The following is a 143,499-nucleotide window of genomic DNA, read 5'->3' as shown; positions in this document are numbered from 1 at the left end:
ATTTCTAGTTCAATCCATTTGTCCACAAATTTCGGGAATTCCTTCTTTTTAATAGCTGAGTAGTATTCCATAGTGTAAATGTACCAAAGTTTCTTTATCCATTCTTCTACTGAGGGACATTTAGGCTGTTTCCATGTTCTGGCTATTATGAATAAGGCTGCTATGAACATGGTTGAGCAAATCTTCTTGTGTGCTGGAGCATCTTCTGCACCAGCCAAGGACAATACATGCAGTAAACTTCGAACCCCTACCCAGATCTACCCAATGGACAGGACATTCTTCACAGTTGAGTGGAGAGTGGGGTCTGACTTTCACACGAACTCTGGTGCCCCATATTTGACCATGTCCCCTGGAGGGGGAGACCTGGTGGCACTCAGAAGAAGGATAGCAGGCTACCAAGAAGAGACTTGATACCCTATGAGCATATACAGGGGGAGGAAGTCCCCCTCAGTCACAGTCATAGGGGAGGGGAGTAAGGGGAAAATGGGAGGGAGGGAGGGAGGAGTAGGAGGATACAAGGGATAGGATAACAATTAATATGTAATATGAATAAATTAATAAAATATATTTTTTAAAAGTTATGGCAAAGTCACCCAATATATTCTCTTGAAGTAACAGCCAATAATTCAAGATTTATTGAGCATTTACTACTTTCTAAGCACTGTTCTGCTCTGGGGAATGGATCAGTGAAAAACAGAAAAAGATTCTTCCTGAGCAGGGACACTCTGGGGGTTATGGGTGGGCAAAGGCCAGAGAAGAGAGAGCAAATAATTCTTAATATGGCAATTCACTGTTTTTGTTTGCTTGCTTGTTTGTTTTTTGAGACAGGGTTTCTCTATGCTATCTTAGCTGTCCTTGACTCCCTTTGTAGACCAGGCTGGCTTTGAACTCACATCGATCCACTTGCCTCTGCCTCCCGAGTGCTGGGATTAAAGGCATGCACCACCACGCCCGGCTTCACTGATTATTTTTAATGTAGTTTTTAAGTACTGAGTTTTTACTAAGTAATGAGGGCTATTTTCTTACTTAGCTAATGCTCACTCATCTAATGGTATATCAAGTCTCAATTAAGGATAAAACAATGGGCATAAAACGATTCATTAACTGTATTGAGATCTCTTGCTCAGTCACAGGCACACTTCAGGTTGAGCCCATGAATTCGAGCTGTTGACAGCTAGCTGTGTCATGCCTTCCCCTCTTAGAAGTCAGTTCCCTTAAAAGCAAATTACATGGAAGAGACAGACATACTGACTCTCCTCCCTCCTCAGGTCCCCAACCTCTGCTATCTCCGGTACCCCTACATCTTGCCCACCTCTTTCCTTTTTCATGGTCTATGTGTCTTTCTGTCTTCACCTCCATCCTTGCCACCTATTTTTATCCCCTCTTGGTCTCCTATTTTTCAAGCTTTATCCATACTTTAACTGCCCTGCCTTACAGGTTAGTATCCACATATGAGAGAGCATATGAGGTTTTGTCTTTCTGAGTTTGGGACACTTCACTTAATATTATACTTTTCACATCTCAAGAGGTTGATTTTAAAAATCCGTATCTTCTCCTTTCCCAAAGTTAGACAACAAAAAAGTAAAACTGAATCCTCAGCCTCTCAGCAAACTGGTACATTGCTCCCCATTCTTATCATTGGTTTTCTCACCCTCCCCCATGCCTTTGCTAATCACTGTTTTTTGTCTACGTTGAGTGGGGGTAGTCAAAAGGATGGTAGCTCATATGGAACAGGACTTCACAGCTTGGGAGCTAAACCAACCACTTGATTTGTGTGACCTCGGTTTTCATCTGTGACATGGGCCCCTGACCCCTGGACTTCCCAATAATATAGTCTTACAGATAAGTTTTTCCTCAGGATCAATTACTTAACCTCATTGAACATTCTTAAAGCCCAGACTTGGTGAAAAACTAGCTGTAATGCTTAAACCATAGCTTGGAAGACAGGTACTGATGGGTTGAATGCCACACGCAGAAAACGGAGCAATAGCTCCAAAGAGGCCACACAGCAGAAACAACAGAATTGAGTAATTGTCCAGATGTAAAGAGTTAAAAGGGGGAGGAGGGACGGTCCCCAGTGAAGTTTTCAGCCTGAGCGGCTCAGTGTGGGGCTGTTCATGTCCCTTACTGACCCTATAAGATTTAAGAGCTATTTTTCTAAACAGGAACAGATTGTTGAAGCAACTGCAAACTCACTGCCTAAGCTGTTGTTTTCTCTTCATTACACAGAATTCCAGCGTCTTTCCATCCTCTCCTCCCTCTGGACTCTCTGATGAGCCGGAGCCTCAGTCTGCCTCTCCTTCACCCAGCTACATGTGGTCCTCCAGCGCACCGCCCCGTTATTCTCCACCCTACTACCCGCCTTTTGAAAAGCCACCACCTTACAGTCCTTAAAGAGGAGTGCCTGTCGGCTATTCAGATTATTGTGGCTTTTGTATTTCTGCTTTAGTGGAAGTGTGTAGGGTACAACATCTAAAGTGTGACTCTTATGCATCAAGTTTTTCAACAGCTTGGCAGGCTAGGGAAAGATAGGGATGAAGCTTATTCATTATCAGCAAAGGGCAGGATTGGCTGGGCCAGACCCACTACTTCCAAGACAGGAAGTTCACTCTCTAAGCAGGGCTGGGGAGCCAGTCCTGCAAGATACGTGTCATGTTCAGATCTGCATTTCCTGATGCTCCACCTTTCTACAGTACAAGTGGCGCCATCGGTTTCACTTTATGTGAAGGACTGTTGTCCTCAGGCCCTTGGCAGATGGCTACGATAGCACCTTGGTTGGATCACCTGGTCTATAGGCTCTATCTTCTCTATCATTAATGTCACCATTAGGATAATTTCCTAGCTGACTGGGCTACACAGTAGTCCCAATACAGAAAGTTCTGGCTAAGATTTTTGCTTGCATCTGTCTGGATATTGAAAAAAGCTGCCCATATCTTTACTCTGGTCTTCTGAGTCTTGTAAAAATGGCTGTTGTGATCATTCAGCTTAGCTTTTGTTACTGGTACCTCCTAAGGGGAAAAGTGCAATAGTCCCTCATCTTGCGTGGTGGGAGAACGGGACTGGCTGATCCAAAGGCACTGAAATACAGAGCAACATGTGTGCTGTTTTCAGTAGCTCTCAGTATACATCTGACAACTTAGGAGACAGTGTTCCTACTATATGTTGCATTACTACAAAACACATTTGCTACTGGAGATTTAAATCTCACAGTTGAAATTCAGAGTTTAAAACTGCTAGATTAGATTGGGTCATGGTATGAATTGTTACTTATCTTTGTGACTATTTAATCTTCAGATATTATTGTGCTTTAACCCAGCAAACCGCACGATCCTGCACCTTATCCCCTGAAAACTCATCTGTACTTTAACGTCACTGCTCTTATTGGTCCCTCTTTTTTGTTGAGATCAATTGTGACAACATTCAATTCAGGATTATGAAAGTGTTACAATGCCATTTCAAGTCTCCAAGACCTAAAATATAGCCAACTAGACAAATTCTGCAGTGTTACACATTTAAAATCCATCTGGCACATTGCGGTAGTTACATGGTTGTTTTTTATTATAAAGAGCTTTAAACTATCAAGCTGTTGAGTTAAAAACACTTTGGCACCCATGCCTTCACTCCAGCATGAACACCTTCACTGGAATTTTATTTTATCCTGAGGACTGGTTTAAAAGATTGATAGTCCTACACTTGTATTTTGTAAAAGTACAGGAGCTACAGAGGACGCCTAATTAGACAGTTCTGCAAATACAGAACACACACTGGAAACATTTCCAGCCCATTTCGCTGCCTCCCATCTTTGATGGTGAGAGGTAGCAGACAAATGCTGGTGCTCCCATTTACCTTGTAGACACCTGGTCATCTAGAACCATCAAGGCACACCAAGTGCACTCACTAGTCACAGGAAAGGTTTGCAAAGTATTCACTTTAACCTTCAGCATCATTTTGTCTTATTCAGATTTCAAATCCAAAAGAATACAATACTTTTATGTTGTATACAATTATGGTTATTTTTACAGTTCCGAATATATGAAAATTCTATTGGATTTCAAAAAGGACTACTAATCAATTGACTTATTATAAAATACCAACTTGTAATATCAAACACGTTTTTTTTTTGTCATTTACACTTTACCTTGCTTTAGTGAACGTGTATATTTTTAAAGGCACCATTACAACGTATATCTTCAATGATCACATTTCTTAAAGTGTTAAGATTCTATGACTCATTTCTATGTATTTTTCTTACTTTACAAAATAACTTGAAACAGTATAGATTTTGTAACACTTAATTTCAGCAGCTTTTTAAAATTACATTAAATTATAAAAATGCACGCTACCTTAGGAAAAATTAATATTTGCTGCTTCACTCTTCTGTAAGACATTTGCTGTAATGAAGGAATTTGTATTTCCGATGTATCTTGACTGCATTTTATAACATTTATGCTTTCTTCCTAATTCTGCTTTAAAGTATTGAACTGGGCATGAAATATTAAAATACTAATTCAGAACCTGTATTAACTAGAGGTTGCTTAAAATCTGTATCACTGCCATGTTGGAAACCCAGACAGCTTTTGTGATGTTTCAAATTAATAAAATTATCCTCCTCCATCTTCACTTAGAGGCATTCTCATGGTATGTACAAAAGTACACCAGGTACTCTAAAACAGGCAATGTCAACTTACTTTTAATTACAATGGTTCAAGAAACAATGGTACATGCTTAGCTAATACACAAACTCTAATGACAATTTCTGCTATGCTGCCATCTGAAATACAGCTTCTCTCCTGCTGTGGAAAAAACCCCAGAAAAACAATACAACAATCTTGTAAGAAGTCACTCAAAAATTAGAATGAATACGTTTTATTTTGCCATATGAAACTCTATGAACTAATATCAGGTAATGGTTAATGGAAAGCAGAACTTATGTCATGATTGTACAAATATGAAAATTACAGTATTTGGGGAAATGAACAAGGTCTCAGATGACTAACAGAGGTAAGGGAGCCAGTGCTGTGGAATTTACATGTAATTCCTCAAAGTACATGTACTATAACACTTTTAAATGCCTAGATCAGGGTTCATTTGTTTTTATCTTTTTAGACCAATGGAACAAATTCTTCAGTGACTATGTATGGAAGGTAGAGACCACCAAAATACCTTAATCTTGCAAGAGTGTTATATCCTTTAAAACATGTTGGCCTGTTCTTTAAACTAATTTACTATTAAATTAACTTTAAACTATTTAGAACCAAACAGGTTCTACCCAAAATAGCTACAAGTAATTTAGCATTTGAGCAAGATTGAAGCCAACTTGAAAGAAAAATAAAAAAACTCAGTAGTCAGAAAGCTAAGTAAAAAGTAAAAAAAATCTTCAAGTAGGTTTTATATTGCATCTTGCTACAAACCTCCAATGTAATAATGGCCAGGAGGAAAGAGTATTTGTCCAAAGGAGTATTTCACAAAAACTCTGAACTTGGGATGTGAAAACTTATCTTTTTTTAAGACCCCCAAAATATGTTTAAGTCAGCGTCTTCCTGGCAAAATTACAATGTAACTTTCTAGTTCGCCTCTTCCCTGCAAACTCCAGAAGCTACTTTCAGTAGGCACAAAGTTTATAAGTTCTTAATGGAAACTTACAGAGCACAACAGCAATGGTGGGTACTCTCACCACTGCCATTCAGAACGGATACTCTTTCATTATACAACTCCCAGTTTGTCATAACTGGCTTATAGGAACTGCCAAGCTTTACTGTAACAAACTAATTTATGTAGCAGTCAAGACAGAAACATTACTACTGCTCACACTTGTAGAAGTAATTATGTCTAACTGCTGAGACTGCATTCAAGAAAACTCAAATTTCAACTGAGAACATTTTAAAACATACTTTATACTCAAAAAGCAGTGTCATCAATATCTACAGAGAAAAGGAATGGATATTGTGATCAGAGATCAGAGTCTGGAGTCAAAGGGGGATTTTAAGTTTTCTAAGCATTAGTCTGTGAGGGTTTGAAGGCCTAAGCTGACCAGAAAGAAACATCCATGTACAGCAATCTACTTCTCGGGAAACGGGAGCTATCCTTTTTCTTTGTATTATTGCAATTACTGATTCATGTTACCCTCAGCTACCAACTTAAGAAACACTTAAACATTTATCTTCACACTTAGTTTACCACCAGAAGAATGACCTATCCATGAGGAAGTATGATTAAAGCTTTAAATTCAAAGTCAAGAAATAGACAATTAAAAAATACACGGTAGGGAGGATGAAAATACCTATGCTGAACTAGGAAATATATAAGCAAGGTCACAAATGACTAATAACTATCCAACAAGAACCATTTTCAGTATCTATTATTTTTTCATTGCAAAAAATTATGTTCAGTTTTTACAGAACTGTGTTAAATTTGTTATATATGCTAAGCTATACATCTGTTCCAACCTGCTTCCTTTTATTACTAGCTCTTGGGCAAATTTTAAATTCTTCTAAGTGTTTAAATATGTGCCACCTTAAAAAGAAGAAAGCTGGTATTATTGTCAAAATAAACAGGAACCAACATACCTGCAGTATTCCATATGCAGTTTCTGCTATAATGTAGCAGCAGTTTGTGCATGGATTGGAATTACTTTAAGGGGTTAAAAAGCCTAAAAGACGTGTTGAAAGGACAATGATATTAGATTGCCACTGAAACTACTTAAAATCAAAACTTCTTAGTCGAGATTCTAACATGAGCATTTAAAAATGTGTGCCAGCAGCTTCCCACCCAAAATACACGTGCCCCACCTATGGAGCCTCGACAGTTACTAGCATTATATATGAAGATGCAGTTGGTGGCTTTTGGATATTAAATTCACAGTGTTTTGTGGGACCATTTTGAAACCATGATTTACAAAAAGTAAATCTCCATTCAACTGCCTGCTGCTATCAATTAACAACTGAAAAGTAAAGCACAAAAGTACTTCCTGTCTGTATTATATGCACGGCTGCCAGCTCTTTTTTCCTTTTTGCTGAGGGATCACATTTTAAAGGTATACAGTGGCCTTGCCATCAAAAATCTTTTACAGACTATGGCAATAAAAGCAATGGTCAATCCCAGTTAGCTAAAACTAACTCATTCTTCATAGAAGAGACTTGTTTGCATGGTGTTCAATGGTAAGAGGGAGGCAGGAGGCTGATCTCCCATTTGGACTGACAGAATAAACTACCAAATGAGGCCTTATTCTGAAATTTACTATAACAATTTTTGGAAACTTGTTACCTTTTATGTCATATACAAGACATAACACACTTAGTCTTAACATTAAGAAAATTGAAAAAATCAGCAGTAAAGTGCTAACATGGAAGAGGACCGTTATAAGCTGTACTAATGTATATTAGTCACTCCAGTAATTCTCAAAGACCATGGAGACTGCTTCAAATTCTATTCAGAAAACTATCTCCCTGTACCTTTAAAGATGCATCTCTTTTAAATGTGCTGAAAGCTAAACTATACAGATACTTCAGGGGGTGTTCAATCTCTACTCAAACTTTTAGGGAAAAATTGTTTCTAAAAATTAACAATGCAACTAGACTACTTTCAGATGAAGTGGCAGTTCAAATTGACGTCTTCACCTTGAATTGTTTTTATCGGTCTTCTGAAATCCCTGCCCCTTAATTCAACCCAAACTTCCTGCTGTTTCAAGAGTTCAATAAGACTCTGGTATTATAAATTCAAACTCAGTACTGCCATCAGTTACATTCTGCTTAAACATGGAATCATTTTCTTGCTGAATAAAAATATCTTCCCAGCTCATTGACTTGTTTTGAGGAGTAGATGTGGTCCCTACTGGAGGCTCTTTTCCAGTGTCAGCCTTATACCCAATAGCATCATCCTTTGTGACAGGCTTTGACCTATTGGAAAGGTACGCATACTGTCTGATCTGTAAAGACTTGCATGGATGTAAGCGATACAGCTTTGAGTCCCCAGAAGGATCTTGACTATGAACCGACTTGATGTGTGAAGACATAAACTGATAGTTGATGAAAGATTTGCCACATGCTAAACACTGATACCTTCGCTCCCCTGTGTGATGGATTTCATGCTTTGTGCGATACTCTGCAAGTGGAAATACCTTCTCGCAGTAACGACATGGGTACTTCTTCTCCCAAGAGTGGATGTTAAAATGTCTTCGCAAGCTTGTAAGACAGACATATGACCTTTTGCACACAATGCAGATGTAATAGACTTTTCCATCTACCATCAACTCATAGTGATCGTCATGTTTTACCTTCATGCGCTTGTTTGCTGGCTCACTGCCAGATGTCTTCGGCGGCTCAGTCTCAAGTTTGGCTTCCCCTTTGTCAGGGTCATCTTTGACAGGGATCACTATATCATAAGTATCTTCGCCAATATTTGCATAGACCTTGCAACCAGTTGACAAGCCTTCAATCTCAGTAGCTGTATCTAATGTAATGATCTTCTGACCTTCCATTACGTGTTTTGATCCTAAACCTGGATCACTTGTGTTTGTAGTAATTACATCTGAAATTTTTAAAGAATTGGAAGGTGGCTCTTGAAGAAGTATAGGAATCTGCATCTTCTGTGTCAATGATCCATCAAAAGTGGTATTTTTGGAGGGATCAGTCTGTGGGACCAAAGACGTATTACTGACTGCTGAGTCTGGACTGGAGCTAATGGTGACATCGTCATCATCTATAATTTCTTCCTCTTCTTTGTTTCCTGTTAAAACAGCACTGTTGGGTGTCTGCTGATTCTGTACAAGTAAACTGATTGAAGAGGACATATGATTTGGAAGCGAAGAACTGACACTCGGTGGTGCAGGAAGTGGAGCCTGATTTAACAAAATAATGTTAGGAGTCAGATGGGTTGAGGCTGAAGACACCAGCAGTTCTTCACTTCCTTGTGTTTGGCTAAGAGTTGCCTGATTCACAGGAGCGAGAAGCTTCTGAGTAGGTGTGATGCTTGTTAAAGGGGGCGAGTTGTTGCTAGGACAAGGTGTCACTTCCGAAATAGCAACAGGGGCTGGGTTTGGCTGGACCTGTGTCACTGTGTTGTTGCTTGGCAAATCCTCCTTTGCAGGCAGAATCTCGGAGCAGAAGATAACATCATCATCGTCATCAGAATCAGTAACGATGATCTTTTTCATTTCATAATCTTCAGCAGATAGTGAAAAAGATTCTGTTATAATGGGCATCACCGTTGATCCGTTATCTTGGGCTTCATCCTTTGATTTTTCAATGTCAAGGTTTTTGTCACTAGAATCAGGAGGTAAGGTCTCAGCAGTACCATCCTGTGATATGTTTTTAACCTGTGACAGAGGGACACCAAGCTCTGCTATAAATTTCACTCCTAGCAACTGCCCCGATTTAATTAACTCGTCAAGCAAATCTGCTCTAACACGGACAACTTTAGAGCTGTACATATAATTCAGAATTTCGGCAAAAATCTCAGCTCTTATAAAGCTCAGTTCAACAACTTGCCCAGCAACTGAGAAGAGTTGATGGAAGTATGTACTCGAGGCTGAAAGGATGTTCTTATGGGCCCGGAATTTTCGGTCTTCCACAATAACAGTGACATCACAGAAGAGTCCATGGCCTCGCTGTTCATTCAAGGAGTTCAGCAGACTCCCAGAGTATTGAATGTCTGTAGCAGAAATCAGTTTTCTACTCTCCATGCCTATAAAGGGAAAGAGAGGAGGGGAATGAGGGACAGGGAGGAAAAAAAAAAAAAACCAAAAGTACTTGACTATTTCAGAATGTAAGGCACAGAAGTATCAAACAGTTTACTTAAATTTTAATCAAAGTCTGGCCCAGTATCTTGACTTTTAAATATGCTGCTTATGTACACTACTAGTTTTGGACCAGAGGTCAAATTTTATGACTTTGAGAAAGACAAGAAAGTTTCAAGTTGCTGTACAGATCTGAATAATAATCTCCTTGGTCATCTTCCTTTGAAATTCAGGAAAATGCAGTCCCACCAATCACCACTTTCTTAGTCCCAACTTTATTTTATTTTTCCTCAAGAGGTAAGAATTAATTTGTAATTTTAAGAAAAACCTTCATCATAAAGTACACAAATTACTCCTGCAAACAAATGACTTAAATGCCACAACAGTTTTAGTGTGTTTAATATTAAGTCTGAAATGCAGACTCTTCAATCTCAGCTAATCTTATTAGTAAGATCATATTCAAAAGGTAAGTCTCACAGCCAAGGACAATTACAAACACTAACAATTATAACCTCATAACTTCCCATGTTTTCTTGACCTCCTCCTTGCCCTTTATGCTCCCCTTACACTTTCCAGAGGCGCAGCATTAAACAGGGCACCAAGTGAAGTCAGCACATACTCTGGTGAAGAAACAGGAAAATGGAAAAGGAAAGGCATTCCGTTTTAGTGCTTATTTACATAAAAACTGCAAACATATTGTCTTGGGAAAATTATGAGCATTAGGGTAAGAATTTCTTTCTTTCAGTTAGTGAAAATGAGAACAGCAACTTATTGGGGCAAAATGGCCTTACTACACAGGTGGTAGAAAGTGTCTCTGTTGTGTGACAAAACACTTTCTTTTTGCCTTTCACAGAAGATATCTAGGTAACAGTGCAGAGTGTAAAAAAGCCCATATGTATATATCAAAACATTTATAAGCACAAAACATGTTATATACAAATATTATACATTAACCATTACTTGCTAAGTATACTTGATAAAGAATTATTTTTACCAGTAATATGCTTTCCTTCTTTAAAAGTTACTGAGGAATGTTACTGTCACAGAACTTACAATATACACACAAACACACACACGTGGGAGGCAGAGAATCTCTGTATTTAAAAAAAAATTCAACATCATAACTTAAGAACATACTATGGACAAATGCCTAAAAGGATTAAAAAAACAGGTTAGCTGTTCCATTTCAACAGCACCAAGGAATTGCAGGGAACCATAAAGACACTCATCACACGTGTGACCTTTGGACATTTTGCCAACAATCCAAAATACGAAGATTTCAACAGAAACCACTTTTAGGTGGAGAGTTTTCAGTATATGGTCACATGATTTTTATCATTTGCAAATATTTTTTTCCAATGTGGGGATGTTTCAAAGGTAGGTGTTCAGGTGACATGGAGACTTGGTTTCTTTTCTTTTCTTTCTTTTTTCTTTTCTATTTAAAAAGGTATCCTGCTAGTCACTGTTGGCCCATGATCAACCCAAGTGGGTCTCAAACCTTTCCTCCCCAGAGACCTGCGACCTAACTATGGAAAAGCCATCCCACACTCCATTGTGTGACAATCTTCGGCTGTGGGCAGATGAAAGTAGGGAAGAGAAAAAAGCCACAGGCCAGAGAGTGAAACAAACCAACAATGTTCACAGCAGCTGCCGAACACTATCTCTCTCTTACCACCTCCCTATCTCCCTCTTTTTGCTTTGAACTTAGATGTAATGGAGTTTGTAATTCAATTCACGTGAAAAGCTAACCTCTTGCAAATAGAGATGGAGGTGCAAACAGTACAACGACGGCGGGAGGATTGAGGGGTACTGGAGAAAGTACAAGGCCTCGATCTGCAGGGTACAGTGTAGGAGGGCAGGCGAAACGGTACGTATTATTGTGTCGGAAGCTGGGGACTAAAGAGAAAGATGGGCCCCTTAGTAAAGCTTAGTCTAATCTAGCTAGGAGGTAGATGGAGAAAGGACCCCCTCCCGCCCCCACAAGCCGGCAGAATGGAAAAGGGGCAAACCAAGCGGCTAGCTTGGTGTGGTCCCCCACGCCCGGAGGCCTATCCAAGGGTACCGGCGGCTCCGGGTCGGGCAAGCGACGGGAACCACGCCTAGCCCTCCCGGTTCTTCCCCTAGCGCTCCCGGGCCCACACAAAGAAAGAGCCTGGGAGCTGAGCCCCGGATTCGGCCGCTTCCTGGTTCAAGCGAGGCGAATGCAAACGTAGGCGCGGCCAGGGCACGGAAGGGGCAGGCTGGCTCCTTCTGCCCGGACCCCAGCCCGCTGCTCACCTGCTCCGCGGCGCGGCCGTCTACTCTTCCTAGGGCGAGGAAGGGTCAGAGTCCTCCCACAAGAAGAAGCTGGACTCCGGGCACCTCTGCTGCCTCTTTAAATGTCGCTCCAGTCTCCGTCGACGTCGAAGCGCCTTCCTTCGCCGCCGCTTGGCAGCCAGAGGGCGCAGCGTGGGGGTGAAGCACCCTCCTCTTCCGAGAGCAATTCGGGGTTGTCCGGAAGAGCCCGAGAGCCCCACGGGCAGCCAGGCGTCAGAGGCGCGCTCTGACTTCGGCTCTTTCCGTGACTGTGAAGCGCTGCTAGGCGCTCGGCTTTTATAGAGCGCAGTGTGGGGTGGAAAAGGGAAAGATTTGGTAATACCGGAGCGGCAGGGGAGGGAAGCTGGTCTTGTTTGTTCAAACTCTGTGCACGGCCTCGGGGCTTAAAAACTTTCAGAGATTGTATAAGTCTCATTTCTTTTCCAAATTTGGAATCTGCTGTGTTAGCCTGTTGCTTGGATGATAAACCACCTTGAATTATAAGCTGCACATTAAAATTAACCCATAAGAGTTCAAATTGCAGGACAATGCAGGCGGTAAACTTTAAACCCCTACCCAGATCTAGCCAATGGTCAGAATATTCTCCACAGTTGAGTGGAGAGTGTGATATGACTTTCTCACGTACTCTGGTGCCTCACATTTGACCATGTCCCCTGGAGGGGGAGACCTGGTGGCACTCAGAGGAAGGACAGCAGGTTGCCAAGAAGAGACTTGATACCCTATGAGAATATACAGGGGGAGGTAATCCCCCTCAGGAACAGTCATAGGGGAGGGGAATAATGGGAAAATGGGAGGGAGGGAGGGAGGAATGGGAGGATACAAGGGATGGGATAAACATTGAGATGTAACAAGAATAAATTAATAAAAAAAAAAAGAGAAAAAAAAAGAGTTCAAATTGCAGGATAACTCTTGTTAACCGAATACTAAACGGTGCAGTACCTTGTTAGTCTAACAACATGTTTTTATTAACACAGTGATCACATTTGGTCTGCAGCAAATATACACCAGGCCCCGTGGGAGAGAAAAGCAGATAAGCCAAGTCTCTCCCTTTTTAGAGTACTCAGTAGGTACATAAGCACGAATGAAAAGTATTCTACAGAGGGGGTCCAAGACAGTGACACAGATTGCACACTGTGTCTCATTAGCAGAAAAACTAGGATGGCACAGGACCTAAAGACCAAACTGAGAGCTACAAAACACCAGTACTGCTGATTATCAGGTGAAAGGGATCCATATTACGTGGGGCACAGCTGGGTCTGACCCCTGACCACCCAGATAACCCACAGAAAAATCCTGGGGGGACAGTCCACATTAGTAGCCATTTGGGGACGGATGGTGGGATATCTATACCCTAATCGCCTTTCTACTGCTTGCCAGATCCTGGACGGGGAGCAGACAGGCAGAACTGAGTCCTGGCACTGGACACAGTCCACATTAGCTGCCTCTTTACAAAGAATGCAGGGCACCCAAGCACCTTTGAGCTCTGATCTCTCTCTCTCTCAGCCCTAAAGCTGCTTGCAGGCCTAGCCCAGCTGGGCCACAGAGCAAACAAGCAGACCCCTGCCATCTCAAGAGGGTCTGTGGAGCTTCTGAGCAGCTTGAGTTCTGATTTCTCACAACCCTCCTCGCTGCTTACCGGCCGGGCCCATCTGTAACAAGGAACATACCAGCAGAGCTGAATCCAGGCACTGGCCACAATCTGCATTAGCTGCCATCCTACAGCAACTTTGGGGCCTTGGTCTGTCTCTGCCCACCCACCTGAAGCATACTGCTCTAACCCAGCTAAGACACAAAACAAAGAGGCTGAGGAGAGACCTGTTGGGACCACAGTCCTCATTAGCTGCAATCCTGTGAGCAACTTCTGGCTCTGATCTGACCCTGCCCACCTACAGCCTATTGGCCTGATCCACCTAGGTCACAGAGCCGACACAGAGCAGAGACCTGTGCAGGCCACAGCCCACGTTAGCTGCAGTTTCATGAGCAGCTTTGAGCTATAAACTCTCTCCGCAGGCCACCGGCTTACCAGCCTAGCCCAACCAGGTCACAGAGAAGATAAGCATATCATATCAAGAAGGCCTATAGAATGGAAAAAAACATAGCATGTTCAACAAATGGTGCTGGATGGTCTAATTGGATGGCCACATGTAGAAAAGTAAAAATAATCCATATCTATCACCCTGCACAAAACTGAAGTCCAAAACTATTAAAGATCTCAACATAAAACCAGACACACTAAATCTGTTAGAAGAAAAAGTGGGGGAAAGCCTTGAGCTCACTGGCACAGGGGACAACTTCCTGAACAGAACACCGACAGAACCCAGACTCTAAGATCAACCATTAATAAATGGGACCTGAAAAACTTCTATAAGTCAAAGGACACTGTCAACAGAACAAAGTGACAGCCCACAGACTAGGAAAAGATCTTCATCAACCCTACATGTGACAAAGGGCTAATATCCAAAATTTATAAAGAACTCAAGAAATCAAACACCACCAAGCCAAATAATCCAATTAAAACCCGGGGTACAGAACTAAGTAGAGAATTCTCAACAGAGGAATATCCTTGTGGATCCCAAAATATGGAGAGCAGGGACTATTTCGGACGTGCACTCTGGCCACTGAACTTAGATCACTTGCCCTTGGCAGGGCGGCCTTGACAGGCTACAGAGGAAGAGGTTACAGGTAGTACAGATGAGAGTTGATAGGCTGAGGTCAGATGTTAGGGGAGGAGGGCTCCTCTTTCTGAGGACTAGGGGAGGGAGGGAGGAAGGGAGAGAGGATGAGGGAGGAGGATACAATTGGGATGTGAAGAATTTAAACTGCAGAACAAGCAGATAACTTATATTGCTAATCCCACTATATGGGACTAGCTCTGAGACTGGCTGAGGCATGAATGTCTAGGCATAGACAATGCTTCTTGTTGGCTACAGAACCCCTAGGGATTATTATTAGATGCCATTCTTCATATGACATAAATGAAGATTTACAGATGTCTTTTCTTTTTGCTCATACAAAGAGCAGAGAACCAGCTTTAATTGTTCTGTGCATCACGCGCACCTTATACACTTATAATTTTAAGACTGTATAATGCTTGTGCAAAACTATATGCTTTCAGAACAAAAGAACTGTACACCGACTTTGGATCAAACGTCACAGGATGCAATCCTCTCAGCATTGCTGGACACTGACATCCTGCATCCTTCATGTTCCAGCTTCAAGTTCTTCAATTGCTGTTCCTCATCAGAACAAGACAGCTCCCAGGACACTTTCAAAGAAAGCTTCCAGTCCCAATTGGTCCAGCATTTCAGACTGTCCCACACAGGACTCTAATTAGGCCTGGAATTTCTCAACATTTAGAAACTAGACCACAAATGCTATTCCTAGCTTATTTAACCATTCTCCCCAATTTTATTTGGGACACTACAATGGTATTATTCATCCCAAATCAGCCTGAAGAAACCTTAAGAGAATGATGCCTCATTTTCTTTAAGGGTGACTGGGTGGGTTTTTGGTTGCTTTCTTGGGCTATAGAGGATTATTGTCAATGGGAGTTGGTTACAAGCTATTATTGGTCTTATTTAGAGAGAAAACAAGATTGGATTCAGCGACATCTCTCCTTTCCTTATCTTTCATTCTTATGTTTGGAGATAGGGGTTGAAAAGAAAGAAGGGGGAATATAGAAATATATAGGGATGATAGAACAAAAAGTAGATTAGTGAATCTACTCCACAACTTATTGCCTCAATTGTCACTCACAAGATTATTTTTAATTTATTGGTATAGAAAATAAGTTTAATTCTAGATACAGTGGTGTAGAATTCAAATGTAAGATTATTTTTCACACACACAGAAGAAATATATATATTTCTACTCTGATATGAGGCATTGTACCCATGTAACTCAATTATAATACAAGGTTTACTTCCAATACTTTAAAAGTGTTATTGCAGGCTGTTTAGGAAAAGTAAGTTATAATTGTTAGTTGATCAAATCATGGTCATATCAACTGCTAGTCTATTTTTATCACAAGAACATATATCTTAGGTATAACAGAGAGATATGATTCTGTAGAAAGATAAGGTAATATAAATAAGGTCTTCAATAAACCTCAGAGACATACAGAATATAGCATTTAAAGCTGGTTTTTAAAAAATTTAACTAAAAAGTTCAGTAGCCCTTCTTTATACAAATGATAAGATAGCTGAAAAAGAAATTAATGAAACAACACTCTTCACAATAGCCACAAAAATATAAATATCTTGGTGAAGCTCTAACCAAGAAAGTGAAAACCTTTTATGACAAAAACTTCAAGTCTTCTTGAAGAAAGAAGTTGGAGAAGATATAAGGAAAAGGAAAGATTTCCCATGTTTATGGGTTGGTAGGATTAACATAGTAAAAATGGGCATCTTACCAAAAACAATCTACAGATTCAATGCAATTCTTATCAAAATTCCTACACAATTCTTTACAGACCTTGAAAGATCAATCCTCAACTTCATATGGAAAAATTAAAAAACCAGGATAGCTAAAACAATCCTGTACAATAAAACATCTTCCAGAAGTATCACCATCCCTGATTTCAAGCTATATACAGAGCAACAGCAATAAAAACTGCATGGCATTGGATAAAAACAGGTTGATCAATGGAATCAAATCAAAGATTCAGAAATTAACCCACACATCTGTGAACACTTGATTTTTGACAAAGAAGCCAAATCCATACAATGGAAAAAATAAAGCATCTTCAAAACTTGATGTTGGTCTAACTGGATGTCTGCATGTAGAAAATGCAAATAAGTCCATATTTATCACCCTGAACAAAATTAACAGCCAAGTGAATTAAAGACCTCAGCATAACACCAGACACACTAAATCTGTTAGAAGATAAAGTGGGCAAGAACCTTGAACGCATTGGCACAGGAGACAACTCCCTGAACAGAACACCAACAGCTCAGGCTCTAAGATCAACAATTAATAAATGTGAACCTCATGAAACTGAAAAGTTTCTGCAAGGCAAAGGGTACCGTGAATAGGACAAAACAACAGCCTACAGACTGGGAGAAAAACTTCACCAACCCTGCAATTGACAGAGGACTAATATTCAAAATATATAGAGAACTCAAGAAATTATTTTTATTAATTTATTTATTCACTTTACATGCCGGTCATGGGCCCCTCCATCCTCACCTCCTAGTCCCACCCTCCCTCCATCTTCCCATATCCCCCCGCCCCTACTCCTCAGAAAAGGAAGGCCCCTCTACCCACCCACCCCAACTCATGGAGTCATATCAGGACTCAGTGGCTCCTCTTCCCCTGTGGCCTGGCAAGACAGTCCTGCCAGTGGGAAATGATCAAAAAGCAGGCAACAGAGTGCAGGTCAGAGACAGGCCCTGCTCACCTTACTAGAGGACCCACATGAAGCCTGAGCTGCCCATCTGCTACATCTATATAGAAAACCTAGGTCCATTCAATGCCTGGTCCTTGGTTGATGCTTCAGTCTCCACAAGCCCCTCTGCGCCATGGTTGGTTGGTTCTGTTGGTCTCCTTGTGACACTCCTGAAACTTCCATGTCCTTTTGTTCTCCCCACTTTTCCACAAGACTCCCTATGCTTCACCTAATGCTTGGCTGTGAGTCTCAGTATCTGTTTCGAGCCAATGCTGGGTGGAGCCTCTCAGAGGATAACTGTTCTAGGCTTCTGTCTGAAAGCATAGCCGAATATCCTTAATAGTGTCAGGGGTTGGCTCTCTTCCATGGAGTGGGTCTCGGGTTGGGCCAGGCATTGGTTGGACATTCTCTCAGTTTCTGCTCTATTTTTATCCCTACACATCTTGTAAGCAGGGTAAATTTTGGGTTGAAGTGTTTGTGGGTGGCTTGGTGTTGTCTTTCCTCTTCTAGGAGTCTTGTATAGTTAGAGGGTGTCCTCTTTGGTCCCCATGACCCCTGCGACTAGGAGTCTTAGCTAGAGTCTCCCTCATCTCCTTCCAGAGGCTGATCTGGGCTTAGGTCTGCACCTTGTTACAGACATGCACCCTCCACCCACACAATTTGTCTGTTCTCTGTAGGTCTTCTATCTTCCAGTCCCACCTCTCCTCGGGTCTGATCTCCATCCTCATTTCTTTCTGTACCCCCTCTCCTACCTTGTTCTCTCTGTTCAACCACTACCTCTGTCTATTCTATTACCCCTTCTGAGTGAGATTTTAACTTCCTCCCTTGGATCCTCCTTGTTACTTATTTTCTTTGGTACTGTATATTGTAGCATGGTTTTCCTGTACTTTATGGCTAATGGCTGCTTAAAAATAAGTACATACCATGTGTGTATTTCTGGGTCTGGGTTACCTCACTTCAGATGATCCATCCTTTTGCCTGAAAATTACATGGTGTCTTTTGTTTTGATAGATGAATAGCATTCCATTGTGTAAATGTACCACAGTTTCTTTATCCATTCTTCAGTTGAGGGACATCTAGGTTGTGTGCAGATTTTGTCTATTATGAGTAAAGCTGCTATGAAAATAGTTGAGAAAATGTCCTTGTATGGTGGAACATCTTTTGAGTATATGACCAGGAATGGTATAGCTGGGTCTTGAAGTAAAGCTATTCCCAGTTCTCTGAAAAATTGCCAGATAGATTTCCAAAGTGGTTGTAGAAGTTTGCACACCCACCAGCAATGGAGGAGGTTTCCCCTTTCTTCATATCCTCATCAGCATGTGCTATCGCTTGTGTTTTTGATCTTAGCCATTCTGACGGGTGTAAGATGGAATCTCAGCGTTGTTTTGATTTGTAGTTCCCTGATAATGAAGGACGCTGAACATTTCTTTAACTGCTTCTCAGCCACTCGAGATTTCTCTGTTGAGAATTCTCTGTTTACTTCCGTGCCCAACTTTTTAATTGGATATTTTGTTCATTGATGTTTAATTTTTTGAGTTATTTATGTATTTTGGATATTAGTCCTTTATTGGATATAGGGTTGGTGAAGATCTTTTCCCAATCTGCAGACTGCTGTTTCCTTCTATTGACAGTGTCCTTTGTCTTAAGAAGCTTTTCAGTTTTAAGCAGTCCTTTGTATTAATTGTTGTTATTAGAGCCTGAGCTGCTGATATTCTAGAGCTCATAAAATAAATATAAACAAAGCAAATAACCCAATTTAAAAAATAAGGTACAAAGCTAAACAGAATTCTCAACAGAGGAATATCGAATGGCCAAGAAGCACTTAAAGAAATGCTCAGCATCCTTAGTCATCAGGGAAATGCAAATCAAAACAACTCTGAGATTCCATCTTAGACCTGTCAGAATGGCTAAGATAAAAAACTCAAGTGACAGCACATGCTGGCAAGGATGTGGAGAAAGGGGAACACTTCTCCATTGCTGCTGGGAGTACAAACTTGTACAACCACTTTGGAAATCCATCTGGTGCTTTCTCAGAAAATTAGGAATAGTTCTACCTCAAGTCCCAGCTGTACCACTCCTGGGAATATACCCAAAAGATGTACCACTATACCACAAGGACACTTACTCAACTATGATCATAGCAGCCTTATTCATAATAGCCAGAATATGAAAATAACCCAGATGTCCCTCAACCAAAGAATGGATAAAGAAACTGTGGTACGTTTACACAATGGAATACTATTCGACTATCAAAACCAAAGACACCATGCAATTTTCAGACAAATGGATGGATGTAGAAAAGGTCATCCTGAGTGAGGTAACCCAGACCCAGAAAGACACACATGGTATGTACTCATTTATAAGTGGGCATTAGCCATAAAATATGGGTTAAACATACTACAGTTCACAGATCCAAAGAAGCCAAGGAGGGCCCAAGGGAGGACGCTTGAATCTTATTCAGAAGTAGAAATCTGAAGTAGACTGAGGGAGTGAACTGGGTGGGAGAGGGGATTGGAAGAGCAACAGGTGTGAGTATCAGGTGTGGGGAGGTGGGGGAGGAAGGTAGGGCCTGGACCGGTAGAGAGAACAGAAATTGATGGGGGGCCTTTCTGGGACAGGGGAGGCTCCTGAGAGTCTATGATGGTGAACTTAGCTGAGACTCCTAGCAGCTAGGGATATGGAACCTGAAGTTGACACCTGCTATAGCCAGGTGGGACTACCAGTACAGCACCAGCTCACTCATAAAACCTGTGACCCAAGATTTGTCTTGCCTACAAGAAGTGTAAGGATAGAGATGGAGGAGAGATTGAGGGAATGGCAAGACAATGACTAGCCCAACTTGAGACCCACCCCATGGTAGAGCACCAACCTGACACTATTAATGATACTTTGCTATGATTGCAGACAGGAGCCTAGCATAACTGTTTTGTGAGAGGCTTCATCCAGCAGGTGATGGAAACAGGTGCAGAGACCAATAGACAAACAACAGGCCGAGCTTAGGGAGTCCTGTGGAAGAATGGGAAAAAGGATTGAAGGAGCAGGAGGGATCAAGGACACCACAAGAAGACCTACAGAGTAAACTAACCTGGGTCCATGGAGGCTCACAGAGACTGAACCAGCAACAAAAGAGCTTGCATAGGCTGGACTTAGACCCCCTACACATAGGTAGCACATGTGCAGGTTGTTCATCCTGTGGGTCCCCTAATAATTGTAGTAGAGGCTGTCTCTGACTTTGTTACCTATCTTTAGATCCCTTTCTCCTAGCTAGGCTGCCTTGTCTGCCTCAGTGGGAGAAGATGTGCTTAGTCCTGCTTATACTTGATGCATCAGGGTGGGTTGGTACTCATGGAGGCCTCCCCTTCTATGAGAAGAAGGAGAGGGGAGAGTAGGGGGAGGAGCTGTGAGGGTGGGGCTGGGAAGAAAGGAGGGAGGGGGCTTCAATTAGGTTGTAAAGTGATTAAATAAATAAATTAACAGAGAGAAAATTTTAGAACACACAGGTGGAAGGAGAAATCTGATTCTCAAGTTGGTCTCTGACATCCACGCATGCTGTGCCATGAATGTGCCCCTCCCACTACCATATGAGCAAACAAATACATATATATATTAAAAACATCTTTATTAAATTACCACTTGTTTTGAGACTAGCCTAGAACTACTCATTTATTCCTGTATCTCATTATGGCCTGTATCTCATAATTCTCCTCACTCAACCTCCCAAGTGTTGGGATTGCAGGCATGCACTACCATGGTTGTCAGATTGGAGATATTCATGAAATGTGTACGTTTGGTGTGTGTGTGTGTGTGTGTGTGTGTGTGTGTGTGTGTTCATGAACACATGTATGTGTCTTCTTTTTGTTTTGTTGTTGTGGAATTATTTATTTCCTGTGTTTTCTTGGGTGTAGCTAACCCCGTTGGCTTGGAGTTTTCCTTCTAGTATCTTCTGTAGGGCTGTATTTGTGCATAGATACTATTTAAATTTGGATTTGTCACAAATATCTTGTTTTCTCCATCTACAATGATTAGTTTTTCTGGGCATAGCAGTCTGGGCTGACATCTGTGGTCTCTTAGGGTTTTCCCAAGCCCTCCTGGCTTTTACAGTGTCTGTTGAGAAGTTGGGTGTAATTTCAATAGATCTGCCTTTATATATTACATGGCCTTTTTCTCTTGCCGGTTTTAGTATTCTTTCTTGCTTTGTACATTAAGTGTTTTGATTATTATGTGGCAGAAGAATTTTCTTTTCTGATCCAGTCTATTTGGAGTTCTGTAGGCTTCTTGTATGTTTATAGGCATCCCTTCTTTAGTTTTCTTCTATGATTTTGTTGAAACTATTTTCTGGGCCTTGGAGCTGAGGTTCTTCTCATTCTTTTATTCTTATTATTCTTAGATCCCACCTTTTCATACTGTCCCTGATTTCTGAGGTGTTTTATATCAGGAACTTTTTAGTTTAACAATTTTGTTGACCGATTTACCTATTTCTTCAATTGTCTTCTAAGCCTGAGATTCTCTCATCCATCTTTTGTAGGTTTTTCCATTTCCAGAATTCCCTGTTTCTGTTTTCTTTATCACTTCTAGTTTCATTTTCAGGTCTTGAACCATTTTATTCATTTCCTTCACTTGCTTGATTGTATTTTCCTGTATATCTCTAAGGGATTTATTCATTTCCCCTATAAAGGCCTCTATCATCTTTATAAGGTTGGATTTAAGGTCATCTTCTTGTGCTTTGGCTGTGTTAGGGTATCCAGGGCTGGTTGTAGTAGGCTGTGGTGGTGCCATGTTGCCGTGGCCCTTGCTGATTGTGTTTTTGCTCTGGCCTTTAGCTCTCTGGCTGTCTCTGGTGTTGGTTAGGGGTTCCTGATGATGGCAGAACTCCTCAAGAGACCTTTGGAGCCTTGGGTCTAATAATGGGGCTCAGGGAATAGCCTGCTGCTCACCTCTGCTAGCCCTAGGTGAACCCTGAAGATAAGGGATTGGCGTGGCAGACTGGGGGTGTCTAACCTGGAAATTCCTCGGGCCAGGCAGGCATGGCTGTTCCTGGGGTCCTGCGGGTCTCCTCAGTAATCTTCGTAATGGGGCTTGGAGGACAGTATATAGCTCACCTCTGCTGCCTGTGCCTGAGGGGAACCTAGCAGGAAGGAGTCTGCTGGGGCAGGGCAGGGTGAGGGTGTTTAGCCTGGAAGTTCCTAGGGGCCTACAGATCTCCTCAGGGATGTGGGTAATAAGGCTTAGGAGAACAAAATGTGCAGTCTACCTCCGCTGCCTGTGCCTCAAGGGAACTTGGCAGGAAGGGGACTGGTGGGGCGTGGTGGGGTTTTCTAGCCTGGATGTTCCTGAGGCCTTGCAGGCCTCCTTGGGAATGCGGATGTTGGGGCTCAGAGGACAGAGTGCAGCTCACCTCTACTGGCTGTGCCCCAGGGGAACCTGGGGTTCTAAATTTTGAACTAAGGTTGTGAGGCTTTTCAACCAGTACCTTTACCCATTGAGCTATCTTGCCATACTCAAGATTTATTAGAGACATATTTATATTAAAAGAATATTTTCTCTTTATTTAAAATTCAAATATAAGTAGGCCTACTGTATATGTTTTTCTTTCACTAAATCCAACAGAACAAAAATAAACACACTGTGAGTTAATAGGCTCCTCTGAGTCTGTGTAGAAAATACTTTGACTATTTTCTCCCTTTTTAAAAATACACCTTAAATATCTATTGCTGAATGTGGTGGTGCACGCCTTTAATCCCAGCACTTGGGAGGCAGAGGCAGGCAGATCAACCTGGTCTACATATTGAGCACTATGCCAGCCAGAGCTATATAGTGAGACTCTGTCTTTAAAAGCAATAAAAATTACATTAATTTCAACCTGTCACTCATTGCTATGATGTTTTGTTTTAATTTTAAAGTAAATAGTACATGTAACATACTTAGTATAGTACCTGACACACAAATATTCTATATAATTACTTAGAAATACATTGAGATTGGATTTCCTTATGTAGCCATGGCTGTTATTTCACACAGAGTTACTATCCTTTAGGACATATTTATACTAAAATTGTTTGTTCTTTATTTGAAATACTCTACTTTCATTTGCTTGATTTTGTGAATTTGAACTACTATATTTTCTTTTGATGAATCCTGTAACACCAAAATAGACACTCTGTTGTTTCATAGGGTCTTCTGAATTTGTGTGGGAAATATTTTAAATGCTTTGTCCTGTTTTGTTAATCTTATTAAAAATTTCCTCTTCATTCGGATAGATACAGGAAAGTATGTAATTTTATGTGTGCCATTGCCATATAGTACATATATGTACACAACTGTGCACATTATGTGAATATTCATGTGACACAGTGTGATTGCAGTAAGTGTCCACAGTATGCATCCACACAGTATGAAAGACAGCAAGTGCCCAATATTATAAAATAAATAATACACACTCACAGAAAGTGTCTGCAACATAAGTAGAGCTGATACAGCCATTCTGAAGTGTTCATTTCATATATGGTCCAGCCTCTTGTCCTTCAGGTATTATAAGCTTTGGAGGCTGAGGAAAGGATGCTCTCTGGTCCAGTTTAGACCTAGTAAGCTAAATGAAGAACCAAAAGATGGGTGGGGTTGGTTGCAGTGGAAGCTGATGTACACATATGCATGTACACCTTCTCCCTGGCTAGAGGGTTCAGGAACCTGGGTAAGACTTACCAAAGTACTTGCAATGGTTTCCTTAACTTCGTGTGATTCTGCTAGGTGCTTGAGCCACCACAGTAGTCATGGTGAGTGTGTGCCCTGTTTTGGTGACCTCTATATCTGCAATGTTCTGTTCCGAAGTTCCCAGTTGGGAGTACTCCAGAAAATTCTGCTAATATGCATGTTTCCAGGCAGAGGGTGGTGGCACTGTTCTGGCTTGTGATCTTGTTTGGGTTTCAGAGTGTTAATGGCCTCAACCGTCAGCGAACACTCTGAAAACTAGTGTGCTGCTTCTGCCTATGGTCCCCTTAGCAGGTTCTTTGTGCCTCCATCCTTTCAGCTTCTTCTGCTTATCTTCTGCTACAAGCCCAGACAAAACCACTCAGACAAAGAGATCGAGTCCAATATGCCAAGTTCAATGAGGTATCTGCACTTCTGAGAACTCTTTGGTCTCTTCACATTTCTGTTTCACATCCTTTCCTTCCTGTTTTCAATCTATCCACAAAAGCCCCTTCCTTTCCTTAGTAACCTCTTTTCTCCCTTAGATTCACACTCATTCTTGGGTTCCTTTCCTAGGTGTAAAGGTAGCCCCACCTCCTCCTGCCTCAGATATTAAATAGGACTCAGGAGAGAAGATATAAATATAGCATTATTTGTTTCACATTGCCACTATATCCTTTTAAAATTGAGAGTTTTGGTTTTTTGTTGTTGCTGTTGTATTTGAAATAGAGCCCCTCCATGTAGGTCAGGCTCATTGGCTATGTTGTCCAGGGTGGCCTCCAAGTCTTTTTTTTTTCCCTTTTCTCTTTTTAAAATTTTTTTAAAAATTAATTCTTTTTACATATAAATTTATATTATTACACACATTTGTAATAAACTACATGCAGCAAAAAGAATGATGAAACAATGAGGAATTATATAAATATTACATTCATAAGGTTTTGGCTATTTGTATTTGGCAACCTTGAAGAAAACATCTTTCCTATCTTGGTGAGTCTAAAATTCTGAATGTAAGTCAATATCTATCATATCTCATCTCTATCAACTTAAAATATCTATCTAGACCTAAAAATATCTTCACTCCTAAACAACTAAGCTTAATTGTAAAACTAAACTATCTGGTCTTCAACCCCATCAGAGACATGAGAAGGAATAACCTTCATTACCTGAAGCCTGGTGGTGGTGACGCACGCCTTTAATCCCAGCACTTAGGAGGCAGAGGCAGGTGGATCACTGTGTGTTCGAGGCCAGCCTGGTCTAGAAAGCAAGACCAGGACAGCCAAGGCTACACAGAGAAACCCTGTCTTGAAAAAAAAAATAATTACCTGAGTATGATGGGAGTGCAGATTAGTAGCTTTCCAAATGAAAAGATGACAGAGACAGTTTGCTACCTGAGCAGTCACTCAAAACTCTATAATGTTGGCGCATCTTCTTCAGCCTTCTGGCACAGAATACCTGACAGACATATTTATGAGGCAGAACTTTTGAGGACTTGCTTACCCTGTCTTGGCAGAGTTTTGGCAGTTGACTCTTGATCATTCTGCCTTTGCCTCTAGTGCTGGTATTACAGGCATGTGCCCATCATGCTTAGCAGTAAGCATACTTTTATTTTTCACTAGACAAAGCTCCTGAAAGCAGACTTTTCAGTAACAGTAGATTTTCCAGTCATCGTGTGCCACACCTGGCCTGTTTGAGATGGTACCAAGTTGTACAAATGAACACTCTGTAATTTGAGACCAAGAGCTTAAGTTGGAAAGGAAAAGAAAAAAAAAAAAAAACCATTGCTCTTAGACAAGATAATTGTGGTGTGCTAAATTGCAGATAAGACTACCTTGAGATATAGTGTGTTTATAGTCTCAATCTTGACCTTGAAGAATAGGATGATGAAAGTTTCCCTGTGGTGAGTGATTCCTGTAGTAGAAAAAATAGATGGTGGAGGAGAAGGAATATAGTTGTAATTATTGTTATATAAGTAATTATTCATAAGTTCTTATGCCTAATCAGATAAAATCTTAAGTGCATTATGTGATAAAATATTAAAAACAAAGCAGGCATTGAGTGACAGGTTGATATTCACATGCATCTGGTCTTATTTCTAGGCTCCATACAGTTGCTATAATCTCCCATCTAGTTTTTGGTTTTGTTATTTCTTGTTGTTGTTTTTTTTAAAGCTCCTATGAAGGTGAGTGGATAGTTGTTCAAGCAGGCTTCTTCAAGTTTATGAACAATAAAACTCTGTTTTGTCATCTTGCTGACATAACTTCTGTTTTTCCAGACTGCCATTCTCACCTGACTAATCACTTTCTTTGGTCTATTCTGTTCTTCAAACTATCACTAGAACATTAATGTTGAAGTTTGCATTTCTACTAAATTTTTTGTTAAAAATTTTTAAATGTGGGACCTGGAGAAATGGCTCAGAGGTTGACAGTGTTTGCTGTTCTTCCAGAGGACCTGAGTTCCCTTCACAGCACCCACTTCAGGTGGATCAACAACCATCCATAACTCCAAGCCAAAGGAATCTTGCCCCCTCTTCAAGTCCCCCAGGGTACCCTAACAATCCTGGCATTCACTCACACAGGCATACACATACTTATAAATAAAATTAAATATTTTAAAAAGTTATTATGTGGACCGGTTGAAAATTATTTTATATAAATTTTATTTTATATGAGTTATGATTATAAAATTATATGTAGCAAAGAATGCTATAAAATTTTATACAATTTTTAAGCTTATATATGCTTAAATATATATATATATATGTTTTTATATATAAATAAACAGAACTCTGACATTGAGTTATGTTACTTGCTTATATCCTTGAGGAGATTAAGCATGAAAAAGAGATTTAGAGAATTTGGAGTTCTTAAAGTATTGGGGATTTCATCAAAGAATCTTAGTTATTGATTAAATTATATCCCACCCTATCAAATCTGTATGTTGAGTATCTAATTCAGCATGACTATGTAGGAATAAGACCTCAGAAAAAAAAAAAAAAAAAAAAAAAAGGAAATCAAGGCTAAATGAAGTTATGAAGGTAGTCTTACTAGGTCTATTGTCTTCATAAAAAGAGGAAGCCACAGTAGAGATGTCTTTCTTTCTGTGCACAGAATAAAGACTATGTGCAGACACAGGGCGAAGGCAGCTGCCTACAAGCCAAGAAAAGAACACATATTGAGAACTAGTCCACAACCATATCTTCATGTTGTACTTACACTCTCCCAAATGGTGAAAAAAAAATTTCCGATGCTTAAGCCATCCTACGTGTAGTATTTTGTTACAGCAGCCCTGCTTTACTAATACATACCGAGATGAGAGCAAGTTGTTTAAAAGTGTATTTCTAAAGTATCTCGCAACATTTGTTAATATGGCATGTATTGCCCAAAATTTATTTAAAACAGTAAAACAAATTTTTGCACAGGTGCTGGTGAGATGGGTCAGCAGTTAAAGGTGAGTTTGGCCTCTAGAATCACATAGTGGAAGGAGAGAACTTAATTCTGCAGATTTTCCTTTGGTGTACATATGTAAGACCATGTACATGTCTCATACCCCCCACAAAAATTCTCATGCAAATATAAAGTATATTTTTAAGTCAAATATACTTCCTACCACTGCTCTTTGCCCTCCCTCTCCCCCCAATTTGGACCCCTGGTTGGCATAGAGAATTTCACTTCTGCTTTCATTTTATACATACATACACACACACATACATACAATGTGATTGCGTAACATTTACGAAGCACAAATGACAGAAAACACATATTTGTCTTTCTAAAACTGACCTCATTTACTTAATACAATTTTCTTTAACTGAATGCATTTTTTAAAATGATATGAGTTTGTGTCTGGAATATATACCATATTTTTCTTATCTATTTTTCTGTTATTGGACACCTAGGTCGATTTCATAATTTAGCTGTTATGCATAGAGTTGCAATAAACATTAATATGCAAGGGTCTCTGTGGTCTGTCGACCTGGAGTCCTTTGGGCAAATAGTTAGGAGAGGTGCTGCTGAGTCATATGGTAGATGTACTTGTTTTGAAGCTCATACTAATAGATCCTTAGAGGGCAGACTAGTTTGCATTCCCACTATCGGTGTATGAGGGTTCTCTTTCATGTACATCAGAGCTAACATGTGTTGCTTGTTACTCACTAAGTGACATTTCAGCTGAAGTCAGATGGAATTGCAAATGTAGTATTGATTTGCATTACTCTGATAGCTAGTGAGATTAAACATTTTTCATGTTTATTATTATTCATCTTTTGTGAACTGTCCTTATCAATGGGCTGTCCCTATTCTTGATTACATATATATATATGTATATATATCGATACCTCCAGCATTGTTCTATTTGTTCACACTTGCTTTGGCTATCAAAAGACGTAGCCTTTTCACATATATATAATCTCCCCTGCCAACTGTGTAACTGGCAAAGATCTTCTCCATCCTATAGGTTATTTATTCACTGGACTGTTCCCTTGGCTGCACAGAAGCTTTTTAATATTTTGAGGTCCCATTGATCAATTACATTGTTTCCTGAGTGTCCTTTTGAGAAAGTCCTTGCCTATGCCTCTATCTTGAAGTCTTTTCCTTACTTTTTCCTCTGACAATTTTAGCGTTTCCACTCTCGTATTAAGGTCTTTGATCCATTTGGGGTTGATTTTTCTGCAGAGTGATAAAAGAATTCAGTTTCATTCTTCTACACATGGATGCTTGATTTTTTCTATCACTAGTTGTTAAAGAAACTGCCTTTACCCCACTGTGGTGTTTCAACATCTTTGTCAGCAATCATTTGGTTGCTGTTGTGTGGGTTGATATCTGGATCTCCTATTCCACTGTTCCACTGATTTGCAGGTCTGTTTTTGTGCCAGCACTACACTGTTTTATTATTATAGCTCTGTTTGAAATCAGGTATAGGGATACCTCCAGTATTGTTCTATTTGTTCACACTTGCTTTGACTATCCAAAGGCACAGGTTTTTTTTTTATTGCTTTTAATTCTGTTAGTAGTAGTGGTATTGTGATTTTGATTAAGATTTCATTGAATCCATATATTGCTTTTGGATGGTTTTGTGTGTCAACTTGACACAAGTTCGAGGCATCAGAGAAGCAGGAGCCTCGGTTGAGAAAATGCCTCCATGAGATCCAGCTGTAAGGCAATTTCTCAATTAGTGATCCAAGGGGGAGGGTCCAGGCCATGGTGGGTGATGCCATCCCTGGATTTGTGGTCCTGGGTTCTATGAGAAAGCAAGCTAAACACGGCACGGGAAGCAATCCAGTAAGCAGCATCCCCTGCCATGACCTCTGCATCAGCTCCTGCCTGTAGTGTATGTAAATATGTTTTTATTTTGATCCCCAAGTGTGGTATGTGAAACAGACTTGTTTAAGGGTGTCCAGTGTTTTTCCACTGGAAACAGACTTGTGAGAGAGCAGGTGATGTTTGTCCACTAGAAGAGGAACTGCCTCTTGTTGGGGCATGGTCTTGGCCAACTGATAAACATCCTAGTATGGACTCTGAGAGGAGATATATATGTGAGTCCAAAACAAGAGGCTGGGATTTTGGTCTTGGCATTGTTTCCTATTGTTGGCTGTTCATCACTCCCCTTTCAGATGCTCCTAGAGAGAACTGTTCCAGAGAACACTTTGAGATTCTGGCTACTATACTGGATTCTGGCTACTGCTCTGGGTTCCAGTGGCTGCCGTTGCAGTCACCTTTGCTGAATTGCTGGTTTGCTGTTTAACGGGTCTGCAAGAATCCTGCAGACTATGCCAGTGGAATTGTTCCAAGGAACTGCGTGTAAAAGGGTCTACTTCTCCTGTCCCCATTAACCTCTTTTCTCTCCTATCTAGGGTAGGTGGGTTGGAAGGGAGGTATAAGCATTAAAGAATCCCAAATAGAGCTGGTTTGAAAAAGGTAAAAACCTAATCCTGCCCCGAGGTTTCTGCCCTGCTTGAATTCCTGTCCTGACTTCCTCCAGATTATGATCTGGAAGTATAAGCCAAATAAACCCTTTCCTCCCCAACTTGCTTTTTGGTGGTTTTGGTACAGCAATAGAAACCCTAAGACAGGTAGCCATTTTCTCAATGTTAATTCTTCCAATCTACGGGCATGGGAGTGCTTTCTATTTATCTTGAGTGCTTTAAAGTTTTCATGGTAGAGGTATTTAGTTTCCTTGGTTATTCCATGGTATTTTATAAGGCAATAGTGAAAGGAATTACTTCCCTGCTTTCTTCCTCAGCATGTTTGATAATGCCATATAAGACTTTTGTATGTTTTACATGCATTTTGTATGTTAATTTTATATTTTAAAACGTTGGTGCTCTTCTATGAGTTTTCTGGTAGAGCCTCCAGAACTCTTATATAAGGAATCATGTTCATCTGCAAACAAGGATGCTTTGACTTCTTCCAAACCTTTTGGTAAGTATCCTTTAAGTACATCTTTCACTTTTCTTTTTATGTGTGGTTTTCTAATATTTTTTTCCTTTTTTGTGTACCTCTGTGTATGTGTGCTTGTGTGTCTGCTCTTTGGTGTGTGAGTGTGTGTCTGCTCTTTTGTGTGTGTGTGTGTGTGTGTGTGTGTGTGTGAGAGAGAGAGAGAGAGAGAGAGAGAGAGAGAGAGAGAGAGAGAGAGAGAGAGAGAGAGAGAGAGAGAGAGAGCTTTTGTATGTGGAGGCCTGAAGATGATGCTGGGAATTTTCATGGAAGCAGAGTCTCTCAATCAAACCTAGAGCTTCCAATAAGACTAGGCTCCTCAAGACAGCTAGTAGAGTGGTGAGCAGTAGGCTGGATCTGCATGCCTCTGGTAGGAGAGGGAGCACACAGAGAAATGAGGATGGCAATGGGAGGAGAGAAAGGCCTGCAGAGGAAAAAGAAACTGAGGGTGGAGGCATTTCTGTGACATGCTGGAGACTAAGTTAAGGTAGGCCTCTGAGAGGATATGAGGGGGAATCTACCTGAGACTCATAGTAGCAGAGACCATGGATACTGAAGAGGACACCCTCTAACTAAACAAGTCTCCTGGTAAAGGGAGGGGAACACCAACCCACTCACAAAAACTTTGACCCAAAACTTATCCTGCTTAGCCGGGTGTGGTGGCACACACCTTTAATCCCAGCACTTGAGAGGCAGAGGCAGGTAGATCACTGTGAGTTGGAGGCCAGCCTGGTCTACAAAAGGAGTCTAGGACAGCCAAGGCTACACTGAGAGACCCTGTCTCAGAAAAAAAAATGAAAAAAAAAAAAACCCAAGCAAACAAAAACAAAACAAAACAACTTACCCTGCTTACAAGACATGCAGGGATAAAGATAGAACAAATAGAGCAGAGATTGATGGGTTGTCCATCCAATGCCTGGCTTAACCCAAGTCCCACCTCATGGAAGAAAGCCCACTCCTGACACTATTAATGATACTCTGCTATACTTGCAGAAAGGATCCTGGCAGAGCTGTCCTCTGAGATGTTCCAACCTGCAGCTGATGGAAACAGATGCTGAGACTCATAGCCAAACACTGAGGGATATGACAGGCTTGTGTTATCAGGCCTGAATAGAAAGAAAAAAAATATAATTTATAAATAATATGTAAATATTATAAATATAAAAATAAATAATATGAAAATATATAAATATAAAAACATATATTAAAGATCAGTGTAACAGCATGTTTTTGTTTAGTCTCCTATAGCTATACTACCAAAAGATTGGTGTATTTTCTTTTGTTTATTTTCAGTGCTATTCATGACCTTCCTTCTCTATTTCTGTTTATATTAGGTCGAATTGAGACAATGTGCTCATTAGGTAAATTTGTAATTTGTGACAGGGTAATGAAATCTTAAAATCTAAAATTTGGAAAACCTAGATCATATCTGAGCCACCTTTTTTAAAGTTTCATTTTTTTCTCCCAAATTCTAATTTTAATTTAAAATGTGTGAGTTCTTCCCTAGGGCCTTGTGTACTTTAAGTGGATGTTCTAACACTGAGGTACTTCCCTACCCCCTTGAATTTTATTTATCCCACTTATCTTTAGAGGTGTTGAAATATAACAAGTATGGAATTGTCTTTTAAAACTAAGTTTATGTACTTCCTAATTTTATATTGCTACGTGCAAAAAAGTGACCTTTCTGGGCCCTGTCCTGGCTGATAATTTTGCCTCTTCCTCTGATTTCATGCAGGATTTTTGGCTCCTGTTGCTACTTCCGCATCGCTGGAGGGCTGACCTCAATCTTAGTGTAGGATGTGAGCATGTCAGTGTCCGGCTGAAAACCATTCCTGTGCTCCCTTACCTTCTGGACAAACGTCAAACCCAGCCTGATCAGTCTCTAGTCACGTATCCCATTCTCTCTCTTGCAACATCATTTGTAATCTCAGTGTGTCAAGGGTGAGGGAACACAGACAGGATGCACACAGCCTAACATTGCTGCCCTCAGCATCTCAAGGCATTCGCCTTAGCTTTTAGGAGCCCGACTCAGGCCAAATGGGGGCTTTCCTACTGAGAAGAATTCCAGGACTAGCCTGTACAACAAAACAGAGTTGGTGATTTTATTAAAAATATTGTAATATAGGCTTGAGCATGCAGGTTAAAAAGAAGGACACTTGGAGGAAAGTGAGACCAAGTGGAGATGTGTGCTTGCCAAGAGAGGGGAAGGGAAATAAGATGCACAGGAGTGTGTCTACGAGCTTCTCCAAGAAAGAGTGAGCAATTAGTTGTCTCAGCATTAGTCGCATACATCCTCAAGTTATGTCTCAGGATGTTGCTAAGAAACCTTTCATATTGACAACAGAGATACAGGAGATGGCTCCAGAGATATACGGGATGGAATTAAAGTCCGATAAGGTCAACTCGGAAGCTGATAGGGTTCCACAAGGAGCTTAGCACATGTCCTTCCTCTTTAAATGGAATTTCTCCTGAGATAACTAGAGAATCCCAAGTCTATGGCTGGGAAGGGAGAAGGTGCTAAGTTGTGAATTGTGCTGGGATTCTTGCTGGTGAGAGGCTTCGCTCAGATGCCTGGGTGAAGGGCTGTTCTCTTTCTCTCCCCATGTTCCTCAGTTTTATGGGCTTTTCTATTCTGCCTTCAGTGTTTCACATTCTTTCTCTTGACTCTCATTTGGTATATCAGGGACCTCTGCCTTTAGAGCCAGTCTCTCCCTACATCCATCTTGGCTTACCATGTGCAGAAATGGACATGTGGTACTTTTGTAATAAACTGATTTCAAAAACTACTAGCTTAAGAGTCACCTTTTATGGCTCAGAGGTTAAGAGCACTGCCTCCTCTTCCAAAGGTCCTGAGTTCAATTCCCAGAAACCACATGATGGCTCACAACTATCTATAATGTGATCTGGTGCCCTCTTCTGGTCGGCAGGTGTACATGCAGGCAGAACACTGTATATTAAATAAATCTTTAAAGAAAATGGAAAAAAAAAAGAGTCACCTCTTCTCTGTCAACCATTCCTCACTTTCTTCAAGTCACTTTGGTTTTGAGGCTCCTCTGTATGCTCTAAGCACCCACGTTTCTCTCTGTTGTTTCAGGTTGTGTTCATTTCATTATTCATCTCTTACTTGCACTACACTGACCTCTTGCATATATATGAACATACATGCATATGTATTTCCTTCTTCCTCTTCCTTTCCATTCCCTTCCTAGGACCTTTCCCTTCTTTCATCTTCCTCCTCCTCTTCCTTCCTTCTCCATCTTTCTTTCCATCTCTTTTCTTCCCTTCCTCCCCACTCTCTCATTTTTTAGAATACTGGGTCTCACCATGTTACCAGGCTGGTCTTGAACTGCTTGGCTAAAATGATCCTCCTTCTCAACTTCCTAAGATGTTGGAGTTACAGGCGTTTGTGAAGCACTGTCCTCAGCAGCTGGTTTTTTGTGATGTAATCTTCCATTTTTCAGAAAAGCAAAAGGAATAATATATTTAATTGATTGGGTTCAATGTCTGTTAGTATTATGATATATTTCAAATGTGGAGTTTTTGTTGAGATATTCAAAGTAAGTTCTAAATGTATTTATGCATCCATACTAAATATTTCTTTTTTTAACATTTTAATTTTATTAATTTATTCATATTACATCTAAATTGTTAGCCCATCCCTTGTATCCTCCTATTCCTCCCTCCCTCCTGCTTCCCCCCTACTCTCCTCCCCTATGACTGTGACTGAGGGGGACCTTCTCCCCCTGTATATGCTCTTAGGGTATTGAGTCTCTTCTTGGTAACCTGCTATCCTTCCTCTGAGTGCCACCAGGCCTCCCCATCCAGGGGATGTGGTCAGAAATGGGGCACCAGAGTTCATGTGAAAGTCCTATGCTAAATATTTCTATGTGTATTTCTTTAAAAAGAAATGTGACTACTTAACTGAAATATCATTAACTCACTAAATAGGTTTTGTTTTCCTTTTTTTGTTTGTTTTTTGTTTTTGTTTTCAAGACAGGATTTCTCTATGCAGCATTGACTGTCATGGATTCGCTTTGTAGACCAGGCTGACCTCAAACTTATAGTGATCTGCTTGCCTTGGCCTCCCGAGTGCTGGGATTCACTAACTAGGTTAGTAACAATTCCCTATACCTTCTAATACTTACTATGACTTCAATGTCTAGGTTTCTCCTCCCTAGGACAGATCCTGACAAGTAGCAACAGATGTTTGAATGAATGAACAAAGTTCTAACAACAAATGAGACAGGGCACGCATATTCAAAATACTAAAAGTATAGAGGTTTCAGAAGTAATAATTTTCCATTATAATACGTTTCAATTTGCAGATGAAGATGCAAAAAGGGAGATAATAGAAGCCAAGGAAAATACATGTGGCTACTTTTTCATTTAATTTTTTTCTTTTAAAAAGTCTTCTCATATATTCATATTGCAGTTTTCCCTCCTCCCCGCCCAGTCTTCCCTTCCCCACTTCTCCTCTCCCCCAGATCCACTCCTGCCTCTGCCTCCCCTCAGAAAACAGCAGGTCCCTTAGGGACATCAACCAAACATGGCATAACAAACAACTATAAGACCAAGCACATTACCATCATATCAAGGCTGGTATGAGGCAACCCAGTAGGAGGAAAAGGGTCCCACAAGGAGAAAGATGCTAAGTAACTAGGAGGGCATAAGGGGAGATGCAAGGATCTTCCTGGGAAGGGGAAGTAAATTTCAGGGTGGACTAGGGATGGGTGGGATTGGAAACAGGAGGGATCAGGTTGTGGGGAGGGAGAAATGACTGGAATTGGGGCATTTTGGGAGCGAGGTAGCTAGTGCAATGGAAATTTTATGGAAACTATGAGAGTAACCCTAACAAAGACTCTTAGTAATGAGGGACATCTTCTGTAACCAGGCAAGGCCTCAAGTGTAGGGACCACAATACCAACCCAGCCACAAGTCCTTTGACCTACAGAGTGCTCTGGGACTGGAGCTTAGCAGAATCTCCATCAGAGCGACAAGAGAGACTTCATCCAGCAACTGATGGAAGCAGATGCAGAGTCTCACAGCCAAACATTAGGTGGAGCTCAGGGAGCCCTGTGGAGGAGGGGGAGGAAGGATCAGAGGAACCAGCGGGGTCAGGACAGCATGAGAACACAGCTCCACAGAATCAATTAACAGGGACTCATGGGAGCTGCAGAGCTCAGGGAGCCTGTAGGGGTCTGATGTAGGTCCTCTGCATATATGTTATGGCCGAGTATTTGGTATTCTTGTAGGAAGCCTGACAGAGGGGCGGGGGCTAGCCCTGACTAATTTCATTTTTATTATGGAAAAAAGTGAAATTATATGTAAAAGTAGAGAGACTATATAATCATTTCCCAGGAACACAGTGATGATACTGAGCCATTTTCAACCTGTGGCAGGTTGTCACCATCCCCCAGATTGAAACCAATACTAGTGTCTTCACAGTTTCTCACATTCCTATACAGGATGGACACAATTTGAGAATTACAGGTGTCATGCCATTATTGTGCCTTACAGTATTTCCTCAAAGTTATTACATCCCATTTCATGTTTTAAAAGTTTGTTTTGTAGTTTGAAAGTTCCGTGTGAGGAGGGCAGCATGAAGAAAGCCAAAGCATGCCCCCTTTTCACCATCAGTTAATCACTGGGATATTGATTATATTTGTGGTGTTAGAAATGGAGCCCAAGACCACAGGCACATTGGGTAGATGCTCTACCACTGAACTATACCTTCAGCTCAGTAACTGGAATGTTAACATGTGAGGGGGGCAGGCAGGGAGAATTATGTCCTTCTCATTGTCAGAATCAAAGGGTTCCCTTTTAGTGTTTAATGACAAGAAGTAGGGTCCTAATGCATGGTTTTCAACTTCTGAGCTGGAGAATGTGCCTGCTGGTATGTGGATGAGGGGGAAAAACAAGAAAAGCTTCATTCTGGCTTGGCTGTAGTCTCCTCTTGTGTTTTTGCTAAAGCAACAAGACCTCTGGGTCCAAATGGCTCCCATTTTTCAATATCTTTGGCAGAAATGGGAAGACTATGACCAACAGTTGGAATCTACCAGATGACAGTTTGGCTGTCATCTTCCTATAAAATCAAATGAGGAGCATTTTAGGAAAATTTCTTTAGCATTTAAGCTGTGTTCGAGATGCCCACATTTATGGCTCTCTCCTCACCTCCACCCCCAACCTTGCCCTACTTCTAGGTCTTGGATGCAAGTGCAGCTAAGGAATTGCACTGTGTGTGTGTTTCCTTCTTAATGCTGTCTATACCTGGTAAGAAGGTTAAAAAAAGTTAGTGTCCTGACAACCAGGCATCATCTGTCCAGCTGTTTCTCTCCCATCCTTCCCAGAAACAGTGCCACCTGATCCCTGGTCAAGTTTAATTTCATTTAAACTGGATCCTGGGCACGGCTAGACAGTTCAGTGGTTATGAGGAAGCACCACTCTTGCAGAGGACCTGAATTCACTTCTCAGCACACACATCAGCAGCTCATAGTCACCTGTAACTCTACCCAAGGGATCTAAGGAGTCATCTGGCCGCTGTGGGTACCAACACTCATATGCATGTCTCCTCTCTCACATACACAATTAAAATAAAATAAATGTTAAAAAAAATAAACTGGGTCCCTAGTTTATGGCTACACTTTTTGTCACAGCTTCTTGCACCCTTAGTTTCCTTAGTGGTAGTGTGTCTTTTTCAAATTAAAAAAAAAGTTTTGATCGCACCTGAACTTATGCTAATGAAATGATACAGGATGAGATGTCTAGATAGCCAAAGATGGGGTTGGTAAGCTGAAAGACTAAATAATTAGGATTGAAAAGGTCAGAACTTTTAAAAGAATATTTATTATTATGCATACAGTGCTGAAAAGGGCATCAGATCACATTATAGATGGTTGTGAGCCACCATGTGGTTGCTGGGAATTGAACTCATGACCTCTGGAAGAGCAATCAGTGCCGGTGAGCCATCTCTCCAGCCGAAAAGGTCAGAACTTTAAGGCTCACCCACCAGCTTGCAGGAGTAAGGGTGCTGAGCAAGCAAAGAAGCTAGAGTTTTGGCTATCCTTGAAGAACTTCTAGACTGCTAAAGATGTGGAGGTACCTGGAGAGTGGTGTTCCTGGAGAAGGCATGACTGCTCCATGCTGCCCTTGCCCCATCTTGCCTTACTTTCCTCTTCTATTTTCTGTTCCTTTGCATCTCTGAGACACACTCAGAGTAGACAGGCGCCTTTAAGTCCCATGAATCACTTTAGCGGAACCTGAGGAGGAAAGTTGTGGGAACTTCCAAGTTACAGCCAGTCAAGCAGAAATATAGGTGATGGACTAGGACTGTTGACTGGTGTCTGAGGTGGGCAGCAGTCTTGTGGAACTGGCCCTTTAACCCATTGGCTCTGATGCTAGCTCTCCACAGATATAGTGTCAGGGTTGAATTAAATTACAGGGGCCTCAGTTGGTGAGCACTGGAGAACCTTGTGTCAGAAGAGTTCTATGTTCTAATAACTATGCCAGGATAGAGGAAAACACTGCACTTTTTCTCCCTATTTGGGGCGTGGGGATTTCACTCACCTTAGCTCTTGTGAGGTGGGGGTGGGGCTCTTATTTGAAATGCTACCCTTTGTGTAAATTAACTGATAGGATCACATTGGATTTTGTGACAGAATGATTCCTTAAAACATGATTAAGGAATAATTTATTTCCCAAGATTTCTTAAGAGTTAATATTACATGGCAGGGCTTAACTAATTATGGCACCAAGAAAGGGAAATTTTTTTTTTTTTGCCTGGGACACAAGGCTTGTTGAAGCTATGGAAACTGCCTTGATATTTCAATCCTTTAATACTATGGAATGTTTAGCCTGACTGGGCTTAAATTCACAGAATCTCAAAACAACAGCCTACTCAGGTATTAGTAGAAGATGCAGGTCATTGTCAATCCCATAGCCTCTAAGCTGTCTGTGCTCTTGAAATATTTCTGTCAGCTAAGCTTGTTCCATCTACCTACAGATGCAGGGTTCCGATGGAAGGTGATGCTGCCCAAGGTCATTGTAGGATGACATTGCCAGTCCCATTGTTCAGCTAGGAGACTCCATTTTCATCACCAGTTCCTGCAAGATGAAAGTAGGGCTAGGTATAACAGTGTGAAGATGAGATCACTGAAGTCTTTTCCCTAAATCTTGGCAGAACCCTTTAATAAGCCTTGCTGTCCACCTAGCATCCTAGTTCTGTCATTCACATCATATGTAATCCTTTTCAAAGTTTTCCATCTGGATATTATGATACTACAATTGGTCTCTCTCTGCTTGATTCTTCACTTTCACTCTCCGATTTTAGGGTTTGTGATCCCTTTGCATAAATATATGAGCTAAAGAAAGCATAATAAAGCCCATTTTGGATAGTGAGATTCAAAATGTGCCAGTGGTCAGACTCACACAGGTTGAGGCTCTGGTTCTTAAAAAGAGTTGTACAGGTGTGCTTTATATATAGGGATCCAGTTTGATATAACAGTAGCCACACTGACCATAACTGCCCTTTAATCTGACTTAGCATGCATTCCAAACCACATAGCAAGTGAAACATTTGTGCTGGCCATTGACCCCAGGCTGTTCCTTAACTGATATTTGTATCATTAATAGTTAAAAAAAGTTTTGGACAGGATCGCTCTACATATATGTGCTACTACACACGGCTAATAGTTGGCTTATCTATCTATCTATCTCTATCTATCTGTCTATCTGTCTGTCTGTCTGTCTGTCTGTCTGTCTGTCTATCTACTTATTTTTGAGATGGCCATATACATCCTGGCCATGTATATTTGATTGAGTTTATAAACCCACTCCCTCTGCACCGAGGCATGAGAAACATCCTGTCTTGGCTACTTCCCAACATTGATTTCTGTCTGTAAGTTCCCAGTTAATCGCATTCTATACCATCCCTGGTTTTACTATGTCTTTATTCAATCTTTCTGGCACATTCCATCTTAGTTAGCCAGTTGTCATACATCAGATTTTCTTAAAACTCCATGGGTAGTGTCTGAATGGTGATAGCCATTTTTTCCTGTTGTTAATATAATTTAGCAGAAAGGGTTTTTTTTTTCCTTGTTTTGAAATTAGTACACAAAATAGGGAGGAGTCACTTCTGGGTGTTTTCTATGGACTGTAACCTTAATGCTACTTGTCATCTGAGCTTCCAGTTGCACAAACATAATCATGAGAATGTAGTTTAATTTTGAAGCATCTTTCCAGCCATAATATTCTTTGGCTTAATGAATCTAATTTGTGGTACAGTCCTTTTCAAAAAATGCTGCGTGAAGATTTGAATGTGATAAATGGTCTCTTCATACCTCATCTGTTTTCTTTCATATATGAAATTACTATTCCCTCTATTTCCTTCCCATTCATCTTTTTGAGAAAGAAAAGCTAATGAATTTCAGCTGAAAAGTGTCTGATCACTCTAAACAAAAAGGGTCATTTCTCTGAAGGAGATGTTTTAATCTGTACATCAAACAGATAAAATGTGTTGAAAGATCACATGCTACAATGTAAGCAAAACTAGAAACAGAATACAACTCTTCAGCCCCCACTCATACCTTCCTTCTTGATAGGCAGAGGTTAGATGTTAGGGGAGGAGGGCTCCCCTTTCTGCGGACTAGGGGAGGGACGGAGAGGGGATACGGAAGTGATGAGGGAGGGGGCTACAATCGGGATGTAAAGAATTCAAACTGCAGAACAAACAGGTAACTTATATTGCTAATCCCACTACATGGAAATAGCTCTGAGACCGGCTGAGACATGAATATCTATGTATAGACTAGCTTCTTGTTGGTCACAGAATCCCTGTGACTTACTATTAGATGTGATTCTTCATATGAAGGAATTTATAGATGTACTTTTTCTGCTCGTACAAAGAGCAGAGAACCAGTCTTAATTGTTCTGTGCACCCCACACACTTTATACAATTATAATTTTAGAACTGTATAATGCTTGTGAGAAGTTATGTTTTCAGAAAATATGTTTTCAGAACAAAATATGTTTTCAGAACAAAAGAACTGACACTGATGTTGGATCAGACCTGACAGGATTCATTCCTCTCAGCATGCTGGACATTGACATCCTGTATCCTTCCTGTTCCAGCCCCAAGTGCTTCAGTTGCTGTTCCTCATCAGAACAAGACATTTCTTAGGACACTTTCGAAGAAAGCTTCCAATCCCAATTGGTCCATCATTTCAGACTGTCCCACAGAGGACTCTAATTAAGCCTGGAATTTCTCAACATTTAGAAACTGGACCACAATTGCTATTCCTAGCTTGTTTAACCATTTCCCCAAGTTTATTTGGGCCCCTACAAGGGTATTATTCATCCCAAATCAGCTTGAAGAAACCTTAAGAGAATGATGCCCCTTTTCCTTTAAGGAGTACTGGGTAGGTTTTTGGTTGCTTTCTTGGGCTATAGAGGGCTATTGTCAATGGGAGTTGGCTACAATTTATTATTGGTCTTATTTAGAGAGAAAACAAGGTTAGACTCAGCAATGTCTCTCTTTTCCCTTATCTTACATTCTTATGTTTGGAGATAGGGGTTGAAATGAAAGAAGGGAGAATATACAAATATATAGGGAAGATAGAACAAAAAGTAAATTAGTGAATCTACTCCTCAACTTAAGGCCTTGTTACTCGCAAATAAGGTTATTTTTAATTCATTGGTATAGAATTTTGTATATATGTGTTTCTACTGTAATATGAGGTATTGTACCCATACAACTCATTTACAGTAAAAGGCTTACTTCCAAAACCTTGAAAGTGCTATTGCAGGTTGTTTAGGATAATTAAGTAATACAAGCTAATTGTTAGTTGATCAAATCATGGTCATGTCAATTACTAATCTACTTTTATCACAAGAATATATATCTTAGGTGCGGCAAATAGATATGATTCTATGGAAAGATAAGGTAGGATAGTTAGATAAAGTCTTCAAATCCCTCAAGACAGGGTCAGCAAGTCCTCAATAGTTTCTGCCTCACAAATATGTTTGTCACATATATTGGGCCAGAAGGCTGAAGATGATGCTACAACATTATAGAGAGTTTTGGGTGACTGTTCAGGTAGCAAACTGTCTCTGTCATCTTCTCATTTGGAATGCTGCCAACCTGCACCCCCTGTATACTCAGGTAATTACTTTTATTTCTTCTTAAGTCTCTGATTAGTTTCACAATTAATCTTAGTTGTTTAAGGGTTAAGACGTTTTTAGGTCTAGATAGATGTTTTAAGTTGATAATGACTAGATATGAGAAATATAAGTTTACATTCAGAATTTTAGATCCACCAAGATAGGAAAGAGGTTTTCTTCGAGGCTGCCAAATACAGATAGCCAAAACACTACGAATGTAACATTTATATAATTCCTGATTGTTTCATGGTTCTTCTTGCTGTAGGTAGTTTATTGTATACATGTGTAATAATATAAATGTATCTGCCCCCAAAAGAACTATGATGGAATCATTTTTAACATGGCTTTGAAAATTGATTGCTGATGTTTTGATAAATGGATGTATAAATAAACTGCTTCCAAAATAGAAAAAAAGATGTTGGCATCAATTTTTAAAGTTACCTACATGGCTGATTAATGAAAATAGTGATGGCAACTAGCTTTTGTTTTACAGTATCTACAGAATCACTTAAAAATATTCTCATTGGAATGTATTGTGAACTAAGAAAAGGGGAAGAAGAAAGAGTAGTTTATTCTTTGGCAAGTAGTGACTGTTTTCAGTGGCCTACTATCTGTCAAGAAATTAGGGCAGCAGGGTGTGGTAGCGCAGGCCTTTAATCCCAGCACTTGGGAGGCCAAGGCAGGCGGATCACTGAGTTCGAGGCCAGCCTGGTCTACAAAGCGAGTCCAAGACAGCCAGGGCTACACAGAGAAACCTTGTCTCAAAAAAAAAAAAAAATTAAAAACTAAATAAAAAAATCAAACCAAAACAAAAATAGGGCTGCTCCTCCTGACTAGTGTCCCCACATGGAGCTCTCTGGCTCCCTCTGCTGCAGAGTTTACGCTATGCTGCTTCTCCAGAGGCTGTCGTCAGAGGCTCTCTACTCAGTCTCTTCTGTACTTGCTTTTCACAAATGGCTACTTCTTACCGTTTGTTGGTGGGGTTATGTGGATCTGTAAAGTGATTTGAAGTCTGTTGGCTAACATGCAGTTTGGGAAGTTATATTTCTGTGTGAGCATGGGCCTGGCAAAAACCCAGGCTACCTGCACTGAGTGAGTGAGTGTGTGTGTGTGTGTGTGTGTGTGTGTGTGTGTGTGTGTGTGTGTGTGTGTGTGTTTATGCTATGACCATGTTTGTGTGGATGTGTATTATAGTGTGCATGTGCATGTGGAGGACAAAGGTTGTAATGTTTTTCATTTTAACAAAAGCATGAAAAAAGATAACTTTCCCATTAGAGAGGTTGTAATAGTGGAAACTTGCGGTGTGAGGGGCAGGAGGGATCTTAGCTCTGCCACACCCTGACAGCTATATGGCTGTAAGCACAGTGTTCCAGCACCCACCTCAGTGCTGAAAGACGGATAGCAGGAGGATCACTTTGTTTTTGATCCGCAGTAATGATTCATCCTGGAGAAGTTAACGTAAAAAATGGAGAGATAAATCTGTACCGTTGAGTTTTAGTTTATGTATTGCCTTTTGTTGTTTCTTAAATATTTGTTGCCTTTTATAACACAAACGAGCATAAATAAGAAACTAGGTGATATACAAAGAACGATTAACGAAGCATAAAGTGTTTTCTGCCCAAGAGTGTACACTAGCGATGCACAGCCCTCAGTGGAAACATGAAGTGGTTCATATGTGACAAATACAGCACACACTAGAGAAATCCCTTTCAGTAAGTTGGCCATCCCAGTTTGATATGCCACAGTTAACAACAACAATAACAACGGTTTTTTTCCAGTTTGATTTAAAAAAAGTACATATGAAGATGAGTGTATATGCACTCTTAGCATGCCCAAGGCTCTGAAGTGCCTCTCCAGCACAATATAGAAATAAAGTTTGACGTATAGATACACTAGGAGATAATAGTCAAAGTGGCTTGAACAAGTAAATGTCTCTGACTTCTAAAACCAAACTACCAGAGTCTGTGATGGTGAAAACCAGTCTTGGTTTCCAGTGCTTATATTTGAACTCTGGTTCCCTAAGTCTATCTTACATACCTGACGACATATTTTTTTTTCTCAGAGTAAGGCACTAAATAAGAATCGGTGGTCTAAACAGTGACCATCACCTACAAAGAGAATGTTCTGTTACCAACTTTAGTGTGCTCATATCTACATGAATGGGCCAACAGACATTTTGATTTTTTGTAATATATTGAGTGTACAATCAAAAGTTCATGCTGGCGAACCCTGTAGTCTTCCTGCTTTGTCTGGCTCTGATTCCTTTGTGTGGCTTCTACAGTTCTGAGGGGTAGACCCTGGCCTGATTTGCAGAATTAAACGTGCCTAATCAAAGCAAGGAAGAGATGGATAAAGAAGAATGGCTTGAGATTCTATTGACTGTATTTTCTCTGAACACAGTTAATGGTTCTCCAAACTTTTATATTTGGTAGAGCACCTAGCCCCTGGATGTTTCCAGCTGTTTGTGTCCCTCTGGCCAGCCTATCCCAGCCCCCAGGGTAGTTTTCTAGACCCTGACCACCCTGGCCAAGTGATCCAGGGGGAAGGCACGTAAGCCTTCCCCCTCACTCTGCATCAGTAGGTACCACTAGGGATTTTCACTAAGAGGACTGTCTAGAGCACTGGGGGATGAATGGTGCCTTTTGCTTTGGAGTGTGTCTCCATTTGGGTCTGAGCAACAATCCCTGACTCACACTACAATGGGGCACAGAGGCGGGGGAATTTTGTCCCTGGGAAACTCAGTGGTCATGTAGTAAACTGAAAGGTAAAATGAAAGTCTTGACAGTGGCCTACAAAACCCAAAGTAAATCTGAGCCCCCTTCTCCCTACCATTAATAATTTTGATACTGTTATCAACTCCATTTTCCTTTTCTTTCACCACTCTTACTTCAGCCACATGTGCTTGCTTGTTGTTTCTTAGCTGCAGATATACTCCCACCTTGACCTTGGGGGCTTTGAACTTGTTCCCTTTGCTGGGAATGCTCTCACCTGAGTGTTCTCGCAAGTCATCTTTTTGAATCTCCCTCCTCTCTGCTAATTGAGGTTGCTTCTGATCCTCTTATGAAGGCACCACTCTCCCTTCCCTATTTTATTCATTCCTTCTGTGCTTATCGCTTAGTAGCTTTCTCCTAACGGCTTGCAAAGCTTGCTTTAATCTACACTCCAGGATGACCTGACTAGGGTGGCACCACCCACAGTGGCCTGGGCACTTTCACGTCAATCACAAATTAAGAAAATGCTCCACACACTTGCCTATAAGGCAATCTTATGAAGGCACTTTCTCAATTGTGGTTTCTTTTTCCAAAATGACTCTACCTTCTGTTAAGATGACATAAAACTAGCCAGCAAGACTCCCTTCAGCATTTTTTCCTCTGTTTTTGTTTGTACAAGTCCTTATCTCTCCTTCATATCAGAAAGACAACTTTGTTGAGTATGGTCTCTTGGGTAGTCAGGTAATTTAAACAAAGACACTAAGACACTAAAGGTATATATCTCTCTCTCAGTTATTCCCATCGCCAATTTAAAAGACCACAACAAAAGCAAATTATAAAAGAGTTAATTTGTGCTTAGAGTTGGAGAGGGATAAGAGTCTTTCATGGTAAGAGGCATTGCAGTAAGTGATGGGCATAGCAGGAGGAACAGGATGCTGAGGGTGTACATTTTGAACCATAAACAGGCAACAGAGAGTACATACCAGGAATGGCATGATGCTATGCCACCTCAAAGCCTGTCCACAGTGACATAGTTCTGTCGACAAGACCACACCCCCTAGGGCTCCTCAAAAACTCCAATATTTGGAAAGTCTGAGACCACCACACCATTTAATAAATTGAGTTTTGTTTTGTTTTGCTTTGGTTTGCTTTTTGATACAGGGTTTCTCTGTGTAGCCTTGGCTGTCCTGGACTCTTTTTGTAGACTAGGCTGGGCTCACAGAAATCTGCCTGCCTCTGCCTCCTGAGTACTGGGATTACAGGTGTGTGCCACCACGCCTGTATTTTTATTTTATGTGTATGGGTGTTTTTCATGCATGTTCGTGCAGGGCCCACAAGAACAGAAGAGGGAGCTGGATACTCTAGAACCGAACTTGTAGACAGCTGTCAGTTACCATATAGGTGCTGAGGATTGAACCCAGGTCCTCTGGAAGGGCAGCAAGTGCAGTGAACACATGTCATTTTATAATCCACAACATATAATTCAAGCTGGCCATCATCTGGGCAAAGAGGTATGCATTTGTGACATCCGTTGCTACATACTAAATTTCCTTACCTTGAGCAATGGCCTCTGTGATGGACCAAATACCCTGTACTGTTGGTGCCAAAGGTGATGCTAAGCACTAAGCTAATTATAGTCAACAGAAAGCCTGCGAATTCCCGTGCTCTTGTTGCACAGACAAGATAGCCATGGTATGAAAATAATTTCATTGAACACTTTAATATCTCTTTTTTGTTTGTTTGCTTGTTTGAGACAGGTATTCTCTGCGTAGCCTTGGCTGTCCTGGAACTCACTCTGTAGACCAGGCTGGCCTCGAACTCACAGAGATCCACCTACTTTTACGTCTTGAGTGCTGGGGTTATAGGCATGAGCCACCAGTGCCCAGCACACATTATCTTCCTTAACTACATCCATAATGGTGATTTTGTTATACCCCAGGAAGCTAATATGAAACGGCTCTATGTGTTGATCATCAGACGAATTCATGGCAATCTCTGCAATGTGCTAGAGACACAAGCAAGTAAGGGTACACACAATAGCACAGCAATACCAGGGTTTCATTCAACACTGAAAACCATAACAAGGAAGTTTAATGAGGTTCCTCAATCAGAGAAAACGATATATTTTCCAGATGTCTTGATGACAAAGGGCTGTGGGGATTGTAGTCACCGGTGTAGCAGTATATAAAAGCCACAAGTAATGCAAATCCCTTTCTACTATCAATGAACACTTATATCTGAGCATCCTGGATGCAGAGATGTGGGTTTTGTTTGTTTGTTTTCTACCTTGTTTCTTTCTGCAATTCAAATGATCTGGGTAAAAGCCCAATTAATCTCCAAATCACCCGGAGATACGGGGCAGCATTACTATGTAGATCTTCACTGGGCCACTTATTAAAATGCCATCCACCTGTAGGAGTTCATCACTCTTCTCTGAGGTACTTTTTCAAAGTTATCAGAGCCGTAGACCTCTTTGAAAGGGTTCCCTAGGAGGATCAATCCAGAAGAGGGCGCTCCACGATCATGTTACAATAATTTGAAGGTCAGTTTTTGTTGTTTCTATTTTTTCATTAACCTCTTTTTCTCTCCTAGGATTTTTTTTAAAGATCCAGATTGTATCAGGGACTTGGAGACACGATCTTAAGTTGTTTGATGAGGTTCAATCAACAGCAGAAGCAGCATGAAAAAAAAAAAAGACCCTACAAATCTGACTCTTCACAATTTCAGCAAGACTGTTCTTACTCCCCCACAGTAGAGCCAAAAAGCTACTGGTAGGCTTTAGGAACTCAGTAGCCTCTTTCAGGGTGGCCCAGACATGTCTTCCAGGGACATCTTTATGGAACCAACTAGGTGCCCATCAACAGAGGAAGGAACAACAACAACAAAAAAATGTGGTTTACGTATACGAAGAACTTTTTTTTTCCAGCCATAAAAAAGAATGAAGTCCCTTGGCATGGTGGCACATACCTATAATCCCAGCACTCAGGGAGGCAGAGGCAGGTAAATCTCTGAGTTCGAGGCCAGCTTGGTCTACAGAGTGACTCCAGGACAGCCAGGGCTACACAGAGAAGCCCCGTCTCAAAAAACAAAAACAAAAACCAAACAAAAAAACCAAACAAACAAACAAACAAACAAAAAAAAAAAACCAAGAACAAAACCAAACCAAAACAAAAAATTGCACATCAGCCTGTTCCTCAGAGTGACAGTAACCTGCGTGCATGATACCCTGTATTCCTGATGTGGCTGTCTTGGGACAGGGGTCTTGTATAAACTTTTAAAAATATTTGTTTAATATATGAATGCATATACACACATTCATAACTCAAGAAAGTAAAATACGTGTGTAAGTTATAATCTAGTTTCCACAACATTACCATAGCCATAGCACTGGTGGTTCTCATGGCCCCTTTGGAAGTCACACGTCAACCTGCATTTCAGACATTTACACTATGACTCATAGCAGCACCTTACAGTTATGGAATAGCAAGGGAAATAATTTTATGATGGGGGGGTCACCATAATATGAGGAATGGCATTTAAAGGGTCACAAAATTAGGACTATTTCCCTGAAATTCTACTACTTCACTATATACCTCAAGCACTCAAGGTCCTTTTCTTGGCAGTGTGATCCAAACCTTCGTGCTTGCTCTTGAACGGGTCTGAGCATGCTCATATGCTCGTACGTGCGCAGGTACACGTCAGTGCTCTTGCTGCAGAGTCCTGATGAAAACTTCTGGTGTTATTCCTGAGGAGGCATCTGCAGACTTTTTACATACAGTTTACTTTGTATTTCAGGCTGCCCTTGAAACCATAATCTTCTCGTTGTAGCTTCCTAAGGCCTGGGATTACAGGTATGTACCACCATGACTACTACAAGCCTTGTTTTCGAAATCAAAGATTCTTCATTTTGATGTTTGAAGCTTTCCTGAGAGATTCACTCAATGGCTGACTTTTGTTTCTTTCCCTCCAGGCTGGTATTATATTCTCCAGGGCAGACACCTTTTGAGGAGTTTTACAGACATACATTGTCCATACCTACTAGAGACAGGCAATGACAATACATAGGGAAAGCAGCAAAGAGTTCTAAAATCTTGGGAAAGAAAAAGGCAAGAAGGAAGTTACTTGAGAATTAAATATTTGGAAAAACGAAACATGAGATGCATGTTCAGAACATATGCACAGAAAACATGCTAGAGGGTTCTAGGTTTCTACCACTGGTCGCTGTGTGGGTTATGTCCAAATATGTAATAAAGGACTTGGCTGATAGGTTTGAATAAGCGGGACAAAACAATGCTTTGCCAAAGAGAGATGAGAATCAGATGTCAAAATAGAAATATATTGAGAATAGAATGAAGGAGATGCCCTTTGCATTTAGTAACTGAAGTGGAACAAAAGATGTCCTAATACCAGATAAAATAAGTGAGTAACATATTACAAGAAATGAAGGAAGACATTATAACTGGTTAAAGTATAGATTAGTTTATAAGGTTAATGCAGCCTGTTAAGTGCTCCCACCCTTGAAAAATTCACTCCAAACACTCAGGGAACACTGGGAAAACCTCTTTAATAACACGCTTCTTGTTCTGCCTAATGCCCAAAGAGAAACAAGCCTTCAACAGAAGAAATTCCCAACTTAAAAGGAAGCCTTGGGGCCAGAGAGATGGCTCAGTGGTTAAGAGCACTGTCTGCTCTTCCAGAGCTCCTGAGTACAATTCCCAGCAATCATGTGATGGTTCATAATCATCTACACTGGGAACTGATGCCCTCTTCTGGCCTGCAGGTGTTGGAGGAGGTGTGTCACTGCGGGTAGGCTTTGAGGCTTCAAATGCCTACAGCATTCCCAGTTAGCCTTACGCTTGTGGATCGAGACGTAAGCTCTCGGCAACTGCTCCAGTGCCATGCCTGCCAGCCTGTAGCCATACTCCCCGCCATGAAACTATAATCATAAAATAAATAATTCTTTTAGAAGTTTCTCTGGTCAGGGTATCTTATCACAGCAATAAAAAGCTAATTAAGACAGGAGTTAGTACTAGGAAGTGGGTTATTGCTGTGATAAGCCTGACCGTGTTGGCTTTTCAGAGGCATATGGAAGGCAAATACAATTTGTTTACAGGGATAAGCTCTAATTGCCTCTGGATTTTGATACCAACCTGACGGTCACTAGTTGGAGCCTATGATTAAAAATATAACTTAAAAATTCCAATAGAGGTTTGATGTCATGAGATAAAATCTGGCAAGGTTTGGGACAGACTGAAACTAAACCAAACCAGAGACCTATGTTATTATAGATTTTTAAAAAAGGGTCAAAAACCAAATAAATGACCAAAGATAAAAGACAATAGACAAACAAACAAACCTGGAAGAGAATATATTTCAGAAATGGTGGTCCCACAGGCAGCTCCAGAGCAAAGATCATATTTTAAAGTTTGTCCTGCCATGAAGCAAAGACACCAGTTTCTATAATATGCACAGCCTGTGTAATAGGATAAAAGCCCAGACACTTTGGTATGCAAATGGTGTTTATTGGTAGCAAACTATGCAAAAGCTAGAGACTAAATTTTACTGCTAGATATACATGGGGCATAAATGATTATTGTGATCCCTGTTAGATTCTGCTGTTAGGCCTATAGGATACACAAGCTGAAGCCCCTACTGTCAAAGTTTCTAAAAACTAATATCAAAATAAAAATGCTAATCAATTTAAAGGTAGGTATGGTGGCACACGCCTGTAATATCAGCACTCGGGGAGGCAGAAGCAGGTGGATCTTTGTGAGTTCTAGGCCAGCCTGGTCTACAAGGAAATCCAGGACAGCCAGGGCTACACAGAGAAACCTTGTCTCAAAAACAAAAACAACTCCCCACTAAATTTAAATCCTAATTTTACAAAAGTTACTAGCACGGTTTCAAAAAATTAAGACATAACAAGTTAATAGTCATCATATAAATGATTAAAAATTTTAATATCTTCAGAGCTGTCCTTGTAGTTATGCTAAGTACAAATATAATTCATTTACAGGGACAAGCTTTGTTTAGCCTTCTCCGTGTTTTCAAGGTTAAACTTTAAGTAACTAAAGCAAATAAAATTTATTTAAAAGCAAGTGTACTTACTAGATGGCCCTAAAAATGTTCAAAGATCTATTGAATATGTCTGTCATTTAAAGTATTTATAAAGCTTCCCAGGATAGACTAAAATATCAGCTCCTAATGGGAGCCCTAAGGTCTCCTCCAAAGAAGATGATTCCTCCTGGATTATGGCAATGCTAACCACAGGGCAAGACCATTGCATGCTCTGCCCACCACAGGATCTCCCTTAAACTGTGGACAATCAGGATACTAGAGAACTGAATACCCCTCTTTGCCTGGTCAAGGTAGGCCAGTCTCTCAGGTCCCTCACCCACAGGAATCTTCTGGACCTCACACCCAATGCCAATGCTGCCCTAATGTGGCTATCAAAGAGTCAATGTGACCCTGCGTGACTGGTGAAGCCTGAAGCTACTCCATTCATCCAGATGACCAAGATTGCTGAGGAGGGGCCTAGGGCCCAGGGAGCAAGTAAGTCTCTGTCACTTTAGTTTATACTTCATTTGGTTTATACTTCCTGTTCAAATTTATTCTTCTCAGATCTCTGATGGTGTTGAGTGTTGATGGCTAACTGAAGCTTTATCAGTTTACTTGTCAATGTATTTTATATATGGAAATCAGGTCTTGCTTTTTCTAGAACTATTAGGTCTCCTGGTAAAAGAGAGAATCTCAGGGACAAGTTTGCTTGACTGACAGGCTGAAATGATAAACAAATTTCAATGTAACTTTTTAATAGTTCTTTTGCTTAAAAAAACAAAAAACAAAACAACAACACTCTTTGCTGGGCATGGTGGCGCACATTTTAAATCCCAGCACCTGGGAGACAGAGGCAGGTGGATTGCTGTGAGTTCGAGGTCAGCCTGGTCTACAAAGTGAGTCCAGGACAGCCAAGGCTACACAGAGAAACCCTGTCTCGAAAAACAACAACAACAACAACAACAACAACAACAACAAAACAAACAAACAAACAAAAAAACCCCAAAGAAACTAAAACAAAACAACAACATAAAAAACAAAAGCCAAACCAAACCAAACCAAAACAAAACAAAAACCTTTGATTTGCAATGACTAAAAAAGGTTTGAAGTTTATATAATTCATAAGGATCTATAAAGATAGTATATGGTATTAAAATTTCCAAACTTCATAATTTTGATATATTAATCAATGAAATTCTGATAAGCTATTAATCTAACTGGTAAAACATTGACTATTGTTACCACAGTCACAAGCTTAAAATGTAAAACTTTCCTTTGGATGTCTTACAAATATGCTTAAACATGCTTTTTATTATGATAAAAATATTTCTGTCTGATATATGTATGCATCCAGCCCTCAGGAAAGAAATGTTCATGTTTTTGCTTAGAATCATCTTTTGGACCCTCAAGCTTCCACTATGGCTCAAAAGCACGGGTCTACTGCCTTTTTTACGGTATGGATATCTGTACAGATTACAAACAATGATAATACTAATATATCTAAAAATGTATCTTTTGTACATTTAAAAAATTCCTATCAGCTACAAAAAGACACAACTTGGATCCACCTGTCACACGTCAAATAGACCCCAGATAAGTGCTCCTGTCAATCAACAGGCCTAAACTTCCATACAGACTGCTTATTCCTTAGGGGTGAGTTCTAAATGTAACGTTTTTCTTTAAGTTCCCAAACTTCAGCTTCTGCCCCCACTCTACCTCTGTCCCATCAGGTTTCTACTTAGCTGACAGACACCATCCAGGAGTCAACAGCTGACTGCAAACTGCTCCAAATGGCTGCGAGCCTTGGATTTGCTGAAGGCTGATGTGAACCAGTCCAGCTGATATGACTGCTGTCTCTTCAGCTGGGTCAGTGAAGCAGATACTTCTGATGAATTTTCTCCCCACTGCCTGAACCCCCAGCCCCTTGGCCTTTGGCTAACATTCCAGACGTCATGAGCCCTAACAATTTCAGCTGAGAAGCAGTTACAGAAGAGAGTACATAGCCCTTTATGTATATATAGCCCTTTATCCTTAACAAAAGGAAATTTGTACCCCTCTACCAAAAGGTTATTATATGGTGTCAAAGTTTTGCCTCAGGATACAACTCAAGGAGGGAATATGATGGTTACCACTACATTTCAAGTTTACACTTAGTAAGCTTGAGAGGCCAAAACCCAAAAATGCTTCTAACATGTAAGCCCCTAGCTTGTACAGGCTGTATCCTAGCAACCCAATTCCCTCCCTCGCCGCAGATGTTGAAGACTACTCGAAATGTCACCCCATACAACGAGAATTCGCCATTCTATTTAAATGGCATTTCCTGCACAGTGTAAATCATGTCCTACAAAAGCCCAGAAAGCACATGAAATTAAATAAATTTTAAATTCCTATTTTTATTGTTAACATGGGTGCTGAATAGTTAAGCACGCCATTGGGCAAATAGTACAGCAAGTCGCCTCTTGGCTCCTGAACAAAGCATGACACACTAAGAAAGCTCCTCCACATCGGTCATGAAAATGAAGTCTTTGACACCGGGTGGCATATTCCTTAACATCGCGCGTCTTTCATTCTTCCTCTCTTTGGCTCTCCGATTGATAAACCACACCTTAAATCAGAAGACGACAGGGTTGGATTTAGCATTGGTATTCACCCCCAGAAACAAGAGATAAAAATCACTTGAAGGCTCATCACCCTGAACTTTCTATTCCGCTCACAAAAGCAAGCACTAGCCGTGTGCCAACCTCTGTAATAGGCCATGATTTTGTCTAAACATTTCAATGGCTTCTCCTCTATTGGATGGAAATTTTAACTTATTACTTGGTCTAGGTCCTTGATGCTAATTCAATATATGGTAAGTGGGTAAAGGAAAGTCTTCATTCTCACATTTGACCATCAGATGTAAACACTTCCTCACTAGTGCTACTTTCCTCTTGTTTGGGCAGATATTTTAGATCACAAAATGTTAGTTCATTTTAAAGTCCTATGGAGGGGAACAGCTTTCTGCTTCTAAAACTAATCTTCAATATGAAGTAGTTAATCAGCAGAACCGAGTATAGGAGATTTGTAGAAAGAAAGTAGCCTTCCGGGATGCCAATGAGATTGCTGGTGCTTGAAATTTCTAGAAAGTGAACAGGTGGTAAGCAGACGAGGCCTGAACAACGTTTTGATGCTATGGCTTCCAGTGTTTGGGAATGCTGACTACCTTAACCCAAATGATATACAGGACACTGAAAACTTTGCCATTCCCAGGAGTTCTAGACTCCATCCCCTGGCAACTCTGAACAGTATGTTCTTTCATGTTCTACGAATTTATCTAGGAGTCTGATTAAGACAGTTCTTTCTGTTTCAACTATACTTCCAGAATACTGCTGAGCACAGAGGGCACACTAGGCCCTGTTGCATCACCAGGACATCCAAAGCACCCTTCTTCAAAAGGAAGAGTAAGATGTGGGGGGGAAAGGGTCATAAATCAGCTCTTTCTAAATATTGGCTAACTATGGAGCTACAAGCAGTCAGTCACCTGTTAGATGTCACGCTGCTCCCAGGTGCCTAGTGAATGAGGTTCCATCATATTTGCTACATTGGGAAGTTCTCCAACTGCACGATTGTGACTACACATGCTTTCTCTCCCTGCCTTGCACTACTGTAAGAATGTATAGTCTAAATAAGACACGGTGACCAGAAGCCCTGCTAAAGAGGTCTCAAACACACCGTCGTAACACTTGCATGAACTCAACCAAAGCCCCAGTGGCTGACTCACATGGCCTCACATTTAGGTCACAGTTCCCCATGTTGGATCCCTAAAGCCCATCTATGTATTGGAGAGGGGAAATCAGGCAGCAAGGCTTTGGGAAGTTCACACTGCAGAGTGTGCAAGCAGGGGAGCAGGACTGTTCTCCCCTCTCTCGTGTCCTGTGGCTGTGCGCTGTGTAGAGTTGCAGTGCGCCAGTCTCTCTAGAGCTGCAGTGCACTGGCCTGTGAGCTCTGGGAGGGGAAAAAAATCCCTCACACCTTGAACTTTTCTTTTCTTCTCACTCTGTCTCACTTTTCCCTTCCAACGTCTCCCACCTGGTCCTGGTCCTACTGTAGATTCCTACTCCTGCTCGTAGGATGCCAGCCAGCACTCAGGAGCCTGTTATGAGGGACTGCAGTGCTGCACAGTCCTGAGCAACACCAGAAATGAAGACACTCCAAGTTTTCTTTGCCTTTTCTGCTTTGGCATGAAACATTGAGTTTCTTTGGGTTCATGGCCTAGATATTATCTTTGCTGTCTCAAGGACAGAAAATCACAGGTGAATAAGACAGATATGGCTCTGCCTTGAAGTGAAGCCCACCTTCTACAAATTGAATAAAACCTACATCTTCAAAGTAATACCCTTTAAAAGAAACTTTCAGGTTTCAAGTTATGCAAAAGACTTGCTTATGCATGTGGCACTGGAATTTGCAACCTGCATTTTGACTTTATGTAATTCAATTCTTCATGAAGTTTTCCTCCTTAGTAACTTAGCTGAAATTAGTTCAATATTAGTCATGGTTTATACTCATTTATAATTGGGCACTTGCCCAAAAGGTGTGTCCCATGAAAGTCTTCACTTACCTGGAGATTGGGATAGATATGAGGACATCCTACTGGGACTCTAGGTAAGAGAAATATAGGAGAATGGGGAAATAGAAGGATCTAGAGGGTCCCAGAAACCTACAAGAAGAACATCGTGATTGGTGGATCAGGGCCCAGGGGGGTCTGCTCAAACTATGGCACTAAGGACAATACAAGTAGTAAATATCGAACCCCTACTCTGATCTAGTCAATGGGCAGGACATTCTCCACAGTTATCTGGAGAGTGGGGACTGACTCTGACATGGCCTCTGGTGCCCCCTATTTGACCACCTTCCCTTGGTGGGGAGGCCTGGTGGCACTCAGAGGAAGGATAAGCAGGCTACCAAGATTAGACTTGATAGCCTATGACCATATGGTGGGGGAGGAGGTCCCCCTCAGTCATAGACATAGGGGAGGGGAATAGGGTGAAAGCGGGAGGGAGGGAGGAACGGGGGGATACATGTGATGGGATAATAAATGAGTTGTAATTTGAATAAATTAATAAAATAAAATTAAATTAAATTAAAAAAGAACATAGTCTATAACAATACCATACAAAAAATAAATAAAGTTTTAGACAGTTCTTCCAGGCCTCTCAACTCTAATGTAACTATTTTGGCAATGTTTTTGGTTGGCTACAACACAGAATGCCAGAGAATTAAAATTAATGGATGCCACCCTATTACCAAGATAGGCAAGACAGGGCAAAAAAGACTTTTAGCTCTCCTCCTAGCTTACATAGTTAAATGCAGATGCTTGTTTTGTTGTTGTTTGTTTTGCTTTTGGTTTTCCTATGAAACTTAACACTATTAACCTGGATGTTCTGGACACAAAACAGAAAAATGGGGACAATTTAGGAATTAAGGGAAGGACAAGGGTTATTTCAACCGGTAGTCTAGTTTGTCTCTTGCTAGCTGAGAATCAAGAATTGCGTCACAACAAGTAATGTATGCTCTGAAGGTTGCCTACTTAGAGATGACGTCCCTTTTATATAGACATGTTTCAAGGAGTGTATTACACATCTATAATCTCAGCACTCAGGAGCTGGAGGCAAAAGCACAGTTAATTTAAGGTCATCCTTAGACACACAGTGAATTTCAGACCAGCCTGAGCTACCTGAGACTCGGTCTGAAAAACACACCAATACCCATATCCTCGAAAGAAAGAAACGATGTTAAAATATGAAAGAAACAATGTTAAGATAGCAAATAATCAATGTTTTCTGCAGTTATGGAAAAGAATTACTACCTAGAGCACCCTCATTCTATTTCGTAGCCTTAAATGCAAAATTCAAAACTTGTTTGCAGTTTAGAGAAAGTGATTAAGGGGTAAGGGTACTTTCAATGCAAGCTCTGAGTCTAAATCTCCTAGAACACATGTAAAGCTGGAATTGGTAGTGTTCCTAGGAGGGGTGAGATGGAAATAGAATCCCTGGAACTTTCTGGACCAGCTAATCTGGCTTGTGCGGTGGTTAACAACAAAGTATCTGAGGTTGTTCACTGACCCCTACAAGTCATGCGTAGCAGTGTGCTTATACATTCATATGCATGAATGCACATATGTGCAGGTACACTTATATGCACACAAACATGCTAAAAAAAGAAAACACTTTGGTTGCCAACATAAAAAAGAAAATGAAACCCATTAATTTAAAAGTGCGGAGGACAAGGCTATCCAAATCTTGAAGAAGGCTGTAGATTGACTGCCCAGCTGTTTCTGGTTTTTTTTTTTTGTTTGTTTGTTTGTTTGTTTGTTTGTTTGTTTTTAATTCACTAACCTTCACTTTGACTTCAGGTACATTCAAAGCTCGTGCAAGCTCTTTCCTGTAGAAAGAAACCCACAAATACTTAGCATCCAGTGTTGTATATGAAATGCAACCTCATATATGATTTCTACATTTAAAAAATATCACTATCTTCCCTTACAACTCCTTAGACATTTAACTTTCATTCACAGAACCAGTCTAACTTTTGAACTGGCCTCACCTTATTACAAATGTTTGTAACCCAGAGTCAAGATGAATAATTTTATCACACTATTAAGACAATAAAAATAAATGCAGAAATGCATGCTGAGCAAATGATATTAACTTTAAAAACAGGGCGATTATATTACTGCCGCTGCACAACTCTTCAATACTCCTGACACTGATGTTGATACAACTGAATTTCTAAAGCAAGAGAACAGTACAGAGGGAACAGAAAACCAAACACCTCAGATATGATTACATTAATGTAAAAAAGTTGTAAGCATCAAAGGATGAACTCAAAAGCGAGAACAGGATAACCTTGAGTAACTGCAGAAACCAGGGAAGAAAAATTGGAACAGTGTGAAATGGGAGTGGGGGAGAAATTAAAAGGACATTTGGGGTACATGTGATCTGAAGGGGGAAACGGGAAAATGGCCTGGGGTCTAATTTGGGAGAAGGAAGGGAGATAAATACAGAAAGTGGAGGTAGGAAAGTTTAAAAAAAGACAAGAAAAAAAAAAAGGCAAAGGACTTGAGACATTTCTCTAAAAAGAGATAAACAACAAACAACAACCATACAAAAAGATTCTGGTGGCACTCAGAGGAAGGATAGCAGGCTACCAAGAAGAGACTTGATACCCTATGAGCATATACAGGGGGAGGTAATCCCCCTCAGGAACAGTCATAGGGGAGGGGAATAAGGGGAAAATGGCGGGGGGGGGGGGGAGGGAGGAATGGGAGGATACAAGGGATGGGATAAACATTGAGATGTAACAAGAATAAATTAATAAAACATATTTTTAAAAAAGATTCTGAACATCACCACCAATCCAGGGGGTGGGGGAAGTCCTACACGGCCCTTATCTCATATTCAGTCAGACGGCTACTGCAAACTCTAAGGAGAGAACAAGCATTAGTGAGATGGGGCAAACAGTGGTAAGCTCAGGTCCCCTGGTGTTGGAAAAGCCTACTCATCCTCCCCCGAACAGGAAAGAGACAAGCCATTAAACAAAACGTTCGACTAGCATTTGATTGAGCAATTCCATAGATAAGCATATACACCGAGAAGAACCCCAAACCAGGAACCGATAAAATGTTTGCCCGCTCTTGTTCACAGAAGCAAAGCATAAGCACAGAGGCCACCAGACACAGACAAGCCCCCCTCCACTGCTATGGTTGCCCCCTTCTGCCACCAAGGCTGAGATGGAGGCCACCGCCCTGCTCACACCACACAAGTCTTAAACCAAAACATCGACTACCAATATCATGGAATGATGTTCAACTTTTAAAAGGAAGGAAATTCTGACACTGCCTGCAAACAACGCACAAGTCTTAGGCTAGTTTAACAAGTGACAAAACTGCTGCAAAGGGACAAAGAAAGAAAATGTAGCAAGGTGCAAAGCACTATGGGCAGAGGGTGAGATATGGAAAGGAGTTGACAGATGGAAACAGAGTCCCTGAAAAGATGACAAGACTACTGGTGAGGGATCACCCAACAAAGAGCAAATGCTTAACTTTAAGCTATCCAAGTAATTTGGCCAGCTATACTCATTTCTCTCTATTTTATGAAAATTAAAATATGGTGCTGTAGTTTGAGCGGGACCCCTGGGCCCAAATCTGCCTATCATGTTCTTCTTGTAGTTTTCTAGGACCCTCTGGATCCTTCTACTTTGCCATTCTCCCATGCTTCTCTCATCTAGAGTCCCAATAGGATGTCCTCCCCTCTGTCCCAGTTTCCTTTTGTGGGACATGCCCTTTGGGCTAGTATGCAGATATAAGTGAGTATATGACAATACAGGCAATAAACTTCAAACCCCTACCCAGAGCTAGCCAAGGGACAGGACATTCTCCACAGTTGAGTGGAGAGTGGGGTCTGACTTTCACACGAACTCTGGTGCCCCATATTTGACCACGTCCCCTGGATGGGGAGACCTGGTGGCACTCAGAGGAAGGATAGCAGGCTACCAAGAAGAGACTTGATACCCTATGAGCATATACAGGAGGAGGAAGTCCCCCTCAGTCACAGTCATAGGGGAAGGCAGTAAGGGGAATGTGGGAGGGAGGGAGGAATGGGAGGATACAAGGGATGGGATAACCATTGAGATGTAATATGAATAAATTAATAAAATAAAATTAAAAAATAAAATAAAATAAAATAAAATATGGTGCTGACTAGAACGAAGTTGATTGACATCAGCACTACACACAAAGCATCCTCCTATACCCTGCACCAAGGGAGAGGACACCCGCAGGTAGGAGGGAGAACCGTAGGGAAAACAGGGCTTAGAAGAACTGATGGGTACCTCAACAGGAGCCGAAGCCCACGGAGGTTGGGGTAGCTCCACGTACCTTGTAAGCACATCTGGGTACTGGGTTTCCTCGAACAGACTTTCCATTTCCTCGATCTGCCACTGTGCGAGGTGGAATGGGGTTCGAGGGCCATGACGATGGCTGCGGTTGCTAAGGTGAGAAGGCTGGCGACTCGGAATCTGAAGAGCAGCCCCCTCCAAAAGGGCTGACTTCTGCTCCAGCTCCAAAGAAGAATCCTGCTCGTTGCTGCTCAAATCACTGTCTCCAGAGTCACTCTTGTTCTCCTGGCTCGGAACACCCTCATCATTCAAGTAAGAGGCGGCAGTGTGGCCTGTGGCTCCTTCACAGCTATGTCCGCCGCCTTCAGCTGAGACTGAGGTGGAGGCTGCGGGCTCCGGTTCGGCTCCTCCTCCTTTTTCCTCCTCACAGTCACTCATAATATAACAGCTGTGGTCACAATAGACCCTATGGGCCATGACTAAAACTGGGATGATGCCACAAACACATTTGGGGCCCCACGAATGAATGACCCGGAAGCCTAACTTTCTGGAGGGGGTGTGGCTGTTTTGATGAAGCCTCAGCAGAAGACCTGCGCAAAGATGAGAACTACAGCGCATGCTCCACAAGTTCTCCACGCTCTACACGGGACTTGGGGGGGTGCTGTTGTTTTTTTCCTCGGCAGTTGACTGCTCTTGCCTTTCTGCCCACTTTGTTGCCACAGACTGCTTAGTCATAGGTGGAGCGTGGCCCAAAACATGAGGGACCTCGGGAGAAGTTGTGAACCGGGACATGAAAGGGCAGCATGGACCTAAACCGTGCTTCCAGGGGGATGCATCCAAAATGATTTCTACCTCGTGTCTATGCATGCGTGTATCCAATGCCTGTTCGTCGTAAGTTGTAGAGATGACCCTGATTGGTGGATTGTATAGAATTGCAAGATAATTCGGGAATAGAGTGTGGGAGAAAGGTAAGAATACACACTGACCACAGGATTCTTGTGTGAACGTTAGAAATTTCTCTTGGTCTCACCCTCCACTTACCACTGGCTGCTCAGAACATGGGCTGAAAATTAAATGGTTGCCATCAGTTTAGTGGCTTCTAGTTCAAGAGTCCCTCTTAGTAACTCGGGAGGCAGAGGCACGAGGATCTCTGTGAGTTCAAGGCCAGCCTGGTCTACAAAGCTAGTTCCAGGGACAGCCAGGGCGACTCAGTGAAACCCTGCCTTAAAAACTAACTAAATAAATAAATACCAAAACGTAGACACCACCCCCCAAATTAAGTAATTTGTATAAAAATCTAAGTACACCAGATTTTTCGTAGTGAGTCCCTGTTAGATTCCACATGAAATCTTTGAATTAGTTCCTATCACTGAGTATGTTGATATCGTCCCTTTCTTTGGTTGTAGTGAAGGCAAAAATGTAAATGGTCACATTTTTTTTTTTTTGATACCGAGTTTCTCTGTGTAGCCTTGCCTATCTTGGACTCATTCTGTAGACCAGGCTGGCCTCGAACTCATGGAGATCCGCCTGCTTCTGCCTCCTGAGTGCTAGGATTTAAGGTGTGCGCCACCACGCCCGGCATAAAAACAATATCTTTAAAAACAATATTCACACTACACACATGATACAGATGTAAAATGAGTGGATAAACCTGTTATAGTTACTGAATAGGGAGCCATTTGATTTTTATAAGGACTTTCTTTTGAGTAAATACAAGGATGGAAATCTTTTTTTTTTTCCCAACATTTTTTTTATTAATTTTTTTTAATTTTATTTTATTAATTTATTCTTGTTACATCTCAATGTTTATCCCATCCCTTGTATCCTCCCATTCCTCCCCCCCCATTTTCCCATTATTCCCCTCCCCTATGACTATTCCTGAGGGGGATTATGTCCCCCTATATATTCTCATAGGGTATCAAGTCTCTTCTTGGCTACTTGCTGTCCTTCCTCTGAGTGCCACCAGGTCTCCCCCTCCAGGGGGACATGGTCAAATGTGAGGCACCAGAGTACGTGAGAAAGTCGTATCACACTCTCCACTCAACTGTGGAGAATGTTCTGACCATTGGCTAGATCTGGGAAGGGGTTTAAAGTTTACCTCCTGTATTGTCCTTGGCTGGTGCCTTAGTTTGAGCGGGACCCCTGGGCCCAAATCTGCCTATCATATTGTTCTACTTGTAGATTTCTAGGACCCTCTGTATCCTTTTATTTTGCTGTTCTCCCATGCGTCTCTCTTTAAATAGCTTACACAAACGTTTTGGTGAAAAATAAACAGTGGGGGAACTGGATAGATAGATATATGGTTCCATGATTAAGATCATTTGCTGCTCTGCCAGAGGACCAGAATTCGACTTATAGAACTCACATCAGCTAGCTCACAACCAGCTCCGGGACACCCAATATCCTATTCGAGACTCTGAGGACACCCACACACATGTACCACATCAGGGCATGCAGCCTTAGCACAGGTTAAATGACTCTTGACGCTGTATGTCAGTCTGAGCATGAAAGAGGACATGGAAAGACTTTGTGGTCATATCTAGGTGCCCCATGAACTCTCAGTTCTGAGCCTGCAGGCTCTGCCTCTCTCCCCTAGGACCCAGAGCTCCAATAAGTTCTCTCTCTTTGCATGTGTGTCCCCGAATATGTGTGTGTGTGTGTGTGTGTGTGTGTGTGTGTGTGTGTATTTCCTGATGTGACTATCTATACTGTGAAATATGTGTTGGATGGCTGGGAATTTGGCAAAATACTGTCAGGAACAGAGGGACTCCTGCTGTAGTACCTGGAGCAATGGAACATCACAGAAGGCAGAGGCCGTCAGAAGCCATGTAGCCTGGGCTCAGTCTAGCAGCCCCTAGACTTCCCTGCTTTCACCTTGTGACACCAGAGCTGAGAGATGATTTCCTTAGACTCTGAGTCCCTATGTGATTGTGGGTTAAGCACCATGCTCAATGGCGTGAACAGGCACTGTGCTCAGGTCTCATTCCTACTACTTGGCTTATTTCACACCCTTTCTGTGCCAGGATATCCAAGACTGCAGTGGCCTTCCAACCATTGGTTGTAGCCGTGGACCTGACACCGCTGAAGGCCAAAGTAATTATTTTTACATATTTCAGTGCCTCAGGTCTCAGAACACTTTGACCTCATAAGATATTTGTATAAATCAGTTTCATTGGTTTCAGAGCTTGATCAGAGTAAGGAGTATAAGGCATAGGCTGTGCACCTGAACATTCACATGATGTTTTTATACATGGTTTATAATGTACTCATATTAATCATTTTTGATTTTCCAAAATACTGCAAAAAATCTTATTCTCCTGAAGTTGTGAGTCCTTGATATTTATTGCTGGGTAGAAAGTGTGTGTGTGTGTGTGTGTGTGTGTGTGTGTGTGTGTGTGTGTGTGTGTGTGCACGCACGCACGTGTGTACGTGCGTGCGCGCGTACTCACACACATGCATGAGTGTGTGCATGCTCCACTCAGAAAGGAGCTTGCAAGATCTATAAATATGACTGAAACCAGTTGTAGACCACATGTAGAAGTTTATTTGGCAGGGCAGCCATTCTAAAACCTGATGCAGATTTTTGTCTTACAAAATCTGAAGAGCATGTATTTTGGTTTTGATTTTTTTCATGTATATGAAATTACATAGTTATTGTTATTTATGAATAATTATAGAAACTAAGTTAGGGATACACAGGTTTCCTCTTGTGATTCTCTCTGTTTTGAAACGTCTGACATTTTTTACATCATTAGAGTGTATAATGATTGGAGCTAGAGAGACAGCTTGGCAGTTAAGAACACTGGTTACTCTTCAGAGGACCCAGATTAAATTGCCATCATCCATCCACATGGTGGCTAACAGCCATCCGTAAATTCCAGTCCCAGGGTATCTTATCCCTCTTCCGAGCCAGGCACCATGGTACACATCTTTAATCCCAGCACTTGGGAGGCAGAGGCAGGCGGATCACCGTGAGTTCGAGGCCAGCCTGGTCTATAAAACGAGTCCAGGGCAGCCAAGGCTGCACAGAGAAACCCTGTCTTAAAAAACCAAAAACCAAACCAAACCAAAACAAAACAAACAAACAAACAAACTAGAACTCTTTTCTGGCTTTCAAATTCATGGTCTGTTTTTCTTTAATTATCATTGTTACATATATGAATAAATACCTAAATGCATCTTGGTGTCAGAAAGTTTTTAGACTACTGCGCTACCTGCTGTGCTAAGAGGGAAAATCTAGGAAGTTAAAAAATTCTTTTTATTCTATTTTTTTTTTTGTTTATTTGTGTTTATTAAGTGTTGATTCCACAAGACAACGTTTTCGGATATGGATCTGGCATATTTTGATCATGTTTGCCTCTCAATTACCCTCCCTTTGCCCATCTCTCCTTGCTCTCTTGCTCTTCCAAACTGCTCTCTTTCATTTTCTCACTTTATTTTTTAGGACCTATATGACCTATACAGGGAAACCTATGCGTCATTTCTCTGAGTCTGGTTGATTTTGCTTAACATGTCTTCCAGCTCAACTCATTTTCTTGTAAATTAAATGCCATTTTTAAAGTACAAAGAGATAGACAATACAGATTTTCTTAGTCTTTTCATCTGTTGATAGACATTTATTATCTTGGCTATTGTGATTGGTGCCATAGTAAACATGGTAGTGCAGGTATCTTTATAACAGGATGACTTTGATTCTTTCAGATACATAATGAAGACTGACATACGTGGATCATACACTAATTATGGTTCTTAATTAGTTCATGACACTAGAAACCAAGGTGTCAGGTTATTAGGGACCTCTTTTATGCAGCCCAGTAATGTCTGAAAAGTCCAGCGAGGCCTGGCCTACATGTCTAAGAGCCCCAAGCCTAGAAAATATGCAGAGTCATGGTGGGGCACCTCTCTGGCTGACACTTACATTCGGGGGGACTAGAATGGCCTTCTGCTGTGTGGCTTCAGCCAGAGATCCCTAAAGCAATCCAACTTTAGTTATCCATACCTGTGATCTAAAGCGTCTCCTCATCCACTTAGGTCAACTTCTCGCTCCCCTAGTTCATAAAGAAGAGCTAAATCTTCTCTTCAATGATGAAGGCAGTCATTTCCCTCCCTGCCTCCCCTGTGCCCTTTCCCATGCAGTCCTTCACTCCATCTGGGGTGCAGCCCTTTCCTAGTCCCACACTTTACATTCTCAGCTTGCCCTCTTCCTTCATGAAGTGACCTGGTCCTCCTGCTCTCCCTCAGGCCCCCTGTCCTCTGTCCGAAACAGGCATGGCTAGCAGGGCCAGCACCTCAGTCATAGCAGGGAGGAGCCTACTTTCAGACGCTCAGAGATCTCAAGGGCCAGGTTCTGCAAGGTCCCCTGAGCCCCTTGAGACTGGGCCTGGACTCTGAACTTCTGACATTGTATCTGCCTGTCCAGGTTTAACAAAGTTCACACTCAGTCAGTTGAGCTGTCCTGGACAGCAGAGCACCGTCAGTGTCTGCTCTGCAGCCTCACCCTTGTGCACACCAAGCAGAAGTCTAGAAACACTGGCCCGAGTTAGGCAAAGGCTTATCTTTATTCAGCCAGAATTCTGTTTACCACAAAGGATCTTTCGTGAGTAGGTTTCTGTCCATCACCACACCCCCTGCTCTCAAGCTCTGAATCTGCACATGCCCACACTGCCTTTTTTAAAAGTATATTTAGTTTGGTTGATGTGTATGACTGTTTTGCCTGCATATTTGTATGCACACCATGTGCTTTTGTGATGTCTGTGGAGATCAAAAGACAGAATTAGATACCCTGGAAACGGGGACACCATGTGGGATAATGATGACTGAACGCAGGGCCTCTGAAAGAGCACAAAGTGCTCTTAAACACTGAGCCATCTCCCCAGTCTCAACCTGGCTTCATTTTAGTGATGGTGACCTCAGTTATGGCCTACAATACATGACCTCACTGAAGAAGTAGCTAGATCTCCTTCACAGTCATAGCCAGGGTCACAGGTCTGGTAGTCCAGTGTTTAGGCCAAAGGGAAGACTTGGCTACAAGCTACATCTTGACTCGCTCACAGTTGAATCTGACCTTAGCTCCTTTTTCTATCCCAGTCTTGAAGCTCCCCTGGAAAGCAGCCTCCCTTCCCACAGTTGAAGAGTTCAGTAAATTTCCTTTCTTAATTGTGATGCTGTGACGACTTTGACATCCCTGAGCTCCTGGATCGCTCTTCTTGGAACGTGGCTATTCATACTTCAGTGTTGGGCCTTCACTCCTGACCTATATACTTGCCATGTGCTTATGAATCAGATTCCAGAAGCATTGCTTCAGGCAGCTGCTACAAAAGCTGGTTACAATGGACTTAACTCCCGAGGTTTGAGCATACTTTGAAGCTGCCTTAGAGCCCCAGCCTTCTTTCAAAAGACTCTTCCTAGGCTCAAAGACATTTATTTATTTACTTATTTATTCATTCATTCACTTTACATCCTGGTCATAGCCCTCTCCCTCCTCTCCTCCCTGTCCCACACTCCCTCCCTCTTCCTCATCCCCCCTCCGCTGTGCCTCAGAAAAGCTGCCCCCCACCCCAGCTCATCAAGTTGCATCAGGATTGAGAGCATCCTCTTCCCCTGTGGCCTGGCAAGGCAGCCCCATCAGGGGGAAGTGATCAGAAAGCAGGCAACAGAGTCCATGTCAGAGACAGCCCCTGCTGCCCTTTCTAGGAGACCCACATGAAGACCAAGCTGCGCATCGGCTACATCTGTGTAGGGGGCCTAGGTCCAGTCCATGCATGGCCCTTGGTTGGTGCTTCAGTCTCTGCAAGCCTCTCTGGGTCCTGGCTGTTTGGCTCTGTTAGAAAGACTTTATTTTTAAGCTTTGCCTTGGGTGGGTTTTATTCCAAGATTCCTTGGCTTGAAAGGTTTTTTCTTGGTGACAGAGGCCTTTCTGTTCTATGTGATTGTATGGGGGATCTCATCTGAATAGAACCCTCCCCATTCTTGAATCCCTACTGACTCAACTTATTCTTTGGCAGAATTTCAATGAAGGTAACTTGTACATTTTTTGCAGTATTTGGGATGCAGAAGTCCCCTCATTGGATATAGCAAATTCTGCCCTTCTCCCTCCTCTCATCTTGTCGATCCCTTTCCCCCTTGGCTTTGAATCCTTAATGTGTGCCTTGTAAACCCTTCCCACCTCCTTCTGGCCTACGCTGCCACAGTGTTTTCCTTCCCACATCAGACCATGTGCCATCTATGGTCACTGGCCCTGTAGACCCTCTCTTTCCTGAAGGGATTCAGCATTGGCACAGACGTCTAATGGAAGAAAGCCCAGTAGCCAGATACTGAGTACTTTCATACCCTCCAAAAATGGACTTTGGATACATTCAAATGTGGCTCCTTGATCCCTTATCTAATATACCATCTGTAGATTACAGAAAGTTCCATATTAGGACCCAGGAAAATTGAATAGGATTCTCCACAAATATTCATTATGTGTATATAAAAGTGCTAATATACCATTGGCTTTTGTTTTGCTTATTTATGTATGATTTAACATTTAGAATGACAACTATAAAATCTGTCTCTCCAATTGTGTGTTTGCATATGAATACATACATAATACATACTAGATATTTTCTATATCTGGTTGCATGTACATAATGAATGCATCAACTCATTTAAAGAATTTCTACATAAATTGGCTTAGAAATAAATGGGCACTTAGCTTGAGGTAAGCCAGGTACATGCAGCTTGTATGAAAGCCCCTGTGGTTCAAGACCCATTTGGAGGTCGTATATCGAATATTCTGCCTATTAGATACTAACATAATGGTTCATGACAGTAGCAAAATTACGGTGATGAGGTAACAATGAAAATAATTTTATGGTTGGGGGTCACCACAACATGAGGAACCGTATTGAAGGCTCTCTCTCAGCATTATAATATGGTTATCCTGTACTGTTTGACTAGCATCTGCTTATAAGTGAGTATATACCATGCATGTCTTTCTGGGTCTGGGTTACCTCACTCAGGATGATTTTTTTTCCCAGCTCCATCCATTTGCCTGCAGTTTTTAAGAGCTGAGTAGTATTCCATTGTGTAAATGTACCACAGTTTCTTTATCCATTCTTCAGTTCAGGGACATCTAGGTTGTTTCCAGGTTCTGGCTATTATGAATAAAGCTGCTATGAACATAGTTCATCAAATGTCCTTGTTGTATGGTACAGCATCTTTCGGGTACATGTCCAAGAGCAGTAAAGCTGGGTCTTGACCAGGTCACAGAGGAAGAGGATGCAAACAGTCCTGATGTGACTTGGTAGACTGGGGCCGGTTGATAAGGGAGAAGGGCTTCTGCTCTTTGAAGCCTTGGGGAGGAGCATAAGGGGGAAGAGGGAGAGAGGTGGGATTGGGAGGAGATGAGGGCAGAGCCTACGATTAGGATGTAAAGTGAATAAATAAATAATAAATTTAAGTTAAAAAAAAAAAAGGTAAGAAGCACTGGTTTAGAGTCTTCCAGAAGGCTGCTGCCTGTGAGCCAAGTCAGATGGACTCAGTGCCATTACAGACACCACATACAACCATTCTGCCAGTGAGTTCCTAAAATGCAGTCCTTTGAGCAATGCTGGATATGTGGCCTGCGTTTCTTCTATTGCATGGCCTTCCCACAAACTCAGGTGTTCTGTGGCCTGGGTTGCTGCTGTGAGCCCGGGGGCGCAGACCTTCTGCTTCTCAGCTGCTTTAAAAAAAAAAAAAATACGATCTGATCTGTTGTCCAGGAATAACAAGCTGTGTTATATTCAAAATATGTCAGAAACATACATTTAACAAATATGATAGGGTTTCTTTTGTGCCCCACTGCACTATATTACTAAGTTATAATAGCATTTTCATTTCCAAGTGTTATGTGCCTTCTCCGGGAGTAGACTCAAGTGCACATTTCTATCATTGATTCTTTTGTACTGCTGTGGTATAGCAGTTTCATCCTGGATTGAAACTTTCCATCCCGCAGGAAAAAAACTCAATAAGAAGGAGTAGACAACGCAAAATAAGGAAATTCCTGAAATGGTCAAGATCACTAGGTCCTGCCCTCCTCAAGACTATAAATTGTAAAGACTGCAGAGAGTCACTCTCAGCCGAGTGGAGCACTCTGGAAGAGACGAGCCAGGCGAGTCTCTTAGAAGGAGCAAAAACCTGTTGAGCTGCTTGGAAAAGGTTCAGCCTAACAGAGCCACCTGGACAAGACTCTGCAACCTGTCAAGTTGCCTGCAGGCTATATACTGGGCTGCAGGTTTCCCGATTTTGTGACCCATCACCGGTTCTGATATAGGCGCTTGTGACGCAGCGGTCATTGAGTCATTTCTCCTCCTACAAGCAACTCCTCGCCCATATTCCTGTAAGTACTTCAGGCAAAACCCACGTGTTCACTGTGTTCACTAAGTTGAACGCTAGTATAACCCGTGCTCTGGTCCGTGGTGGGCTCCCTTTCTGTGGTGAGTAAACATGTGGGTTGTTTTCCTAGAAAATGTTTGTTTTACAGCAGCAGCGGGGTAAAAAACGTTCCTAGGCAGTAAAAGGAACAGGTGAGGAGATCCTACGGGAGGCTACTGTAACCGAGCCTGAGACGCAGTCGCGGAGGTTTTGCGGTAAAGAGCGCAGGCTTTGGCCCCTGGGCGCCCACGCAGCTGATTGATCACTTTGCCTCAGGGCAGCCTGTACGCTCCTTCTTACTTCTTCTCTCTTCCTTCTCAAAAGTTAGAATCCATGGATTTCCTAACAGTGAGAGGGGACGGTCTTGTTGTCCTGCCCTGCTGAGGTGCACATGGCGCCAATATTAGGAACTTTTCTGTGTTCAGCATCACCATGAAGACCTTAGCTTCTTGGATTAGCGGCATGCAAAGCTCAGGGGCTCTGCTTCTTTATCTATACGACTCAAACATGCAAACAACCAAGGAAGTAATTTTTATAAAGACATACAGTACTTTAAAACGGGTGTAATACAACTTCAGAAAAGATCGTCTACCCTTCTTCCTGATAGGCTGCTTAGGAGGAATTTGGTGGGATATACTTGGGTCAAGAGTTCTGGGGTGGGAGTGGGGGAGGGGAGGCCGGGGGGATGTGACGGTGACTTTAAGAGTCCTTTTCATGTATGTGGCCCTCATTGTCCAGTGACATGAATATTCAAAGACATTCTAAATATTGTTTGGATATTTTAAGCAGGCATACTCTTATGAAAGTCTGCCTGTACCAGACCCCTTGTACATAAAAGTCAACACGGGGGGGCGCTCTTCTGTAATGTTTCAGTGGGTGAAAGGTTTTTTTTTGTTGTTGTTGTTTCTGGGCTTTTGTTGTTGTTGGATACAGGGTTTCCATTGTAGTCCTGGCTGTCCGGCACTCGCTTTTTAGACCAGGCTGGCCTCAAACCCACGAGATCTGCCTGCCTCTGCCTCCCAAGTGCTGGGATTAAAGGTGTGCACCACCGCGCAAACCTGGGTAAAGTTTTTTTTTTTTTTTCCAAGACAGGGTTTCTCTGTGTAGCATTGGCCATCCTGGACGCGCTTTGCAGACCAGGCTGGCCTCAAACTCACAAGATCTGCCTGACTCTGCCTCCCGAGTGCTGGGATTAAAGGTGTGTGCCATCGCGCAAAACTGGGTGAAGGATTTTTTGGGTTTTTTGTTTGTTTGTTTGTTTTTGTTTTTGTTTTTGTTTTTCGAGACAGGGTTTCTTTTTGTAGCGTTGGCCGTCCTGGACTCACTTTGTAGACCAGGTTGGCCTCAAACTCACGAGATCTGCCTGCCTCTGCCTCCTGAGTGCTAGGATTAAAGGTGTGTGCCACCGCGCAAGGCTGGGTGAAGGTTTTTTGTTTGTGGGGTTTTTTGTTGTTGTTGTTGTTGTTTTTTTTTTGTTGTTTTTGTTTTTTGTTTTTTGTTTTTTGTTTTTCGAGACAGGGTTTCTCTGTGTAGCGTTGGCCGTCCTGGACTCACTTTGTAGACAAACTGGCCCCAAAGCACAAGATCTGTCTGCCTTTGCTTCCCGAGTGCTGGGATTAAAGGTGTGTGCCATCGCGCAAAACTGGGTGAAGGTTTTTTGTTTTTTGTGATTTTTTTGTTGGTTTTTCAAGACAGGGTTTCTTTTTGTAGCATTGGCGGTCCTGGACTCTCTTTGTAGACCAGGCTGGCCTCAAACTCGCGAGATCTGCCTGCCTCTGCCTCCCGAGTGCTGGGATTAAAGATGTGTGCCATCGTGCAAGGATGGGTGAAGGTTTTTTGTTTGTGGGTTTTTTTTTTTTCGAGACAGGGTTTCTCTGTGTAGCGTTGGCCATCCTGGACTCGCTTTGTAGACCAGGCTGGCCTCAAACACACGAGATCTGCTTGCTTTTGCTTCCCGGGTGCTGGGATTAAAGGTGTGTGCCATCGCGCAAAACTGGGTGAAGGTTTGGGTTTTCTTTTTTTGTTTGTTTGTTTATTTGGTTTTTTGTTGTTGTTGTTGTTTTTTGTTGGTTTTTCTAGACAGGGTTTCTTTTTGTAGCGTTGGCGGTCCTGGACTCGCTTTGTAGACCAGGCTGGCCTCAAACTCACGAGATCTGCCTGCCTCTGCCTCTTGAGTGCTGGGATTAAAGGTGTGCGCCATCGCGCAAGGCTGGGTGAAGGGTTTTTTGTTTTTTGTTTGTTTTTGTTTTGGTTTTTGGTTTTTCGAGACAGGGTTTCTTTTTGTAGCGTTGGCCATCCTGGACTCGCTTTGCAGACCAGGCTGGCCTCAAACTCACGAGATCTGCCTGCTTCTGCCTCCAGAGTGCTGGGATTAAAGGTGTGTGCCATCGCGCAAGGCTGGGTGAAGGGTTTTTGTCTGTTTGTGGTTTTTTTGGTTTTTCGAGACAGGGTTTCTCTGTGTAGCATTGGCCATCCTGGACTCGCTTTGTAGACCAGGCTGGCCTGAAATGCACGAGATCTGCCTACCTCTGCTTCCTGAGTGCTGAGATTAAAGGTGTGTGCCATCGCACAAGGCTGGGTGAAGGTTTTTTGTTTCTTGTTTTTTGTTGTTTGTTTGTGAGTTTGGTTTGGATTGGTTTGGCTTTTTTTGTTTGTTTGTTTTTCGAGACAGGGTTTCTCTGTGTAGCCTTGGCTGTCCTGGACTCGCTTTGTGGACCAGGCTGGCCTTGAACTCACAGAGATCCACCTGTCTCTGCCTCCCAAGTGCTGGGATTAAAGGCGTGGGCCACCACCGCCCAGCTCCTACCTGAACTTGGTCCCTGGGACACACATGGTAGAAAAAGAACTGATTTTCACAAGTTGTCTTCTGATATGAAACATGTGCTATGGCATGCACACTGTGGTACAGGTCCATATATACTTAACAAATAAATTTAATAATCAAAAGGAACTCTAATGTATTCAGCCAAAACTCTATGGAGATATATATATATATATATATATATATATATATATATATATATATATATATATATATATATATATATATATATATATATATGTTTTTACATTTGTAAGACAACATATGTATAGTACAACTTTCTTAGGAATCTTACTAGCTTCCCTAATATCACAAAGCTCTAGGATTCTACAATTTAAAGGAAGGAAGAAAAAATTCGCATTTGGAAGGGGCACTGGAAATATGGTTAAATGGTTAAGAGCATTGGTTGTTCTTTCAGAGGACCAGAGTTCAGTTCCCAGCATTAACCTCAGGTGCCTTACAACCACCTATATATAAGTTGAGCTTCAGGGGATCCAGTACTCTCTGCAGGCACTCACAAATGTGTGCACACACACAAATAATGATCTCTTTTTAAAAGGCTTTAGATTTTCTTAATGAGATCCTTTTGATATTTTCCAAAACCCCAGCACACGGAAAACACTTCTTTGAGAATATTAATCCTTTGAAACGAACTGGACCCAAAGTTATTTCACATTTGCTCCCTTATTGTGTGTACGGTGCTTATTCAGCCCAAGTATTATTCTAAAGCACTCTCAACTTTAAGTGGTTTATTGACATTATAAAGAGGGCAGTTCCCCACATGGTGGATGTTAGCGTTTTCAGACTTGAGAATTACTGGACAGGATATTATACAAAGACTCTGATGGTGATTATTTATCAACAATCTGGAGTATTTTAATTTTTTAAATGGTAGCATCAAATTTTTTTTTGCAGTGTCTCGCCCAGCAGAATGCTATACAAAATCCGCTCCAACATGCCACTGCTGCTGGTGGAGGACAGTGGCTGGCTGTATTTTCAGTGTCCTCACAGAAACTTGGAACAAACAGAAACTGAGATAACCATGTCCGATTAATTCCCTACTGTTTCAATGTGTACCCAGTGAACTATAGAGGCTAGAAGTTTGCCAGAGGTTCCCTCGGGGACCGTATACTCAGTGTGAATTCTTGTCTGCATCCCCAGTTGTATATCCACCATAGCTTGCTTGCTTCTCCAATCCCTTCCTCTGAAGGTTTTGATGGCTTAGTTGGTTTTCAAGGTGGGCACATCCTTCCCGTGCTCCCTAGAGCCACTTCCATCTTGGATGTATCTCCTATAGAAGTTGTGGGATGGGATGTGGTCAGATGGGAAACTTGCTAAAATCCCAGAGGCTGCAGTTCCATTTCAATCCACCAAACATTCATGGAAGTAATGCCACTCCCTTTTGCAGGTCTCACCATGGCTCTCCAACCCCATCCTGTGGACCCCAATTTCTACAAGGGGGAGGAGAAAGAGATGGAGGTGAGCCTTGATATTGAACAAGAGGCAGCCACTGCAGCAGACAGTGGCAGCTCAGACAAACAAAAGCAGCAAGACATCCCAGATGACAGTGATGATGTGATCTACGTTGGAGTCTTGAGCTCCATTGGTAATGATAGCAAAGACAGGAGCCTCGGAAGCCACCAAGGGTCTGGACAGCCACAGCTGGAGAATCAGGAGAATGTGGCTGCTGCCCGAGATCCACAGCTTCAGCAGCGCACAAGGCCACGGATCCAGTTGGGTCTCACACCCAGGCAGCTGAGGGAACTGGAAGAGGTTTTTGAAAAAAATAAGTACCCTGATGAGTTCATAAGGTATGTGGCTTGTTTCCGGAGCCATCCCAGCTCTCCCCCTTTAGGATCATTTGGGGGTGTCTTCTCCCCTCTGTGGCCCCTTATCTGCTTTGAGCCCCAAAGCACGGTGGAGGCCTTTGTGTTGCTGAGTATCGGAAGGATGTTTTGTGAGATCAAACTGTTAATGTCTAGAAAGGGGTTAGTGCCTCTCAAGTTCTTCCTTCAGTTTTTTTTTTTTTTTTGATGTTTCTTTTCCTCCTCTTCTCTCCTCCTCCTCTTCCCTTTTGTGCTTCCCTCTCTCTCCTCTTTTGCCTTTTGTAATGGGAATTGAGCTAAAGACCTGGTGGTTTCTAGGCATTCCCTCTACTACTACTATGCCCTATCTCACTTTTGCTAATTAATTCATTTACTTATTGTACCAAAACAGAGATAAGTGAAAAGTCACTTTTCTACTTTGGAGAGCACCATCTTTACATAGTTTTGTGTTGGTGTGTAGCCCATCTCCACAGGTCTCTCCATCTTGCCAAGCTGAAGTGCTATGACTCTCCAATAGCTTCACTTTCCCATCTTCTTTCCACAGGAAGGACCTCGCAAGGCGCTTGTACCTGGGAGAATCCACAGTGCTGGTCAGTAAATCTGAAAAGGGTTTGGGTGGGGTACTCTGTTTCAGGACATGGGTCATTTTCTTGTAGCCATTATTAAAAGTGAGCGGAGGTGTGTGTGTGTGTGTGTGTGTGTGTGTGTGTGTGTGTCGGGGTGTATCCTGGTCTGTTTTATAATGGCAACCAAACACTGAGTCTCGCAGTTTTCCACAGATGAAAATGGAATACGCACCCAGTAGCTTATAGTCCTTTCTATTACTGGAAGCAACATGATCTCTTAATTGAAAAAAAAAAAAAAAAAAGCACCAAGTAGGCTACAAATAATCTGTATGTGAACATAACATGAATTACCAGAATTGATCATTATAATTCCATGCATATAGGGAGACATAAATGCATACTGCTATGTTCCCAGTGATTAACCCTGAAGTTTAGACATCCAGATCATTTCAGGACACTTGTGTATAGGGTCATAGTGGGGTTCTAAGTGACCTTGGGGCCACTGTAGTTGGTGTAGCAAGCAACAGTGATGAAAAAGGTTCAGTTACAGCAAATGTACACTTAGCTAAAAGCATGAATTAATGGAGGCAAGGGAAAAACACAGTTTTCCAATAACTAACCTGTGTTTAGTTCAGCTAATAGTCATGTGGACCCTTGTGGACAATAATAGACACTTAAAAGTATACATGGAACCAGGCATGGTGGCGCACACCTGTAATCCCAACACTCCAGGAGGCAGAGGTAGGCAGATTGCTGTGAGTTGGAGGCCAGCCTGGACTACAAAGTGAGACTATGACAGCCAATGCTACATAGAGAAACCCTGTCTCAGAAAAAAACAACAAAACAAAACAAAACAACAACAAAAAAGCCAAAAAAAAAAAAAAAAAAAAAAAAAAAACCAAAACAAGTCCACATGGTAAGTCTGTGGAAAGGTGATGCAGAGAGTGGCAAGGCTGAGTTTTCCTGTTTCCTGGTGCTGGGTTGTAGCTAACTGAAAATGTTGCCAAAATAGTCACTTTAGTGTTTGGAAAGATCTGGGGCTGATAGCTTTGGAAATCTATGTTAAAATGAAGCAAAAAGCATGGCACTGGCATAATTGCCGTTAATCTAATAAGAAGAACCAGATCAGAGGGAAGTACATGAAGTCTAAATGCAGGCTGGGGGCCAAGGAGAGTGCTCAGTGCCTGAAGCATTTGCCACGTGAGTCTGAGAACCTAAGCTGGGGTCCTCAGCACCAACATAAAAGCTTAGCAGATGGGGCAGCAGCTCACCTGCATTCTTAATCCCTGGTTCCGGAGGCAGAGCCCAGGGATCCGCAGGGTGATCTAGACTAACTCAATTGCTGAGCTTGGGTTCAGGGACAGATCCTGCCACAGTAAATCGTGTGTGTGTGTGTGTGTGTGTGTGTGTGTGTGTGTGTACATGTGTGTAATCCTAGGAAGGGGCTTGGCTTTTATCTCAGTCCTCTGCAAGCACGAGTGTACATTTGCACATGGATACACATGCAAACACCACACGTCAGTCCCATGGAAAGTAAAGGCGGTAAAGCCACTGTCAAGTGAGTCTTCTGCTGAATAACTTGAAAACTGAAAAGGTTCCTTTTCCTTTAAAGGAGATTATGTTAAAGATGTGGGTTCTGTGGAATGTGTGGAAAGATAGACCCCACTTGAAGGTAGAGTTGTATGGAGTTTATTTTCAAACTAATTTCTTTCTTTCAGACAGTAAAGACGAACATGGATCAAAAGCTGAGGCCATGAGCCTCCCCCCTCCCCCTGCCCCAAAACAAAACCCCTGAATACTCCATGCCAAATCAGAAAAGACTAAGGCAACACAAAGTGCTATCAGTGCTAAGTTTGTTCAGGACGTATCAGCGCAGTCATGACATAAGCAGGCAGTATGTGTAGTAGGCACTGCAGTCCCTCATAACAGGCTCCTGAGTGCTGGCTGGCATCCTACGAGCAGGAGTAGGAATCTACAGTAGGACCAGGACCAGGTGGGAGACGTTGGAAGGGAAAAGTGAGACAGAGTGAGAAGAAAAGAAAAGTTCAAGGTGTGAGGGATTTTTTTCCCCTCTCAGAGCTCACAGGCCAGTGCACTGCAGCTCTAGAGAGACTGGCGCACAGCAACTCTAGACAGCGCATGGCCACAGGATGCGAGGGAGGGGAGAACACTCCTGCTCCCCTGCTTGCACACTCTGCAGTGTGAATTTCCCAAAGCCTTGCTGCCTGATTTCCCTTCTTCAATAGATGGCCTTTAGGGATCCAACATGGGGAACTGCGACTTAAATGTGAGGGCACATGGGTCAGCCACTGGGGCTTTGGTTGAGTTCGTGCAAGTGTTACGACGGTGTGTTTGAGACCTCTTCAGCAGGGCTTCTGGTCGCTGGGTCTTCTTTAGACTATACATTCTTACAGTAGGGCAAGGCAGGGAGAGAAAGCACGTGCAGTCACAATCGTGCAGTTGGAGAACTTCCCAATGTAGCAAATACAATGGAACCCAATGCACTAGGCACCTGGGAGCAGCGTGACGTCTAACAGGTGACTGTGACTATAGTTAAGCCAGTGTATTAAGGAGTATGCCATTTTGTTAACTGTTCTCCACACTGTGGCAGATCACCTTCCTGAATGGAGGTTCAACCTGAATGGATGTCCCTGGTAGAAGAATGGGGACCAGGATGCCCTGTCATGCTGGACAGGAAGCAGGACATCAGGATCTTCAAGTGGCAACTCTTTCTGAGAGCATTGCTTTTGTCCTGAGCCCAGAAAACTTGAAAGGGCAAGGAAGAGGGGGAAGACAGAAGTCCGTAGGTGACAGTGGCTTCCCCCTTTCCCTTAAACTCCCTGGAAACAGGGGAGAGTCATAGATGCTGGGATGATTTATTTGAACTGGTCTCATTTCCCTAACCCCAGAGGTGAATTCTGGAGAGTCTAAGAAGTAGTGGTTCCTTAGATTCTATCGAAGGCAGGGTTCTGTGGAAACCCCACGTGTACCTTCCCGCTGATCATTGGCTTCACAGGACAGATTAGTTTCCCTGCTGTGACTTTTAATTACACTTACAATCTCTAACCTGCATTCCCTCACTACAAACAAGTGGAAAAATACTAATATCAAGGAAGGAAAAAGACAGCCGCACAGTTCATAATCAGGCAGCTGGCTGTAGACTGCTTCCTACTGTGCTATGAGCATTGAGATTGCCTCAAGGACATGAGCCCTCACAGACTAGACCTGTTGAGTTCAATCATGAAAAAAAAAACATTGGATTACAGATATGGAGAGGGAAGAGACACCAGCTGTGCCTACTGCAGAGCTTGGCACATGGCTGTGTCCATTAGAGCAAGGGGAGAGACGGCGGGGAGTGGTGTTTGCTGTCCTAACGCAGTTTGAGAGTGATGTTTGTTCGTTTGTTTGTGCTGGGGATGGGATGTGTCTCTGCACACTCTTTAGGCTAGTGTGCTTCCTTGTAGTCACCTCACCTTTTAAAATTGATAGAACAAATGAAAGAAACCATCCATCTGTGATTGGTAAACTGAGAGCATGAAGATCAAAGTATTTACTGGGGAAGAATTAAGTGTTCTGAATTAAAAAAAAATGTACCTGAGGAGAGCCAGAAGCACAGAAGGCTCTTCCTGAGAGACTGGGAAAGAAAGGAAAGCAGCAGAAGGAAAAATTAGGGAAGGGTGAGGAAGGGAGGCCTCTGAGAATGAGTTAAGTTAAGTTAAGGGAAGATAAGTAGTGGACGCCACACTGCCTTAGATGATAAATCACAGCACCCGTTAGCCTTCCTGAGACTGGCCACTTGTGAGGAGGCACCATAGGGAGTCAGGATTCAACTGCTCACGTGAGACAGCACAAGTCCATGGGGGCAGGCTGCAAGCAGTCACAGTGCAATTGGTGAAGTGTGCCAATTTATTTTTATCAGTTGTGAGATTGACAGTTGAATGTATACTAAAGCCACTTCTTTCATCATGTTATTGCAGCGTTGGTTTAAGAGAAGACGAGCCAAGGATAGGAAATATCAGCAGTCTCAAGTGCTCAAGTGCGCATCTGCTGACAGCCAGAGCACCTAGCAGTAAAGCTTTTGGAGGAGCTCTGACACAGCATCCTGGCCAGGCACCAGATGAAGACAGGATATTCTGGTGTCACTGACATATTAGGCCATGGAACCTTATCCCTTCAACAATAAAGAGATATGAACTCATGATGTTTCATGTCCTTTCTGGGGGTCAGTAAGTTGTGGTGTATATTATTGAGAAAATATCATTTAAGCAGAAGGAAAAAGAGATGACCACCCAAGTCATCTTTATTATTCCACAAATCCCACGTTTCTCAAGAGCCACAGAGGCCCTCACTCGGAGACATATTCATTCCTGTTGCTACATGGTGCTATCTTCACCCTGACCTTGACCCCATGAGAGCAAATACATAAAATCGGGAATAGGGCAAGTCCCCAAGGAGAAGACTGTTCACAAAGAAGGCTGAGCTCTACTCACATCCTTAAGAGTTTACTCCTATCCCTCTGAGCAGTCGGAGGAGGAGTGCAAACAATCACCTAGGCTGTTCCCAGCTCTGTTCACTGGCCTTCCTTTCTTTTATTTTTCTTCTTTCTTTTCTTTTCTTTTCTTTTTTCTTTTTCTTTCTTTCTTTTTTTTTTTTTTTTTTTTTTTTTTTTTGAGACAGGGTTTTTCTGTGTAGCCTTGGCTGTCCTGGACTCACCTTGTAGACCAGGCTGGCCTCGAACTCACAGAGCTGCCTGCCCCTGCCTCCCAAGTGCTGGGATTAAAGGCATGCGCCACAATAGCCTGGTAGTGGTACTAGGAGTCCTTCTGCCATAGGTCCTACTGCTTCAAAGGAAATACAATAGCCCATGCCATGTTGATTACAAAGAGGCTTCCTCTCCTCTCCTACCTTTACGCACAAGATGCACAAGAGGCATACTGATCCATTCCTCTCAGGTCAGGCCGGAGAGGCAAAGGACTCTCAGTAGATGCATCAGGCCAGGTTAGGTGTAAGCATAGGCTGCAGGATTCAGGGCATGCAGGCAGCAGTGGGTTGTGCTAGCCCAAGGGTAATTGGAGGAGAGGAAGTGTGGAAAGTATACAGAGAGGCTTAAGCCTGAGTTTCAGCAGGGAGGACACAGGAAAGGGGCCATGGCATGGTAGTGTATGGCATGGGGTGGGGTAGAGTTGGCTTTGATGCTGTGACCACTTGTGAGCTAAAAAAGAGGGGTGCATCAGCATGTGTTGGGGGTTTCCATGGAAACTGAATATAGCTAAGTGGGAATCTGGAGTGTGTAATGGAGAAGATGGATTTTTTAAAAGGCCATGTACTAGGTTGACTTGCATCTAGAAGTCTAGTATGGAAGAGAAGAGGGTGGAGTGGCTTTGGTACAGCCTGGTATTTAGGAAAGTCTGTGGGTGGTAGAGGCATTTGGGAAAGATGGAGGGAGGAAATGGGTCCACACAGCCGAGGGTCTAGAGGCCAGATAACATCCTTTTACTCAAAACAGGACTGGGGACACTGGTTCTGGAGTTGTGAGCATCAGAGTGGATGCTGGATCCATTCAGCAACAAGAGAAGGACCTAGAAGGAGATGGAAGGTAGCCAGATGCCTATACAGGCAGAGAAGTGGTGGTTGAGGCGGAGGCACTGAGAAAGACTCCCTGGGGTCTACTAGCACAGAACGCAGACAGGTTTCTGGTGTAGCCCTGAGTACTGGAGAGTGGCTGGCCACACAAAGTGGGACTGGAGGACCGGGTCCAACAAATGCACAGGGAGCTTCTCCTCGTATATATCCAAAACCAATGAGGAAGGGGCCTAGTGCTAATGACCAAGTTCAAGTGTGGGGCCAGAGTGAGACCCACAGCTCCACATACCGGAAGAGGGGAAGCATATGAAACCAATATACAAATAGGAAGATGACCTCTTTGTGGTGTGTATCCCTCATCCAGTGACAGCTATTTCCATGACAAAGCGTTTCCCCCTTTCCCTCTGCCTTGCTAAAAAACAAACGAACAAGCAAACAAACAAACAAAAAAAAACCCCACTGGGTTGCATTCCCAAAGATAACCACCAAAGCCTATTCCCTTATTTGGCCACTTCCTCCTCCCGAGGCCGACTACCAAGGTCCAGCTGTCAAAGTACTGAAGCAAACAGAAGGCTCCTTTGGCTCACCTAATTACCATGTCCTATTAAACTATCAAACCAGCTCATCCTAACAGTGGCTTTCCCATTTTACTTTGTTTTGTTTTTCCGAGACAGAGTTTCTCTGTGTATCCCTGGCTGTCCTGGACTTGCTTTGTAGACCAGGCTGTCCTTGAACTCACAGAAATCTGCCTGGTTCTGCCTCCTTAGTGCTGAGATCATAGGCGTGCACGACCACCATTTTACTTTGGGTCACATCTGTCTCCTCTCTATCCTGAGGCAGTCCTTTGTCGCTCTGAGGCAAACAGCCCTTCCCTTCTCCCTTGCTCCCTTCTCCTCCTCCCTCCTCCTCTGTCCCCTGTCCTTGTCTCTTATTCCCCTGTCCTCTGTCCCTTAGTGTTGAGAACTTGGTCTTGGGGTGTCTTAAGATGGTATTTTTCCCTAACAGCCTCATTATCTCCCTCTACATGCTGGAGTTTTCATACATTTGGTGAGACAAAAATCTCCTTTCCTTTGCTCACCAAGCTGTGATCTCAGAACCCACTGAACGCCACTAGCACATGGGTCCAAGACAGGTGGCCTTACTGTGCCAAAATGTGGCTCCAGTGCAATGCTGGCCGGAACTTTCTCGCCCAACCTAATGGACTGCTTGCTGTTCTGTAACAGTTTCCTCTGAGATGGAAACATTTCACCTTGCAGGCTTCAAAGCAGAGAGGTAAACAACTCAAAATAATGTTAACAATCGGCCCCCCAAAGCCGACCAGCTTCAGGAGGCATCTCCAGGTCAGAGTAAACAATGAAAAAGGAGAGCCCCTCTCAGAGGAAGAAAAGCTGAAGTGTAGCGAAGCTGTAAACAAGGCCAGAGCTGTTGCCTGGAATCAGAAGTCAGCCAAGCTGCCTACAAAAAAGCCTAAACCAACTGAGGCCCTTGGAAAGGACGTGCTCCAAACCCCTCAGGCTGTGCCTTTGCTCCAGCTTTCCCAGCTCTGTGAGCTGTCTGTCAGGATGAGTGGGCTTTAATGACACAGCTGTCTTTGAGACCTTTCTGCTCCTGTAAGTAACCTCTCACCTACATTCCTGGAAGTAACCCTCATAATAAAAGTCACCAAGTTTAACTTCGGTGGTATCCATACTTTTTGGTCTATCACAAGCTCCCTATCTGGGGTGAGTAGATGAGTGTGTTTTGTCTCTCCAGGAAAAGTTTTGTCACACAACACATGCAGCTAGTTCGAGGGTACCTCAAGATAAACATCTAGTAGGATAAAGGGCTGGTGAAGTCAGGGAAGCCCAGAGAAACAACCAGCATCTCATAGAAGCCATATTTCTGGTGATCAAATACTTGTTTCTCCAACTCCACAGCCTCTCTGTACCCCATTTTCAGATCTTCTTCAGTGGAAATTCCGACAGACGTTTCAGTGACATACGGGGACGTTGTGTGTTATCCAGTGCCCTCTCTGCACACATATGTCCTGTCTCCTCTCTGCCTGCAGATTTCACAAAGATGGCTGTGGGAACATGTATAACTTCTATCCTGGTTATTTTCCCCCAGCACAATGACCATGCATTTGTCCTTTCTGCTTTGGAGTTTAGCGAGCACCCCTCTTTGCCTTTAACATTGATAGGTGCTACTTTGTGAGCCTTCAACTGCAGAGTGATTGAAAAACAAAAACAACCTAATGGATAGGAATTGAAACATTTAAAAGATGCATTAAAAAAAAAAGATGCATTTTCCATTCCTGAAATGTGCAAAGGAACAAGTCATTGCAAGAATATGCTGTATAGTAAGGTACATTTTAGCTACAAATAAATTCTTTTAAGTTTTGCTTTCACATTTTATGTATGAACATTTTGCCTGTATGTCTGTACGCTGTGTGTATGCCTGGTCCCTATGGAAGTCAGAAGGAGGCGCTGATGCCTCTGGAAGTGGGGTTACAGATGCGTGTGAGCTACTGTGTGAATGGTGAAGCCAGTTCTTCTTGAAGACCCTCTTTACCACTGAGCCATCTCTCTAGCCCTCCAGTAATTATTTTAGCATAAATATATCTCTTATAATATATGAAGACTACACATCAAACAGGAACCTGGGGTGTGCATACTGGCATGTGCCTGTGGCACCAGCATTTGGGAGCCTGAGACGAGACAGCCTAGAGTACAAGGTCAGCTTGGGCTGCATACTGAGGCTCAGTCTCCACACCATGTATTTATTGTTACGTTTATCTTAAATACACCTCAGTGGGTCTCTAGTGAAACTACAATTGTAAAAGAGATGTGCCATTATTTGATTACAACGAGCCTGAGCAGTTGCCCCTTTTCAAATTGTTCCATGGATATTGACTCATGATTCAGTAGTGTGTGGAAGAAAAAAGAGAGAGAGAGCACTTCTTATACCATCTATGCACGCACCCAGGCGGTAGATGTTGGGAACAAGGAAAAGAAAAATCTTCTAAGTACTACCAGTTCACTTTCAGACTCCATTTAATTATAGGGAGAAACTATGTTCAAGGTCCCAGGCCCTAGGGGAAGAAGGTCCCAGGCCCTAGGAGAGCTGGGAGTGTCCCAATAGCTGAGCAGCTTCTGTTGAAAGGAGACAGCTGTCTGAGTCCAGCCATCTCGGGACAGCTTGTTAGGAGACAATTGTTTGAGTCCAGCCATCTCATGGACAGCTTGGAAGGAGACAGTTGTTTGAGGCCACCCTTTTTGAGGACAGCTTCTTCCTCTTGCTGATGCTGGGTTCAAGGAGGAAGCTGAGAAAGCTCACTTTAGAGACTGAAGCTTTCGTTTCTGTGTGCCAGCTCGGGATCTGAACAGAATCCTGGAGGGGAAGTTGCCTTGCATATTAAAGGGTAAAAATTGAAAGGCAAGGGGGCTTTGATGAGCGACAGGGTCATCCAATCAAACCTTAATATTATGGCTTATGCAAGAGAGTATGTGGTGGAGACTGAGCGAGATCCAGGCCACCTTGCCTCAGGGCCCTTAATTATTCCCCCAGACATTCAGCCGGGAATCCAAAGTCCTTAATTCATTGCCCCCAGACATTGGTTGCAGGGCTCTAGGTGATAAGGGAACAAAGAGGTAGGCCACCTGTGCTTAATGAGGGCTTAGCAGGGACTATATTTGCATAATTTAGGCACTTTGTTTAGGATAACAGTAAGTTTTACTTTTTCTTTTTTCTTTTCTTCATTTTCTTCTTCTTCCTTCCCCCCCCCTTTTTTTTTTTTTTTAAACCGGTTAACAGACAATTAGGAAAATGTTTCAAGAGGCTGGGTAGGAGCTGGCTCTCTGTAATTGGGGATGTGAGCCTAGTTTTGCCCTACGAACAAAATAGGAGAGCAAAATGAGTTTTGAGAGGGCTGAGCTCCGGCAGGCACCTCCTTACATTGGCAGGGTCAAACTAAGTGCACGTACCCAGGCCTAGAAAACAACACCTGTCCTGATAGATGGAAACTCCCTTGCTCAACCCCTTATGTCAAAATATAATTGGACAATGTTACATCCCACTCCGCTGCCCCTCTGAACTCTATGGTTTCTTTTTGTTGCAGTTCAGCTCCTGAGAATGCATTTTTGTCATCTGTATTTAATTTGTGTTTGAGTTAGGTTGGATTTAAGTGGACCCCCAAGAGTATGCAAAACACAGGCAGAAACACTTGTGTCCACACACAGCCTTTTCTGCCCTATGACCTTTTCCCTTTCAGATGAGGATGCCATGGTCTGTTATTCAGCAGAGACACCAGGAGACACACGGGCAATGGATAGATCTTGGAGAAAGGTTGTGCACAGCTTTGTTACACCCTTACTTAGAATCTGACCCCAGGTCCCAAGCCCTGGGACAGACCTGCTAGATTTGTGTTTTTTTTTTTTTTTTTTTTTTTTTTTTCATATGTTCTGCTGCTTTAGGCAGCTTCACATGCAAATCTTGGAGTGAACGGAAAAGTTACTTTCTCAGATTGGACAGAGCTTTCTTTCTTTCTTTCTTTTTCCATCTCAGAAAAGACTCCAGTATTGGGCTTAGCAGCCTTGAAAAGAGGCCTTGCTCTAGGCCCAGAAGACAGAACATTCCATCGCATCAAATTAAACTCGTAGGAAAATTCTCTTTCAGTAGCTAAAAGATGCACACAGCATCTTTCTGAGGATTGTTCATCCAAGGCTGGAGAGGCTGAGGAGGCCGTGGAGCGATGTCTGGGGCCACAGAACCACACAGAAATGACTCTTCAGAACTCTCAGCCTGTATCAGTTTGCTCAAAGAACACCTCAGTAACTTCCTTACCAATGCATAAATGCAAAAAAAAAAAAAATGCTTAATGGACTTGTAAATCTAGAAGCCTGTGTGAATTCATTGCCTGTACAGCAATTTGATCCTGCACACAATTGCCCAGTTACTAGAGCGCTCTTGGTTCTCTCTGTGTCGGATGTTGTAAGTGCCTTGTGCTCTACTACATATTGTTTAGGAAATGGACTGCAAGAGTACAAATGAGCTTTGAAGCAGTAGCCAGCTTCAGAAAAGGCCCAAATTATGTAATTTAAAAATTAATTTTCCTCTTGAACGCTTTGTACTCCATGCAGTCTTATAAATATTTACAATGTAATTTGAGCCTGACTTAGTTGATCCCACTAACATCTCCCTTGACTGACTTCATTCTTTAATGCTCCCATGGTAACAGACAATGTGTGTGATGCTGCAAGGAAATGAGTTTTGTGTCAGTGGAAATACTACTACTACTATCCAATAATAAAGCAGGCAGTTCTTGGTTCTGGAGGCATCATTAGTGCCCCCCTTTCTCACAGCTACACTATTAGAGGAACTGAGGTTTTGAGGCTAGACAGGTAGGTGCCAACATGGAAGCCAGAGAAATAGGCCTAGAAGACTAAGTCAGCAGCATACGTCTCCCCCTGGTGTAGTAGATGGGATATGACAAGGCCAAAGAGTGCCAGAGACAAAGAAAGGAACCTGCTTGGAGCACAACAAGCCTTAGGAGGTTACCTGTTTTAGCAATCTTTTCTTATGGCTCCCCAGCAGTATGGCACATTACCTGAGCCACACTGAAAACAGCGACCTCCTCCAGCTTAGAGCACATCATGGGAGAACAGGGGCCTCTCTCTAGAACTCCTTCCCCAGCCCTCATTGAAGCCTCCTAGGCTGAGAGTGCACTTACAGATGAGTGGGGCTAAATTGAGTCACTGTACTTGGGCTGGGGTGGGTTCTCAATGCCCAGGGTTTTCCCCCACTTCTTGTGACTTTGAGGGCCTGGAGTCCCCTCTGACTCTATGGATGGGAAGCCTGAGCAGGAAGCGAAGCTGCTAGAGGTGCAAAGCCTAGCTTTCCTATCCTCCTGCCGCAGGTCTGGGGCTGTGTGTATGGGAGGATATGGCCCCCTACCTTCCTATATGCGCCTATTCCCTCAGTGTCCTTTAACCATCTTCTCTGAAGAGAGTAAAAGGAACATTCCAGGGATCAAGAAGGAGGAAGAGGAGGAGGAGGAGGAGGAGGAGGAGGAGGAGGAGGAGGAGGAGGAGGACGAAAGGGTCTTAAGTGTTTATATCCTCTCTCACCTTGCTTTGGGAAAAGGTACCCACAAGTTCCAGGAGTGTAGACAGAAATAGAAGCCAAGATGGTGGGGTTGAGATAGCTGGGCCAAAGACTGAGGGTATATTTGGACAGAACTGCAGCAAATATATGGTGGCCCATCATCACTGGTGGGGTAGGAGCTTTGTGGACTAGTGCTATACCCATTTTTTCTTTGTTGCTTTATTCAGACCTGCCAGAAGCAGCCACCCAACATCTTTATATGCCTTAGAAACAATTTTTAAGAAATGTTCTAAAGTATGGTCTAAACAATCATTTAATTCTTTGTCTTTTTTTCACAGCGGCGAATCAGTAGTTTGGAATGGTTTGTCTTGTGTAATTCGCCAAACAATTTTTTTTTCCAATGAGAAATCCATGATCTCCACACTATCCAGAGGGAAATGTTGCCAATTTAAGTCTGGTGAAATCATCCAGCTCCTGACACCACCAAGCCTGCCCAGCAGGCTACAGAAATGAATTGTTAGCAATCGTTTCTCTAGTATAATGTCAGAACTAAAGGAGAGTCCCTAAACTGACCTACAAAGCAGAGGCAGAGCGCCCCAACACAGGCAGGGGACTCAGCAGCTATTCAGCCCAAGAAGCTGGACCTCTCAGCAACTCTAATCCAGTGTGGAAAATCCGAAAGGTCTCTGGAAAATCTTGAGTTGAGTCCTCTTTAGAAGACTGAAGAATCAGCATTCTGATGTCAGACCAAGATCATAACAGAGATGTTAGACTTACCCAGAAAAAAATAAATGAAGGCATATGCACAAAGGATTTTCCTTTGGCCTCATTATATCTGGACTTCCGGTTGGAATATGTTACCCATATTGAGGGGTAATTTACTCTAGAATAGATACAGTACTCACTATCTCCCAGGGGGTGCCTCCTAGTTAATTCTAAATCCAGTCAAGTTAACAGTCAAGATCATCCATCACAGAGGTCCCAGAGAAGGGCCTCCCCTAGACATCAAAAAACACATCTAGCTCAAGGAGTCTGGAAGAAGTCCCCTTACTTCAAGTGGCATTTCAAAAGAAGCCTGCGGCTATTACCTGGCATCCTGGGCAAACTGAAATAAAATACAGAAAAGCACACAAGGCTCAAGGATAGGAAAATGCTAAGAGTAGGCTCCACCACGTTGCTAGCTAATGCTATAGACTGTCTTGTCACTGTTAGGGAAGTTAGGCACTTCTCACAGATAGGGACACAGGAAAGAATACTAAAGAAGTCACCAAGGGACACTGCCCAGATCATAGATGGAGAGGCAGGAACACCCAGGTTGCTTTAACGAGACTTGACAGAAGCCACCCAGCAGCTTGGGCCAAGATTACCAGGAGTAGAAGTGGTAGGCAGGGTGATGACCTCTCATGGACCCTGCAAATCTTCTGACTTTGGGGCTCTTGTACACGGATCCAGAAAACTCTAGATAACCAGTGACTCCTGAGTATAGTAAGTCCATTAAAAAACATACAACCCCCCCAAAAAAAAACCTCAGAACCTTCACCTCTGGACAGCTACTTGGTACCCTAAACAAGACTCCCCTTAAACACTTTAAACTGTGACCCTTTCATCCTGAAATTTTATGTGATCAAAAGTAGACAGGCACAAAACACTTGTATACAAATCAAACACTAATAATAAATCATGAAGAATTTTACTTTAAAATGATTGTCTATATACTATAAAAGGGGCCCCTTAACATGTCTGACTCTGCGGTGGACGAAGTACCGTTCAGGCTATAAAAACTCAGCACATAGACAGTATCATCTGCCAAAACAAAACAAAGACCTAATCCATCAAAGTCCACAGTTTTGGGAAAGTCTAAAAATGTGTTTACCTTACTTTTTGGCTTCTGTAGTTATTCCGGCTAACTGTTCTTGTTAACTGAAATGTATAACACAGGATAAGGTTTTTTTTGTGCTTACAAGCTCATCCTCAGAAAGGCTCGGGGCTACACTGGGATCCCAAACACTTTAACTCATATCTAAGCAGTCTTCTCTGATGGGTACACCATATATATATATATATATATATATATATATATATATATATATATATATGATTATATTATTTGTCAAAATTGAAAACGTCTTCATAGTGAAACACATGAGCTTTTATTCTTTTTACACAGAATTAAATCTTAGACTAACTTGGCTTTCCAGGATGTAAACAATCAGCCAATATTTTTCAGAGTTGATCACTATTTTGACTTCATAATTTCCAATAGGGAGAATGATGCTTCAAGTAATAGTACAAAAAGATGAAGGCTTACTGCCAGGCATGGTAGCACCCGCCTTTAATCCCAGCACTCGGGAGGCAGAGGCAGGTAGATCGCAGTGAGTTTGAGGCCAGCCTGGTCTACAAAGCGAGTCCAGGACATCCCACGCTGTTACACAGAGAAACCTTGTTTCAAAAAACCAAAACAAAGCAAAACAACCCAAAAAACCAAAAACCAAAAACCAACCAAACAAACAAAAAACCAAACCAAACCAAACCAAAACAAAAAACCCACAAAACAAACAAACAAGAAAAGCAAAAAACCCTGACCCCCCCAAAACAAAACAACAAAAAAACCCAAACAAAACAAAACAAAAAAGAACCAAATAAATAAATAAAGAAAAGAAAAGAAAGAAAGAAAGAAAAAAAAGATGAAGGCTTATTTAGGGCCATATCAAAAAAAAAAAAAGTAAATTATATCCTAATATGATAGCTTAATTATATTACATTTATTGATATCCCATCTCCGCCTCTAAATCAGTTGAAAAACATTCTCAGCCGTCATGAAGATCCTCTCTTAGATCCAGGAAAACTCCTCCGCTCAGGTCCAACTAGGGGTCCATTTCACAAATCAGTCAGAAAACTAGCATTCCGCTTCAAGCAGCGCTTTTTGCCACACTGTTTGTGGCAACTGTCCACACTCCACTAGTTGTTTGCCTAAACTAGAGCCTCATCTGCGGCTGTGAGTTGAAAGCCAATAGCAGCGGAGGCGAGGGGCACGTGTGCTTGTCAGTGAGGGACCAGTACAGCCTAGGGTAACAGTTTTAGCGCGGAGAAGTTCCTCAGCGGGCTTCAAGGAGCACAACCTCTGTGGAAGCCACTACACGGTGCCGCCTTCTGACGAGGTGCGCCTTGTGAAGAGCTCAGGTCATGGCCCGCAAGTACTTCTACTTCGACTACGACTTTTACGGGGTGAGCTTCTATGAGGAAGAAATCCTGACTGAATCTGAGGAAAGGGTGACCAACACGGCAACCTGTGGCAGCCTTAACAAAGGAGTAGGAGACACCCCGAATGAGCTGTTCTGTGAGGGCCATCAGAGCTCTGAGGGTGACCAAGGCAACCAAGGCGGCGACATGAAAAACAACACCTGGAACACTGAGCAGGAAGAGCCAAAGGTGGCCAGCAACCTGGCCAGGACCAGTGAGCAGCCTTCATTCAGGGTTCCTCGGAAACCATACAAATTCACGCCTGGGCAGCTGTGGGAACTTGAGGCAGTGTTCGAAGAAACTCAATATCCCGACGCCAACAGACGGTGTGTACCGGGTCTGCCCTTCGGGTCTTTAGGCTCCTTTACCTCTTCCCTAACCGCTCCTCACTCTTGTTAAAAGTATGTTTATGTCTGATCTTGCGCGTATAGATTCTCTCAGGTTAAGGGAAGCATAGCTTTGCCGCGGCGCTGGGGGAGCTTCAGCTCACATAGCTCTGGAGGAGGACGCCAGAGGAGTGCGCCCCCTGTCGAGCTCAGGCCATGAAGCGCACTCTGAGGAAGAAATAACGACAGAGCAGGCACAGTCACAGGCACCCTGCACGAGCTGCCTTGTAAGGGCCACCAGAGCCCTCCTGTAGGCGACCACAGCTTTTTTTTTTTTTTTTTTTTTTTTTTTTGGTTTTGTTAAATCAGGGTCTGAGTCTGAGTTGTGCAGGCTAGCCTTGAACCAGCTCTGTACCCCAGTCAGCCCTTGGATGTGTGATCCTCCTGTCTCAGCCTCTTCAGTAGCTGAGAGTACTGGTTTGTGCCAGCAGGCTTAAACTTCCTTCTCCCCTTTGCCTTGAAACCCCGAAATTTTCAGCTGACTCTAAGGCAATGGTCTGAGAGAGTTATTAGAGAGTTATTCAGAGGTTCTAGGTGGAGTTTGTTTTCTCTAGCCACTAAAGAATTTAAAGGCAGGAAAGATCCCAGGGAACTGGTAACAAACTATTAAAATTGAAGTAGGGACTTACACGCAGCGCAGCAAGGCATGCAGAGAGACACTCCCTCCCACAAGGTAAAGAGGGGAATCTGAAAAAGAAATGTTTTTCACTGGGGGTGGGGTGGGGATTTTCGGCTGACCAAGCTACTTTTTTTTTTTTTTTTTTTTTTTTTTTTTTTTTTGCATCGGTGATCTTAGATGAAGAAAGGGAACAGGTTCGCGGATTCATGTAAACTGAAACATGTTTAGAACAGGCCTTGAACGTGCCAGAGCAGGCTGAAGCAGTCAGTCCACCGCGGGGGGAGGGGGGAGACCACTCCACACGTGGCGCACGCCTTTAATCACAGCACTCGGGAGGCAGAGGCAGGCGGATCACTGTGAGTTCGAGGCCAGTCTGGTCTACAAAGCGAGTCCAGGACAGCCAAGATAACATAGAAAAACCCTGTCTCAAAAAACAAAAACAACAACAACCAAACCAAACCAAACAAAACAAAAAACAAAAAAACCCCAACAATAATAAAATAAATAAATAAAATAATAATAAAAAGCGTCCTCCAACACGGAAACATAAAAGCCATTGCCTAAACCAAATCCAAAGGTCCAAACCCAGCAGCCTGAAGTCTTGTCAATGGTTTTGGGATCTCTGGGAATCTCTGTATGACACCAAAGGGAAACCAGAACCCATTAAACAACTGCCCTTTCCATGCCCCGTGGTCCCCAACTACTTCTCTCCTGCTTTATCAAGCCTCTCTGTGTGACTTGTCTAGGCACCTCCCACGAGGGAAAGCAGGCCGAATTTGTCCTTTCTGAACTAATCTGCTTGAATTGGCATGTCTTCAAGCCTGGTCCATGTGCTAACACCTGGCCGAATTTCTGCTTTCTTGGGGGTGAATTCTTTCTCAAAAGGGCCCCTTTGGATAGCTAGCATAGCATCTGTGAGAAGAGATCTGGGTGATTTTCTCTGTGGTCCATGTGGATTGTGCTTTACTGCTGTGAGCGAAGAGAGTAGACAAATGTCTTTCTAAAAGTTCCAGGCTTTCAGTGATTTAGAGTATACACCCCAAATCTGATTTGTCGTATTGTGTGATCATCCCATACTCACTATTAGAAGGAACCATCTAACAGTTCTTTTGTGGGTGGACTGGTTGTCATTTCCCAGGAGGGAGCATGATTATTTCCAGTGTCTTTGGGAGCTTAAAAGGCTTGTTATTTTGTAGACGCTGTTACTAACCACCTTTCTGGGTGTGGGATAATATCTGTGTGATTTGAATTGCACTTCTTTACTGCTGTGTGACTTTACCTGTGCTTATGGCCACCATAGCCTGTCTTTGTCAAATGTCCCTTTAAAAAGGTATTGGTTTAAGTCTGGGTGTGTTTCAGAATGGGCTACTGACGCCCAAATATGTTGTCTGATTCCATGTTTTCCCTTCAATACACAAAAATTCAAAATTTGTTAATCTTCCAGTTTATCTAGTTTTGTTCTGGGGCCTACTTTTTGTACATAAAACTATTTACAAATCATGTCCAGAAGAATGAAGACTTGAGTGCCACTGAAAACAGTTACTTTTTTTGAGACAGGGTTTCTCTGTGTAGCCCTGGCTATCCTGGACTCACTTTGTAGACCAGGCTGGCCTCGAACTCACAGAGATCCGCCTACCCCTGCCTCCTGAGTGCTGGGATTAAAGGTGTGCGCCACCACATCTGGCCTAAAACAGTCACTTTTTGTAGTTAGCTCTGCCTACTGGCACATGTCTATAATCTTAGCCACACCAGAGGCAGATACAGGGAGATGGAAACTTCCAGGTTTGGGGCGGAGGAGCTCAAGACTAGCATGAACAGCTTAATGAGACTTGGTCTCAAATAAATAAATAAATAAATAAGGACTGAAAAACAGAAATGCAAATATAAATATAAAAACATACAACTTCATGGTAGGCCTCCTGTCCAGCCTATCTTGGACTGTTCAATTCCCAATGCCACAAAGTATGTATAATTTGCACATGGCATATTTAGGCATTTATTGTTTCCAGAGTACATTAATAACAACAGCCAGACCACACAGCACTAAAAACAGTCTTTAATTTTCAGAGAGCTCTAAACATAGCTTCTTCTATGAATTACTGAAAAAAAAAATACTTGTAGAAGTGTGAGACGAGATAGCAATTTAAAATTTTTTATTACAAATATTTTATACAATATATTTTAATTATACTCTTCTCCTCTCCCAACTCCTTTGAGATCCCCTCTACCCATTCAAGTTCATGATCTTTTTCTCAAAAAGGAAAAAAAGCAAAACAAAACAGGAAAGCCAACAAGACCAAAACTGAAATCAAAGCAGACGAACTTAAAAAAAGAAAAAAACAAACAACAACAACACACACACACACACCAATACATGGAAGCTCTTTTCTTTTGTGTTGGCCAACTAACTACTCATGGACATGGGGTCTGCCCTGGCAGGTTGTGGCGATGATGTTGTCTTGTGCCTTACAGAAGCTTTTCAGTTTCATAAGGTCCCATTTATTAATTGTTGATCTTAGAGCCTGAGCTGTTGGTGTTCTGTTCAGGAAGTTGTCTCCTGTGCCAATGTGTTCCAGGTTCTAACCCACTTTCTCTTCTAACAGATTTAGTGTGTGTGTGTGTGTGTGTGTGTGATTTTATATTGAGGTCTTTAATCCATTTGGACTTTAGTTTTGTGCAGGGTGATAAATATGGTTCTATTTTCATTCTTGTACAGACAGACATCCAGTTAGACCAGCACCATTTTTGTCTTTTTTCCATTGAATGGCTTTGGCTTCTTTGACAAAAAATCAAGTGTCCATAGGTGTGTGGGTTTATTTCTGGATCTTCAATTCAATTCCATCCTCCATAGAAAAGCCAGGAGTTATTCGAATGGACTCACCCTTATATGTGACTTGGTCTTTTTCCCTTGTAGATTTTAAAATCCTATCTTTGCTATGTATAGTCAGTGTTTTCATTATTATGTGTTTGTGGGGGAGTTTGGTTTTTGGTCCAGTTTATTTGGTAATCTGTATACTTCTTGTACCTTGATAAGCATCTCTTTCTTTAAGTAGGTAAATTTTCTTTTACGGTTTTGATGAAAATATTTTCTGTGCCTTTGACCTGTGTTTTTTCCCTCCTTCTGTATACCTATTATTCATAGGTGGGGTGTTTTAATATTGTCCCAGATTTCCTGATTTATTTATACCTGTTTTTTTTAATATTTAACATTCTATTTGACTGAGATATCCATTTCTTCTACCTTGTTGTCTTCAAGATCTGACATTCTATCTTCCACGTCTTTTAATTTGTTGTCGAGGGTTACACATGAGGTTTTTGTTTGGCATCTTAAGCTTTTCACTCCCATTTTTATTTCATTTTGGGTTTTCTTTAGTTATTCTATTTCTATGTTAAATTCTATGTTAAATTCATGTCTTGAATTCTTTTCACTATTTCATTTAACTGTTTGTGTTTTCATGGTCTTTAAGGCATTGATTTCTATCCTCTTAAAGGTTTCTGAACATATTAATAATTGGTGTTTCGAAGCCCTTGTCTTGTGCTTCAGCTAAGTTGTTTTACTTATATCCTAACATAATAGCATCATTAACTTCTGGAGGAAGCATATTTTATCGATTCATGCTTGTGTTTTCATGCTTTGATCTAGGCATCTGAGGTTATATTGTTTTAGGGGTTTCTTGGTGTAGACGTCTGGTGACATCTTTATTGAGTGGGACCTTTGGTCTTAGGTAACATCTTTGTTGAGTGGGGCCTTTGGTCCTAGACAAGTGTGGCTGCTGTGAGCTAACTGTGTCTGAGCCAAGTGTGGTGGCTGTGGGGTCCTTGGTAGAATTGTTGTGCAGGTCAGTGGGGAGTCACAAAGGAATGGATCTGGGCTAGACAAAGGGATGAGAGGGGCAGCAGGGAAGAACTAGAGGGATTCTGGATCTGCACCAGGAGGCTGAGTCGGTATGGGGACTGGGGTGGGCTGGGAGGAGGGCCTCCTGCAAGCAGGCTGCAACAGAATTAAACAGAAGTATGGAGAACAGGATATTAAATTTTAAAATATGCATAGAGTACACAAATTGTAGTTCATTTTCTGCCCAGTATGGAATACTAAGTATTTGTCTTTTTCTCTCCACAGAAGGGAGCTGGCATGGCTCATGAATGTGGATGAACAAAAAGTGAAGGTCAGTCAGCTTGGCTCTAGTTTAACAGGGCGGAGATCACAGCCCTGCCTCAGGACAGGGGTGACCGTGTCCTAGGCCCATGCAATTGTATTTTTTTTTCTTGTGTGTTTTACGCTAGGAAACAAGACTTGGACTATGGGGTCTTGGCCAATGGAAAATGGAAAAAGGAAAATTTAGCTGGTGTTTCTACTTTCTACCCTATGACTGGCAGTCCATGTGTTCCTAAAGTAAAAGCAAAGAAAAATAAATAACATCTTCACCTCTCTCTCTCTACACACACACACACACACACACACACACACACACACACACACATATATAAACAAACTAAGGCCTGGCCATATTAGGTGTGACATATGTGTGTGTGTATGTATATATGTGTGTAAATATACACATATATACATATATGTGGGTTTGAATGTGTGTATATGTATGTAGCATATATATTTTACACATATATGTGATATACACATATACAACCAGTAATTAACATATGACTCCTTGTGGCACATACAGTCCTTCCTAAGGGTCTTCTTTAGGCACCATTTTTAAAAATATATTTTATTAATTTCTTCATATTACATCTCAATTGTTATCCCATCCCTTGTATCCTCCCATTCTTCCCTCCCTCCCATTTTCCCCTTATTCCCCTCCCCTATGACTGTTCCTGAGGGGGATTACCTCCCCCTGTATATGCTCATAGGGTATCAAGTCTCTTCTTGGTAGCCTGCTATCCTTCCTCTGAGTGCCACCAGGTCTCCCCATCCATGGGACGTGGTCAAATATGAGGCACCAGGGTTCGTGTGAAAGTCAGACCCCACTCTCCACTCAACTGTGGAGAATGTCCTGTCCATTGGCTAGATCTGGGTAGGGGTTTGAAGTTTATTGCACGTATTGTCCTTGACTGGTGTTAGGCACCATTTTGAAACAGGGTGACTTGTAAGTAATCATGTGGTTGCAGGGAGACTCTGGCCACAAAAGCTCACATATGCACTTCATAAAAGAATGGATGACTTAAAAATATGAGGAAAAATGAATAATTGAGCCATAACCCACACTTTCATAAACTAAGGCCTGGCCGTATTAAGTGTGACATATGTGGAAAGAGAGATTAACATGGTAAATCTCTTTGATTCTTTTAGAAGGCTTTGAAAAGGTGATCCAGATAGCAGCGGTTCTCGATTTGAGTTTCTGCCATTATTATGTCTTCTGTCCAAGAGAAACATTGCCCCAAATTCTCATTAGTGTAGAGAAGAGTCGGGTTTTGCCTACAAAGGGAGGTTATGACCACCCTGGCATGCCTGAGACCTTATCGAAGGAAAATATTTAAAAGAATGACTGTAAGCGTATGCACAGAGAGCTTATTCATGTGACTCCAATTGGGTAAAGTTGTGCAGAATAAAGGGTGTGGTATTGTGTGTTACATAATATTTGTCTTTACCATTATGATGGGGATGTATAAGCTGGAAACCAAGACACCGTAGGTGAGTCCTTGATCACAACTACTAGTGGCAGCCACGCAAAGCATGGGAGCACTTAAAAACTGCATCGTGTGCTCAGAAGAGACGTGTGCGAGAAAACGATGCTGCGTCATGTGCTTTCCCATCAGAACAGCAACTGCTGAATATGTTAAGCTAATCTCTTTCTCCCTATGCTTTCAGGATTGGTTCAACAACAAGAGAGCTAAACTTAGGAAGAATCAGAGGGAAGTGCTACGGGGCCAGTTCATCGCCCCCAACCAACACGACTGTCACATCAAGATTGTGGTGGAGACCCAGAGAATCATCTTTCTCTAGGAGCAAGTGGGGATGGGCTCTTCTGGCATCAGCGGAATTCTGTCACCCGTGTTAATCAGGGCATCCCCCTCTGTCTTTTTTTTTCTATTAGCAATAAAGTGCAGCATTGTCTATTCATTCCTTGGGTGTGCTCTCCACAGAAAATGTTATGCTTTATGAAAATTTCTACCAAAAAAAAGGCAGCTCAGAGCAGGTGAGGGGGTTGGACCACATAGTGGTCGCACCATCCCTGGCAGAACAAGGAGAGACTCTGCCTCTGCAGCATTTGAGGGCAGCACTGCTCTTTCTTTACACTCTCTTGCAGCCTCCTAGGTGCCTGTCAGGACCTTCCCTGGGACTTTTGTGGCCCGTGTTACAGCTACTGAGTTCCCTCAGCGTTTCTGTGAAGAGGAAAGTATTGGGGAAGGTAATGTGAACAGAATCAGAAAGTCATGAAGATGAGCACTGGGCACTGGCAGGAGTAGTAGTAGTGGTGGTGGTGGTGGTGTTCGCGTGCGTGCACGGGTGCCATGCAAACATTTGTCACAAAACAACAGATCTGTCCAGAGCAAAATAAGGAACAAGAAATGTGGGGGTGGGTACAGCTATCTACCCAGGGGTCGGGAAGGAGAGCGCACCTGCGTAATTTCTCCACATTTTTTATTTTGCTAGCCCCGCCCCAACTCAGCAAGTACTCATTTCATCATTTTTTCCCCACAGATAGGACTCTTTACAGGTGACTTCATCTTGTCAGAACCTTAAAGTTTGTCTGAAGAACTCCCGAGGCTGGAGAGATGGCTCAGCGTTTAGGAGTACTGACTGCTCTTCCAACGGACTGGGGTTTAATTCCCAGCACGCACATGGCAGTTTACACTATAACTCAAAGATCTGACATCCTCACAGAGACCTGCATGCAGGCAAAACGTCAATGCACATAGAACATAAAGAAAAAGAAAAAGAGAACTCCCTAGTGTAGCCAGTGAGATTGCTCAGTGGGTTAAGGGACATGATGCCATTCCTAAAGACCTGTCCTAGCCTCTCCTCTGACCTCCCCAGCTTCACTCGTCGTGTCATGCTCACACACATACTGACTTAAAAATCTAATAAGAAACTAGCTGAGAAATAGAATTGACTATATCATGTGTTTGCTTACAGGTATATTCATTTTAGTTGTGAAATTTTTGTTCGGTGTGTGCACATTTGGGGTTGTGGGTTAAAAAAATACAAGAAGATGCCGGGCATGGTGACACATACCTTTAATCCCAGCACTCAGGAGGCAGAGGCCGGAGGATCACTGTGAGTTCGAGGCCAGCCTGGTCTACAAAGCAAGTCCAGGACAGCCAAGGCTACAGGGAGAAACCCTGTCTCGAAAAACAAAAAACCCAACCAACCAAACAAACAAAAAAATTGCAGGAAGACATACTCAGCTGTCATTCCTCAGGAGACTCCCTCACCTTATTTTCCAGAGTTTATTTTACTTACGTGTGTGTGTGTGTGTGTGTGTGCGCGCGCGCGCGCGCGCGCGCGTGCGTGTGTGTGTTGGGCATGTGACAGAGAATAAGGTGAGGGAAAGGGAGTGGCGTAAAAGAGAACCGGACAGAAGGAGCACAGACACACCTGTGAAGGGTAAATATGAGGCAAGAACTTTTAGGAGGCTCTTTTGGGCCTCTGTGGTATTCAAGGCAGTGTCCCTCTTGTTTCTGGACAATGTTTCCTTGTTGTGGGACTTAGCCCAACAGCTTGCAGTCAATTCTCCTGTCTCTGCAGGATATCGCTCTGTATGTGTGCTGGGATTCCAGATGCCCACCACTGTATCTGAGGGTAGCAGGAGCCCTAATGGACTAGAGTTCCTCAAGCCCATGTCATATCTGGAGTATTCTCAACTGAAACCCCAGTGTGAGAGGAGAAAAATATCTCCCAGTGTATTTATCCACAGCTAACTCTGGTTTCACCTTTGTTTTCTCCTGGCCAAGAGTTCCTTGACCAAGGCAGATGCTCACATTTTGGGTCATTTGCACAAATCGTTACGGAGCTCTGCAGGGTTAAGAACTGAAAGCTCAGCACACAGCTGAAATTTCCAATAGGAGGGAATGGTTCTTAGCCTGCTCTCACAAGGTTTGGCACTGCCCATATCTGGTCCCAGGGAGGCAAAATTTCCTCCTGACTCTGACAGCCAGCGAGCTCTGTGAGCCTTCTTGAAGCTTCCAGAACTGAAAACCATGAAGGCTTGACAGACTCCATGTTCACTGAGGAAAAGCATTCAAAGTGGAGTCTGTGTAGGCAGGGAGGAAGGGGGAATACCTCGAGATTTCTACAGAGTCAAGGAAGGGCTTTGCAGAGCCACTAAAGGTATCCTCCATTCTAGACTCTCAATAGTGTCTACAGTCTTCTATTTGTTCAAAACAGCCTGGGAAATACCACAAGTACAAAATTCTCTAAATTTAAAATAGTAACAGAGAAACTTTTAGAAATGTGTACACTAGTTGCCACTTTAATGGTTGAAAACTAGCTCTGTCTCAAACTAAGTTTTAAACTAAGTTAGTGTTTAAATAAAAAGAAGAAAAGGGAAAAAATCTTAGGAGTCAGCTGGGTGTGGTGGCACACGCCTGTAATCCCAGCACTCAGGGAGGCATAGGAAGGCAGATCTCTTGTGAGTTCTAGGCCAGCCTGGTCTACAAAGAGAGTGCAGGAAAGCCAAGGCCACACAAAGAAACCCTGTCTCAAAACAAATCAAAACAAAACCAACCCTCTCCAAAAAACACCACCACCACCACTGCCACCAACAACAAAAAAACCAAAAAACAAAACAACAACAACAAAAAACCCCAAAACCCCAAAACAAAACCAACAACAACAAAAAAGAAAATCCTAGGAGTCAGCAGGACCTTATCCTTAGCGTAAGGGTTTATTTTCTTTCCCTCTATTCTTCCTTCTGTCCTTCCTTCCTTTCTTTTGCTTGTTTTTATAGACAGGTTTCTCGATGTATCTTTGGATGTCCTGGAACTCACTCTGTAAACCAGATTGACTTCAAGCTTACAGAGATCTGCCTGCTTTTGCCTCCCAGGTGTTGAGATTAAAGGGATGCAACCACCATGCAGCTTTCCTAAAAGTTAAGAACAGGATATCTGTACCATGACCCTAACGTCAGGCCTTTCAGCAGTTAAGTTTTGACAGCAATATAAAGAGGAGACTGATTTCAGAGTCACCTGGCCCACTTCCCCCAAATTTCTCCCTTATATATAATAATCATTGTTATCTTAAAATATTAAACAGACATTCATTCTGGTTCTGTAATCTTCTTTAACCACTGCTTGCTCAGAAAAAGTAAAAAAACAAAAACCAAACAACAAGAAAAACATGATAATGCTCAACATAGCAGAAAATAAAAACTTAAGCCCCTAAAAAATAAATTAATTAATTAAATAAAATTAAAAAAGAGAGGACATCCTATTGGGACTCCAGATGAGAGAAGCATGGGAGAATGGCAAAGTTGAAGGATCCAGAGGATCCTAGAAACCTACAAGAAGAAAATTATGATATGCAGATTTGGGCCCAGGGGTCCCGCCCAAACTATGGCACCAGCCAAGGACAATACAGGCCCTAAACCTCACACCCCTACCCAGATCTAGCCAATGGACAGGACATTCTCCACAGTTGAGTGGAGAGTGGGGACTGACTTTCACACATACTCTGGTGCCTGATATGTGACCATGTCCCTTGAATGGGGAGACCTGGTGGCACTCAGAGGAAGGATAGCAGGCTACCAAGAAGAGACTTGATACCCTATGAGCATATACAGGGGGAGGAGGTCCCCCTCAGTCACAGTCATAGGGGAGGGGAGTAAGGGTAAAATGGGAGGGAGGGAGGAATGGGAGGATACAAGGGATGGGATAACCATTGAGATGTAATATGAATAAATTAATTTTAAAAATGAGTTTTAAAAACACTTAAGCCCCTATCTTCCCATTTTGCAGCAGTTCTCAGACTGGTAAAGTAGGCTACTGTCACGTTGCTGTAGATAAACTTGCTTCTTGAAAATCCTTTAAATTGAAAGAACTTTTGTCTGTTGGTCTTGAATGCTGTAACACTACCTGCAGGTTTTATGTATATTTTGAATCAACTTTATAATAAATTAAATTGCTGTTCATCTTTAAATATTATAAACAGAAATACGATACCCTTTATAGAACACGTAGTTATTGACAAGGGAATAAGGCAGATGCCCACCTTCCCACTTCTACTCTGGGATCCTTCTCTTCCATGGGGATTAGTAACCAGGAGGTTTCCCTGCACACCTCTGGCCTCTCCCACCTCCTTCCAGGTTCTGAGGATACCCTTTAATCTATTCACTTGTAACTCTGGACAGCTGTATAGTTTTGTTCAATGTTTCATCCCTAAAACACATGTCATTACTCTTCATACTACTGCCAAGCTTGCCCTCATGGCTTCCTAGTTCTATGCATACTACTATTCTCCAAGAACTTCCTCACGAGGAAGAGATGCTAAGTCCAAGTAGGCTATGCCCCTGCTCCCTGCAGTGCAGAAGAATATGGAGACCGAGGCCCACTCTGTGTATAAAATGTGCATGGCCGCCATATTCTCTTCTTCTGCTGGACAAACAGGTGTCACTTTTTTGGTACAAGTTTTGGCCCTCTCTTCTGGCCTCCATGTAACACAAAGCTGAGCAAATGGTTACCCCATTCGGTGGGAAAGAGATGACAAGTGTAACTAATATTTTGCGAAATCTCTTCTTTATTGCTATTGTATGTGACAAGACAATGCTTTCATGACCAGCAGAATTGGCCAGGATGTTGCTTGTACAGGATGAACCTGTTTGGCTCCTCAGGAACACAGGCACTCTTGGGATCTTCCTTCATCTCAGGGACAGCGTTGCTCAGGGTACCAGGTGTGTCCTTTTTTATCTTGTACTTAGATCTCTTATTTTTAAACCAAGCCTGAAATCAGACCAAGATAGAGGCTGGCTTATCATATGGAGCAATTAATATTGTGATGGAAAGACACAACATGAAACTTCATATGGCATATTGTCCCCTTCACAGCAGAACAGAGTTCACAGGGCTGCAAGTACTACCCAGGGTGGAGGCTGTGCTCCCAGCATGGGGGATCCTGGTTTCAGTCCCACCACCACTAAAACCCACCAAAGTTACTTAGCGCACACAGCACGAGACTCTCTCTTCTGCAGAAGCTTTTGGAAAACAAGCTGTATGCCCAATTCTGGATACTATCAGGGTCATTCTTTAGACAGACTTTCAGAGCTGTCAAACCTCGCCTTCTTCATAATTAAAGCAGATTTGGGGCAATATCTTAGAATTGACACACAATACCAAGCTGGGAAATTTAAATTCAGAGCTGCGTTTGTCTGTGCCACCTTACTAAAACCCTACAAAAGAAAAGCAGAGGAGCCAGGCCCAAGGGCTTTCCAGATCTTATCCCACATCTTTTTCACTTTAAACAATTTTCCTCATTATGTATGAAGGCAAATCATCCCCTATGCCACCTTTATTCCCTCATTCTGTTAGCTAGCTGCATGTGTTTAGTGTTCAGTCATTTGATACAACTGAAACCTCTCCTCATGCTTCTTCTTGCCAACTTAAGGATTTTCATGGTGACCCCAAGCTGTGACATGACGCCAGACAGAAATACTCTGCAGGGGATCCTCAGAGTATCCATACCCACTACAGTGTTCATTAGGGGGCATGCAGGTGTGTATGACATGCATACCTGCGTAATTATACCTATATATGCTATATGTAGGCATTAAAAAATAAAACACAGTTCCTTCCCCCTAGAGAACAGGAAACCCAGTTTCTTCACTTTCATTTCCTTTAGGAAAACGTGTTGCTCTACTTGCAGCAAGAGGGAAGACACACTAGCTGGCATCTGCTTTTTAAGAACACATTCTACTTCCAAGAACAGTTTAGTCGATGTCTTGCTAGACACAGGAGCTCTAGGTGTGTAAGCCAAGGCCCATACCTGTCCTGGAGCAAATCTGAGGTGAGCACCCTGCTGAACGTCGACTTACCTTCACCCTCTTCTCGTCCACATGAATGAGCTTGGCAAGCGCCTTTCTGTAGAGAGAAAGGGACACAGGTTAGCCACTGCCACTGGCGGCGGGGGTGGGGTGGGGGGAGCAGGGAAGGAGGGCACACCTGTGTAATTTCTTCACATTTTTATTTTGCTAGCCCTGCCCCAATTTAGCAAATACTCATTTCATCATTTCCACACACATACACAGATAGGATTCTTTAGAAGTGGCTTCATCTTGTCAAAACATTAAAGGTAGCCAGGGAGATTGCTAGACAGACGAGAGGGAGCGTCAGGGACAAAAGTTAAATAGGAACAAAGTTTTGTTTTAGCATTATAAGACACTCTGAAAACCTTTCCCCAAAAATTTTGAAAAAACACTGTCTAACTTGGGTTAGGCAGTGGCTTTTATGTTTCTTTTTAAGGTAACTGTAAAATGAAAACACCTCACCAGGAGAACTATGACGCCTTGGTTTTTGTTGTTGTTGTTGTTTGTTTCTTTCTTTTTTTGTTTTTTTCCCCCCAAAGTGCATAACAAGTTTGACATTTAGCCTCAGAGGCCATCCTCCTCACTTCCACCATAAAGTCAGCTGAAGAATTTATGGTTTCAGAGCCAAGAGGGGAAGGAGGCCAAGCCAGGTACCAAACTTACATCATCTACTTGGGAGGCTGAGATGGCGACTTGAAGTTCCTAAGTTCAGGCCTCGGTTGGGCTAGACTTGGGGCAAAGCAGCCCTTGGTAATTCACCGTCTTAAGTTATAAACATAAAATGCACTTGGGATATAATGTGGTGAAAGACAACTGTCCTACCATTTCTAGGGCTTGTAAGTTCAATACTAAGGATATATTATTTTTTAATGAAGAAACAGAGGCTAGGAGAGAGTAAAGGAACAAAGTCCTACAAAACAGTAGTAGATTCTGGGGGAAAAAAGCATGTACATACATACCTTTGGGATGCATTAGGATAATGGGTTTTTTGGAAAACTTTGTCCAGTTCACACAGTTGTCCTTTGGTGAACTTGAGGTGTTTTACTCTCCTCCGGTTGGGGCGAGAAGAAACTTCTCCAGCTGCTTTTCCAGGCCCCTCAAGCTTCCCCCATCGGGCTTCTTTGGGTTTGGCTTGCTTTTCCTTCTTTGTTTCGTGGTTGTAGTCATGGTTGTGGTTGTATTTAGAGCTCATGGGGTCATCAAGGCCTAGCTCATGCAGGACTCGTACCCCTCTCCCAAAGCGGAAACGGGATGCTGCCGCAGCCGCCCTCTGCTGAGATTCGGGCATTATTTCTTCCTCATAGAAGCCCACCCCATAATAGTCGAGGTCGAAGTAGAAGTACTTGCTCTCCATTGCCAGAGCTTTACAGACGGAGCCTACTGTGAAAGCACCTCCCTGCTTCCCCGGGCGAAAACCCTTACATCAAGCTGCGCATGTACACACATAACACGCTTCTGGGTGTGGCTAGCTGCGGAAGTGGGGGGGCGGCGGTGGGTATGTGTGGGCGTAAAGAGGAGGATCACTCCGCGAGAAGATATAGTTGGCTTGAGGAGGCCTGAGAAAAAACCTGCATGAAGCAAAAAATGCTGCGTTCCAAGAGAAGCCACTGAGGAAGACTAATGATGGATTTTAAGGTTATTTGGAGGCAGAAAACAGGGAAAATAATTCAAAAGGACACTGTCAAACTTTGGGAATGTCTCATTGCCCCACTTTCCAATTGGCCAGCCCAGTGTTCTCCGTGTCAGGAATTAAGTTGACATTACAGGTTAGGGATTTCTGTTCTTTATTTTTTTGACGACACTGAATGTCCAGCTAGGCACAGGAGCAGAATTGAAAGCAGTTTCCTTTGTAAGATCCAGTACCAAAAAAACAAAACAAAACAAACAAACAAAAATCCCAATGGTCACCATGACAAAGTCTAAATATGCCAGATTCCTAAAACAAAATATTTGTCAGAACTCGCATATAGTGTCTTCTCTAGGGATGGTCACAGACGAAAATGCTGACATATCATGGGATTCGGGCCCTCTTCATGTTGCGGGGAAAATTAAAACTTCAAACTGAGAGGGCATTGGAACAGCTCTGTAGACTACAGCACTTTACCCAGAGGTTAAAGAAATGCATACACTAGGCAATATTCTAACCAGTTAATCTCAGAGTTATCTCTTAGGGCCTTTGTCCCAGGCCTAGCACTGAAAACAAACAAAATATTTAACTCCACAGACAGGATGCTTTTGTTTTTTAGTTGGTGTTGGGGGAAAATAATCTTTGTGTCGAACAAAGGAGCACATGAACGAAAGAAAAGTAAATTGGCAAGAGAATTTCTTTTTTTTTTTTTTTTGGTTTTTCGAGACAGGGTTTCTCTGTGTAGCCTTGGCCATCATGGACTCGCTTTGTAGACCAGGCTGGCCTCGAACTCACAGCGATCCGCCTGCCTCTGCCTCCCGAGTGCTGGGATTAAAGGCGTGCGCCACCACGCCCGGCTTGAGAATTTCTTTTTTTAAAAGTATCTGCTAGACTCCAAAACGGGTCACTGAGAATGCTTGGCTGAGATGGACTCTGTCTTTTATCCATGACTAGGTGGTGACAGCCTATCACACCATTGGTGGAAACTTAAGAGGATTGGGGAAGCGCTGCAAAGAGCAAAGGAGAGGTTCAGGAAATACGAGCCCATATTGGGCTAACTAATTTTGATAGGAAAAAAACCCTCCCTTTTTCACACTAGGAAGGGTAACATTATTATGAAATTCTGAGATATTAAATGCAAACATTTTTGTTTCATCATAGGAGGGTCTTGCAACCTGAAAACACATCCTATCACGAAAGATTACAGAGCGGCAGAAAGAGGGTGAGTGGGGTGATAGAAAAGGCTACTTCTGCAAAAATATCTGGTTTTAGAGCTGGGTATGTGGCTCTGTGTGTAAAGTACTTGTCACCAAAGCCTGGTGGCCTGACTTCAGATCACAGAAACTATGTGAAAGCTAGATGTATTGGATTTGAGATACTGCCCAGTGGATAAAGAGGCCTGCACCAAACCTGCTGATTTGAGTCTCAATTCCTGGACCCAGTGATGGAAGGAGAGAACCAACTTTTAGTAAGTTGTCCTCTAATTGCCACATACACACCGTGGTATATGTGTGCATGCATGCTATGGTGTGATAGACTTTCTCTGGAAAGACGTAACACACACACACACACACACACACACACACACACACACACACCTATTCATTCCATAAAGAGAAGCCCATAACAACTGTACTAATGTGCAATTTGGTGAACCAATGAATTTTTTTGAATTGGGATTGCTAACAGGAGAATGGGTGACAACTTACTTATATGGTACAGAATAACACAAAAGTGGCGATATCACCAAAAAGCTCACCCTAACACAATTGAAGACTCCTCCAAACCTGGACTCCTGGAGCTTTCTATGAAGGCTGTAGGCAGTTTGATTATCTGAATACCTCTTTTCTTCCCCTCAATTTGGCTGGTTAGAGCCTCAACCCTTGTAATTGTTTAATCTTTTTTTCACTGCTGTGTTGTGGCTCCCAAGAAACCTCCAAGTTTTCCTGTTCTTTCCAACCCGAGGCCCTTTGTTTGCTTCCTGGGGTTCATAAGCCTCCCCTTACTTCACGGAGCGAATGTCTCAATTTGGAGGGAATATTGCAACACACACACACACACACACACACACACACACACACACACACACACACACACTAAATCAATCGGGTTAGAAAAATGGCAGTAGTAGGTTTTCCTCTAGGGCCTATGACCTCTCCAGATATGGATAGTTGGCTAGTTTTATAGTAGGGACTGATTCCCTCCTATTAACGGATCTTATGTCCAATTAGAAAGTTGTTGCTTACTTCCAATATATAATTGCCACTATTGCACTGTTGGGCTTACCTTTAGGTGTTATAATTGGTGTGGTTTGTAGACTTTATGGCTGAATACGACTATTGATTACTTTTCGTCCTTGGCAGCTTATACAGCACCATTTAACATTAGGAGAGCTATTCCTCAGGGAGGAGGCTGCCAGGTCAGTTCCAGCTTGATTCCTGCTCTGTGTCTGAACTGCGTGGTGCTTATAGCAGTTTCTGGGAGACACCAAGGGTAGTATCAATATCCTATAATTGTCTATGGACTTGAAGAGCAGACACAGGAAGAATGCGAAGGGAGAGGAAGGGGTAGAAATGATGTAAATACAGTACTCACGTATGAATACTGACATCAAATTTTTCTTAAAAATTTTCAAACATCAAACATAGTACAGGCTCTGAAATACCAGCACACCCTTTCTGGGAGATAGGAGGCGTAGACAAGAAAACCTTTGGAAACCCATAAGAGCAGCTAGTCTCCCTTACATAGCAGGGAACAAGACAGACCCTGTGTCAAACAAAACGGAAGGCACCCAAGGTTGCCTGAGGACCTCCACATGCATGCTGAGGTAGGCATGCATCCACTACGTACTCATATACTCACAAATGACATAAACATAAAAGTCTCTCTCTCTCTCTCATTTAGGGAGGTGAATACGATGCTGAGAGAAATAGAGCTCTCTAATACGCACACAGTGGTTTTTCTTTTAAACACAATGGGATCTGTGACATTGAAAAATCTTACTTTGAGGCAGCACAGTGAAGGAGCACATGTCACAGTTTGAAGGGCTACTGGTGAGAAGGAACACGAGACCAAACTGAGAGTGAGTAATTTAGGCTAGGCAAGAGAGACCTGAATGTATAGCAAAACAGACCAGCATTAGGGCAGGCAAACAGCCTGCAAATGCAGGGCTGCCATAGGGAAACAAGGTCAAAGAATGGAACAGGCTCATGAGGGCAAGCCTGCCCCCAAATCTCGGATTTGGAAGTCACCAGTGAACACCCAGCTTATTGGTCAGAGGCCGCATGGACACCACAGGGACTCATAACAGCCTCCTCAAGGCCTGGCCCCAAGAAGTTCCATCAGACTCCTTCCAAAGGACCTGTCAGGAAGAACAGCAGGGACTCCTCTCCTGAGGGTGTCCTCTCAGACATCCCCAATTTTCCTGAAGTTGTGTAAGTCACGTTCTCAGAACTTCATTTTATTCCATTTTTTCCAAACTCCTTTTATTCAATCCCCACTGCCAATAGATAATTATAAAATTCTCCTCCAAAACTGGTACATGATTTGTTCTGCCTTTAGAACACTAGCCAGGCAAGACTTCCAGTGGAGGGATAAGGACACCACCCACCCATAAAATCTTCCACCCAAAATTTTTCCTGCCTACAAGATGTGCAGGGACAGATATGGAGCAAAGACTGAAGGAATGGCCAACCAAAGACTGGTCCTACTTGAGATCCATGACCATGGGAGAGAGGCAATCCATGACACTATTAATGTTACTCTGCTGTGCTTGTAGACAGGAGCCTAGCATACCTATCCTCTGAGAGGCTTCACTCAGCAGCTGATGGAAACAAATGGAGAGACCCCCAGTCAAACATTAGACAGAGCTCGGAGAGTCCTATGGAAGAGCTGGAGGAATGATTGAGGGAGCCAGGGGGTGGTGTTTCAAGGACTCCACAAAAAGACCTACACAATCAAACAACCTGGGCCTGTGGGGCTCACAGAGACTGAACTACCAACTGAAGAGCATTCACAGACTGGTCCTAGGACCCCTGTACATATGTAGCAGATGTGCAGCTTGGTCTTTATGTGTATCCCCCAGCAACTGGAGTGGGGGCCCTCTCTGACTATGATGCCTTTTTTTGGATCCCATTCCCCTAACTGGACCATCTTCTCTGTCCTCAGTAGGAGAGGATGCACTTAGTCCTGCAGGGACTTAATGTGCCAGGGTGGGTTGGTACCCATGGAGACCTCCTCCTTCTCTGAGGAGGAGAGGGAAAAATGAAGGGAGAGATGCATGAGGGAGTGGACTGGGAGGAGAGGAGGCAGGCTACAATCAGGATGCAAAGTGAGTAAGTTAAATTTAAAAAAATAATATATTGGAGGGGAATGGTGGCTCACGCCTATAATCCCAGCACTCTGGGAGGCAAAGGGAGGCAGATCTCTGTGATTTTGAGGCCAGCCTGGTCCACAAAGTGAGCTCAGAATAGTCAAGGCTATACAGAGTAACTCTGTCCTGGAAACACACACACACACACACACACACACACACACACACACACACACACACACAAACACTTGTTCTGTCTGTTGGATTAGTTTAAGACTAGGAGCTCCGCTGAGCAGTGGTGGCACAGGCTTTTAATCCCAGCACACAGGAGGCAGAGGCAGGTGGATTGTTGTGAGTTCGAGGCCAGCCTGGTCTACAAAGCAAGTCCAGGACAGCCAAGGCTAACACCGAGAAACCCTGTCTCAAACAAAGTAACAACAACAAAGATTACAAAATGGACTGTCTAGCACTCTGACACAACATTCTGGCCAAAGATCAGTGAACCTGGTGTGAATATTGAGATGAAAATCAGTTGGTGACATTAGCTTTGTGGAGCTGAAGTAATGAGGTGACACACCCTATATGTTTGCCCCCTTGATCTTTTATGTCAGTCTTGTAATGGACTGCTAATGCCACCTCCATTTCATAGTCAGGGATGTTGAGGGTCAGACACACTCGGCCGCCATCTCAGAACACTCAGAGCTCAGGCCTGGGACCCAAGATTACCACTTGACACCTCCCCACACGTCCCTCTCCTTGCCCCACACCACCTGGACCCTTCATAATTTTATTTTTATCTTATTCTTGTTGTTATTTCATTCCTCCTCTCTTCTGTGGCTGCTATCAGAATCCAAGGATGTCCTGATAGTGACCAGGGAAAGCGGTGGTGTCCTTCTCTGCGGAAGCTCAGGTGCTGCAGAGGTCAAGGACCATTCCCTCCCTGCTTGCTCAGCCTCCCCAAGAGGACTGGAGCTTCCTGCATCAGTAGCCTGCAGGCTCCTGGATTTGCACCTTGATCTACAATGTACGGAGCTGCGGGCAACAAAGGAAACAATTTTCAGCAGTTCACATGGGGTTCTGAAAACGTGACTTACACAACTTCAGGAAAATTGGGGATGTCTGAGAGGACACCCTCAGGAGAGGAGTCCCTGCTGTTCTTCCTGACAGGTCCTTTGGAAGGAGTCTGGTGGAACTTCTTGGGGCCAGGCCTTGAGGAGGCTGTTATGAGTCCCTGTGGTGTCCATGCGGCCTCTGACCAATAAGCTGGGTGTTCACTGGTGACTTCCAAATCCGAGATTTGGGGGCAGGCTTGCCCTCATGAGCCTGTTCCATGCTTTGACCTTGTTTCCCTATGGCAGCCCTGCATTTGCAGGCTGTTTGCCTGCCCTAATGCTGGTCTGTTTTGCTATGCGTTCAGGTCTCTCTTGCCTAGCCTAAATTACTCACTCTCAGTTTGGTCTCGTGTTCCTTCTCACCAGTAGCCCTTCAAACTGTGACATGTGCTCCTTCACTGTGCTGTCTCAAAGTAAGATTTTTCAATGTCACAGATCCCATTGTGTTTAAAAAAAATCACTGTGTGGGTATTAGAGAGCTCTATTTCTCTCAGCATCGTATTCACCTTCCTAAAACGAGAGAGAGACTTTTATGTTTATGTCATTTGTGAGCATGTGGTGGGTACACACCTACCTCAGCATACATGTGGAGGTCCTCAGACAACCTTGGGTGCCTTCCGTTTTGTTTGACACAGGGTCTGTCTTGTTCCCTGCTATGTAAGGGAGACTAGCTGCTCCCATGGGTTTCCAAAGGTTTTCTTGTCTATGCCTCCTATCTCCTAGAAAGGGTGTGCTGGCATTTCAGAGCCTGTACTGTGTTTGAAGTTTGAAAATTTTGTATTGTATTTGCTTTGATTTTTTTCAAGACAAGGTTTTTCTTGTGTAGCTGTGGCTGTCCTGGACTTGCTTTGTAGACCAAGATGGCCTCAAACTCAGAGATCCACCTGCCTCTGCCTATTCCTCGGCTTCCTTGAGTGCTGGGGTTACAGTTTTGTGCCACCATGCCCAGATATTTTTTTTAATTTAACTAATATATTCAGATTACATCCCGATTGTTATCCCTTCACTTGTAACTTCCAGTTCCCCCTCCCTCCCTCTTTCATCCTATTCCCCTCCCCTAGACCTCTGATAGAAGGGGAACTCCTCCCCTACCATGTGATCACAGCCTATCAGGTCTCATCTTCATAGCCTGCTTCCCCTTCCTTTGAGTGCCACTAGGCCTCCCCACCAAGGGGAAGTGGTGAAATAGGGGGCACCAGAGTTCATGGCAAAGTCAGTCCCTGCTCTCTTCACAACTGTGGAGAATGTGCTGTCCATTGGCTAGATCTGGACATGGGGGTCTAGGTTTACTGCCTGCATTGTCCTTGGTTGGTACAGCAGTTTGTGCAGGCTGCTGGGTCCAGATCTGGCAGCCTTGATGGTCTTCTTGTAGGGCTCCAGGATGGAACTAGAAATGATTGTCCTGAGTGAGTTAACCCAGACCCAGAAAGATACACATTGGCATACACTCACTTCTAATTGGATACTAGCCCAACATGGATGTCCTCTGAGAGTCTTCACTAAGTGGGGGATTGGGGCACATGCTGGGACTTGCTATTGAGACCTTTGAAAAATTTAAGAAAAATGTCATGTAGGTATTCATATGTGAGTACTGTGTTTGTATCATTTCTACCCCCTTCTTGTCCTTTCCCATTCTTCCTGTGTCTGCTCTTCCAGTCCCTCTGGAATCTATGACTTCTTAATTAGTCTCACAAAAAATATGACCTACTGGGTCCATGTAGTGATGCTTACACACACAGGTGCACAGGGCTGGCCATTTGGGGTTTGCACATGTGTTTAGGGCTGAGCATTTTGGGGTTCTCCACCCTTGTGAAAGGAGTATCCTCCCCCCTCTCCCTCTCTCTCTCCTTTCTCTTGACAAGATTCCTAAGGAATCTGATGGGTCTTCTTGGGGTCTGGGGTCCAGGCACGGTGAGGATATTATGAGTTATCAAAGTCTGTGCTGTTCGTGAGGCCTCTGACCTACTTAAACTGGATATTCAAAGATGATTTCTGAATGTTGAGTAGAGGTTTTGAGGAAACATGCCCTTATGAGCTCTGCATGTGCCCCTGGCCAAGAGGCCTGTGTTTCTGCACTGCATGTGTTTCCTAAGGATTAGCCTCTTTTTCTAGGCATACCTAACAAAAAGTATTCACAACCATATGTGTTCCTCAAAATTATTTCAAGTCCTGATTCCTTGCAATAACTCACAGTCAAGGTTGTGCATATTAAAGATTCTGAGAGAGTCAGCAGTTGGGTAGGAGACAGGTCCTTTTTCTCTGAATATTGGTGTTCACCTCTCTGAAAGAGAGGAGATTCATGGGAATATATTACCCACAATCTTGACCTGCCTGAAACTCTGAAACACTATAATCAATGTTCAAAATATATGTCTCCAGGCTACAATAAACCCCAGCCGCAGGGCAAAAGGATTGCATTTAACACTTGATGAATGATCAATATACATATCTCTCAGAGTCCGTACTAGGATATTTATCAGCTGGCAAAGGCCATGCCCCCAGTGGACAAACATCATCTGTTCTCTCACAAGTCTGTTTCCAGTGGAAAAACAGGGCACAACCTCATACAACTCTGTTTCACATCCCATTCTTGGGTTCCAAACAAAAACCTGTTTATATCCACTACAAAAGTCTGCTGTTTATTTGCAGTTGTCTTATCTTTAGCTACTTTAGTAATTTTGTGTTTCCAAGACTGATACTGTTGCTCTGCTATCAGGCTCACTCTATACGTTTTCTTTCTTGTTTTCATCCCTCTAGGACCTGCCACACCATGTTTGCCTAACACAAAGGGCAATGCTGGGACACAAGGACACAGTGAACATGAGGAAGCACAGGGACGAAACCGGACATCACTAAAGCATCATCCTGACCGTGTTGCTCAGGCCTGGTAGGCTTTTGAGAATTGACTCTCTATTTACCATGTTAGGCTTCATCTTGTGTGTGTTTGCACATGGAATCAGCCTGTTGTTTATTTTGTTGTTAATGTCCAGCTTCTTAAGAAAAAAAGCCCTCCCCTCCTCCTAACCCCTCCTCCCCATCCCCCTCCCTCCTCATCCCCTCTCTCTTCTCACCCTTCTTTCCTTACCTGCTCCCTGCTCATTTTCTCTCCCTTCTCACACCTCCTCCCCCATCCCCTTCCCTCCTCAGCTCCTCTCCCCTCATTCTCCTTCCCCTCCATGAGACTTCCTGTTTTCCCTGATGACTCCCCTGACTACAGTCAAACCTGACTTCTTTTTTTTCCACTTCTTTTTTTATTAATTTATTCATATTACATCTCAATGGTTATCCCATCCCTTGTATCCTCCCATTCCTCCCTCCCTCCCATTTTCCCCTTACTCCCCTCCCTTATGACTGTGGCTGAGGGGGACTTCCTCCCCCTGTATATGCTCATAGGGTATCAAGTCTCTTCTTGGTAATCTGCTATCCTTCCTCTGAGTGCCACCATCAAACCTGACTTCTTTATTCATCTGCCGTGCTGCATCCCTGAACACAGCAGCCACAGCGGCTCTGATTCTATGATAGCTTCTCCAACAGGCATGGTCCACCAGTTCAGGGTCCATCAGCATTGCTGTCACTGGGTGGTCTCACCTGCCCATACCACCTGGCACCAAGCCCATCAAGAGAGGCGAGCCAACTCTCACCCCCCCCATCCCCCCCCCCCCCCCACTTAACCATGGCACCATGGGCTGCCTTTCTTATCATTACCACAATGCTAAGCCTAATTCAGATCACAAAGCCTCGTGAAACACATAGACCTCTGTATCCTTATGCATCAGCATCATTCCAGGACTACCTGGGGCCCATAGTCTTGCTCACCAGGCCAGCCTGGGGAGTGAGCCAAATCTTGACTGCATTTGCAAAACCTATGTTCCAAAGTCCAGTACCTGCTCAGAGTATTGATTGATTAAGACCTTACTCTCAGAAACCATCCTCAAACACCCTGGCCTTGCTGTTGTCATGAAGCCTGATCAATCCCCACGAGCCCTGCCTGCCACAGCCATCCTCACATAGCCAGGACTAACTGGGTCTATGGAACTGTGTATTATCCCAGGCTGTTGAGAGTTCAAGATTCTATTTTGCTCAGCTGTCGTTTGGGTGGCGCAGCCTTTCCATCCCCACATTCACAGGCCTAGCTTGACTAAAGCAGCGTGAAAACCAGCCAGTCAGGAAGACCCTGCCCTCCTTTACTATCTTCACACTGCAGGCCTAATTCTCATCAGGCTGCTCGCATCCTTGCCAAGTCTGGTTGGAAAAACCTTCCCCTCCCAGATAAGCTCAGAATAGCTTAAAAAAAAAAATCTTACAATCCTACCCAGACCGGCCATCCACGAAGAACTGTGAGTGGCCCAGAACTGGCCCCTGTTCCACACCATTACCACACGCTAGGCCTGACTTGGGTCATTAAGCTTGCACACAAGCCTAGGCTGTGAGTGATCCAGACCTTTTTCAAATTGTGCCTTTACTAGAGACTCCAATTGACCTGTGGTCAAGTTGCCTGTTCATCAACCTATCCAAAAGAGTGACCAAGACCTGGACCTCTCCCATCATCCTAATAATTCTAGGACTTATTCAGGTCAAGACTTGTAGCCACTAGAGGAAAAAAAAGTGAGTGACCTGGTGTCTAGTGATCAACATTCCTCTTTGGGTATCCTCCTCAAATAAGTCGTATGGCCTGAACAACAGCCCAGCCCCAAGAGAGTTCAAGCTGCTTCCTCAATCTCCAATAAAATTGCTGACAAATGCAACCTGGGAGTAATTCAGCCTATTGCTTTCCGTTGCCATGTTAATAACCCGAGGCATTGATCAAGCTGCCTAAACACAAGCTCACACTGCAAACCAATCAACACTCTATCTTCACACACGATACTCAAACTCTTAGGCCTAGCTTACTGAAACTGTATTTCTGTATAAAAAGATCAGAATTTAAAATGAAAATTGGTACAATCATACCCTGAAGGTTTTCAGCCTGACCCAAAGATTTGTGATGTCTAATACAATTAATTCTTAACTCAGAATGACATATGATGCCTTCTCACAAGTGGCCTCCCCCTTGGGGAGGACAAAAGGTGCTGTGAAATTTATCACTTAAGATAGTGTGACTCCAAGGCAAGGAATATACGTGCTGTAAACATCAAAACCTTACTCACATCTAGCCAATGGACAGGACATTCTCCATAGTTGAGCAGAGAGTGGGGACTGACTTTCACATGAACTCTGGTGCCTCACATTTGACCATGTCCCCTGGAGGGGGAGGCCTGGTGGCACTCAGAGGAAGGATAGCAGGCTACCAAGAAGAGACTTGATACCCTATGAGCATATACAGGGGGAGGAGGTCCCCCTCAGTCACAGTCACAGGGGAGGGGAGTAAGGGCAAAATGGGAGGGAGGGAGAAATGGGAAGATACAAGGGATGGGATAACCATTGAGAAGTAATATGAATGAATTAAAAGAAAAAAAGAGTGTGACTCCTTCCCCTTAACCATCAGAAACAACCTAATTCATTCTCAGAGTTCTCCTCCGCCCTGCTCCTCCTCCTCCCAACATCTCTCATAAGTAGCCTTCTGTGGTTTTCATTTCTCTGGCATATCCTCTTTATCAAAATAATTCTCCAATGCAAGGGCTAAAAATACCTATAGGCAAAAACCTATAGAGTCATTTCTACAGATGACAAAGAAATTACTACCAGCATATTTCCATCTTGAGTCAAAAACAACAAAAACATGCCCCCTCCAAAAAACTCCAACTTTTTTTCATTCCCTGGTTACAATTCCTTTTCATAGAATGCCAAAATAAAAGCATTAATAACAATAGCCCTTTCTTTTCTTCTTTTTAAAAACTCATTCTTCTCTCATACCCAACCGCAGTTTCCCCTCCCCGCTGTCCTCCTTTTTAAATATAAGTAAAAACCCAGCCCTTTCCCTAAGAAGCAAACAGGCTTCCTGAGACAAACTCACAGAATAAACTAATTTTTGCTGTAGTACCCTGATGATAAAGATTTACTTTTGGGATGCCTACTAAATAGAAGAAAAGGAGAAAGGGTCTGAGTGAGTTCTTGAAGGTCTGTAGAGGAGGGGCTTTTGACAATGAACTGTTTCTACAGCTTTCTCCCCAAATTCAGACGCTCAGAGAGCAACACAGGTGAATCAAGTTGAACTGTAATTGTTTTTTAGTATTAAATCTTACTTTTAAAAAATAAGACAGCCATTCAGTTTGTCTGGCTCTTCCTTGAAGTGCTCTGTCACTCTTAAAGAATGACGTGACACTGACAGAAGCTGATCTATCATGCCTTGACTGCACTTCACCGGGATCACCTGCATAGACATACTTTTGGGGAACTAGACCTTAAAACAATGTTAATAATATGCATTGAGCATGCTGAGCTCAAGGGCAGACAGGTCTACAGAGTTCAAGGACAACTGGAGCTACAGAGAGACAATGCCTCAAAAAAGAAAACAAAACAGCTGCAGTAGCAACAGTAATATGCCTTGAGATCATTAAAAGGCCATGTACTTAATCTACCACTCTGCTAACTCATGTAATCAGCCTTTACATCCTAAGAACTACAGCATATAGGTTGATGATATAGGTATACAATTCTGGGTCAGTAAAGTAAACTTCCCTTGTAAAACTACCCCGATTTATTAATCTCTTTCCATGACAAAATTTAAAAAGCCTTCTTTAGAGACATCATACAGAGGAACATTCTTTTTCCATTCTTCAATGCAAACCTGACACAGTGAGTGACCCATAGGAATCCCACAATATTCCCCAGAGTCACATGCCTAGCTTGGGTGAAGCAGTATAGGTACCCCCTCCTTGCCACCAGCCCACGCCCCAGGCTTAGTTGGTTAGATAGACCCCTGTCCACCCCTGCCAAGTCAGGGAGACTAACTGTGATCTCACAATAAGAGGTGGTCTGTGTCCCAACCCATCCTGGAGAATTACCCAGTAACCTACCCATCCTGAACCATTACTACACTCAAGTCAAGCAGGCTGGTAGCAGCCCAGACTGGTAAGTAACCAAGAACCTATCCTCATTCCACCAGACCTCGCTGGTGTTCCCCAGTCTGTACATCTGCCTACAACGGTGAATTCCCAAGATTCTTACCTACCAGAGCTAGCTTCATACTCCCTGGCCTATTGGACTCAGTCAGACTGCACACCATGTCAGTATAGTGACAGATCAAGGTCTATCCTGAGGTGCCCCGGCCTGTGCGCGGAGTTCGACTAAAACTCGGGAGGAAGGTCACCTGTTGAAAATGCAAGACACAAAGAAGGAGAGCAAGTCTGATTGATCAAACTCTCCAACTTTATTAGTCAGGCAGCAGCTTTTATAAGTCAGAAGGCAGAGGAGCATATTGCTATAGCAACCGAACTGCAGGCCTTTCTCAAAACATAGGGAATTCCAGGCAGGGTCATAATGTCCTGCCACACAGGGCATCTTGCTCTGTCTTCATCTGGCTTTAGTCTAAATGCTGACTCACAACAGGGTCAGCTAGTTTCTGGTGAAAGGCAAGCTTTGGGAAAGACAGAGACGTAAAGGTGCAGACTTGGACAAGATGGCTGAACATTGGCCATATGGCCTGTTGTCTCCAACACTGAGGTGTCCCACTAGTACTGCAGGGCATAGTTTGGAGTGAACAGCCTGCACTCCAGCATAGCCTAGTATAGGATCAAGATCCTATCTTACTGAGCCATCATCACATGCTCACCCCACATTTGGGTCAAGCAGTTCACGGACCAGCTGAGTCTGGTTAGCTACCCAGATCCTTATCTGTCTGTACTAGCTAACATTATCAAGCGATGTCATGCTCCCAAGAAGATAGTCTATCAGGCCAGTCTAGTGAGTACCCAATATCTCCTCCTGTTTATAACATACAGACCTAGCTTGGGCCATAGAGCCCGAGAAACAGTCCAACCTGGTGAGTGGTCAAGAGACTCCACAACCAGAGTCTTCCCCAGGCTGCAAGGCCTCGTTCAGGTCAAACAGCTCTCCAACTAGACGATGAGCTATCCCAAATGGTGAACTCCTCTGCCACCTTCAGAGTCTCTGGCCAGCTGGTGCTGCCAAAGAGCCCAGGCACTGGACCAGACTGGTAAGTGGTCAAGTCACTGCCCCTCACATAGAATCCCCACACTCTCAGGCCTAATTTGGGTCACATTGCTTTTTACCATCCCAGTCTTGTAAGTGCCTCAGCACCTCACCAATTTACACCATTACTGCACTCTCAGCCCCAGCTGGGATGGTGAAGCATGGCTAGCGATTAAGACTGCTTAATGACCATGACCTTGTCCTCCACACCATCCCCACACTACTGACCTAGCTGAGGTAGATTAGCCTCTATACTATACTATCCCAGACTATTGAGAGCTCAAGATCCTATCCTGCTGGTACTAGCTGGCCTATCTCGTGGTGCACAGCCTGTACTCTAGTCAAGCCTGGTAAATGGTATGGACCACTACACTCTCTGGACATCTCCATAGACCATGCACTCTAGTATCATTCTCATATGCCCTGACATGGCTCCACTCTGGCATCTCCCAGACTCCTTTGTGACCTAGACAGATGCCCTCATCTACCTGCTTAGAATAAGGAGTGATCTCACAATTACAAGCAGACTGTGGACTGGCCCAGCCAGGTAAGCCATCTTGATCTCTCTCTTTCCCACCATTTCCATCCTTCCAGGTCTAGCCTGAGTAAAAAAAAAAAAAAAAAGGCTGCAAACACTATCAGTCTGTGAGATAATATTTTTGTCCTCCTTTGCCATATCCACAATGAGTGTTTGACTTGCGGTGAGGTTGCCTGTTCTTAAGCCTACTTTGGTAAGTGATCAAGTCCTAGATGCCGCCCCCTCTCCCAACACTGCCCTCTGTTCCACTTCCCTCTACCTAGTGCCATGATTCCCCCCCTAAAGTCCTAAGGGTTCCATGACTTCTTGGGGGGTGTCAAGAAATGTAGACACCAGAGGAAACAATGAGTGCTCTAGTGCCATAGTAACCGACTCTCTTTATGTACCCTCCTCACACTCCCAGGCCTTGCCTGGACCAAACAGCCTGAAGAAGAAATCAATCCAGTGAGTGACCAGGATTCCCCATCATCCAGCCATCTCAGAGATCTGTAGATCAATTGCTGGCATATCCTAGTGCTCGTCACAGGCCACCATCCTCCATGTAAGCTCCATATTCCCAGCCCAGATTGTTAAGTGGTCAAGACCAAGCTCTGCCACCGCATCCTCCAATCACAAGGCCTTGTAATTGCCCCAGAGCCTAGTGAGTTCCTAAAAATCTCCCCTGCCGTAACCATCCTCATCCTGACTTAGCATGAGTCAATCAGATCGTACATCATCCTAGCCTGTTGAGAGCTCAAGCTCCTGCTATCATGGTGTGGTGCTAATACTCCCCCAATAGCTTGAGTAGCAATGCCTGTACTCTATCTAACCCAGCCTGATGAATGACCCAGACTCCTGTACTCCCAAGGGCACCCTCACATTTCTGGTCCTAGAATGGCTGCAGCAGCCTGGGCACCTCCCGTCCTGATAAGGAGAAAGACCCTGCCCTCATGCCCCACCCTCACACTCCTTGGCCTAGTTCAGGTCAAGTAGCCTGCAGGCCTGCCAAGCCCAGTTAGTGAGTGACCCAGAATGTTATCCTTAGCCTCCCCCCTAGACTATAATGGAGTCTCACAATCCCAGGCATACTGTGGATCAGACCAGACTGCTGAGCAACCCAGATATTATGCTCTTCCATAACATTATCACACACCCAGGGCCAGCTCAGGTCACATAGCCTGCACACAGCCAGCTCTTTTTGACTCAGAACTTTGTCCTCCTTTGTTTTCTCCCATACACACCAGAACTATATGGGACCAAGCCACCTATCCACTAGTATCCTCTGTTGAGTGATCAGCATAAGACCCTCCCAAGCTCATGAGCCTAATAATCCAAGACTTGTTTAGAACAAACACAGGGTCATTGGAAGACCATATTAAGTGATTAAGAGCCTCCTGTCCCACACGATCCTCATACACCCAGGCCTAGCTGACATCAAGCAGTTTGCCCATCAGTCTAGCCTAATAAAAGCCCAATAAAGATACTTGCCTTCATCGTTCTCACAGGCCTAGCTTTGGGCTTTTAGCCTGAGCAACAGCAGTGTCAGGTCAGTGATGAAGATAGCCCCTCTAGTGCCTTCCTCACACTCCCAGGCTTATCTCAGGTCCAGCCGATCACAAGTCAGCACAGCCTTGTGAATGACTCAGACTCTTGTCCTCCTGTGCCATCTTTAGAGTCTCGGACCAAGTTGGGGGTCAAGCAGTCCAGGTACTCGCCAGACTCAAGAGATGCCCCATCCTTGGCTTGGTCAGTCGGTTTGTCTCAGTTTCACAACTAACCCAGGACCCTGCCCATCTGCACAGTTAGCACATACCCAGGCGCACACAGTACGAAGCAGTCTGGGTGCTATCCCTGACTGTTAAGATCCTAAGACCTTCACTGCCTGGGCCAGTCCATTTTCTAGTTGGAGCCAATCATACGCTGTACCATCCCAACCTGTTAAGAGCTCAAGGTCCTTTCTGCCGCTGGCTGCATACCATCCCAGCCTCTTGATAACTCAAGGCCCTTCCTACTGCTGCCTGCATACAATCACAGCCTGTTCAGAACTCAAGGTCCTTTCTGCTGCTGGCTGTTCACCATCTGAACCTGGCGAGAGTTCAAGGTTCTTCCGGCTGCTGGCGTACAAACACTCCCAAGCCTAGCGTCAGTCCCACAGCCCGCACTCAAGCCAATCTCCTGGGTGACCCAGACCTTTCACACTTGTGCCATCTGACCAGTCTCAGGCCCAGCTGAGGTCGATCTACCTGCTCACCAGCCCAAACTGGTAAGTGATCAAGACCCTGCCCTTGCACACCTCAAACTCTCAGGCATAGATTGGATCGCAATGCTTGTCCACCGCTCTTGACCTGTTGACTCACCCATAACCCTGTCCATCGGCGACATTAGCACACTCCCAGGCCTAGCTTGGGCTATGCCGCTCTATGCCAACCACTGCCAACCACACAGTACCAGTATACGCTGCAGTCAAGCTTCCTGCTTACTGGCATGTGGTGGAGACTAACCCACACCCGCCTACCCGACGACCCTAAAAATCGCATTACTGCTTAGGACCTAGTACCTTGGCAGTAAGCCCAGCCTCGTACTCAGTATGCAAGGTGATCCACTCTTGTGCTATCCCCGTACTCCCAGTCCCACCTCTAGTCAGGCAGATTTCCCAACAGCCGAAACTACTAAATGCATTCCACTTTTGCACATGCACAGCCAAAGTATGTACTCAGGGTTATCCTATGTGCTCAGCCTCTTTAACCTTAATATGCTATAAAAATGCAAGGTAAATTTGCCCCTTGGAACGGGAACTACAAACTGGGAATCCTCAGAGGCTACCGAGCTGGGGGTAGGGGTGGCTGGGGGGGGGAGCTCAGAGCAGTGTGACAACCAGGCTACCCAGCTCCTCTTGTCTCTTCCCCCTACCAATAACCTTCTCTAAAAGAAAAGTTGGGGAAAGGCCCCTAAAGCTAGAAGCTGTCATATGCCTTTGCTTTCTCTAGACCACCAGGTCTTGGCAGAAGCCTGAGGTGGCCAAGTGTGCCTTTGGGGCCACATTGCTGACTTATTTGCCAACCCCATGCATCCCTTCTGTGCCCTTGTAGCCACCATGATAGTGGAAATCTGTGCTGCCGCGACCTTCATCTCCAAGTTCCTCCGCACCAAGGGGCTCACGAGCGAGCGACAGCTGCAGACCTTCAGCCAGAGCCTCCAGGAGCTGCTGGCAGAACATTACAAACATCACTGGTTCCCAGAAAAGCCGTGCAAGGGATCAGGTTACCGTTGTATTCGCATCAACCATAAGATGGATCCTCTGATTGGACAGGCAGCCCAGCGGATTGGACTGAGCAGTCAAGAGTTGTTCAGGCTTCTCCCAAGTGAACTCACGCTCTGGGTTGACCCCTACGAAGTGTCCTACAGGATTGGAGAGGATGGCTCCATCTGTGTGCTGTACGAAGCCTCGCCATCTGGGGCTAGCTCTCAAAACAGCACAAGTGTTCAAATGGTAGACGGCAGAAGCAGCTGTAAGGAGGAACTTCTCTTGGGCAGAACAAGCCCTTCCAAAAACTACAATATGATGACTGTATCAGGTTAAGATATAGTCTATGGATGGATCATCTTATAATGGATGGATAAATTTGATTTTTTGCTTTGGGTGGGCTCCTTTTGGGGATGGATTATGGAATTTAAACCATGTCACAGCTGTGAAAACCTGACACTAATTGGAGTGGTGATAATTTTTTTAAACTGACATTGCCGTAGTTTGGATTGTACCTTTCAACGATGTACTAGCCTGTGAGTTCAAGGAAACACTTCACTTACTAGGCAGTGAAGTCATAGGCTGGTTTTGGTTTTTCCAGGTATTTTAACTACATTGTCACACAGTCCTTTTAAGGAAAATATGTATTTCAAAGAGCCATCTTTCTTTTACTGTTTTTTTGGGGGGAGGTTTTTTTGTTTCGTTTTGTTTTGTTTGTTTTTTTGAGTTTTTTGTCTTTTTTGTGGTTTGTTTGTTTGTTTGTTTTGGTTTTTCAAGACAGGGTTTCTCTGTGTAGCCTTGGCTGTCCTAGACTTGCTTTGTAGACCAGGCTGGCCTTGAACTCACAGAGATCTACCTGCCTCTGCCTCCTGAGTGCTGGGATTAAAGATGTGTGCCACCACGCCCAGCTAAAGAGCCATCTTTCACATAAAGACAAACTAGGATGCGTGACAGGGGAAAGTGTCAGGCCTTGTAGTGTAGCTTTAGTTTTGAAAGTAGCAAGAAAACAGAATGTACCTTGGCAACAGGATTGTTAGCACCAGCCTGCTCTCTATTTGCTAGTTTGTAGTTTCCTAAGTACACTTATATTTAGGGAGTTGAGGTATAGTTTGGAGCTTCCCTTATACTCAGTTCAGTAAAAATATTTCCCACAAATTAACATGAATTTTGTAAACTAATAATTTAGTAAACTATGAATTGCTATAAATTTTTAATATGCATGTATATTAATTGTACAACTGTGGCAAAACTGTACAGGTTTCTGTATTTTAGAGACTTCTTTTTCTCATCTTAGCATTTAAGAGAGACTAGAGGATACATGTCATCAACTTTTACCACCAAAGATAAATCTGCAGCTTTGACCTTACACTATGTACTATTCCACACTGCCAGCCCAGCATAAATGTTCTTGGCAGGCCTCACTGGTGCCACACAGGCTGAGCACTGTCTCAGTGCAGTACATTTTCAAGAATCTCACCTGTCAGAGCCATATACACACTCCGTGGCCTGGCTGAGTTCAGCCAAACTGCAGGGCATCCCAGCCCAGGGAGAGCTCAAAATCATACCCTGCTGTTTGTTGTTCTACTCATATCCCCAGGCTTAGCTGGGGTCTACAGCCCAGCCTCACCAAGCATCAAGACTCCAGCTTCCCTGGAGACCTAAGTCAGGATAGGTTCCCGAGAGAATATGAGGGTGACTCTGGCAGAGACTCCTAGTAGCAGGGACCATAGTGTCTGAAAAGGCCACCCTATATCTAGGCAAGACTCCTAGTAGAGAGAGAACACCAACCCGCCCACAAAAACTTTGACCCAAAAATTTTCCCATCTACAAGATGTGCAGGGATAAAGATAAGAGCAGAGATTGGAGGAACGCTGAGCCAATTCCTGGCTTAACCCAAGACCCACCCATGGGAGAAAGCCAACCCCTGAAACTATTAATGATACTCTCCTATGCTTGCAGAAAGGAACCTAGCAGAGCTGTCCTCTGAGAGACTCCACCCAGCAGCAGTTCAAAACAGATGCTGAGACTCACACCCAAATATTGGGTGATACAAAGGGAGTCTTATGGAAAAGTGGCGGTGAAGGAGAAAAGGACCTGGAGGTGACAGGAGCTATACAAGAACACAAACTGAAACAACTAGCCACAGCCTAGAGGGGCATAGACTGGACCTAGGCCCCCTACACAGATGTAGCCGATGAACAGCTCAGGCTTCATGGGGGTCCTCTAGTAAGGGGAGTGGGGGCTGTCTCTGACATGGACTCTACTGCATATGTTTTTATCTCACCCCCACCCCCATGGGACTGCCTTGCCAGACAACAGGGGAAGAGGACACCCACAGTCCTCATGTGACCTGATGAACTGGGGTGGGTGGGAAGGTGGATTCCTCTTTTCTAAGGAATAGGGAAGACGGAGGGGGAGGGAGGGAAGGTGGGGCTGGGAGGAGAGGTAGGACAGAGCTATTACCAAGATGTAAAGTGAACAGAAAAATAAATATTAAAGAAATTAAAAGGCTCCGGCTTCCTCCATCCTCCTGAAATTCCCAGGCCTTGGGTGGGTCAATCATCCCACTATGAAGCCTGATAGTGTGCCAGCCCCTGGGACCAGCTGAGACTAGCAAGAAACCTCACAATCCTGGGCAGACAGTGCATTCTACTAAGTGCCCAAATTCCTTGCCTTCCTTTCCCATCCTTAGGCTCCCAGTCTAGGGAACCATGCAACCTGGTGTGTTGTCAGGACTCACTCTCCAGTGCCTTCCTCATCTAGCCTGGGTTGGTCAAGAAGATCCCTGACTTGCCTAGACCCTGTTCACCATTGCCATCCCAGAAACCACATGTCTGCCTGGGATGGAGCGGCCTGGGCACAAGGCAGACTGGTGAGTGATGAGGACCATGTTTTCCTACACCATCCTCAGTTCTATCCAGCTGCTGCCAGAAAGGTTGTACACCAGAGCAGAGTGGTGAGGTCCCGAGAACCTCGCCCACCCAAGCTGTCATCACACTCCCTGGCCTAACTGTGGCCAATCAGAATGTGTACCATCCAGACCGTATGGCCACGCCTTATCCTTCCAGGATCACAATAATGATCTGTGGCCTTGCTTGTGTGTCATAGTCTGTACACCAGAGCCCAGCCTGGTGACTGACCCAGGCCCTGAACTCTGAGGACATCCTCACCATCCAAGCCTAGCACTAATGAAATAGCATGGGCATCAGTCTGTCCTGGGGAGGGATCAAGACTCCTGTACCAAATGCAAACTCTCAGGCTGAATTTGGAGCAAGCAGATTGCTGCTTACTCTGGCTCGGTAGTGAGTCAGACCCTCAATTCTCTCCTACCGGCTGAGACTAGTGACTGATGTAAAGTTTTCAGGTACACAGTGCAGCAGCCCATTGTAGTGAGAGACCCATAACTACACCCTTCTCCACCGTTACTACAATCTCAGCCAGAGACCTAGTCATAAAGATTGCACAAAAGAGCTGGGCACAGTGATGCATCCTGTGATCCCAGCACTCGGGAGGCAGAGGCAGGCAGATCTCTATAATTTTGAGGCCAGCCTGGACTACAAAGCAAGTCCAGGACAGCCAAGGCTACACAGAGAAACCCTGTCTTGGAAAAAAACTAAAAGGGGGAAAAAAGACTGCACAAAATCCAGAACTTTGAGTGACTGAGGCCTTTTGCTAACCCTTGTTATTCCTCCAGCTCCAGAGCCAGCTAAAGTTGAATTCTCAGCAACCAACCTTAGTCAGTGAGCCAGAGTGTCCACCCTCCCACCATCCTCACACTTGAGGCCTATCTATGGTCCCTCTGAGTGTCCATCACCCCAGCCTATGAGTATGCTTGTCTTCACCTTCCCCACCCTCATAGGTCAAGAATGGGTCATACAACATGGGTATTAGGCCAGATTAGTGAGTGTCTAATGTCCCCACCTGCCTTCCCTGTACTCATTCTCAGAGGCAGAGCTTGGGGGAAATACCTGAACAATATCCTTGCCTTATGCGTGGTCCAGACTCCCATTCAAGTATCCTTCTCAGACTTCCAGGCCTAGTTCAGATCAACCATAAGGCCAATGAGCATAGCCTTGTGAATAGCTCCTGCCCACCTCGGTCATTTCTGAAGTCCCAGGATGAGCTCAGTATCCTGCACACTGGCTCAGACAGTACCATTAGCAAGACCCTGCCATCTCACATTCTCCTCACACCTCAGGCCTACCCTGGGTTAAGCGGTTTTCCAACCAACTCCATTTCATGAGTGATGCAACCCCTCTTCACAAGAATACCACAGCCCCATTCCTAAATTAATCCAACAGCTCAGACACCAGTCAAGACTGGTGAGTGATTGAGAGCTTGTCCTCTCTATCATCCTTACATGGCAGCCCTAGCCTGTATCACACAGCCTGCACACCAACCCAGCATGATGACTTCCTAAGAATCTCATCTATGTAAACCTTTCTCGCAGTCCCTGGCCTAGCTGAGATCAATTAGACTGCACCCACCCAGCCTGGAGAGAGGTCATAAGCCTAGCCTGTTGCTGTCTTCCTAATATGTTCAGGCCTTGCTTGGGTTGTATGGGCAGAGGTATGGTTCACAAAAGAGGTTTGACAACTCTGAGAGCTGCTTGAGTGGAACTATGCCGAGGGGCATGAGAATGGTGGAGGGGGGGGGTCTTGATACTTACAGAGAGGGGCCTGGAACTGTGGGGCTATCATGGGAGTGTAAGGCTCTGGGTCACTCCCCAGGCAGGGAGCCCATACAACCCAAGCAAGGCCTGAACATATTAGGAAGACAGCAACAGGCTAGGCTTATGACCTCTCTCCAGGCTGGGAGGGTTACCAGTACAGCCTCACCAGTGATCAAGACCCTCCCTCCCTGACAATCCTCACACTCCCACACTTTACTCTGGCTAAGCAGCTGGCCCATCAGAAGCACAGTGATTGCCTGGTTCCTCCTCCTTCCTTAATCTTCCTCACAGTCAGAGGTCAATATTTGCTCACACAGACTGAGCACCAGGCCACCTTGTTTAAAGATGAAGACTCTCCTCGACCCCAGAGCCTTCCTAACACTTCCAGGCATAATTCAGGTGACACAGATTGCTGACCAGCACAGCCTGGTGGGTGATACAGACCCCTGACCTCCCGTGCCAGCTGGGGTCAAGCAGGCTAGGCACAAGCCCAGACTGGTAAGTGTTCAAGATCCTGTCCTTCCACGCCATCCTTATACCATGGTGCCTAGCTTCTGCCATGCAGTGCACACAAAATTCCAGCCTCATGAAAAATCAAGACCATGCTCCCACCCCTTAGTCCATCCTAAAATCACAAAGAGCGTTCCAGGCCTGCCTGTGAGTGACCCAGACCTTCATCCTTCCATTCCATCCAGATAGTTCAGTCCAAGCTAGGATCAACTTGCCTGCTCACCCGCATAGTTAGCCAGTGATCTAGGGTGGCGGTTCTCAACCTGTGGGTCTGTGACTCCCTTGAGGGGTCAAATGACCCTTTCACAGGGGAGGCCTAAGACCATCAGAAAACACAGAAAATTAAGTTGCAATTCATAACAGTAGCAAAATTACAGTTACAAAACAGCAATGAAAATAATTTTATGATTGGAGTGTCACTGGATTGAAGAGTCACAGTGTCAGGAAGGCTGAGAATCACTGGTCTAGACTTTCCTCCACTGGACATCCTCACGTTCCTAGCTGTGGCCCAGCGTCTTGCCCATCAGTTCAACGTAATGAGGTCTTAAGAGTCCCTATATGCTTCATACTCAACAGGCTAAAATTGGGTCACAAAGCCTGATTACAAGACCTACCTAGGCTCAGGCTCCAGGACAGAAGAAGAGGCATAAAACTGTAAGAGCAAGAGTTGGTAGAAGATTCCAAAGAAATGGTGTCTTCCAGATATAGCAGGGCTGATGCACATATACACTGACAGAGACTCCGATAGCATGCAAAAGACCTGCACTAGTCCAAGCCAGACAAAAGCAGAGCATAGAGAAGGGAACAGGAGCGCAAAGTCCCAACACTAACCAAGAAGTTATTTAGAATTGATACCTACTGGTAAGGGGAAAACCCATTTTCTCTAATGGAGTGACACTGGGTGTAGCAACCATAATCCAGAGCAAGGCCCTGTGTCCAGGAATAGGTGGCAACACAAAGTATACTTCATGTGTTTTCTGTGGTTTTTTTTCTTTTGAATTGTTTTGGTTTGCCAATTTTGGCTTTTGGAGGTTTTTGTTTATTTGCTTTATTAGTGTTTTTTGTTTTTAATTTTTTGAGAGAGAGAGAGCATGAAGTTGAATCTTTAGGATGATTAAGAGGTTCTGAAAAAAAAAAAGAGGTTCTGGGAGGAATTGGGAGAGGAAAATAAATTATCAAAATATATTGTATGAAACTAATATATATGTCTGCATGGATGTCCCCCAGACATTTGCATTAGACAACACCTGCATACTCCCAGGCATAGCTGAAGTCAAGCTGTCTGTTCAACAGGCTACCCTGATTAGTGACCAAGACCACCCCAACCCCAATCCAGCATGTTTTGCAGAATCTCAGGCCTACTTTAAGTCAATCAGATCTCTGAAAAGCACAACAACATGCCTAAGACCCTGCCCTCTCACAAAACCCCCACGCTGCTTAGCCTGTCTTATAGAGCTTGCACATGAGTGAATCATGGTGAGTTACCATGAGCCTCACCTGCCAGAGCCACACTCACACTTCCTGGCCTAGCTGAAGTCAATTAGACTTTGCAACTATTCCAGCCTAGTGAGACTCAAAATCCTATGTTCCTCCATATTACTAATACTCTTAAGCATGCTTAGATTGCAGACCTTACACTTCAGTCCCACTTGATGTATTACCAGGACCTTTGCACTCCTGCAACATCTTTATAGTCTGAAGTTTAAGTTTCATGAAACAGCCTCAGATTGAGCCTGGTGGACGATCCAACCTCTTGCACTCTTTGGAATCTTACTGACTAGCCAAGTCTTTATGACTAAGACCCCACCTTCTATACCAGCTAAGATTAACAAGTAATTTCACAATCCCAGGCAGATTGGTAAGTGACCTAGAACTGCACATTTACCCACCACTGTAGGCATAAGCTTATTGTGTAATTCAAATGCTGATTTCTGTACTCCCCATATTTGGTTGCAATCCTTGTGTTGAGAATCTCTTGTCTCAATATTGTGTAAACACTGCACTTCAATTGTCTCCTGATATGCCAATAAACCAGCTTACAGTCAATTGCTGAGCAAGAGAGAGAATAGGGCTGGACTTCCTTCTAGCCAAGGGAGGAGGAAGTAGGGGATTAAACACATTGAGGTCCAGGAGACATTAGGAGAGAGAGAGAGAGAGAGAGAGAGAGAGAGAGAGAGAGAGAGAGAGAGAGAGAGAGAGAGAGAGCGCTCAGCAAGTGACAAAGCGCAAGTATCTCTAGTATGTATGCTGGGAGGAAGCCAAAATAGCTTACAGGGTTAAGAATAGAGTTAATACTGTTGTGAAGCTTGTAAAAATAAAATAATAGACTCTCAATTATTTGGGTGATAACTAGGTACAAGAGAACCTGAGAAAAAACAGTTTTATAAAAATAACTATAATATACCATTTTCCTACTCACCAGCCTACCTGTGATCATGCAGACTTTTGTCACCCTGTGTCATCCCCACAATCTCAGGAACATCTGAGATCAAGTTGATTTCTTACAAGGTTATCTTGCTCAGTGATGAAGACTTGGCCCTCTTCCATGACCTGACTATCCCAGGACTAGTATGGGTAAAATGGTCTGGAATCAGTTCACTCAGTGATTACTCCCCTCCTGCAGCATTCTCACACATCTCAGGCCTAACAGAGGTCAAGGAGTATGTCCATCAGCCAAACATCGTAAGCGCCCAACCTACCTTCATATCCCTGACACTCATAGACCAAGATGAGGGGGTCACATGGCCTTAGTACTAGGACAGCCTAGTGAGTATTTAACATACCATCAACATGCCTTTGCCATCCTCACAATCACAGGCCTAGCTTGAATCATATAGGTTGAGTAATAGACTAGCCAGGTGAATGATTAGGTTTTGCACCCAGCACCCTTATCATTCTCCCAGGCCTAGTTTAATCAGGCCGATCCCTGGCCAGTGCAGCCTGGTCAGTGAACAAGCCCCCTAACCTCCTATGCTATCCCCACAATCCCAGAGCAGCTGAGTCAAATAGACTGGCTGGGAGACAAGACTAGTAAGTTATCAATACACCACCACCCTACACCATCCTCACACTGTCAGGACAATTTAGCATCACACAGTCTTCATAATCACCACTTGCTTTCAACTCCCCACATTCACAGGCCAAAATATGTATTCAATATGTTATCCTCATGTATACATACTCTGAGTGTTTAAATTTAGTATACTTTAAAGAAAACATGTAACCAGCTTTTACAGCATACGCCATGTGCATAGTTTTGCCTTGAAGTAAGAATCACACATCTGACAGGCTTAGTTGGTATCACACAGCCTATACACTAGCCCATTGTGGTAAATATCCAAGTAACTCACCTGCTTAAGACATCATCATAGTCTCTGGCCTAACTGTGGTCAGTGTGTACACCACTCCAATCTTGGTGATAGCCCAAGATCCTATTTTGTTCACGTCATAGTAATACTCCCAGGCCTATATTGGATGACAGAGGCTGCACTGCAGGAAAGACTGGTGAGTAGACTGAACCCTTGCACTCACAGCACATCCACATAGTGTCAGACCTAGTTTGCATGAAGTGGTATGGGTACCCTCCTCTATTGGTGAGCTATAAAGAATCTGCTTTCCTATAAATCTTCACATTTGAAGCCTTGTTTGGGACAAGAAGCTAACAAACCAGCCAAGCCTCTTCAGTGGCCTAGCCAACTGCTAGTCCACAGCAGTTCAGACTAGCTAGTCTTACAATCCCAGGTAAGCTTGTAAGTGACCCAAAACCTCATCTTTCCTCAACCCCCATTACCAGAGCCATGACCTTTCACAGGTCACAAAGACTAAGTACCAGCTGAGCCTAGGAGTGAATCAGTCAGACCTTTGCTTCATGTGACATCCCCATCCCACCAGGAAAACTGGTGCCAAGCTGCCTGTTCAGCAGCCTACTCTGGTGAACGACCAAGGCAGGGACCTCTTAACCCCAGCCTAATAATCTGAGGATTTGAGAGCTCCCAGTAGCTTGGTCAGTGACCAAGCTTCTCAAGCGATCCTCAAACTCCTAGGCCTAGCTCTGTTCAACAGCTTTCCCATCAGAACAACCTAGTACAGTGGTTCTCAACCTGTGGGTCAGAGGCCCCTATATAAGGTGGAAAAAGTTATTTCACAGAGGTCGCATATCAGACACCCTCATATCAAGTATTCATATTATAATTCATAACAGTGGAAAATTACATTTATGAAATAGCAATAACAATATGGTTGGGGATCACCACAACAGGAGGAACTGTATTAAAGGGTCACAGCGTTAGGAAGGTTGAGAACCACTGGCCTAGTGATCATCCATGATTCCAACATGCCTTCACCTTCCTTACACAGGCTATGATTAGGACAGCCTAGAAACTGCCTATTATCCCTATGTTTCTTACCATGCTCACTTTCACAGGCTTAGCTTGGATCATATAAAATGAGTAACTCGCTCAGCTTGGTGAGTGAGTAAGACTCGTCACTTTCTTGAGACCTTAGGCCTATTTCCCATCAAATAGTTGTCCTATGACCCATCCTGGTGAGAAGACCATAACCTGCACACTAGTTTTCTCCCCATGATCACAGGTCTACCTAGACTGAAAATGCCTTGTAACCAGTCCAGACCTATGAGTAATAAAGATCCTGCATTCCCACATCATCCTCCTTCTCCCAGGCCTACCTTGGACCACACAGGTTGTTCACAGCCCAGTCAAGTGAGTAATCAGCATCCTGTCCTCCAACACAAGTCTTGCATTCTCTGGCAGAGCTGGGATCAATCAGACTGTGTACCATCATGTCATGGTGCTAACTCAAATTCAAACTCAGCTTGCATCATACAAATTTCCCCAGGCTTAGCTTCAGTCACACAGTCTGCACTGCACGCCAACCTTGTGAGTGTCCTAGAACTTTCACTCCAAGGTCATTCTCTGATTCCGGTCTGTCTTGCATGAGGTAGCCTGAATGCTACCCCATCTTGGAGAGAGACAAAGAACACACACTCCTGCACTATTATCACGTTCTCAGGCCCGGTTCTGTTCAGGAGCTTGTACAAGATTAGTGACTCAAAATCCTGCCCTCCCATATCAGCTAAGCCTAGCTAGTGATGTCACAATTTTACTCTTGTCATGTGAGGGACTCAGAACTCTGCCTTTCCTCATCATTACTTCATTCTGAAGACTTTGCTTGGGTCACAATGCCTTGTCACCTGTGAGTGACAGAGACCTCGGCTATCCACTGCCTCATGTCTTAACAAGCTGAGGTCAAGCTGCCTGCTCATTAGACCACTCTGCTGGGTTATCAAGACTAGGGCCCTCCCTTCTATCTATCAGTTCCAGGAACTTCTAGGGTTAATAAGCTTGGTCACTAGCAGAGCCAAGTCATTAATCCAGACCCTTCTTTCCTATACACACACACAGGCCTAGCTACAGTCAGGCCTAATGAATGCCTAAGATTCTCACCTTCTCCACACTCACAGGCCATTATCAGCTTCCACACCCTGAACATCAGGCCAATCTAATGAAAGCTCAATATCCCCAACCACCTTCCTCACCCTCACAGGCCTGACTTGTGTTAGACAGGCTGAGCAAAACCCAAGCCTGGCGAGTGAACAAGACTCCTCCAGCAACATCCTCAGACTCCCAGGCCTAGTTCAGGACAAGCAGATGGCCGAATAGCCAGGCCTGATGAGGGACCCAGCCCCTTGCCTTTCTGTGTCATCATCACAATTAAGATCTAGCTGTCGTCAAGCAGCATGGGCTCCCAAGCGGACTCTGGTGTATGATCAACACCCTATCTTCCCCAGAGTCCACACACTGCCAGGCTGATATGGTCACGCACGCACGCACGTACACACACACACACACACACACACACACACACATGCCTGGTCAGTGTGGAAAATTCCCAAGAACCCTTCCTGCAGGATCTTATGCCTGGCCTAGCTGGATTCAGTGAGACTATCCTAACCTGGTGCTGGCTCAAGATCTTATCACACAAAGGTTCTATTAAGTCTCCCAGGCCTTGCTGTTTCACACAGTCTGCACTCTGGCACAGTCTGCGGCCTTGATTCATGAAGCAGCCTATATATCAGCCCATCTTAGTGGAAGATCAAGACAGCACCATGCACATCTACAAGTCTGGTTAGTGACCCAGAAACCCTGCTCTCCCACACCAGCTCAGACTAGCTAGCCGATCTTACAATCCTGGGAAGACTTAGCAGCCCAGCTGGTGAATAGCCCAGAACTCTGCCCTTCCCCCATCATTATCACATTCAGAAGCCCCAATGCATACACACAAGCCATGCCCATGAGTGACCAGTGAAGCTTGGCCTTCCACTGTCATTCCCACAGGATCCTGCAGCCACGGAGCCAGCTTGCCTGCTCACCAGGCTAGCCTGGGCAGTAATCCAAACCAGGAGGGATTCCGCTATCTTAACAATGCCAGAAATTGTTAAAATCAAGCAGCCTGGGCTAACAAAGCCAGGTCATGCTCTCCTCCTTCACCATCCTCATACTCAGAAGCCTAGCCGTGGCCAAGCTCAGTGTCTATCAGCACAGCTGAGATTCCCATCTGTCTCTGCATTCTCTATGCTCACAGGCCAGTGTAGGGTCCCAAAACCTAACCGCATGGCCAATACACCTACCTGCCTTCGTCATCCTCACAGGCCTAGCTTGTGTCATATATGCTGAGCAACAGTGAGACCTGGTGAGAGATCCCAGACTCTGAGACTTAGATCAAGACAAGCACCTAATAACCAATCCTGGTGAGGTACCCAGACACAAGCCTTCCTGTGCCATGCCAACAACCAAAGCTCCGATCATAGGGCCAAGCAGTCTGGGTGTCTGTGCCAAGTGATGAGTGATTAAGACTTGCCTTCCCCAGAATCCTCACACTCCTAGGACTAGCTGGTACCCAAGAGAAAACACAACTGCTCAGTACAGTGAGTTCCTACCTAGGGTCAGTTGGAGTATGTAGCACTCCAGCCCATTAAAAACTGACCATTCTAGCCTCCTCACAGCCCTAACTGGGGTCAAGCACTGACAGCCAAATATCCCTATCTGCCTTCAAGCTCCCAGGACTAATTTCAGTCAGATAGGCTGGTGAGAGATGGAGACCCCCACCCCCACCCCACGCCCTATCATCCTAATATGCCAAAGCTGCCCTGGAGAAGGAACTAAAAAACCAGCCCTCCCATGCCACGCCCATAGTGCCAGGCCCAGTTGAGGTCACGATATCTGCTTACCAACACAAACTGATAACTGATCAAGATCCTCCTGTCAGGTCCCCCTCTGTCCTAGACCTAGGGGAGGGGAATAGGGTGAAAGCGGGAGGGAGGGAGGAACAGGAGGATACAAGTGATGGGATAACAATTGAGTTGTAATATGAATTAATTAATTAAATAAAAAACAACAGCCTCCCCCCAAAACAAACAAACAAACAAACAAGCAAAAAACAAAGCAAAGATCAATTTCTCTCCTTTGTTAGTTTTTTTCTGGTTGGTTTTGTTTTTTGAACAGATGTACTGTTTCATTAATGAGATCCACTTGCCTCTGCCTCTGCCTCCAGAGTGCTGGGATGAAAGGCACTTGCCACCACTGTAAAAGAAAAAAAAGACCCTCCTCTCACACATCACCCACCCTCATGCTCCCATGCCTAGCTTAGCTCACAAAGCTTGTCCACTCTCACATCCAAGAGCATTACTGTGAACCCTGCTTATCCACAACGTAACTGCGCTCCCAGGCCAAGCATCGTGAGAAGCGGTCAATGCTAATGAATGGTCAAGACACTGTCCTCCAGTACCATCTGAACACCTGTCAAGCCTAGCTGGTGTCGCAAAACTTGCACGCCAGCCCAGTGTGATGCACTCCTCAAAACTTTGCCCAACATAGCTCTCCTAATCTTTGGCCTAGCTGGGATGATTTAGGTTTTGCACCATCCCACCCTAGTGAAAGCTGAACTTCTATCTCGAAGTTGCATATTAACAAGTTCAGGTGTAGCCTGGGATACAGGGTTCCCCACTCCAGCCCAGCCTGGGCAAACAGCCTACATACAAGCTCAGCCTATGAGCGAGCCAGACTTTGTACTCCTGTGCTATTCCCCACAGTCCCAGGTCCAGCTGCAGTCGAATTGCCTTCCCATGAGCCTCCAGAAATAAGTAATGAAGATCTAACCCCCACCCAAGATCATAACTATCTCAAGACCTAATGGGAATCTAGCATTTTGCCAGTGGTAGAGAAAAGTGAGAACCCTAGTGATATAAGATCCTTGCAATCACAGGCCTGCCTTGCTTCTTTTTTTATTTTTTTCATTAATTAATTTATTTAATCAATTCACAGCCTGATTGCAGGCTCCTACTTCCTCCCCTCCCGGTCCCATCCTCACATTCCCCCTCCCCTTTTCTGCCTCCCATGGGTACCAATCCTCCCTGACGCATCAAGTCGCAGCAGGACCAAAGGCATCCACTGAGGCCAGAGAGCCTGCCCTGCTTCTTACAGCCTGAGCAACAGCTCAGCCCAGTGAGTGACCAAGACTGCCCCTAAGGCAGACCTCTGGCCAAGCACATCGCTGACCATCACAGCCTGGTGAGTGACCCGGATACTTGCTCTCCAATGCCACCCTCACACTTCTGGACGTAGGTGCTGTCCCAGAGCCTTGTGACTTCCCCTGAGTCTCCCATACCTCAGCCTTCCTCATACTTCAGGGCCTAGATGGGCTCAATAAAACCATGCACCAGCCCAGCCTGTTAGAGCTCAAGATTCTGTCCTACTGGCACTTAGTGACACAGCTTTCATGCAATACAGTCTCATGCTACCCCTCCACACGAATACCGAACACACCCCCCCCCCACCCAGATCCAGCTGTTGTCAAGCAACCTGGGCATTACCTCTAACTGGTGAGATCTCAGATCCTTGCCTGCTTGAACCAGTGCCTTATCTGTGTGACTTGAATCAGACTGCACCTCATCTCAGCCTGGCAAGACTGTCTATCCCGCTATGCTCAAAAGTTATCTCTAGATCTAGCTGATGTCAAGCTGCCTGTGCTCAAGCCAGCCTAGTGAATGACGCAGGCCCTGTTCTCCTCCTGTGCCAGTCCTATTTTACCAGGTCCAGTTTAGGTCAAGCAGCCTTGTGGTTAACTCTGAGCCCTGTGCATCTGTACAGTTTCCACACTTCCAAGTCCAGCTCGGGTTATGGGCATCAAACTCAAGTGATGAGTGATCAAGACCCTGCCTCATTACACTGGTAGGCCTGCCTATCTTGTGTCCCATAGTTAGCAAAGTAGCTCAGCTTGGTGACTTCCCAAGAATCTTGCCTGCCTGAGCAATCCTCTCAGTCCTAGGTGGATCAATCAGTATGTATTCCACCCTATATACTAAAAACCTTATAGGTGTTACACTATTATTTTCAGGCCTACCTCAAGAAACACAGGCATAAGTCCAGCCGAGCCTGGTAAGTAACCTGGCCCCTTGCATTGTTAGGATAGCCCAAGAGTCAGACTACTTTGCAACCCCTTATAGAGTAAAGTCACAGTCCCAGGCTAAATGGGAACCAGCTCAAGCAGGTGAGTGATCCCAACCATACCTTTCTTGTTAATACCATATAGCCTGTCAGGGATTAAAAAAAAGCCTGCCCACAAGCATATGAATTATGCCAACTTTTGGCCACCTGTGCCATCCCCACAGATCTGGTGCAGATGGGGTCAAGTTATTACTCAGCAGCCTACCCCAGTGAGTTATCAAAACCTGACTTGGCCCCAAAATCTTGATATCCAAACTGGTTGGGGTAAAGAAGCCTTTTTTTTTTTTTTTAAACCACTGTTGCCTAGCCAGAGATCAGGGCAGTCACCACTTGCCTAATGACTGACTGTTTTCAAACCAAGTACAGTGATTCCAGTTTCTGCAAGGTCCCATGCAATATCTGGTGACACTACCTGAGTACCAGACCTCCATTCTTCCTTGCACAGTCTGCCGAGTGTCCCACAGCTATCCCCTCTGATGCCATCTATACATCCCATTGCCCAGATGCTTCAAGCCCCTCAGATACTAGCCCCACACTATCCAAACAAAGACTCACGCATTTGGGTCAAGCAGAGAGCTCATGATCCCACTCTGGTGAGAGCTCAAGATGCTATCCTGCTGGTGTGATACTAACACTCCTATGTCTTGTATGGGGGCGCATACCCTGAACTCTGGATGACCCCGAGCATGTACTTCCAGGACACCTCCCTAGTGAAGGGGAGATAATCCTGTTTCTGTTTTGATCCCAAGTGTGGGATGGAGAAGAGGGCAGGATGTTTACCACTTAGATGTGAGAGAGCAGGATGTTTTTCCACTTAGAAGTCGAACTTCGAACTTCGAGGGAGGGCTTGGTGAAAAACACCCTTGAACAGACTGAGAGGAGATATATGAGTCCCAAAACAGGAGAGGAGGCTTTTTGGTTAGGACTTGGTTTTGGGCTGTTCATCCCTGTACTTCAAGAGGCTCCTAAAGAGAACTGCTCCAGGGAAAGCTTCAAGGCTTGGGACTCCAGCTGAGGCTTGAGGTTCCAATTGCTGCTCCCGGTTCCAGCAGCAACTTTGGTGGGATTGCTGGTCTGCTGATATCCTGCTGCTGATATTCTGCTGACTACGCCAGGAGAATCATTCCTTGGAACTGATATCCTTAAGGTTTCAGTATTGAGTTCTTTAATATCCTTTTCTGATTGTTTGGGTTAGTCGGATTGTTATGGAGGTAGGCTCGTTTAATAAGTTCATAATAAAATATAATTGATAAAAATATTGAGCCTACACCCTAGTTCCAGACATAGAATTGTTGAGTTTGCCTGATCCCGCCCTCATACACTAGCCTCACATTCCGAGGAGAAGCACCAGTAACACAGATTTCCCACAACCCAGTCACACAGTGATCCATGCCCCCTCAGTGCTGATAGCAGCTGCGCCTGATAGTACTGTGTGGCCATCCCCACAGTCACAGGTCTAGCTCAGGTCATGTAGCTTGACCACTAGCTGAGCATTGTAGCTGATCCAGAACCTTCCTCATCACCATAACCACACCCCCAGCTCTAGCTGGGGTCATGATGCCAAACTATGTGCACATGGGGTTAATTGGTGCCTAACTGGCCTCCATCAATCTAGAATGGGCACCATTCCAGCCTGGTGAGATCTTTAAAACCCTGCAAGTGTCCTTCTAGTTTCTTCAGGCCTGGCTTAAGGCAGTCATGTAAGATATTTCCACAGCCCTGAACTGCCCTTGTTAAGGTATGAAGACCCTGCCTTCCTATATCCTTACAGTTGTCACTCCAGCAGCTCCCGACCAGCCTTGCCCCTGCCCCTCCTACACCTGTTTAGAAGGGAAGTGAGACACACAAGACAAACAAGGCTGAGTGAATCAGACCTTTGGTCAGAATGGCCTGGTGAGTCTCCCAGACCCTTGCTGTCCCTGGTGCCAGTATATTCAGAACCCTGGTTTCCAACCCTAGCCTCATACTTCCAGGCCTAGCTATGACCAGATTGTGTATCACCTCAGCCCAGGGAGAGCAAGTGATCTTATCTTGTTGGGGTCACACACACACACACACACACACACACACACACACACACACACCTAGCTGAGGGAGGAGAAGGTCTGCATTCTAGCTCAGCCGGTTGAGTGCTCTGGACCTATGCACTTCCAGAACCCGTGGACCCAGGCATGGAATGTACAAAGAAGCCTGAACCAGGGTGAAAGATGTGCCTTTGCACATACAGAATTGTGGCCCTCTACCCTGACCCCACACTCCCATGGTGATTTTGCTGGAATCACACTCCCATCCCCAGGTAGGGGTCAAGACGCATTTGTGCCAGATCGGGATGGTCAGCGATCAAGATAGTGAACTTCCAAACCAACTTTACACTGGCTAGTCTGGTTGGGGTCACATCGTTTACCCAGCAGCCCTGTTTGCTGAACTGCCATGAACCTTACCTGCCTGATTCGTCTTTTCTATCCCTGGTCTAATCTGGGCTTAGTCAGAATCTCCATCATCCCAGGCCCGTGAAGTCTCAAAAGCCTAGAGGTGTCCTATTATTAATAATTTCAGGCCTAGCTTGGAAAGCATAGCCTGCACACCAGTCCAGCCTGGCGAGTGGCTGGATCCTTGCACTACTAGAAATTCCCCCCAAAACTAATCCTGGAAAGCTGAGGACAATGGTGGAGCAGGATTCTTGAAGAATGAACAGGGAACGCGTGATTCTCAGGTTGTGTGAGCCACTATTAGTGTGGTAACTTGAGGAAGGTGAAGTGAGTTCCCCATTGTCCCAGGCCCCTCTTGGTGATGATCAAGACTCATCCTTCTGCCCCATCCTCAAAGTCCCAGGCACAGTTCCCACCCCCAGAAGCTCCCAGACCAGTCAAGACTCCTTTGTCACCCAGACCCCTACTGTCCTGCATCTGCTCGGAATGGGAATGAGTGAGGTCCCCAAGCCCATCCCCACCTATTCCCACACTCCCAGGCCTATCTGGGGTCCGAAAGCCTGCACCTAATTTGAGTGTGTGAGTGATTTGGATCTCCCCTGCCATTCAGTTTCTTCTCAAGCTGGGGTCAAGCGGCCTGATCACCAGCACTGCCTAAGCAGTAATTAAACTCCCAGGGATCTTACATCTTGCCCGTAGGCCAAAACAAACAGTAATGTCCTAGGAAGGCCACCTGCCTCTACTTTTCCCAAAGTAACAGGCCAATATTAGGCCCACAGCCTGAATGTTAGGCTACCCTGTCCAATGATCAGGACTCCTGCGCCAGCAGCCAGCATACTCCCTATTACTGAGTCCCAGTTCCGTGAGCGCCACAGCCTCCTGACTCTCCCGGATTTCTGCTACCCAATGTATATCACCACAGACTGCTGAGAGCTCTACTGGTGTGATACTAATAGTTCCAGCCCTAACTTGGGGTGCAAAGCATGCTCTCCAATCTAGCCTAGTGATTGTCCTGAATTCATGCTGTTCTAGGCCATCTTCATAGTCCAAACTATACAATGACTGACTGCGGATTGATTCTGGGTCATCCGTAAAACTGGCTAGGCTAGGTCTAGATGTGGTACTAATATTCCTTGGCCTCGCTTTGACTGTACAGCCTGCACTCTAGCCTAGCCAGGTGAGTGACCAGAACATTCCCACAATATCAGACATAACCTTTTGTTTGTTTGTTTTTCTTTTTTTAAGTATCATTTCTCATTATAATTTATTCAGATTACATCCTAATTGTTATCCCCTCACTTGTATCTTCCCGTTCCCCCTCCCTCCCTCTTTCTCCCTATCCCCCTTTCCTTTTAATTTGTTCAGAGTGCCCCATCACTCTTCTCCTCCTGATCCCACCCTCCCTCCGTCATCCCCTCTCCCTTCCTTCCCTAGTCCTCAGAAAGGGAACCCTCCTCCCCTAACATCTGAGCTCAGCCAATCAAATCTCATCTGGATGCCCTGCATCCTCTTCCTCTGTCAACGTATGGGGGCAAGAGTCCATCAGACATAAGCTTTTTGTCACCTGAAGCATAACCTGAAGTGGCCCAACCACCACCCAGCTCTGGTACACCCTGGTGCAACAACACTCCTAAGTCTAGCTCGCATAAACCAACATTTCACAGGAAAGCTCATGAGTGGTTCACAAACCTGCCCCTCCACTCAGACACAGCATTCTCATAGCCAGTGGCTGTCAATAAACCAGGGTACTAGTCTGGTTGAGGCCACACCTGTCTAAGCCACCACCTTCCCTAGCTGGTGTCAGTCACTCACTCAAGCTAGCCTTGTGACCCCCAACACCTGCCCTCCTGTGCTATGCCCACCTTCCTGGACCCAGCTGATGTCTATGAGCCTGGTCACCAGCACAGATTGGTAAGTGATCAAGACCCTGCCCTCACATGCCCAAGCCTGGTGTGGGTCACACAACTTGCTCACCAACCCAGCCTTGTCTCTGAACATGAACCTTGCATTTGTATCACACCAGTCTGAGAAGGACCCTGTACTTCTAAACTGTTTGTAAATCATGTCACACACTTTGTACAATTGCCCTGGCTTTAGGAGTACCCAAGAGCCTCACCTGCCTTAGCCATCCTCCCATCCCTAGCCTCCCTCCATCTGGGGAAGAGCTCAGAACCTAGCAGGAAATTGTGCTAATAATCTTGGGCCTAGCATGAGCCACACAGCTTTCATGTCAGCCCAACCTGCATGGTGAGTGAACACTACTAGGACATTCCACCAATCCAAGGCCTGTCTACTGAGGGGTCAGGACCCTGTTTTCCTGCACCATTCATCCAGGCAGAGACAAACTTCAGCATCACCTAGATAAGGCAAGACTTCCTACCCTCCTGCACATGCTCACTCAGAAGGTGCGATCTCACAGTCACGGGCTGACTGCGTGTCAGACCAAGGAGGTCAGCCACCTATGGCTGGTGTCAAAAAATCTGCACACAATCTGAACCCATGTATGACCATGACCTTTGTCTTCCTGTGCCATCCCCATGGCTGTTCCACCTGGCTCAACCATCCTCCTGGCAATATAAAAACTAGAGTGTTTGGGCAAGAGGCCTGGTCACCAGTGCTACCTAGCCAGTATTTGAGACTCTTCCTTCCTTGCAATCCTCCCACTCTCTGGTCTATGGTCAAGCAGCTTGCCCATCAGCCAAGCACAGGGATTGTCCAAGAGCCTCAACTGCCTTTAGTTTCTGCTAGGTCCCCTGTAAATTGTGGGTCCCACAGCCCAAGCACCAAACTTCCCTGTACAGTGACCAGTGCCTTCCTCACACTCTAGGACCTACTTCAGGTGAAATGCATTGCTAGCTAGCACATCCTAGTGCGTCTCCCAGATAGCTGCCCACCTGTGGTCCAGCAGACCGCTCAGTGTTCAGGAAGCTGGCCTCCCTCATCATCCTGCTAACTACAGGCCTTGCTGACATCGCAAAGCCTGCTGAACCCCCAGTGACATCTCCTGCCATGGCCACACTAACGTGCTGTGGCAGAGCTAGAGTCAGTCATCCCTCCTGGGCGAATGCTCAGGATTGAGTGCAGCCCGGCCATCAGCCCTGTACTCGGCTCTCTTTATACTGTGATACCTAGCTGGTGCCACACGGTTTGCACAATGGCCCAGTTTCAGGAAACTTGCCTGCCTAGCCTGGTGAGTCTTGGTTGAGGACTCAAGATATGACCGTCCTGTACCAGCTCAGCCAAATGAGGAGCCCCAAACAGCACCTTTCCCTGCCGTTACCACACTCTCAGACCTAATTAGGGACAAAAAAAAAAAAAAAAAAAAAAAAAGCCTGCATTCAAGCTGAGCCTGTGAGTGAGTCTAACCTTTGCCCTCCTATGCCCTCCCCATAGTGCTTATGTGACCTGGGGCAAAGCTGCTTACTCAGCAGCCTACCTGGAGAGGGATCAAGATCTGACTCTACCTCAGCATCCTACACTGGTTGGGGTCAAGCAACCTGGTCACCAGTGCTGTGGAGTCAGTGATCAAGACTCTCCCTTCCCTGACAATCCTCACTCTCAGGAACAGCTGGATTCACTGATTTCCCAAGACTTCACCTTCCTTGAGTTTCCTACCACACCAATGTTGGCTCACACAGCCTGAGAATCATGCCTCCCTGTTCGTTCTTCAAGACTCCTGTTCCACCATTGTCCTCAGCTTTCCAGGCTTACTAGTTTTGGTGAAGCAGATGACTGACAACCCTGGCCAACCCACCCTGATTCATCATCACCACACTGCCAGCCAAAGCTTTGGAAACAGTTTCCCCCACAAACCAGCCTTAAGAGTAACCAAGAATCCTTCCTGTACCACTGACATCACATCCTCAGCCAACACAGGCAATAAGTCTCAATGATGAGATCCTAAGAACGAGTATGGGATTATGGGAACATCATGGAAGTACACGGGTCAGGGTCATTCATGAGGCTGGAATAGAGTGCTGGCTCTGCAAGTCAAGCTAGGCCTAGGAGTATTAGAGCCAGGAAAGCAGAATAGGGTCTTGAGTTCTCAGCATGCTGGGATGGTACCCAATTTGATTGGTTCCAGCTAGGTCAGAGATTGTAAGTCTAGCTATAGAAGGTGAGCTTCTTGGGAACTCAGTAGGCTTCATGGCAACAGGTTGGCCTGAAAATAGGATAGTGTGGAGGGAGAGGGAGGTTGCTAAAAATCACCAGTATGGGCTGGTCTCTGTGGGGCTTGATCCCAGCTTGGCATTGGGCAATAGAGATTGCACCAGAGTGCATGGTCTGGGAGACTCATGCAGCTTGCAGTGAAAAGAAGACGCTGGAGTGAGAGTCCTGATCACTGAAGAGGGAGGCCTGGGACTCAGGCATTGTGAGTATATATTGGCATGAGTCCATGGGGAAGGTGAAGGCAGGTGGGGCCCTTGGGCCATCAGTATACTTGGCTTATAGGCAAGTTGCTTAACCACAGCCTGTGATTGTGACCTTACTCCCATTCTGAGGAGGTGCAGAGGGGCAGTGGTCTGGGTCACAGAAGAGTCTTGGGTAGTTTGGGGCAGCCTGGCCACCAGCCTATACTGGAAAGCGAAGGAGACTCTGTCCTCTTGAACCAAACCCACACATCTAGGCTTAGACCAGGTACCGCCGCTGTTCCATAAGCCAGTGTCATCAGTGAACCAGAATCTTGCCTCCTCTGCACAGGTCCCACAGTCCCAACTGCAGCAACTATCAACCTGGGCACTATACCTCATTGGTGGGATTCCCAGGACTTTTCGCCTCCTTGAATCCCACTGCCTTGTCTAGGGTAAAGCAGACTGCACAGTATCTCAGTCTGGCAAGAGCTTCAAATCCTATCCTAACACTGCCTCGCTTGGGTCATAAAACCCTCACACAAGCCAGCCTTTTAAGTAAGCCTGCCCTCTGCCCTCTTGTGTTATCCTCACATTTCCCAGTCCATCTGAGATCAAGCAACCTGGGCACTAGCCCCAACTGGTAAGTGATAAAGACACTGTGCGCACACTCCCAAGCATAGCTTGGGTCACTTACCTTGTCTGCCATGCCATGCATTGGGATTTATGATGAACCCTGCCCATCTAGCCCGTTACCACACTCCCAACCCCAGTTGGGGTCAAGATGAATTTCTCCCAGCCAAGACTTAGAAGTAATCAAGATCCTGTGCTCCCAACACATCCTTCACTGACAGGCATAGCTAGCTTCACACAGTTTGGACAGCAGCCCAGCTTGGTAAGTTCCTAAGAACCTTGCCAGCATGGGCTATCCTCCTAATCCTTCTCCCAACCACAGTGTGCACCATCCCAGCCTGGTTAGAACTCAGAATCCTACAGGTATATCTTACAAATACTTCTCGGGCAAGCGTGAGATACACAGCCTTCACTCCAGCCCAGCATACTGAGTAACTTATACCATTGCACTGCTGGGATGTACCCACCATCCCTGGCCCCTCTAGATTAGGGAATCCATACCTTGCTTTCCTGAACCAACTTCACACTCATGGATATAGAGCTCTCTCTCACAGCTCTGCCACCAGCCAAGATGAGCTTGTGACCTGGAATTTTGCCTTCCCGTAAAAGATTGTCATGGGCAAAACATCACAGTCAC

The 143,499-nt window shown here is 43.8% G+C and overlaps 7 protein-coding genes across 9 annotated transcripts in view; 4 read left to right on the top strand and 3 right to left on the bottom strand.

Moving 5' to 3' along the window:
* Positions 1 to 5,155, top strand: part of Tmem255a (transmembrane protein 255A) — a 58,424-nt gene extending 53,269 nt beyond the window's left edge. For 2 of the 3 annotated variants that reach the window (XM_051142552.1, XM_051142551.1), the window contains one exon: positions 2,230 to 3,556. In XM_051142552.1, the coding sequence (XP_050998509.1) occupies positions 2,230 to 2,394 (165 nt within the window). In that variant the 3' untranslated portion in view covers positions 2,395 to 3,556. Of the gene's footprint in view, positions 1 to 2,229; positions 3,557 to 4,627 lie in introns of those variants that run through there. The other variant, XM_051142553.1, reaches the window with a different exon arrangement.
* A 2,201-nt stretch (positions 5,156 to 7,356) lies between these two features.
* Positions 7,357 to 12,249, bottom strand: Zbtb33 (zinc finger and BTB domain containing 33). Its single transcript, XM_051142547.1, has 2 exons — positions 12,011 to 12,249; positions 7,357 to 9,681 (listed from the first exon to the last, which is right to left on the bottom strand). Exon 2 carries the CDS (start codon positions 9,677 to 9,679, stop codon positions 7,691 to 7,693), a length of 1,989 nt encoding a protein of 662 aa, XP_050998504.1. The 5' UTR covers positions 9,680 to 9,681; positions 12,011 to 12,249; the 3' UTR covers positions 7,357 to 7,690.
* Positions 12,250 to 52,960: 40,711 nt separating this feature from the next.
* LOC127185416 (homeobox protein Rhox13-like) lies at positions 52,961 to 59,826 on the bottom strand. The gene is made up of 3 exons (XM_051141889.1): positions 59,390 to 59,826; positions 56,850 to 56,895; positions 52,961 to 53,080 (listed from the first exon to the last, which is right to left on the bottom strand). Exons 1-3 carry the CDS (start codon positions 59,824 to 59,826, stop codon positions 52,961 to 52,963), a joined length of 603 nt encoding a protein of 200 aa, XP_050997846.1.
* Positions 59,827 to 72,985: 13,159 nt separating this feature from the next.
* On the top strand, positions 72,986 to 78,028 carry LOC127185415 (paired mesoderm homeobox protein 1-like). Its single transcript, XM_051141888.1, has 3 exons — positions 72,986 to 73,380; positions 73,940 to 73,985; positions 77,939 to 78,028. Exons 1-3 carry the CDS (start codon positions 72,986 to 72,988, stop codon positions 78,026 to 78,028), a joined length of 531 nt encoding a protein of 176 aa, XP_050997845.1.
* A 10,780-nt stretch (positions 78,029 to 88,808) lies between these two features.
* LOC127185914 (rhox homeobox family member 1-like) lies at positions 88,809 to 95,832 on the top strand. The gene is made up of 3 exons (XM_051142539.1): positions 88,809 to 89,191; positions 93,991 to 94,036; positions 95,698 to 95,832. The coding sequence occupies exons 1-3, from the start codon at positions 88,809 to 88,811 to the stop codon at positions 95,830 to 95,832; spliced, it is 564 nt and encodes a 187-aa protein (XP_050998496.1).
* A 4,763-nt stretch (positions 95,833 to 100,595) lies between these two features.
* LOC127185581 (rhox homeobox family member 1-like) lies at positions 100,596 to 103,199 on the bottom strand. The gene is made up of 3 exons (XM_051142020.1): positions 102,805 to 103,199; positions 101,855 to 101,900; positions 100,596 to 100,766 (listed from the first exon to the last, which is right to left on the bottom strand). Exons 1-3 carry the CDS (start codon positions 103,197 to 103,199, stop codon positions 100,596 to 100,598), a joined length of 612 nt encoding a protein of 203 aa, XP_050997977.1.
* Positions 103,200 to 120,568: 17,369 nt separating this feature from the next.
* Positions 120,569 to 121,217, top strand: Btg1 (BTG anti-proliferation factor 1). The gene has a single exon (XM_051141229.1). The coding sequence runs from the start codon at positions 120,569 to 120,571 to the stop codon at positions 121,082 to 121,084; it is 516 nt and encodes a 171-aa protein (XP_050997186.1). The 3' UTR covers positions 121,085 to 121,217.
* Positions 121,218 to 143,499: the final 22,282 nt, after the last annotated feature.

This window comes from Acomys russatus, chromosome X (genome assembly GCF_903995435.1).
Source record: "Acomys russatus chromosome X, mAcoRus1.1, whole genome shotgun sequence".
NCBI classification, from domain to species: domain Eukaryota; kingdom Metazoa; phylum Chordata; class Mammalia; order Rodentia; family Muridae; genus Acomys; species Acomys russatus.
Note: the sequence above shows the minus strand (reverse complement) of the source record. Positions and strands in the feature narration are given on the sequence as shown.

What these genes read in the sequence shown, in the direction of transcription:
- Zbtb33 (XM_051142547.1), bottom strand. Translation starts at nt 9,679, where the DNA reads ATGGAGAGTAGAAAACTGATTTCTGCTACAGACATTCAATACTCTGGG.
- LOC127185416 (XM_051141889.1), bottom strand. Translation starts at nt 59,826, where the DNA reads ATGGCCCATAGGGTCTATTGTGACCACAGCTGTTATATTATGAGTGAC. An exon ending in TACCCAGATGTGCTTACAAG is followed by an intron (nt 56,896 to 59,389) that starts GTACGTGGAGCT and finishes TTCTTTCTACAG; the next exon opens with GAAAGAGCTTGCACGAGCTT. An exon ending in TACCTGAAGTCAAAGTGAAG is followed by an intron (nt 53,081 to 56,849) that starts GTTAGTGAATTA and finishes TTCTGATTTAAG; the next exon opens with GTGTGGTTTATCAATCGGAG.
- LOC127185415 (XM_051141888.1), top strand. Translation starts at nt 72,986, where the DNA reads ATGGCTCTCCAACCCCATCCTGTGGACCCCAATTTCTACAAGGGGGAG. An exon ending in TACCCTGATGAGTTCATAAG is followed by an intron (nt 73,381 to 73,939) that starts GTATGTGGCTTG and finishes TTCTTTCCACAG; the next exon opens with GAAGGACCTCGCAAGGCGCT. An exon ending in TGGGAGAATCCACAGTGCTG is followed by an intron (nt 73,986 to 77,938) that starts GTCAGTAAATCT and finishes ATGTTATTGCAG; the next exon opens with CGTTGGTTTAAGAGAAGACG.
- LOC127185914 (XM_051142539.1), top strand. Translation starts at nt 88,809, where the DNA reads ATGGCCCGCAAGTACTTCTACTTCGACTACGACTTTTACGGGGTGAGC. An exon ending in TATCCCGACGCCAACAGACG is followed by an intron (nt 89,192 to 93,990) that starts GTGTGTACCGGG and finishes TTCTCTCCACAG; the next exon opens with AAGGGAGCTGGCATGGCTCA. An exon ending in TGGATGAACAAAAAGTGAAG is followed by an intron (nt 94,037 to 95,697) that starts GTCAGTCAGCTT and finishes CTATGCTTTCAG; the next exon opens with GATTGGTTCAACAACAAGAG.
- LOC127185581 (XM_051142020.1), bottom strand. Translation starts at nt 103,199, where the DNA reads ATGGAGAGCAAGTACTTCTACTTCGACCTCGACTATTATGGGGTGGGC. An exon ending in TATCCTAATGCATCCCAAAG is followed by an intron (nt 101,901 to 102,804) that starts GTATGTATGTAC and finishes TTCTCTCTACAG; the next exon opens with AAAGGCGCTTGCCAAGCTCA. An exon ending in TGGACGAGAAGAGGGTGAAG is followed by an intron (nt 100,767 to 101,854) that starts GTAAGTCGACGT and finishes GTCTGATTTCAG; the next exon opens with GCTTGGTTTAAAAATAAGAG.
- Btg1 (XM_051141229.1), top strand. Translation starts at nt 120,569, where the DNA reads ATGCATCCCTTCTGTGCCCTTGTAGCCACCATGATAGTGGAAATCTGT.